Below are 105925 nucleotides of genomic sequence, written 5' to 3' on the forward strand. Positions count from 1 at the left end.
ACAACCATCTGAGAAAATAATGTATTACATGGTTTAGTAAAAACAAGTGCTTCCTCAATGAAAATGTTTTCAGTTCTTTTTAGTTTTTGATTTTGGAAATGTGTATTTCAGCAGGGAAAAATCAGTGATAATAAATAAAGTGGTGTAAAGCACATGAATTATATTTTGTGTGTGTGTATCTATCTATCTATCTATCTATCTATCTATCTATCTATCTATCTATCTATCTATCTATCTATCTATCTATCTATCTATCCATCCATCCATCCATCCATCCATCCAATTTTTTTTTGGAACCCTCCAGTCTCTTACAGTATGTTACTGTTAACTGAAATTTCGGTAAAATTACGACCTGTTAAACGGTAAATGACCGCCTGTTGGGACACGGTATCCTCTAGCAGAGATGAATATTTTTGGTACTGATGATGCGTGATAACGGTAAGTTACTGGTTAATAAATTGCAGTTTATTACCTTGCAGCGGGCTTACAGTGGCATACCGTGAATAAACAGTAGTATACCAATTTTTTAATCACAGTATGATGTTACTTTGTTGACGTAATTTACGACATAACGACATAACGGTATCTCACTGGCGTCACTGTTGCCAGTGAGATACCGTAAAAAAGGCTACGGCGTGTTACCATAATTTGTCCAAGAGTATTATACCACACCAGCAAAAAACTGTATCATCCTGCAGAGCATTAAGCTACCGTAACACAGCACAGTGAGGCCAGTATGTTACCGTAAAGTGGCGATGAAAAGTCTAACAGTGTATACAAAGGCCCATTTAAATATAAATTAACAATGGAAAGAACAATTCACTACAAATAATGTACTAAAAAAATCTTTTTCCTATACAGTACTTTTATACTCTTAGAACTTTATACAAGTTACAGTCATCCATTCACTTACACTTTCACATCTGTGATGCATAGATGTGATATTAAGATCTGTCATCAGTCTGATACTAATTCAGTCTGAAGTTAATAGGAAATGGTAAGGAAAATTTACACCATTGAACCCTACTCTAAAAACATGTCATGGACTTAACAATGTCTTTGAAGTATGGTTTAAGAAAGTGTTTAAAGATTTTACAGCATGTGTAGCGCCATCTTGTATCAGTACAGAACTTGATATCACTGGGTTGGTTGGTTGGTGTTACATTTTTTGCTTGGTGTACTGAAATAGGGCAATCCACCTGTGGCCCTAATGCTTGGGTTTGTAGACCCACTTTGCAAATGACAGTTGTGTGGATAAGTGCGTCTTTGCGCCAGCTGCAGATGAAGAGGTAACAGAGAACAAAGGCAACAGCAAATAATCAGCAGTTTAGAGATATTTCAAACATCTGACACCAAAAGATTTATTTGTTTATTTACTGTAACTTGTGTTTACACTAAAAACTCATCTTTTAAAGTACCACATATTATATTTTGTTTTAAATCCTATACAAAGGAAGAGCTTTACTGTTATTGCTTTTACTGATATAGTAAGAGATTTTTTTTTCATCCATCCATCCATTCGCTTATCCTTTTCAGGGTCGCGGGGGGCGCTGGAGCCTATCCCAGCTGTCATAGGGCAAGAGGCGGGGTACACCCTGGACAGGTCGCCAGTCTGTCGCAGGGCCAACACACAGGGACAGACAACCATTTGCACTCTCATTCACTCGCACATTCACAATTTGGATTTTCCAATTAACCTATCCCCTCAAGCTGCATGTCTTTGGACGGTGGGAGGAAGCCGGAGTACCCGGAGGGAACCCACGCAAACACGGGGAGAACATGCAAACTCCACACAGAAAGACCCCGGCCTGATGTTGGAATTGAACTCAGGACCTTCTTGCTGTGCGGCAACAGTGCTAACCACCGTGCCACCGTGCTGCCCCAGATTTTTTTTTACTTTCCTTATTTCATTTGCCATATATATGTGTAGCTGCTCTTTGAGAACCATGCATTAAACACATACATGCACAAAGCAAAACAATTGATGGAGTTGCATTGTGGTGCGCACAAAAATTTGATAATGGCAATGGAAACCTCTTGAAAATGAAAATGAACAGGTTATAGAAGAACAGGTACTCTTACTGATTTTATCTGCAGTGGCATGTAATTCAAATTTCAAACTTCCAGGGTTTGACATAAAATAAAGACAAAATAAAGGCATGCCATGATAAATGATGATATATGATTGACTCAATAACCTCTAGCTATCAGTGCCTTGGTATGCTTTTTTTTTTACCTAGTTGCAAACTAAGTAATGAAAATGCATCAGGAAGGAGAAGGAGCTTATTCATATTCTGACAGGATGGTGACAAACTAATTTGGGAAAAATAATAAGAGTAAAATACCATTTTACTAAATTCAATTTTCAAAGTGAATTTGGTACCTTCTTCCCCATCATATTCCTTTTTGTATTTTTCTCTGGCTTCAGTAAGATTATATAACATTTGGGTATGAAGATGCAAATTAGCAGTCCAAAACTAGATGCAAGTATAGCAAATATTTCTACAGCAACACTGAACTTCCCAGGGGAGCTAACGTATGCTGGGATAAATGTAATCCATACTGCACAGAATATCAGCATGCTGAAAGTGATAAACTTGGCCTCATTGAAATTATCGGGTAGTTTTCGTGCTAAAAATGCAAAAATAAAACATAAAATAGCCAGAAGTCCTATATAACCAAGAACAGCCCAAAAGCCTACAGCTGAGCCAAGGGCACACTCTAAGATGATTTTATCTTTGAATTGTAACAAATTCTTAGATGGAAAAGGAGGAAAAGTTGTTAACCAGATGATACAAATGACAACTTGTATAAGAGTGAATGCTGTAACACAGAGTCTCTGCTGTGTCTGCCCAAACCATTTTTTAACATTACTACCTGGACGTGTAGCTCTGAAAGCCATTAAAACAACTATTGTTTTTCCCAGAAGACAAGAGATACAGAGGACAAAGGTGATGCCAAATGCTACATGTCGGAGCATACAGGACCAATCAGAGGGCTGACCAATGAAGGTCAGAGAACACAGGAAGCACAGAATTAAGGAGAAGAGCAGCAGGAAGCTCAATTCAGAGTTGTTTGCCCTCACTATAGGAGATTTCCTATACTTGAAGAAAATGAGTATCACACCAATTGTCATGCATGCCCCAAATAAAGATGCTGCAGTGAGCAGTGCTCCCATAATTTCTTCATATGACAGAAACACTGCTTCCTTCTTGATACAGGAATCTCTTCTTTCATTTGACCAAAACTCAGGTAGACATCTCACACAGGTGACAGAATCTGGAAATTAATATTGATGCAGATGTTACAAGTTGTTAAATTTAATGAGCACAATTTCATATGTGTTTGCATTTAAAACATCCATGAAACATCCTACTGATGCTGTACAATTACAAGGTGATAAACAATATGTTTATTAAGTTAAGCACACAGGTATACTGGTTTGTGATCAAGTAAGGATTAACAGATGTGATGTCTAGAGAGGAGACGGCATGCATCCCACTTTGGATGGAGCAGCTCTCATTTCTAGAAGTCTTGCCAAATGTATTAAATCCCCCCAAAACCTGACTATCCAGAGTTGGGACCCAGAAGCAGAGTTGCAGTCTTACACGCCTCTTTGCAGCTTCTCTCCTCCCATTATTCCCCAAAACCCCATCTCCTCAGAGACAGTGTCAGCTCCCAAACAGACAAAAAAACAAACTAAAAACCGGCAAAAAACAACTTAAACATAAAAAATTGCAAAAAAGGGACAATAAAATAATGCGCTTCTACAACAAAGAGTAAAACAGTAAAATGTGGATTATTAAATATTAGGTCTCTCTCTTCCAAGTCTTTTAGTCTGTTCGTACATTAATTAATAATTGATTAACAAATTGATTTACTCTGCCTTACAGAAACCTGGTTACAGCAGAATAATTACGTTAGTTTAAATGAATCAACACCCCTGAGCCATAGTAACTATCAGGGCTGAGGGGTCGGTGTGGCAGCAGTTTTCCACATCAACTTATTAATCAACCAAAGACCAAGACAGACTTTTAATTCATTTGAAAGCCTGATGCTTAGCCTTGTTCAAAACTCAAAAAACAGTCTTATTTGTTATTATCTTCCACCTGGGCCTTATACAGAGTTTCTGTCTAATTTCTCAGACTTTTTATCTGATTTACTGGTCAGATCAAATAAAATAATTATTGCTGGTGATTTTAACATCCATGTAAATGCTAAATATGACAGACTCAACACAACATGTCTGAAACTAGCACCACTGAATGAACAATGGGCTGGGAGGTCCATTCCTTGATCATTAATATGCAAATTCTCATGACCATTGATCAATCAATCAAATTTATTTATATAGCACATTTAAAGTCCGAAGTACACCAAAGTGCTTTCCAGTAAAACCATGATACAGGTAAAATCACAATATGAAATATAAATTACAGATATAAAATATAAAATAATTACATAATCTAAATGCAGAGCCAGATGTAAATTATCCTAATTAGCCTCGAATGCCAGGTTAACACCAGGCTAAGCAAAGAAACCCTCCCTCTCCTCAGCCACCTCCTTCAGCTTGTCCGGGAAAACACCACGGTGTTCCCAGGCCAGCTGAGAGATATAATCTCTCCAGCGAGTCCTGGGTCTGCCCCGGGGTCTCCTCCCAGTGGGACATGACCGTAACACCTCATCCAGGAGGTGCCCAGGAGGCATCCTTATCAGATGCATGAACCATCTCAACTGGCTCCTTTCAATGTGGAGGAGCAGCGGCTTTACTCTGAGCCCCTCCCAGATGGCTGAACTTCTCACCCTCTCTAAGGGAGAGGCAAGGGAGAGCAATCTCGTTCTTTCAGTCGCTACCCACAGCTCATGACCATAGGGTGAGGGTAGGGACGTAGATCGACCGGTAAATTGAGAGCTTCCCTTTTACGCTCAGCTCTCTCTGCTTCCTTCTCCCGTGACTCATGAAGAAGACCCCGAGATACTTAAACTCCTCCACTTGGGGCAGGAACTCTTTTTCAGCCTTTTCCAGGTCCATGGCCTCAGATTTGGAGGTACTGATTTTCATTCCTACCGCTTCACACTTGGCTGCAAACCATTCCAGCACGAGCTGAAGGCCATCACCTGATGAAGCCAACAGAACCACATCATCCACAAAAAGCAAAGATGAGATTCTGAGACCACTCAAATAAAAGCCTTCCGACACTTGGCTACGCCTAGAAATTCTGTCTATAAAAATTACAAACAGAACCTGCGACAAAAGCAGCCCTGGCGGAGCCCATCACCCATCTGAAATGAGACCAACTTTTTGCCGGCTATGTGGACCAATCTCTTGCAACAGTTGAATAAGGATTGAATGGCATGTAGCCATGGGAGAGATACCCCATACTCTGTTAACATCTCCCACAGGACACTCCGAGGGACATGGTCGAATGCCTTCTCCAAATACACAAAACACACGTGGACTGGTTGGGCAAACTCCCATGCACCCTCAAGTATCCTCGAGTGGATAAAGAGTTGGTCCAGTGTTCCATGACAAAACCGCACTGTTCCTCCTGTATCTGAGGTCCAGCTAACGGATGGACTCTTCTTTCCAGCACCCTGGCATAGACTTTCCCAGGGAAGCTGAGGAGTATGATCCCCCTGTAATTGGAACACACCCTCTGGTGGGAACCACCATCCGGTCTGCCATTCCAGAGGTAACGCACAACATTGAAGAGGTGTGTCAGCCAAGACAGCCTTAAAAAATCCAGAGCATTCAGGAACTCAGGGCAATTTTCTCAGTCGAAGTTAGCAGCGCTACACCCGCACTATGCACAGTGCAGGTAGAGTACCACTTTCCCCTTCTGAGTTGCCTGACGGTTTGCCAAAATCTCTTTGAGGCAGTCCAATATCCGTGCAGTGACGAGTCCCGAGCCATGTTCTGCTTGGCCTGTCCGTACCTATCAGCTGCCTCTGAAGTCCCACAGGCTAACCAAGCCTGATAGGACTCCTCCTTCAGCCTGGTGGCTCCTTCATCTCTGGTGTCCACGATTTGGTTCAGGGGTTACCAGCATGACATTCACCAACCACCTTGCAGCACAGTGCAGTGATTTTGGTAATGGAGGTGCTGAATATGGTCTATTTGGACTCAATGTCCACAGATTCCCTCAGAATGCTGTTGAAGCTCTGCCGGAGGTGTGCATTGAAGATCTTGTGGACTGGGGCCTCTGCCAGGCGTTCCCAGTGCACACCCACTATATGTTTAGGTCTGTCCAGCATCCTCCACCTGATCCAACTCACTACCAGGTGGTGATCAGTTGACAGCTCAGCCCGTCTCTTTACCTGAGTGTCCAGAACATATGGCCGCAGGTCTGATAATACGATTATAAAATCAATCATCGACTTCCAGCCTAGAGCATTCTGGTGCCACGTGCACTTATGAACACTTATGTTCGAACATGGTGTTTGTTATGGTCAAACTGGGGTTTGCACAGAAGTCCGCGGTTAGGTCTAGAGAAGCTTTTCCTCCCAGTTATGCCCCCCGAGTCTCACTGTCATTGCCCACATGAGCATTGAAACCCCCACCCCAAGAGGGACTCCAAAGGGCTGGGTACTTTGAACTGCCACTTGGCACATAAGCATAGATGACGGTCAGGACCCATTCCACGACCTGAAGGCGCAGGAGTAAACCCTCTTGTCCACCGGGAGAAACCCCAATGTACAGGCAGCAAGCCAAGGTGATACTATGGATACCCACCCCAGCCTGCTGCCTCTCACCAGGGGCAGCTCCAGACTGAGAAACTCTCCAGGTCCGCCAGAGCCTCCGCTCCTGGCCGCCACCCAGCACCCAACCCCTACCCCATCTCCTGCAGGTGGTGGCCTGCAGGACGGTGGACCCATGTCCCCTTTTTGGGCTGTGCCTGGCAGGCCCCATGGGCTAAGGCCCATTAACCAGACACCCTTGGGCACCCTCACCGGGCCTTGCTCCTGGGCAGGGCCCCGGTAACCCTATCCCGGGCAGGGTTAACTGTTCCCTTGATGTTCTACTCATAGGGGTTTTCTGAATCACTCTTTGGTCCCTCACCCAGGACCAATTTGCCATGGGAGACCCTACTAGGGGATACAAGCCCCCGGACAACATAGCCCCTGGGGTCCCTGGGACACATAAACCCTCCACCACGACAAATACAATTGTAACCATTGGAGAAAAAAAATTTACTCATAATCATCTCAAAGATTGTAACATTATCTACAGCTACTTTCAGTACCACTGGTACTTATTTTGAGTATTTTTCTCCAATTGATCTTTCTGAGTTAACTTCAGTAATTACTTCCCATTTGCACATAGAAGCCCTACCATTAATAATGCATCAGTCTTAAATATGATCAACCTATCTCTAATAATCAGCTATGTACCACAGGCCTTCAATCTGCCAATAGTTAAACCATTACTTGGAAAGACATCTCTTGACCCTGCTGGCCAATCTCCTACCTTTGTTTCTTTTCAAAAATTCTTGAATGAGTAGTTATCAAACAGCTAACTGATCATCTACAGAGGAATGGCTTATTTGAAGAGTTTCAGTCAGGATTCAGTGCTCATCACAGTACAGAAACAGAAAGCTTTAGTGAAGGTTACAAATTATCTTCTTATGGCCTCAGACAATGCATTCATCTCTGTGCTTGTCCGGTTAGACCTCAGTGCAATGTTTGATAATGTAGACCATAATATTCTATTACAACGATTAGAGTGTGCTGTAGACATTACAGGTACTGCATTGCAGTGGTTTGTATCATAGCTATCAAGTAAACGGAGAGTCCTCTTCACACAGTAAGGTCAATTATGGAGTTCCACATGGTTCTAATTGTGTTTACATTACACATGCTTCCCTTAGGAGGTATAATCAGAAGGCATAGCATACATTTTCACCGCTATGCAGATGACACCCAACTTTATCTATCCATGAAGCCAGATACCAATTAGTTTGACCGAAAGGAATGTCTTAAAAGACAAAGACCTGGATGACCTCTAATTTTCTACTTCTAAATTCAAATAAAACTGAGGTTATTGCACTGGCCTGAAAATCAAAGACATATGGTATCTAACCAGATTCTTGTTCTGGATGGCATTACCTTAGCCTCCAGTAACACTGTGAGGAAACTTGAAGTCAAATATTAAACAAATATGTAGGACTGCTTTTTACCATTTGCTCAATATCTCTAAAATTAGAAATATCCTATCTCAGAGTGACACTAAAAAACTAGTGCATGCATTTAGTACATCTACGCTGGAGTATTTTTAATTGGTTTGTCATTAGGATGTCCTAAAAACTCCCTGAAAAGCCTCCACGTAATCCAAAATACTGCAGCAAGATTATGGACAGGAACTAGAAAGAGAGTGTACTGTATATTTCTCCAATATTGGCTTCCCTTCCCTGTTAAATCCAGAATTGAATTTAAAATCGGGCTTCTCATTTTTAAGCTCTTGAATACTCAGGTCGCATCTTATCTTAATAACCATATCACCCTATTAGAGCACTTCACTCTTGGACTGCAAGCTTACTTGTGGTTTCTGGAGTATTTAAAAGTAGAATGGGAGCCAGAGCCTTTGGTTTTCAGGCTTCTTTTTCTACTTTTGAACCAGCTTTCAGCAACAACAACAGCCTCAAGGCAACAGTTGTTGCAATTTAGAGCTGTATGACTAAAATTGAATTAAATTAAATTGAGCATCCATCAGTGTTTGTGATTGTGGCATACTTTTTATTTAAATTTTACAAGGAGTTATAATAGATTTTCTATACTTTCCAGATATTATTCCAAATATTATTTAGTGTTTAATATTTAGCCTCAGTGGTGTTATCAGATAGAGAAAAACATTTATTGAGTATTAATCACCATTAATTGTATTAACTCTAAGTTTAGAACAAAGGATTGTGGTAAATATTAAACACTGACTATAACTGAGAGGCTAACATAAGAGTTACTTTACAGAAAAAAAGCAGACTATGTATAATCATGGTTTTGTAAGGCATTAAAATATATTGTAATGGACTGGATTACAAGTTAATCCAATTGTTGTGTTATTACTGTTTTCAGAATTGCCACACAGTTTTGGCAGATATGCTCCACACCTGCAAAGAAGTAATTTACTGAGTATCCTTGAAGGTGTAATAGTCTAAAACAGGAGTCTCAAACTCAAATGAGCCACGGGCCACTGCTGGCACCACCATCTCATTGGAGGGCCACTTTCATGTTCAAGTAGTACAAAAAACCCAAACAAACCAGAAAACACCCACTAATATTTCCTAAAATGTTGTATTTTGTTTGTTTGTTTTAAATTTCAAATATTGTATAACAAGACAAAACTGCAAACATGAAAGGAATTCTTTTTCTCACTCTTAACTGAAGCCTTTCATTGAACTACCAAATAAACAAATTGGTACGCTCTTTCTGGCCAAACACGTGACAGCACTTCTGCTATAATTTTGTTCATATTTAACAAAATAAAAATGCAGACGTAAGTGTACACATTAGTTTTTGACTCTCATTGAACTGGCACAGCCAATCCTTCCACGTGTGTGTACTCTCTTGCTACCTCAGCCAGGTCAACGGCTCCATACCGTAGTAAAGAGACCTCTGGCTAATATGTCGGGTTCTTTGTTGGGCTCATAGCCAGGAACTAGCTTTACTGTCTGGGTCAACTTTGCTAGTGAGAGACAGAGAGAGGTGTTGAAAGGCTGCTCCAACTGAACTCTATTGTTTCGGAGGAAAACACGAACACAGCGTACAGTCTAGTCTTAACAGCTTACTTACAACTGGGCTCGTCAAGCATTCTTTTTGGCTGGAGTGGTTGTTATTATATTTACATGCTTCCATCTCCTGTTTCTGGTCGGTGAGAACTCATACTTTTTGACTCCCCTTTTTCTCCCTCGCTCACACTCACACACATAACGGAGAGGCAGTCCCACACTATCTCCCTAAAGCACAGACTACACTGGCTACATTCTTAAAGGGCAATACCTGTAACACTCTGCTCACATTGCCTTCATATTAAATTATGTTTTGAATAATAATTAAAAAAAAATTCTTCACATCAATATGCAGTCCGCAAGTAGAGGGGCCGCAAGTTTGAGAACCCTGGTCTAGAGGCTGTTAAGCCTGTCAATTATATCAGCTACCTATGACAGAGAGTCTGTAGAACAACATGTGTTACTGTTCCAAATAAACTCAGAAACAGAATAACCGACTGTCTCTGTCTTCTGTTGGAGAGACACTACAATATAAATAAAAAGACCTGATGAAATTTGGCACAGACTATATCTTTATATTTCTATTTTGACTTGTAAGTTGTGCATGTTATTGCGGGTCTCTGTGTGTAAAATTTATTATTATTTCTATTATTATTATTAGCAACAACAAGACTAAATACAACGTCTTGAATAAACCTGTTCTTTTTTTCCATGTAAACTTTTATCTAATTCTTTTTATCAATTCTACTTCATGACCGAGACATGGATAAGCAGCAGAAAATGAATGGATGATTTCTTCTTCATCATATTGGTTACTAGTTTCATGTATTTTAAATTATGAGTATATATGTGAAAAAATGCACATATAGTTCTATGCAGCTCTGTAAAAATCCAAAACCGTCAACTGAAACAATGCCCAACATAAATCTGTCTCCTTACTGTTGAAATGTTATGATTCTGTGACTATTAGTTAAATAGTTTTACTTAGTTTGAGAAGGAAATCGAAATTACGGAGCCCCGCAGGGGACATGGGAGGGATCTCGCAAAAGTTTTAGCCGCATTCTTCCCGCTAGCTCGAAGCTAACGGGAGGTCGAGACCTACTACAGCCGGGAGGAACACCGCTTTCCCGGCACATCGTGCCTCGACCTCCCGGTCGGCTTCGAGCCGGCATCCGAAGAATGCGGCTAAAACTTTTGCGAGATCCCGAGTTTCTTTTGCGAGATCTCGCAAAACTTTTGCGAGATCCCGAGTTAGTTTTGCGAGATCTCGCAAAAGTCCGTCTTAATTTTTTTTTCTCCCATGTCCCCTGCAGGGCTCTGTACTAAATGCATATTATGTCTGCATAAAAACAAACATCACGATTATTAAATAGTTCTCGTATGACCGTCCTACATGGCTAACTTTGCTTTGTAATGCACCAAAGTTAAAATGAAATGTCACCACACCTGTAACATTGCTGATCTGTCCCTCTGCACATCTTATACAGTCATAGCAGCAAACAGGCCTTCCTTTCTGGAGAACCTTGCGTGTTCCTGGGGGACATTTCTCACTGCAAACTGACACAGGAACCTGCATGATCAAGAAAATTAAACTGCATATGGACTTTAAGAAAAAAATGAAGTTCTCTGTCAAACAATTTCTTAATTTTGAAAGATCAAAACCAAAATACTGTAAAACAAATTAAATACATATTTATAAATTGAAAAAAATAAAACAAAAAACCCCAAAGTTGTATGAATGTGTACCTGCTTTGTGTTTCTTGCCCAAATTAAAGCCTTGTTTTGCAAATTTAGCTGTTTTTCTGGAGCCAATGATGTATCATAAAGACCAACTGTGACAAACTCCACAACGCCGTTTTCTCTTGGCTGCCAGTTTATAATTTCATACTTTGCTGCTGGATCTCCATTCTCATTAAAGTAAACCTCATCTCTTTCCTTTGTTGTGATGTGAATCTTTCGTATGTGTTGCAAAACCTAAGATAACATGCCAAAACTCAGTTACTTGCAATAGAGATATCTTGGACACCTAATGGTCAAAGATTATGAAAGACAAAATATTTTTTTAATTATGACAACAATGTTCGTGCTAATGTGATTTAATCTTTTAAGTTGGTGTAAAGCTCACCGTGAATGGATCTAGCTGCACATTTTTGTTACATGTTTTATTACAGCTGAGGATATTGTGAAGTGCATGTGCCACTGCATACACTGCTTTATATACATTATTAAAGATAGGCATGAGAGACATATCAGTGAAGCTGTTTTGAACTCCGTTCAGATCTTCATGTCCAGTACACTCTCTCTGAATGTCTGCTGATGATTTCAACTCCTTGAACTTACAACTAAATAGTGTCTCCCAGAACTCAATAAAGAGTTCATTATTAGATGAATTCAGTGGCTTAACATCCAGTATGAACTCTCTCAGGCCAGTGACATGTGCTTTAGGAATGGAAAGACCTATGGCACCATTCAGTATGTGATGTATATCCATTTTTGCTGTTTGTGAATCAAATATCCACGACTCAGTGCCTACCCACTGGTACCCAGACAAGTTATGGTATGAAAACTCATGTAGCAGCACATCCAGATCCACATGGGAAAGGAATGCAACAATTACCTTGGAGGTTGAAGCCTTTATAATTTCAATTATCTTTTGTATTTTCACATATGGATCTGTCCTAAAAAAAGATACAGAATACTCCAGACAGATGCCCAGCTGCTGTGCAGTTTCTGTGAAGGTGGCCATGCCATTATTTCCATAATCATTATTGGTTCGAATAGCTCCAACCCAAGTCCATCCAAAATGCTTGACCAAATGTGCCAGGGCTCTGCTCTGGTAGTAGTCACTGGGTATTGTTCTGAGGAAGGATGGGTACTTAGTTTTGTCACTGAGACAAGCACATGTGGCAAAGTGACTGATCTAAGAGAATAAAAATATTTTTTAAACATTATATATATCTTTATATATATATAAAATGTATAAAGAAAGAAGCCTACCCACCACTGGCAGAACAAATGGTCCAATAACAGTAGCTACTGCAATGGATGGAGAAGAAGAGGTCTCTCCTATTATCGCCTGCACATGTGCAGGTCTGGTACATGGTGCCTTCGGGGGTACAGACACAATTTCATTTCCATTAGCCAAAGCCAGTGTGACACCTACACTTCTGGCCACAGATCCACAAGTATCATAGATTTTATAGCCCACAGAGATTCCTGGCAGTAGGTCTGTACTGTTATTAATCTCCTCAATTGCAAAAAGCATAGTCTGTGCAAATTGGAAATCTCTGAAATTTAAACTTGAGACATTTACAAATAATTGGAATTGCATCACATTTTCCCTTAAAACTTGGAAAAAACATTTCAAAGGATGTTTAAAGCCAAGAATTGATGAATTTCTTAAATGACTGTATTAAATTCATTTCTTATCATTTACCTGGTACATTGTAGTGGCATTGGTTTGTGTGTGTAGTTGTCCATTCTGTCTTCCCAGCTGCTGTGAAAAGAGAACATCCCCCCTAATATAAAATCCCCATCTTTTGATAGGACTGGGTTCCCAGAATCACCTCTCTGCGTGCACACTGGGTCCTCAGCTTGAGAAAAAGAAGCCATCAATAATAATTGGAGAAGTGCCCACCCCTGCTCTGGCCATCTGTGTGAGGATGCCAAGTCTAGAGCTAAACCACTTAATGCCATTATAAATGCCTTCGTGTAAATGAAAGACTTGCACTGATATTTATACCTTCTGGTGCAACCTAAGATGTAATAACAGAAGAGAGATGATGCATTCTCAGGTTGAGGAAGAGGAGGAACATGTCCAATTATACAATTTTATGGAGGTTACTTTTTGTAAAAGAAGGAAATGCAGTTTAGGTGTGTAGGTATGTAATATGTAGTTATAATACAAAAAGTGATTCACTATAAATAAATATGCACTGAAAAATTATGAAATTATAGTGGCTTCTTCCTACAGTAAGTGACAAAAAAGTTGTTATTATTACTTTCTTAGAAAACACATACTTATTTATTAATTCAATTAAAATAATTGAGCTGCCTACTTTATTTACTTCACTTTATATTGTATTTTCAGGCTGCTCTGAGAGCTTTGTGTAAGTCACATTCACCTATTCACACACCTACATTCATATTAGTGATGCAATATTATATATCAATCTTAAAACAACTGTATTTCTCACAGTTGGGCAACTGATGGGTCAGATCGATTCAGTTTGATGTTTTTCTGTGTTTTCTACAATAAAGATTACCAGCAGTCTACCAGTTGCTAGAAGGGGAGAAGCTAATACTAAAAAATCGACAGTTTGGAGGTATTTCAGGCTGTCAGTATCAACAATTTCACTTTTTCTTTATAGTAATTTGTGTTTACAGTGGTTCCCTCTCCAACTGCAACAACTAGCTACCAATTTGATTTTCTTCACTTCACCCGTCTTTTGTCTGTGTGAGGAAGTAAAATCACAATGAAACTGAGAAGAGAAAGAGTATAAATTTAGCAATAAAGACTCACACTCTTAGTTGCAATGAAACACTTAAAAATAAAAATTACAAAAATGTAATTTTAACGATTGCTTTCTTAAAAAAAAATTTCTAATCTACTTGTGTTCATAAAGTGTAACAGCAACTGCAATATTTTATATCATTACAAAACAGCATAGTACCTTATTCCACATCTTAGTTGTATTTCACACATAATGATAAAATAACACTGTTAATAACATTTAACCAGAGAGAAAAAAATATAATTCTTGTGTTTAATCCAGGCTAACTTTCTAAAGCACCAAATTCTGCTGCATCCATTTTTCTGTTTTCTCTTTTCTTCTTTCTTTTCCAACAATGCCTAGCACCCTCTTTTGGTCATTTGGAAAATTGTGGTCTTACACCTACCCTACCCTACCTACCTACCTACTAGCGTAATTTAATACGTTATAATAATATACAACATAATGTTTTATAGTATTTCTGGTTACACAATGAAAATTGTTTACATAGTCACATTACTAAAAATTTTTTTAACACATACTGTTTTGAATGTGAATAAATCATAAAGCAACAATCTGTTACATTTAAAAAAAATTAATAAATAAAAGAAAAAAAAGCATCAAAGGACTTGAAAGTGTGCATAAGACAACTAAACTGCGTGCTGACAGAATTATTTCCATGGTAATGAAAAACTGAAGACAACACAACATCTAACCAAATTAAGAAAGCTATCGAGTAGGTTGGTGCATTATTATTAGTGTCTAGGAACGGGACTTAAGAACAGATTCCCAGAAGTCCAGTTCCTTGGAACTGTTAAGTCTGCTTGTCTCTCGATCCCGTTTATTGATTCCACTTGTACTTCTGCTACAGTGAGCTAATTTGAGTTTCTGCTCCAGAGAAGGAAACTAGCGGCACAGTCTACAGTATGGATATGTACATTACTTTTATTTTTATCATACAAAAAGATGAGAGCACAACAGTAATGTGCAAACATTTTCAGAAAAAAAAACAATACAATTTTGACTCTTTGCTAGCACCTGCACAGTGAGCATCATGTTGAATATTATTACACAGGAAAAAAACAACTACAGGGAGTGCAGAATTATTAGGCAAATGAGTATTTTGTCCACATCATCCTCTTCATGCATGTTGTCTTACTCCAAGCTGTATAGGCTCGAAAGCCTACTACCAATTAAGCATATTAGGTGATGTGCATGTCTGTAATGAGAAGGGGTGTGGTCTAATGACATCAACACCCTATATCAGGTGTGCATAATTATTAGACAACTTCCATTCCTTTGGCAAAATGGGTCAAAAGAAGGACTTGACAGGCTCAGAAAAGTCAAAAATAGTGAGATATCTTGCAGAGGGATGCAGCAGTGTCAGAATTGCAAAGCTTCTGAAGCGTGATCATCGAACAATCAAGCGTTTCATTCAAAATAGTCAACAGGGTCGCAAGAAACGTGTGGAAAAATCAAGGCGCAAAATAACTGCCCATGAACTGAGAAAAGTCAAGCGTGCAGCTGCCAAGATGCCACTTGCCACCAGTTTGGCCATATTTCAGAGCTGCAACATCACTGGAGTGCCCAAAAGCACAAGGTGTGCAATACTCAGAGACATGGCCAAGGTAAGAAAGGCTGAAAGACAACCACCACTGAACAAGACACACAACCTGAAACGTCAAGACTGGGCCAAGAAATATCTCAACACTGGTTTTTCTAAGGTTTTATGGACTGATAAAATGAGAGTGAGTCTTGATGGGCCAGATGGATGGGCCCGTGGCTGGATTGGTAAAGGGCAGAGAGCTCCAGTCCGACTCAGACGCCAGCAAGGTGGAGGTGGAGTACTGGTTTGGGCTGGTATCATCAAAGATGAGCTTGTGGGGCCTTTTCGGGTTGAGGATGGAGTCAAGCTCAACTCCCAGTCCCACTGCCAGTTTCTGGAAGACACCTTCTTCAAGCAGTGGTACAGGAAGAAGTCTGCATCCTTCAAGAAAAACATGATTTCCATGCAGGACAATGCTCCATCACACGCGTCCAAGTACTCCACAGCGTGGCTGGCAAGAAAGGGTATAAAAGAAGAAAAACTAATGACATGGCCACCTTGTTCACCTGATCTGAACCCCATTGAGAACCTGTGGTCCATCATCAAATGTGAGATTTACAAGGAGGGAAAACAGTACACCTCTCTGAACAGTGTCTGGGAGGCTGTGGTTGCAGTTTTCAAAAATACCCATGTAGGTGCAGACGTAGCGTAAAAGAGTTAGTAGTTTATTTTCTTACTACCTGTAGATTACTTGTATTTGCTTATTTGTTTACTAAATGTTTGAGGTGTGAAATAAACCACAATTGAGCAAAATATGCGTGTGTGTGGTTGGAGGATGTGCGTGTGCGTGCGAGGGGGGCGCGAACATTTTTCTGTAAAACAAAGGGGGGCCCAGCGAAAAAAGTTTGGGAACCCCTGGCCTAACCTAACATATGAAACAGGAAAAGGCCGCCGTGTAATCTCTTTATTTCAAAAAAGCATGTGTATTCTGAATACCACCTTTTTAAACTGTAAATGTAACAGAATACAGTTACTCATATATTGTATTTTAAATACATAACGGCGGTACATGTATTCCGTTACTCCTAATGTAAAGAGTCACTTTGACCATGAGCACCATAGCAGCCATTGTGTTCCAGTCCAACACAGTGCTTTATTTTGAATCCATTACTGCTTACCCTGCACTAAACTCCATGCAACCTTTAAATAACAATCTACCTGCAGCATGTCTTACAACATGAAAAAACATAATGTCACATGTACAGACACAAAGTCCAAAACACGAGGACTTACTAATAAGGTTTAAATTTCCAATAATCAAATACCAATCAGAATGTCTCTTCTTCCTCTCCTGTCCTGTCTTTCTTATCTTACTCTATATCAAACTTTTTTCGTTAGGCCCTCCTTTCTTTTACAAGAAAAATGTTTGTTTTTTTTGAAAACGCAGCTTTTTCTGTCATGGTTTGCTGTGTGGCAGGCAGGAGAAGGACCCAAGATGCAGACTCACAGACACGGGGATAAACTCAAAAAACACAGCTTTATTGCTGGCCACGAGAAGTAATACAAAATAACCTAAAACTGGGAAAACTAAAGCATGAGCTGTACAAGGAACCGAACCACGGGGAGAATTACACACAACATGAGGGAGAACGCGACGCCGAACAGAGGGAGACTCAGACAGAAATACACAGAGGGTAAACGAGGAAAGTGGGCACACACGGGGAACACAGGTGACACTGATAATCATAACGAGACAGGGCGGGGTGAACTGAACATGACATGTACCGGCACAGAGGTTCAGACAGGAGGAGAGAGAGCACGGGGAAAACACAGACATAACGGGCTGGGGAAACATGAAACAACCACAAAGGGAGACGAGGGCTCATAAATACATAGAGGGCACACAGGGGGGAGAGAGAGCACGGGGAGAACTTAGACATAATGGGCAGGGGAAACATGGAATAAAACATAAGGAGAGACGAGGGCTCACAGATACACAGAGGGGCACACAGGGGGTAAAAGCCATGAAGGGAAAACACTTAGGGAACAACACAACAGGGCAACTCAGAAAACATGGCCTAAATAAGGAACGAAATACAAAAATACAAGGAACTAAGAATACTGGGCCCACATGGCCCAGGACCATGACATCACCCCCCCCTAAAGGGCTGGCTCCCGACAGCCCAAACCCGAAAAACAAAACAAAAACAGAAAACAACCCACCCAGGGCGGGAGGCGGGGGACCAGGACGGAGGGACCAGAACGGGAAACAAAACAAACAACAGAAAACACAGGAGCACATGACCATAGTCCAAATAAAGTTCAGGGGGCCGACCCAGAGCCCACAGGCACAAGAGTTCACGGGTCACACGGTCGGGGGGCCGACCAGGCGGGTGGCACAGGTGACAGAGCTGGTCCGGAGGCCGGCCGTGCGGAAGGCAGCGGCGGCGGCGAAGGAGACGACGGAGCAGTTCAGGGGGCCGACCGCGCCGAAGGCAGCGGCGGCGGCGAAGGAGACGACGGAGCAGTTCAGGGGGCCGGCCGCGCCGAAGGCAGCGGCGGCTCTCCAGTCTCAGGCGTGCTGGCTGTGGCCTGGTGGGCACAGGACCAGACGAGGCAGGACCAGACGGTGGCGATGCGGGGGCCAGACCAGGCGTTGCTGCAGAGGCTGGGGCCGGACCCGGCGAGGATAACGACGCGGATGAAGCTGGACCAGGCGAAGCACAGGCTGAGGCTGGGCCAGACGAGGACGAAGACTCTGAGGCTGGAGCTGCAGCAGACGAAGACTCGGAGGCTGGAGCTGCAGCAGACGAAGACTCGGAGGCTGGAGCTGCAGCAGACGAAGACTCGGAGGCTGGAGCTGCAACAGACGAAGACTCGGAGGCTGGAGCTGCAACAGACGAAGACTCGGAGGCTGGAGCTGCAGCTGACGAAGCACAGGCTGGAGCTGCAGCTGACGAAGCACAGGCTGGAGCTGCAGCTGACGAAGCACAGGCTGGAGCTGCAGCTGACGAAGCACAGGCTGGAGCTGGACCAGGAGGAGCAGAAGCAGAAGGTGGCTGGGTGGGCTCCTCGGGCCCTCCAGCTGACGTGACGCGAAGCGGTGGCGTCGCCGCAGGGTGCCAGATAGGCACACCTGGGAGTTCAACAGCAGACGCAGGACAAACAGTTATGAAGGCCCCTGGCTGGACTAGGAGCTGAGGAAACACAGGCTGCTGAGGCACAAACCCAGAGAGAGAGAGAGCAGGTAAAAAACAGTCCATAGGGCTTAACAGCTTAACACAAGAAACCATGAAGTGGACAGTGGTAGGGACCACCAGTTCTGAGCCAGCAATCATTAGGTTCCCAGAGTCTACATCAGTCCGAAGGGGCTCAGAGGTTACTAGCCCAGTCTGTGTAGTCCTAGGAGAGGTCAACATAAGCTGGTTGGACTCAACCGGTGGTAGTGTGCGGCTCAGAGGAGCTGGTTCGACCATACGGAAAACAAGGACCGCCACTCGATCCACAAAAACAAAGCTTAGATCACCAGGAGCTGACTCCTGGAAAAACAGTAGATACACAGATATGGACCTAACCATTGGCACCGTGGTAGCATGACTGTGGTGTGTTGGATGGACGTGTTTGTTGGAACCCGTACCCGCAGTGATCTGTGGCTGCAGAGTGTTAACCCTATTGAGTGGAGAGACAGATACAGGTGAAACGGTACGTGAACCATTAACTGAAGCAGGTGACGCTTCAGGCTGAGAGAGGGTGGTTATGACATTGTTCGGGGCCAAAACCCTATCTAGTGACGAGTTCATAGAGGCAGGAGAAAATGGTGTCACATAAATCCTGACCCCAGCTTCCATCTCCTGAGTGGTGGTTATGGTGCTGGAGCAAAACAGTTCAGAACCACCTGGTTTGTTATCTATGGGGAGACAGGAGACGTGTTGCGACATTACAGTGTCCTGGTCACCATGATCTGCTGTTATGTGTGCATCTTGGTAACATGCTAGGGGTTCATGACCAGTGTTCACAGTTTCTGGTTCGTGAAAAGCAAGTGTAGCTAGGCACACCGGAGCACTAGCTATGCTTTCGTTGCCTTCATTCAGTGACTGATGGAGGAGCAGGGCCGGCTCAGGAGGGAAGAGAGAAACCACAGGCAACTCAGATTTAGTTGGAACTGCAGACACGGAAAGAGACACCAAAGGAAACACCTCCCTACTGCTATTAAAACCAAAGGCGGTGGGAAACCTTGTCAGTCTGTGAATCGAGTCTGTGGTCCCTGCCGGGTTGAGTGAAGCGGGAGCGGAACTGTCTCTGGCCTGCGGCTCGGTGAACGGCTCATTGCTAGCCACCTCACCAGCTAAGTCCGTAGCCTCCTCACATGCCTTCTGCTCAGAGGTAACTTGGAGCGACTGGACAGTTTCACTCACCTCCGAGCGTCGGGCGATGCGGTGGCGACGCGAACGCCGTTTTCTTTTGGCCGTGGGCCCCGTAGACGTGGGAGATGGAGGCTCCTGAGGCGTCGCAGCGGCTGAGGAGGCGGTAGTTAGCGGAGTGGCAGGCGGAAGTCCCAGGCAACTCCGGGGGCCCCCAAGGGCTAGCCGTGTCCCGCGGAAAACCTCATCGTAGGGGGGAGCGAGCCATGGCTCCTCTCGTAGCTCTTCCTCCGGTTGCGCGCATACGGCGCGCTGCCGCTCCTCGAGGTCGGAATCCGCGCCCCCCACAGCCACCTCGTCTTGCTCAGTGGAGGGCAGAACGGGCCGTGGCGGTGCGCGACAGCGGCGGGAATGCCGTTTCCTCTTAGGGGCGGCCGTGGGCTCAGCCTGGCCTTCCGTGGCGACCGGCTCCTCGCCCTCAGACCACATCCGTGCCAGGCAGGAAGCAGGAGACGAGTAGCCTGATCGCGGCGGCGAGGGGGGGTGGTCGGTCTGTGGTGGGACAGCTGACGAGAGCTCCTCCTCGGTGATAAGCCAGGGCTTCCAACGGAGCTCGTCCTCCCGATACGCCCGTAACACCTGCTGCCGCTCCTCTTCACCGAAGTCGCTGGCCTCTGGCATCTCCGTGCGCCACGTAGTGTAGACAGGCGGTGGCGGAGATGTAGAAGCCGATGAGAAGCGAACAGGCGGCGTAACGGTGGTGAGCCCCATGGTCCCGATCCTGACCGTTTCTGGTTCTTTCTGGGACAGCTGCCCCGGACGGATGCCCACGGCGGACACAAGAAAGTCCCGGATGTGGGGGCGCAGCGCGCCGAATAGCCACGGGAGCCCGGACACCATCCGCTGAAGACGGACGGCTACGGTCTCCCGGTATTCGCCTCGAGGTAGCGTCGCCCATTCCTCACAGTGGTATTCCACCGTGTAGACCAAGTCGTCCTGGAGGTCCGCGGAGGGGTTGTGAGCTGCTGGGTCCAGTTCGGGGTCGCGTTCTTCTGTCATGGTTTGCTGTGTGGCAGGCAGGAGAAGGACCCAAGATGCAGACTCACAGACACGGGGATAAACTCAAAAAACACAGCTTTATTGCTGGCCACGAGAAGTAATACAAAATAACCTAAAACTGGGAAAACTAAAGCATGAGCTGTACAAGGAACCGAACCACGGGGAGAATTACACACAACATGAGGGAGAACGCGACGCCGAACAGAGGGAGACTCAGACAGAAATACACAGAGGGTAAACGAGGAAAGTGGGCACACACGGGGAACACAGGTGACACTGATAATCATAACGAGACAGGGCGGGGTGAACTGAACATGACATGTACCGGCACAGAGGTTTAGACAGGAGGAGAGAGAGCACGGGGAAAACACAGACATAACGGGCTGGGGAAACATGAAACAACCACAAAGGGAGACGAGGGCTCATAAATACATAGAGGGCACACAGGGGGGAGAGAGAGCACGGGGAGAACTTAGACATAATGGGCAGGGGAAACATGGAATAAAACATAAGGAGAGACGAGGGCTCACAGATACACAGAGGGGCACACAGGGGGTAAAAGCCATGAAGGGAAAACACTTAGGGAACAACACAACAGGGCAACTCACAAAACATGGCCTAAATAAGGAACGAAATACAAAAATACAAGGAACTAAGAATACTGGGCCCACATGGCCCAGGACCATGACATTTTCTATGCGTTTGGGACTTTCGTCCACACATAAACGGCGTTTCGAATCACCGAAAACTGAGATTTTTTTAAAACTCCTTTTTTGCGTTTACGTGTGAACGAGGAATACAGAGTTCGTCACACAACCTCAAAGGTGTGTGCCTTTTTTCACGTCATGCTGTGCGCACGTTATTGTTTACATGAGATGAATTGCAGAATGGCAGATAGAGACAAAATATTGTTACTGTTAATCTGACTATCTTCAGGTTTTACACGCTTACATATACACACGCAGTTACTGTCCCCCCATTTAGAAAGGCAGAGGCATCATGGTGTAATTATTTTATGTGTAGTTGTTTTTTTCCTGTGTAATAATATTCAACATTGCTATCAATACATTTTTCAACATATGCCTCTCTGTGCAACATGGGCTTAAAAACGTCAACAACTGTAGGATACTGTTTAGACAGACGGGACAAATCGTGACAGGATCAGCCTGATATTATTTGTATCCCACTGTAACTTTACTGTATAAAGACTTAACATCTCCAAAATGTCAGGAGTAGTTAGTTATTACAACAAGTGATTGTGAACTAAAAACCAAGAATGTGGGATACTGTTTGTCTGTGATTTGAACAGCCCAACGCGTGCTCCCGACGCAGGGAAAACCAATTAAGCAGGGGAGACCTACCTTGGCACTCGTGCCGGTGAAGCCAAAGGGAAGGTATGCTTCACAATATTTTCTAGTCTTTGGCTTAGAATGAAGTTGGTTTGGAAACATATTCAGCTATGCTTCATCTCCTGCTTTGCGTTTGTGTGGGCGCCCCGTGCTAGCAGTGTCCAAGCAATTGTTTGTTTGTTTTTTTTCCTTTTTCATAGCGCCGCCTCCCCCCCCCCCTCCTGCAATGGCTCGGGCGGGCTTTGGAAAGCTCTGCTCTACAGTATCTCTGAGTGAAGTTACTTCTTTTTCTTTTTGCTCCCTGTGAAATAGTGGTGGTAAATTTGATTCTTTTTACTGAATCGAATTTTAATGAATCACTCACCAAAGTGAATCTGTTTTTTTGAGTCACTGAGTCAGTCGACCAGAGAGTGCAAAAAATATACATTTTCACTCAAACTTAATTTGTTTCTCTTTTCATGTAAATCCTACTGCTAAGATGAATGATTCTAAAAGAAAACAACTATTTTATAGAGCAAAAAAGAGCAAAAACATTTCTAAAATTAAGCAATTTCGTATCAAAATTGCTTAATAAACATTTATTTATTTTTATTTTAATATATTTTTATTTTTTATTTTATTAGTATTTTCCTTAAATGTGTTAAATATATATTTTCTCATCTAAATGTCCACTGAGCTGTGAGCCAGGGGGCGGTAATGTGCCTTAACAGTGGTTGCCAACCAAGAAGAAGAAGAAGCTGTGAGCCAGGAGGGAGGGGGTGAGTGATTCGTTCGCTCTATGATTCAGCACAGGAGGGAGGGGGTGAGCGAGTCCTGAGTGATTCGCTTACGATTCAACACAGGAGGGAGGGGGTTAGCGAGTGAGTGATTCATTCGCTCTATGATTCAGCACAGGAGGGAGGGGGTGAGCGAGTCCTGAGTGATTTGCTTACGCTTACGATTCAGCACAGGAGGTAGGGGGTTAGTGAGTCCTGAGTGATTAGCTTAGGCTTACGATTCAGCACAGGAAGGGAGGGGGTGAGTAGCTCAAATGTGCTGTTAGCATGTTAGCAGAGCGATGCTACTGTGAACCGAGGAGCTATTTTCTTGATGTGAGCTTGTACTCAGGGTTTTTTCTTCAAGTTCAGAGCAGAATTTTTTTTGTTATGTTACTGGATGTTGTGTTTTTCTCCACAATTTTAATTATAAGCTAGATACATTGCTGCTAACAGCAACAGGGATGAGTCAGTGAGTTAGTTGGGCTTGTGAATCATGATTCATGAGTCAGTAAAGTGATTCTCGAGTATTGAACGATTCGTTCATGATTCGCGCATCACTACTGTGAAATACAGCTGCTGTAAATTTAGCTAGCAGACACACAGTGCAACAAACAGAAATGCTCCATTTGAAATTACCTGCTACTTTTTGCTCCTCTCACTCCTATTTTGAAGCGCTAGTTGAATGCAACTGTACGTTGGCCCCTAGAGACAAAGCACGTAAAAACTCCAAAACACTTGCAAACTCCAAAACACTTGCAAACTAAAAAACACATGCAAACTCCAAAACACGTACAAACTCCAAAACACTTGCAAACTAAAAACACATGCAAACTCCAAAACACGTACAAACTCCAAAACACTTGCAAAATCCAAAACACTTGCAAACTCCAAAACACGTACAAACTCCAAAACACTTGCAAAATCCAAAACACTTGCAAACTAAAAAACACATACAAACTCCAAAACACTTGCAAAATCCAAAACACGTACAAACTCCAAAACACTTGCAAAATCCAAAAGACTTGCAAACTCCAAAACACGTACAAACTCCAAAACACTTGGAAAATCCAAAACACTTGCAAACTAAAAAACACATGCAAACTCCAAAACACGTACAAACTCCAAAACACTTGGGGTTTCTGGAATATTATGTTTTTGTTCCTGCAAACACTTTTTATGCAGTTTTTGCAAAGCTATATGTGGAAGGAAACCGTGACCTAGGACAAGCTGATGGCATAAGATGTAAGTACAACTCCTCCGGTTTCATATGCAAAAAAAATTATTGCGCTAGCTTATGTGGTTGCAGTGCTACCGCGATTTAAAAATAGTTATGCAAAACAGAGCGTGCCCGCTCCGACTGGTTTTAAAGGGTTAAGAAAAGTGTTTTGTGTAATTTGTGTAATACATTACTTTTGTAACGGTCATGGGTTGGTCACCCAGTGTTTTGTGTTATTATTAATATTTGATTTCATCATAGTTTATTATTAATAGTCTTTTTGGTTTATCGTATTGTATTTCTAGCTATCTAGTTCTTCTTTGGGGTTTCTAGTTCTTGGGTTTTGTTCCTGTGCCCCTCATGTTTAGTGTAGGCATAGTTCTGTCTTCATGTTTATTTTCTTGTTCCCCAGTTAATCCTGTCCCCGTGCTCCATGTTCCCTCTGTTCAGTGTCAAGTCCATGCCTCTGTGCCTGTCATATGTTTCCTGTTTTCTTTGACTTGTCCCAGTTGTGTTACCCATATGGAAAAGATATATATAAATCTTATAAAGTTTGTATCTGTCTTGTGTGAAACTTGTATGAAAAGCATATAAGTGTGAAAACAGATATAAGATCCCTTGAAAAATTATATAATGAAACTTGTATGTTTTGGATACTTACTAAAACAATATATGAAAGTAATGCAAAAGTGGCCACTTTCATGAGTAAATCATGTAAGCCTTATATGATTTACTCATGAAAGTGGCCACTTTCATGAGTAATCACATATAAGTTTTTACTATTTCTTTTCCGTATGGGTACCACCTGTTCCCCATCCTCTTGTTGTCCTGCTTGTGTATTTAAGTCCTGTGTTTCTTTCTGTTAGTTGTTGTGTTGTACCTTCATTGTGCTGCGTTTTCTCCTCTGTGCTTATGGTAACATTCTGGTTCTCTGTTCCTGGTTTTCTTTTCTAGTTTTCCCAGCTGTCTGATTAGAGTTTTGTGCTTTGAGTTTCTAGTTTGAGTTATCTTGTATTTCATGTTTGAGTTTTTCTAGCAAATAAAGCTGTCGCTTTGAGTTTAATTTTTGGGCCTGCATTTGGGTCCTTCCTCCTGCCTTTCACAGAGCGCACACCATGACAACTTTTTTGAGCAATGACTCTAACAACACTCACAATAAAGAGGAGAAATACCTCCACGTGGACAAACTTGTGCTATGTCTTTGATATCCTGCTTTGAGATGGTGGTGACTCTTAAAGTAGAGCCAAGTAGAGTAGGTTTGGGAAAGCTGAAGTCAGCTGAGAGTGAAGAAGTCACTTGGATGAGTGACAAAACATTTCTCCTACTGAAAACACTATGTCCAATGAACAGAATCAACTTTTTGATAGTAGATGGTAGAAGCAGTCTGCATGCCTACATGCATGGTTATATACACCTGTGATTGAAACACCTAAATTCAATAATTTCGATGAGTGAGCGTGAATACTTTTCGCAATATGACCATATTAATGTCACTGGTATATTCATATGCATTTTAAAAATACAATCTTTGTAACCGAAGGATGAAGTGAACTGTTGTTTGAATATCCAAACCATTGCTTACATATTGTTTTATTTATTTTTTTCAGAAAGATGATTATGGAGCTCCCTTTCCCATCATGTTCTTTTTTGTGTTCCTTTCTGGTTTCAGTAAGATGATATAACATTTGGGGAAAAAAATGCAAATCAGCAGTCCAAAGCTGGAGGCAAGAATAGCAAATATTTCTACAGCAACACTGAACTTCCCTGGAGAGCTGACATACGCTGGGATAAATGTGATCCACACTGCACAAAATATCAGCATGCTAAAGGTGATAAACTTGGCTTCATTAAAATTATCAGGCAGTTTCCGAGCCAGAAAAGCAAAAATAAAACATAAGAGAGACAAAAGTCCAATGTAGCCAAGCACAGCCCAATAACCTACAACAGAGCCCAAAGCACACTCTAATGTAATCTTATCTTTAAATTCTTTGAAATTCTTAAATGGAAAAGGCGGAGAAATTGTTAGCCAGATGACACATATGAATACTTGTATAAGAGTGAAACCTGTAACACAGAGTCTCTGCTGTGCAGGTCCAAACCATTTCATTACATTGCTCCCTGGACGTGAAGTCCGGAAAGCCACTAAAACAACCATTGTTTTCCCCAGAACACAAGAGATACAAAGGACAAAGGTGATGCCAAATGCTACATGTCGCAGCATGCAAGACCATTCAGAGGGCTGACCAATGAATGTCAGAGAACACAGGAAACACAATGTCAAAGAGAAGAGCAGCAGGAAGCTCAGCTCAGAATTGTTTGCCCTCACAATAGGAGTTTTCCTGTATTTGAAGAATATTAATGCCACACCAGTAGTCATGCATGTTCCAAATAAAGATGCAGCAGTCAGGAGTGCTCCCATAATTTCTTCATATGATAGAAACACTGCCTCTTTCTTAATACAGGCATCTTTTTTCTGATTTGGCCAAAACTCAGGGAGGCATCTCACACAGCTGACAGAATCTGCAAATTGATAATGAACCAGATGTTACACTTCATGAGTAGATTTTTCACTTTTCCCCAAGTGCATAATTTTCAGTGTTTACATCTACTTTATCCTATATCATTTCTACAATTACTCTAGTAAGCTACTGATGTCACACAATCATAAAGAGAAGAAGCAACATGTTTCCTGACATTTCTTCACTTTCTCATCAACATAGCAGATGATGCATTTCTTACATTGCTCCAGTTTCTACTCTGCACCTAGCCAAATATAGAGCATACAAAAATGAAAAGAGATCAACCTACAAACCCATGTTATCTGCTGAGTTGACTGTTTTGTTATATTTTTTTTATTTCTATTAACGTTGAAGATTTGGTGTCACCTGGAGTTGACTCTTGAACTGTGAAAAGACATCTGGCATAGGTCTTTTTGTCTGTTTCTTTTTTATAAGGTGTATAAGGTGTATTTTACTGGCTTTGGGGGATATGTGAATTAAACAAAAATGCAAAGCCTGCCTCACTAACTTCTAAAGTTTCTGTTAGAGCACAAAACCTGTAATGTTGCTGATCTCGCCATCTGCACATCTTATACAGTCATAGCAGCAAACAGGCCTTCCTTTCTGGAGAACCTTGCGTGTTCCTGGGGGACATTTCTCACTGCAAACTGACACAGGCACCTGTATGGATAAATGCACAATGACTACAACAAAAGTCCCTGTATCATTTGAGCTTTATTTTTCATTGCCTCAAATTCAAACCAAATTCAAACATTCAAAATTGAAATTGTAGCTTTTAATTACGGTTTTAATTATTTTCTAATACCTTACCTGCTTTGTGTTACTTTCCCAAATTAATGAGTTATTTTGCAAAGTCAGCTGTTTGTCTGGAGAAAGTGATGCATCGTAAAGACCAACTGTCACAAACTCCACAATGCCGTTTTTTCTTGGCTGCCAGTTTATAATTTCATACTTTGCTGCTGGATCTCCATTCTCATCAAAGTAAACCTCATCACCTTCTTTTGTTTTGAAATAAATTTTTAGAATGCGCTGCAAAATCTAAGAAGACAAGCAGTCTGTTAATTTATTGAATCTCATTTTGTAACACAGACAGCACAACTGCTACTTTTTGTTCAAATGTAACCTCACCATGAATGGATCTAGCTGCACATTTTTGTTACATGTTTCATTACAGCTGAGGATTTTGTGAAGTGCATGGGCCACAGCATACACTCCTTTGTAGACATTGTTAAAGATAGACATAAGTGACATATCAGTGAAACTGTTTTGAACTCCAGTCATATCTTCATGTCCAGTGCACTCCCTCGGATTTTCTGCTGTTGAGTTCAACTCCTTGAACTTACAACTAAATAGTGTCTCCCAGAACTCAATAAAGAGTTCATTATTAGATGAATTCAGTGATTTTACATTCAGTATAAACTCTTTCAAGCCACTGACATGTGCTTTTGGAATTGAAAGACCAATGGCACCATCTAGTATGTGATGTATATCCATTGCAGCTATTTGGGAATCAGATATCCAAGACTCACTGCCTACCCACTGGTACCCAGTTAGGCCATGGACAGACAGTTTATTTATTAGCACATCCATATCCATGTGTGAAAGAAAGGCAATGATCACCTTGGAGGTTGAAGCCTTTATAGTTTCAATGATCTTTTGAATTTTTTCATAGGGATCTGTCCTAAAAAAAGATACAGAATACTCTAGACAGATGCCCAGCTGCTGTGCAGTTTCTGTGAATGTGGCCATGCCATTATTTCCATAATCATCATTGGTTCGAATAGCTCCAACCCAAGTCCATCCAAAGTACTTGACCAAATGGGCCAGGGCTCTGCTCTGGTAGTAGTCACTTGGTATTGTTCTGAGGAAGGATGGGTACTTGGTTTTGTCACTGAGACAAGCACATGTGGCAAAGTGACTGATCTAAAAGAAAGGAAAAAGAACTCATTCACATGGAAAAACACAAAGAATGATATATATTGATAAAGTGGAACAATAAAGGCAAATGGTTTTTGTTGGGGGTTTTTTTTTTCCAGAAATTCTTACATTTCTACCAATCCTACCTACCATTGGTATATAAAATGGCCCAATTACAGTTGATATTGCCATGCAAGGAGATGAAGAAGTCTCTCCCAAAATGGTCTGCACTGATGCAGGTCTGGTACAGGGTACTCCAGACACTGCAGAAAAAATTTCATTACCATTTACTAAGGCAAGTGCAACTTTTATACCTCTGGCAATGGAGCCACAAGTATCATACATTTTATAGCCCAGAGAGACTCCTGGCAGTAGATCTGAACTGTTGTTAATCTCCTCAATGGCAAAACGCATAGCCTGGGCAAACTGGAACTCTCTGAAATTCAAACTTGATCCAAACAGTAAATAATTGATATAATATTTAGTTTCACATTGAAGAAGACACAGAACATTGTTAAATGTCACTCAGTTAAAATCAATCCGTCAGTAACACAACTGAAATACATGAATATCTAAACCAGAATGAGACAAAAGACCTGACACCTTTTTTTTTTGGAGACCACTTTTAGATATTTCAAAATTGAATAAATTTTTGCAATGTTATACCTGGTACATTGCAGTGGTAGTGGTTTCTGCATGTAGTTATCCTTTCTGTCTTTCCAGCTGCTGTGAAAAGAGAACATCCCTCCTAGTATAATATCCCCATTCTTAGACAGTTGGGGGTTCTCAGGGTCCCCTCTTCTCTTGCATATCTCCTCACTATGAGAGAAACACGCTACCAATAACAGTTGTAAAAATGCCCACCCCTGTTCTGGCCATTTCTGCGTAGATGGCATGCTGTCTGGAAAACCTAAACCACTGGGTGGCATTATATGGCACTGTATACAGTAAGACTTGTATTTATACATTTTAAAGTAGCAAAAATTAATCCCTGTGGAACAAAAAGGTGGGGTGAGAGGAGTAACTCTGTGATATACTATAGTCTTATTCAAAATATATTCTATATGTGCTTAAATCCCAAATACGTATTTGTTATCAATTTTTTAATTGACTGAGATACAGTTTAAACTACATTTTCTTTAACTTTAATTAGACTCAAGAGAATCTGATTTAGTGCTGGCTCAAAACAACAACCTGCTTTCTGATTTAGGGCTGGCTCAAAACAACAACCTGCTTTGTTATCTTATATGCAATGTTTTTCTAAACAAAGGAATATCCTGCTAGTGTTGTAGTTTAGCTTGTACTTGTCTGCTGTCTGGAGGCAGAAGGGTTGCATGTCTAATCTGCTAACAATAAATAACTTTATCAGGGTTAAATATGCGTGTTTATGCATATTTGTGTGTTTGAGCCTTGTTCAAAACATGAAGCTTGAGGTGAGAAGGACAATTAGGATGTTGTTGGCCTTCTCTCACCCTTCTGTATGATTCTTCATATATTGAGTCTGTTCTGTTCTTTAAAATAAATACAACCTGTAGCCACTTCTAACATGTTTCCTTACATATTGTAACGCACTCGATTACAAGTTAGTTGATTGTTGTGTTATTGTGTTCACATTGCCACTCACTTATGGCATAGCTGCTCCACAGTCTAGAGGCCGTTAAGCCTATCAGTCATATCAGCTAACTATGACAGAGTAGCAGAGCATGCTTGTGGCTGGCTGAGAGCATTTGGGGAGTGGGAGCATACTTGCCAACCTTGAGACCTCATAATTAGGGAGACATTCAAAAGGGCTGTTATGGGGCCATCTCACACTTCATCCATGGAAGCCATGACAGTGGGATTAAGGAGGTCCTCAAAATATTCTTTCCATCGCTTGAATATTTTCTCAGCTGAAGTCCGCAGCGCTCCACCAACACTATACACAGTGTAGGTAGAGCAATCGCTTTCCCCTCCTAAGTCGCCAGACAGTGTGCCAGAATCTCTTTGAGGCAGTCCGAAAGTCTTTTTCTGTGGCCTCTTCGAACTCCTCCCACACCCAAAATTTTGCTTCAGCCACTGCCCAAGCCGTGTTCCACTTGGCCTGTTGGTAGCTATCAGCTGCCTCCAAATTCCCACAGGCTAACCAAGCCCGTTACCATGTTCAAACACGGTGTTCCTTATGGCCAAACTGTGTTTTGCACAGAAGTCCAACAACAATCAGATCCCCTTCAGGTCTCACTGTCATTGCCCACATGAGCATTGAAGTCTCCCAGTAGGAACACAGAGTCCCCAGGTGGAGCACCCTCTACCACCCCACCCAGGGACTCCAAGATGCTGGGTACTCTGAACCGCCACTTGGTGCATAAGTGCAGACGATGGTCAAGACCCGTTACCCGACCCGAAGGCGCAGGGAACGAACCCTCTTGTCCACTTGAAGAAAGCCCAATGTACGGACAGGAAGCCGAGGAGATACTAGGATACCCGCTCCAGTCCACCACCTCTCTCCAGGAGACTGGTTCTAGAGCCCAAGCCGTGCATTTAGGTGAGCCCGACTATATCCAGCTGGTACCTCTCAACCTCACACACTAACTCAGCCTCTGTCCCCATCAGAGAGGTAAAATTCAATTTCCCAATTGCCAGTCTTGGTATCCAGGTATCAGTCCGCCAGGGCCTCTGCTCCTGACCACCACCCAGCTCACAATGCACCCATGACCCCTACGGTGCCTCCTGCAGGACGATGGGCCCATGTCCTTTTTTTGGGCTGTGCCTGGCCAAGCCCCATGGACTAAGGCCTGGCTTGCCCTTGGGCACCCTCCCTGGGCCTGGCTTTAGGGAGGGGCCCCGGCAACCCTATCATGGGCAGGGTGAACTGTTCCCTAAGTGTTCTTCTCATAGGGGCCTTCTGAATCACTCTGTGTTTGATCTAATCCCTCACCCAGAAGACCCTAGGTGAGGGATTTCCAGGTACGTCGAGGCCTGTGTATTTTAGCTCTGTGTTTGTCTTTGCTCAGTGTCACGTCGTACAATCAGATTTTGCCTGTGTGTTCTAGTTTGTGTTTTTCCCTGGTTTGATTTCTGTTTTCTGCAGTCAGTGTTCAGTTCATGTTTTGTTTTTATCGCCAGCTATAAAGCTATGGTTTTCAGCGAGTCCTGCTTTTGGATCCTCACCTCTGCCTACCCGCACACAGAGCCCTGACAGAATGAAAAGGAAATTAACAAAACAGGCCAAGCAGATGGTCACAACACCTATGGATTTGAAGACTAAGATAAAAACATGCAGTAGCAGCAGCACTGGCATCACAACAACAGCTGAATCCACCAGGTCTTTGGGGGCCCCCTCCAAACCAGCCCACAATGGATTATCAGCAAATACCATTGCGAGGAAGATGAACTAATGATTTTATATGTTATTACAAATTACTTTTGCTACAGTGAATGAATGTCATTTCTGTTAATCATCAGCCTAATAATTAGGTCTGATCTTGTCATATTGCCTTGACCTGACTGTCTCATTAATGCTGTTGTTACTGAACATCACCAGCAAATGCTATTGTATCATTACTGAGAGAAATCATGATGTGTAAAGAATTAAAAGGTTTACACTGCATGATTGCTTTGCACATGAGTCACACCCCTGCTAAATGTTATGTTCTGAGTTCTTTGTTTTCAGAGCGTCCAACATGACCACACCACCCAACTAAATGCCAAAGGAGGGTAATTATACATGTTTACTATAATGCAACAGAGGTAGGTGAAGTGCAGCAAAGCTTTCATGGTTTAATAAAATAATAAACATTGTGAATTGGTCCAATACCAGATACCTATTTCCAAGTCTGATCTATTGTGGTTCTGTGGAGGAAAAGACTTGGATTTCCTGCTTGGATGTGGTTAGGAACCTGTACAATGGTAAGACTAGTGCTTCCAGTGACTGTAATAGGGTACTGGTCAAACCTAACTCCAATACTTTTGTGGTTAAGATGATTCCTCAATTTTAATATTGATTTCATAAAGATTGTGATACAAATTGGTGTTATTGAAGTTCTAAGATGTGTGTCTAATGAGCATGTGTTACCTAATTAAATTGTAAACGTGTTTACATTCATCCTGTTGGGGAATCCCTAATAACATGTGGACCACACTATAATATCCAATTGGCTAACTTAATCTGATGATAACATTGCAGGTCCATTTGAAAAATTTGTTTTCAAGTCAGTGAGGGTGGTATAGAACAGGAAGTCCTTAGACTTCCCCTCTCCGCTCTTGGCGTGTTTGGTATTGTGTGCTGCACTCTCATTCCTAAAAACATAGCTTCAGATGCCATTGTTAGAGTATGGCAGAGGACCTGAAAAGTGAAGACGACAGTCAAGGAAGCCAGAAGGAAGGTACTGAGAGAGGAAACTTCGGTTTTTTGTTCTTTTTCCCTCCAACATTCAGGTCATCAGGCTTGTCCAGAGGACCTCATTTTGCACTCTCCTGATGGGAAAGGATGATGGCCTGTAAGGTCCATTAACTTTTATTAGAAGAGTGACAAATTTTTCTCACCTTCTGGGGACTTCTGAAACAGGTTTAAGAGAGGAAGACCACTCTGGTCCAATATCACATTGATACCAAGAAAGGACATGAGGCTTTAAGATGGATTATGGATTTACATGTTAAAAGGTGTGAAAGTAGAGATTTGTTTTAATTTTTTTAAACAAATTTTTAATATGTGTGCCCCATTGTCTTACATATTACAATTACCTCATAATTTTTATCACGCACTTATATTTTATCTAAAATAACACATTTATATCTTATCTTTTATTACACAAATCGGTGTTGTAGAATAGAGTGTTGAAAAGATAATGTCACGCCCATCCAAAACCAGACTGCTTAAAAAATACCACAAGGAATAAGTTTTCTGTTTAGACAGTCGGTGGTTTTTTATCTGTTCTTCTCATTGCAGAAGGAGATATCCATACCAGGGTGTATGGTGATCCATGGAATGGACCCAAGGCAAATAATGGGAAACAAGTCCACGACCACAACCTCCCCCGAAAAATTTTGGCCAATCAAATTAACATTTTGTTTTTCTATCTCATAATAAAAGTGTTTACTACCTGGGTGCTCTTTATTCGTACAGATTGCTGAGCTGTCTTCTCTCATAAGATTGAACCCAACAGTAGTGAGAACTGTGCACTATGAATTAAGTGTGTGTCAATCATAATATACTCAAAAAAAAATTTATTTTATTGAATCATAAATGTTAAAGTCAGGCATTGTCTGAATGTTTGCTTAGTCATTCTGACCACACGCTAAACACCTCAGACAAGATCTGAGCAGTGTGCTATGTTTGCATTCTCTGCTGGTACAAAAAAAAAAAAAAAACAGCACAGAAGCACACACACAAACTTAATATTTTAATTAAATAACTTATTTATTTTCATGATGGTGGTCGTGGAGCACCCTTCCCCATCATGTTCTTTTTTGTGTTCCTTTCTGGTTTCAGTAAGATGATATAACACTTTGGAAAAAAAATGCAAATCAGCAGTCCAAAGCTGGAGGCAAGAATAGCAAATATTTCTACAGCAACACTGAACTTCCCCGGAGAGCTGACATATGCTGGAATAAATGTGATCCACACTGCACAAAATATCAGCATGCTAAAGGTGATAAACTTGGCTTCATTGAAATTATCAGGCAGTTTTCGAGCCAGAAAAGCAAAAATAAAACATAAGACAGACAAAAGTCCAATGTAGCCAAGCACAGCCCAGTAGCCCACAGATGTGCCCAGAGCACACTCTAAGGTGATCTTATCTTTAAATTCCTTAAAGTTTTTAAATGGAAAAGGAGGCGAAACTGTTAACCAAATTATACACATGATAAGTTGTATAAGAGTAAAACTTGTAACACAGAGTCTCTGCTGTGTAGGTCCAAACCATTTCTGAACATTACTACCTGGACGCGTTGCCCGGAAAGCCATCAAAACAACCATTGTTTTCCCCAGAACACAAGAGATGCAGAGCACAAAGGTGATCCCAAAAGCTACATGTCGCAGCATGCAGGACCATTCAGAGGGCTGACCAATGAATGTCAGAGAACACAGGAAACACAATGTCAAAGAGAAGAGCAGCAGGAAGCTCAGCTCAGAATTGTTTGCCCTCACAATAGGAGTTTTCCTGTATTTGAAGAATATTAATGCCACACCAGTAGTCATGCATGTTCCAAATAAAGATGCAGCAGTCAGGAGTGCTCCCATAATTTCTTCATATGATAGAAACACTGCTTCCTTCTTTATGCACGTGTCTCTTCTTTCATTTGACCAAAATTCAGGGGGACATCTCAAACAGGTAACAGAATCTGCAAATTAATGTTAACACAATGTTAGAATTCTGGAGATTTACTAGATTTATGCGTTTGAATCTACTTTACAGCATATTATACTCACTAGCACACTAACTATTACTCTACATTGGTCAGGCTACTGCTAAAGCTACACAATGAGAAGATGAGAAAAAATGCGTTGACAATGCTTTTGCACAGTCAATATGAAAAATGGTAAATAAGTCACTTCAAACATCGTTGACCATTTTTCAGTAAAACTGACACTGTTTCTGAACAAACTGCAGCATCAAGAAATTACATGCTGTGGTATAAAGCAACTGGTGCTGGAACAACAGCGAAAGTTATGATAGATAGGGCAGGTTTTGAAGCAGGGAGTGTGCTCATATTATTCACAGTAGGCTGAAACAGACCCATATTTCACTCTTCATTTGCTTTATGTATAGAAAAAAAGAGCAAAATTATTAAAATTTCTGAGGGGTTTCCTCAATGTTGCAAAAGAATGAAAAAATATGCTGGAACATGAACAGTTATATTGCTTGTAGTTCATTAAAGTTTTTTATTGAAATATTACCACACCTGTAGTGTTGCTTATCTCTCCCTCTGCACATCTTATACAGTCATAGCAGCAAACAGGCCTTCCTTTCTGGAGAACCTTGCGTGTTCCTGGGGGACATTTCTCACTGCAAACTGACACAGGCACCTGTATGGATAAATGTACAATAATAACCATGGATAAACTGCATGTATGATGATCTTTACAATCATTTCTTAATTTTATATGCATATTTTATATTTATATGCATGAAGTTCAAATGTTTTAAAATAACACCTGGTTATAATTAATTCTTTATTCTTAATAAGCTTATTATTTGTACTCATTGTTTATTGATCACTCACCTGCTTTGAGTTTCTTGCCCAGATTAAAGAGTTATTTTGCAGAGTCAGCTGTTTGCCTGGAGAAAGTGATGCATCATAAAGGCCAACTGTCACAAACTCCACAATGCCGTTTTTTCTTGGCTGCCAGTTTATAATTTCATACTTTGCTGCTGGATCTCCATTCTCATCAAAGTAAACCTCATCTCCTTCTTTTGTTTTGAAGTAAATTTTTAGAATGCGCTGCAAAATCTAAAAACATATGTAATAAGGCAGTTAATACACTGACGGATATTTAATAGATCTGCTGGCTTAATGACATTATCAACATATGTTGTCTTCAAATTTAAACAATTCTTCTTGTAACTCGATTTGAACAATAAAATTTTAGATTTTTAGGCTCACCATGAATGGATCTAGCTGCACATTTTTCTCACATGTTTTATTACAATTGAGGATATTGTGAAGGGCATGGGCCACTGCATACACTCCTTTATATACATTGTTAAACATAGGCATGAGAGACATGTCAGTGAAGCTATTTTGAACTCCAGTAAGATCTTCATGTCCGGTACACTCTCTTGGATTTTCTGCTGTTGACTTCAACTCCTTGAACTTACAGTTAAATAATGCCTCCCAGAACTCAGTAAACAAATCATTATTAGATGAATTAAGAAGTTTCACATTCAGCATGAACTCCTTCAGGCCAGTGACGTGTGATTTGGGAATGTAAAGACCAATGGCACCATCCAGTATGTGATGTATATCCATTTTTGCGGTTTGAGAATCAAATATCCAAGACTCACTACCTACCCACTGATAACCAGTCAGATTGTTGAGAGAAAACTCATGTAATAGCACATCCATATCAAAGTGGGACAGAAAGCCAACAATCACCTTGGAGGTTGAAGCTTTTATAATGTCAATGATCTTTTGAATTTTTTCATAGGGATCTGTCCTAAAAAAAGATACAGAATATTCCAGACAGATGCCCAGCTGCTGTGCAGTTTCTGTGAATGTTGCCATGCCTTTATTTCCATAATCATCATTGGTTCGAATAGCTCCAACCCAAGTCCATCCAAAGTACTTTACTAAATAGACCAGGGCTCTGCTCTGGTAGTAGTCACTGGGTATTGTTCTGAGGAAGGATGGGTACTTGGTTTTGTCACTGAGACAAGCACATGTGGCCAAATGGCTGATCTAAGAGGGGGGGGAAAGGCCATGAAAAAGACAAAGAACGAGATAAAATTAAAGATGTTACAAGGAATAATAATGACAATAGTCACATTGACCATTAAAAATGAAAAACATTTTTTGCACACATCCACATTTAATTTCAGTTTTCACTGTGTTAAGCACATTATATCCCCACAAAGAGGCCTATCTAAAATGAGTCACATTTGTGTTTCCAGAAAAAAATATTTTTAGCTATTCTACCCACCATTGGTATATAAAATGGCCCAATTACGGTAGCTATTGCCATGCAAGGAGAGGAAGACGTCTCTCCAATTATAGCCTGCACTTGTGCTGGTTTGGTACAAGGGGCCTCAGGTGCTGTGAAAATAATTTGATTACCATTCATCAAGGCTAGTGCAACTTTTATGCTTTGGGGAATGGAACCACAAGTATCATACATTTTATAGCCCAGAGAGACTCCTGGCAGTAGGTCTGTACTGTTATTAATCTCCTCAATGGCAAAAAGCATAGCCTGGGCGACCCGGAATTCTCTGGAATTCAAACTTCATTCAAACAGTGAAAAAGTTGACAATAGATTACTAACACATAAGATACTGAAATCAGTCAGTTATATTAATAGGAAAAAAACAAGAAACAAGAAAAAAATGTTTGGGGTTTTTTTCATCTTAGATCATTCATCCTTTCTAAATTTATTTTTATAATGTTATTTACCTCGTGCATTGAAGTGGCAGTGGTTTCTGCATGTAGGTATCCTTTCTGTCATTCCAGCTACTGTGAAAAGAGAACATCCCCCCCAGTATAATGTCCCCATCCCTAGATAACTGGGGGTTCTCAGGGTCCCCTCTTTGCATGCACACAGATTCTTTAGCCTGAGAGAAAGATGCCACCAGTAACAGTCGGAAAAGTGCCCACCCCAATTCTGGCCACTTCTGAGTAAATGACATGCTGTCTGTAAAAACTGAACCACTGGGTGGCATTGCAAGTAACCTAGTCTAAGTGAAACATGCAGACTTTATTTATACATTTTGAAGCAGCAAAAATGAATAACAGAACCATCATGCTTCTTCTATGTGGAAGGAAAAGGAGGGGCCAGAGGAGTGGCCCTGCAAAACACTACACTACTATACAATATCATTATTGATTGAATCAGATGCAATATAACATTTATAGTTTCAATAGGTCCATGAAGATTCAAGAAAACCTTTATTATCTTTTAAGATTATATTTGGAAATGTTTTAATTTGATAAATGAAACCATATGATCTCCTTTCTTTCACTGTTGTATTTTAAATCAGTTTTTCCAATATTTGCACAACGAGCAAACAGGAAGAAAAAAAAATCTGACATGTTTATATTCTGGTTTCAGTTTGTGTACAGTGAGGAAAAACAGCCATCTACAGTTTTTGAGGAGTGAAGCTATTCAGTTCTATTCAGTTCAGTTGATATTTATTTATACTCTTTCTCTGCAATTGATCTCTCTGGGTTAACTTGAGAAATCACCTTCTCCAAACCATCAAAATTTTTCAGACCTTATTCCTACAAGACTGCTCAAAGAAGTCCTACCACTTGTTAATGTTCCAGTCTTAAATATAATCAGTCTATCTCCATTAATGGGTTATATACCACAGGCATTTTGGGGGGCAGTGATTAAACCATTACTTTAAAAGCCATCACATAACCCAGCTGTCTTAACTAAAGACACCACCAGGTTCAGCAGACACGTCTCCTCCTCCGTCGGCCCTGGTCGCAGCCATCTCGCCGCCGCCTCCTCCAGCTGACGAGCCCAAGTGAATGGCTGCTCCCCCGCTGACATCCAGCTTGCTTGAAACCGCCTCCGGTGGTCCTCCGGGGTAAGCCCGAGCCGATCTAGCACTGCCCTGCAGACATTGACGAAGACGCTCGGGGACGCAGGGGGCAGGCTGAGGGCCGCCATCTGTGCCTCCCCTGGCAGCAGCGGCAGCAGCCTGGGAGCCCACTCCTCCTCAGGCCACCGGCAGGCAAGCACCGTGGCCTGGAATGTCTCAATGAATGTCAGCGGATCCTCCCCATCACCCATCCGGTCCAGCATCACCAACAGTGGGGGAGGCTGAGGCGGCGCAGCCGGACCTCCCAGCGACTGTTGCAGCGCCGCCGTCTACTGTACCGCTTGCTGGCGAAGCAAAGACAGCTGCTGGTCCTGGACCGCCGCCTGCCGAGCAGACATAGCAGCCAGATCCTGCATTATCTGCCCCAGAATCTGCAATGGCTGGACAGGTGGCTGGGCGGCAGGCTGGGCGGCGGGCTGACCTGGCAGGGGTCCGACATGGTAAATGGTAAATGGCCTGTATTTATATAGCGCTTTACTAGTCCCTAAGGACCCCAAAGCGCTTTACATATCCAGTCACCCACCCATTCACACTCGCATTCACACACTGGTGATGGCAGCTACATTGTATTTAAAACAATTCTGATCATTTAAACATTAAATTATTGGTACATGTGGTAATGCTAAACAAGACTTTGTTCATGAAATAAGAGAAATGTGGAAACAATGTGCTCAAGCACATGTTCTTATGTTTCAGGTACATGGGCCAGACGTGGCCGTCAAAAAGGCCAGGTGGGTCTGGTACCAGGTAGTTTCTTGAGCACACTCACACCCGTCACCTTGATTCTGGGAGGGAAGAACCCATGTTATGTGGACCAGTACTGTGACATTTCCACCACTGTGCAGCGCATTGCTTTGGCACGTTTTCATAATGCTGGACAGAGTTTGGTGGCTCCTGACTACATTTTATTTTGTAGTCAGTACATTTTATTGTGATGTAGACATCACGGCGTACACCTGGGTTTCGACACCACTTGTGACACAGGACCCACATACACACACGTCTGGGTTGTGCTTGTAACTGTGCTTTATTCAAAATACAGTGTCTTTTCCTCCTGCGGTTTCCGGGATCAGCCTTGGACGCAGCCACTCCGTCACTCCCCGTGTGTCAGCTCCTTCTCAGTGCCAAAGACATAAGACAGGTCTCCCTCATTAAACAGTTCTGCACACCTGTTCCCTCCCCACCTCCGTGCTGCCCTGTGCACTCACTGCGCCACCCCTCCTTTGCAGCAGGGCAAAGACAACGCCCCGCCACTGTGGATTTAGGGCATGTCTTGCTAGATATCAGTTTAGCGCTCGATGCTGTTGATCACGGTATTTATTACAAAGATTAGAGTATGCCATAGGAATTAAATGTACAGCATGGCAGTGGTTGGAATCATGTCTATCTAATAGACTCCAGTTTGTTTTTATAAATGGGGTGACTTCTTTACACTGTGAAGTAAATTATGGAGTTCCACAGGATTTCATGCTATGAAAAATTCTATTTATATTATGCATGCTTCCATTGGACAGTATCATTTTAAGGCATTGCTATGCAGATGATACCTAGCTCTGTCTAACTATGGGGCAAGATGACACACGCCAGTTAGTTAAACTGTAGTAATGTCTTAAAGACTTGAAGACCTTGATGAGCTATAAGTTCCAGGCTTGAATTTCTGTGTAAATGGTAAATGGCCTGTATTTGTATAGCGCTTTACTAGTCCCTAAGGACCCCAAAGCGCTTTACACATCCAGTCACCCACCCATTCACACACTGGTGATGGCAAGCTATATAGTAGCCACAGCCACCCTGGGGCGCACTGACAGAGGCTGCTGGACACTGGCACCATCAGGCCCTCTGACCACCACCAGTAGGCAACGGGTCAAGTGTCTTGCCCAAGGACACAACGACCAAGACTGTCCAAGCTGGGGCTCGAACCGGCAACCTTCCGATTCAAGACAAACTCCCAAGTCTTGAGCCACGATCGAAGCTTGATAGGCTTCACTGAATCATGGATGCACCCAATGACAGTGCATCTATGAAAGGCTTCCACACTGTTCAGGCCAACTGGACAGCACTGTGAGCAGTAAGCAGAACGAAGAGGGGCTTGTCATTGTTGTTAACAATAGGTGGTGTAACCCTGCTCAAATAAAAATCAAAGAGCGGATTTGTTGCCCGGAAACTGAAGTGTGCACTGTTGGACTCAGGCCATATTAATTGTCCAGGGAATTTACCCAGTAATCTTGGTGGCTCTTTATGTTTCTCCCTCTGCTAAACCCACAGCTGTATGTGAGATTATCCACTCTGCTATAGCCCGATTACAGACTCAGGCTATGTCCACACTAATCATTTTCTCTCCGTTTTGGCCTCTCGTCCAGACTGAGATGGCATTTTCGCTCATGGAAAACGCAACGTGTTGAAAACGCTCTGGATAACGCATACAATTGGAAACGGTGCTTTCACGTCGCAGTGTTGTAACAGTCACAATGGTGTGTTGTCTCTTTAAGACAACCCAAGTCGAGGGTTAATGTTGTCATCTATATGCGCCACTGACTCTCTCTGTGATTGTGTGGACATGTGCTTGCATGCTAGTGCATGAGGAGGGACGGATGTTATGTTTTACCTCTCCAGACACCTTTGTTTGCAACGTTATGGGTTGTACGAACACTCTGCGCTATGTTTGTTAAGCTGCAGCCGTTCAACCGGGCTTATATGGTCGATGAAGAGAAGGTATATTAAAGAACACGCTGTGGAATTCCCAATGCCAGTGTGAGTGTGTATTCTTTTGGCTACCCTGCTAAGTGTTTTGCCGCCTCATGGGGCTACATTACATCCTGCAACAGAGGTGTGGACTCGAGTCACATGACTTGGACTCGAGTCAGACTCGAGTCATTAATTTTATGACTTTAGACTTGACTTGAAAAAATGTTCTAAGACTTGTGACTTGACTTGGACTTTTACACCAATGACTTGGGACTTGAATTGGACTTGAACCGGTTTACTTGAAAAGACTTGATATTTTACCCCAAATATAAAATTTAACATGCATATTATATAGAGATTGAAAATGTGACGTCATTCACGGGTAGAACCGCAAAGGATTCTGGGAACTCGTGGCAAGCGGTACTAGCGCACGCAGGCTTTCAATTAAAATCAGTTATACAGCGATAAAAAGAAACACAAAAATGGTATGGTCTCTTTTTTTTTAAAGACTCGAAAGGACTTGAAATTCAAAGTTTCAGACTTGTGACTTGGCTCGGACTTTTACACCAGTGACTTGAGACTCGACTCTGACTTGCCTGACATTACTTGAGACTTGACTTGAGACTTGAGGATAAAGACTTGAGACTTACTTGAGACTTGCAAAACAATGACTTGGTCCCACCTCTGTCCTGCAACACCTCGACCGCCCAGGAACTTATGCCAGGGTCCTGTTTGTGGACTTTAGTTCGGCTTTTAACACCATTGTGCCTGAACTTCTCTCCTCCAAACTCTCCCAGCTCAGCGTGTCACCAGCTACCTGTCAGTGGATCACCAGCTTCCTGACAGACAGAAAGCAACAAGTGAGGCTGGGGGAGATCACCTCTGAAACTCGGTCCCTCAGTATTGGCGCCCCTCAAGGATGTGTCCTCTCACCACTACTGTTCTCCCTCTACACTAACGACTGCACCTCCAAGAACTCGGCTGTTAAACTCCTAAAGTTTGCAGATGACACCACTGTCATTGGCCTCATTCAGGATGGTGATGAATCTGCATACCGGCAGGAAGTTGAGCGGCTGGTACTCTGGTGCAGTCAGCACAATCTGAAGCTGAACACTCTTAAAACTGTAGAGATGACAGTGGACTTCAGGAGACATTCCTCAACTCTGCTCCCCCTCACCATATCAGACAGCCCTGTGTCGACTGTGAAGATCTTCAAGTTCCTGGGTACAACCATCTCCCAGGACCTGAAGTGGGAGACCAACATCAACTCCATCCTCAAAAAGACCCAGCAGAGGATGTACTTCCTGAGACAACTGGGGAAGTACAGTCTTCCACAGGAGCTGCTGATCCAGTTCTACACTGCGGTCATTGAGTCTGTCCTGTGCTCCTCCATCACAGTCTGGTATGGTGCAGCCACTAAACAGGACAGGAGCAGACTGCAGCGGACTGTACGGGCAGCAGAAAGGATCATCGGCGCCCCCCTGCCCTCCATCCAGGATCTGTACCTCTCAAGAACCAGGAAACAGGCAGGGAAAATCATGACAGACCCCTCACACCCTGGACACAGACTTTTTGATCTGCTGCCCTCTGGCAGACGGTACAGTAGCCTGCAGACCAGGACCACCCGACATAGGAACAGTTTCTTTCCCCTCGCCATCTCCCTTCTAAACAGTTGACCTGTCGCACTGCTCCCACTGCCAGACTGCAACTGCACGTTATGTACATTATGTAGTATTCATTCCACCTCATTTGATTTCTGTACTTTATGTATATAAGTTCTTTATAGTTGGTTTACACAGCTTTGTGTATGTATGTGTATGTATGTGTAATGTGTATATATAGACACGTGTGCGTGTGTGTGTGTGTGTGTGTGTGTGTGTGTGTGTGTGTGTGTGTGTGTGTGTGTGTGTGTGTGTGATTTACATTGCTGTGCTTGAGAGCCACCATCTACCGGAACCAAATTCCTTGTATGTGTCTCCACATATACTTGGCCAATAAACACGATTCTGATTCTGATTCTGAGTTGTTTTGTTTGCTACGAACTTTGACAGCCCTATTAAAGATTAATATCAGTCTGTACATGCTGCTGATAGCTTTTCTTCAGATTCTTTAATTCTCACTCGCTTTTGCAACTTTGTACTTATGTGTTACTCGCAACAACTCCACCTCATTGTTAGTCCATTTAAAAAACTCAGTGCTTTTCCTCAGCATTCTGCCGCGAAATTTTAAAGAGCCGGAAAGTAAATAAGTGGCAGAATAAATGCGTTTCATGCATGTGCATTACTGGAAGGTAAGTGTTTTCGGCTGTTTCAATGTGGACACACAACTCTGTGAAAACCACTGAAAACGATAGTGTGTACACGGAGCGTTTTCAGATGAAAATGCCATTTTCAAATCTATACGGGCTAGTGTGGACGTAGCCTCAGCACCCGAGTGCCTTCATTGCTATCTTTGGTGAGTTCAACCATGTCCCCTAGGGCGCTACACAGCCAACTTACACACTATGTGGTTTGTCCCACCAAGAGGGAGAGGAATTTGGACCTACTGTATGCTAACGTCAAGGATGCATGCAGTTCTTCCCCCCACTGGGTAGGTCAGATGATCACCATATCCACCGCTATGTGCTTATGGTGAAGAAGGAGCCTGTGACTACTAGGAGTATTAGGAGGTGGTAGGGAGAGGCTTTAGCAGAACTACAGGGCGGTTTTTGAGATGACAGACTGGGAGACACTCTGTGAACCCAAGGGTGAGGACATCAATGGACTTAATGAGTGTATCACTGACTACATAACCTTCTGCACCAACTCCATTGTCTCAGCTCAAACTGTCCATTGTTACCCAAATAATCTTATAGAATTCAACATTAGGTGAGAAGGAAAATGGTGATATTTTATTAAGCTGCAAGTGGCATTGTCTCCTACCTTCTGTATGTCTCGTCATACCTTGGGTCTGAACGATCAGTCACAATTTGTGAATGAAAAGAAATTCCGTTCTTTGAAATCAACAAAACCTGTAACTACTACTAAAAAGTTTCTTTAAATATATTGTCGACCTGTAAAACCAGCACCCCAATACAGGAAGTCTGGATTGACTCTGTTTAAAACCTACTGTGTATTACTCAGTAGGTTGTGCAGAGCTTAGAGCCGATGGGTGAAGGGACTTCCTCCAGACTAACTGCCTCTAACCCCCAGGTTTCTACCCTGCCTACTCTGATAAAAAAAAAAAAACCCTGGAGCTAAAAGTAGCCTTGCAGGCCCAGTATTTACCAGCAACACCTGTTGCGGCAGCTTTCATCTAGATCAATGCTCTTGGAATATGGCTGAGTTTGATTAGTGGTCTGAACAGTTTGCCCCAGGGGTCTGTTACTTTTAAAAGGCTGGAGTAACCTGTAGTATTTATACTAATGTAGATTAATACTCAGATTTTTAATATTACTGTTTCACAGTGGGTTAAAAAGGAAATGTCCGCAATTTACTTTTTAAATGTGGGATATTTTTATTAAAGCAATTTAGCAGGAGCAATGAAAAAGCAGATTCAAATAATATCAATTGAATATTAATATTAATATTATCTCTTCAGTGTAACTATAACCCATTAGGAGAGGAGCCAAGTCCAGTAGGAAACAATGGAAATGCAAATCCTCTTGCATGTATACTCTAACACAACAAAAATGAGCAGAAAAAAGTCAAAAATTATAAATCAAATTAGTGAGTCCACAGACCGAATCTTCAGATGATGTTGTCTGCTCATTGCGAGAACTAGAAGAAGACACAGCTCCAAATGTTCCTGGGTACCCCCTTTTATACTCATTTGTCAATTTGATTTGCATACCCCTCTCTCTCTCCCTCTCTCTAGACATCCAATCACAGATTCTGACATACAATCACTCAATGTCAGTCTCTCTGAATTTTCACCCGCTTTTAATGAGGACAAAGGTTACTTCGTTAATATGAATTCATCACATTTTTTTTCTTTTCTATTTGCTGCTTTAATAAGAAAAGTCAATAATTCCATGTGAATGTTCAGTTACATATTAATATTCTCACTTCATGTCTTGTTCAATTTATGCTATTATCTTCAGTCAGATTTACCATTAGCTCAATCTCACACGAGCCTCCATTTCAACATGATCTTCTTTTAATTCATGTACAAAGGAATACTTTTTGTCACTTTTTCTCTTCAAAACTCTCTGTTTGTCAATCATAATATGGTCTCTTTTTTTAAATTAAATCATGCATGTTAAAGGCAGACATGGTTAAAATATTTGCTTAGTCATTTTGACCAAGCATGTCTGAGCAATGTGTTATGGTTGCATTTTTGCATTCTCTGCTGGTACAAACAAACCAAGCACAGAAGCACGTACACACACACAAACAAAATAATTATTTATTTATTTATTTTCATGATGGCGATCGTGGACCCTTCCCCATCATGTTCTTTTTCGTGTTCTTTTCTGGTTTCAGTAAGATGATATAACACTTTGGAAAAAAAATGCAAATCAGCAGTCCAAAGCTGGAGGCAAGAATAGCAAATATTTCTACAGCAACACTGAACTTCCCCGGAGAGCTGACATATGCTGGAATAAATGTGATCCACACTGCACAGAATATCAACATGCTAAAGGTGATAAACTTGGCTTCATTGAAATTATCAGGCAGTTTTCGAGCCAGAAAAGCAAAAATGAAACATAAGACAGACAAAAGTCCAATGTAGCCAAGCACAGCCCAGTAGCCCACAGATGTGCCCAGAGCACACTCTAAAGTGATCTTGTCTTTAAATTCCTTAAAATTCTTAAATGGAAAAGGAGGCGAAACTGTTAACCAAATGATACATATGATAACTTGTATAAGAGTAAAACTTGTAACACAGAGTCTCTGCTGTGTAGGTCCAAACCATTTCTGAACATTACTACCTGGACGCGTTGCCCGGAAAGCCATCAAAACAACCATTGTTTTCCCCAGAACACAAGAGATGCAGAGCACAAAGGTGATCCCAAAAGCTACATGTCGCAGCATGCAGGACCATTCAGAGGGCTGACCAATGAATGTCAGAGAACACAGGAAACATAATGTCAAAGAGAAGAGCAGCAGGAAGCTCAGCTCAGAATTGTTTGCCCTCACAATAGGAGTTTTCCTGTATTTGAAGAATATTAATGCCACACCAGTAGTCATGCATGTTCCAAATAAAGATGCAGCAGTCAGGAGTGCTCCCATAATTTCTTCATATGATAGAAACACTGCTTCCTTCTTTATGCACGTGTCTCTTCTTTCATTTGACCAAAATTCAGGGGGACATCTCAAACAGGTAACAGAATCTGCAAATTAATGTTAACACAATGTTAGAATTCTGGAGATTTACTAGATTTATGCGTTTGAATCTACTTTACAGCATATTATACTCACTAGCACACTAACTACAGTATTACTCTACATTGGTCAGGCTACTGCTAAAGCTACACAATGAGAAGATGAGAAAAAATGTGTTGACAATGCTTTTGCACAGTCAATATGAAAAATGGTAAATAAGTCACTTCAAACATCGTTGACCATTTTTCAGTAAAACTGACACTAATTCTGAACAAACTGCAGCATCAAGAAATTACATGCTGTGGTATAAAGCAACTGGTGCTGGAACAACAACGAAAGTTATGATAGATAGGGCAGGTTTTGAAGCAGGGAGTGTGCTCATATTATTCACAGTAGGCTGAAACAGCCCCATGTTTCACTCTTCATTTGCTTTATGTATAGAAAAAAAGAGCAAAATTATTAAAATTTCTGAGGGGTTTCCTCAATGTTGCGAAAGAATGAAAAAATATGCTGGAACATGAACAGTAATATTGCTTGTAGTTCATTAAAGTTTTTTTATTGAAATATTACCACACCTGTAGTGTTGCTTATCTCTCCCTCTGCACATCTTATACAGTCATAGCAGCAAACAGGCCTTCCTTTCTGGAGAACCTTGCGTGTTCCTGGGGGACATTTCTCACTGCAAACTGACACAGGCACCTGCATGAATAAATGTACAATAATAACCATGGATAAACTGCATGTATGATGATCTTTACAATCATTTCTTAATTTTATATGCATATTTTATATTTATATGCATGAAGTTCAAATGTTTTAAAATAACACCTGGTTATAATTAATTCTTTATTCTTAATAAGCTTATTATTTGTACTCATTGTTTATTGATCACTCACCTGCTTTGAGTTTCTTGCCCAGATTAAAGAGTTATTTTGCAGAGTCAGCTGTTTGCCTGGAGAAAGTGATGCATCATAAAGGCCAACTGTCACAAACTCCACAATGCCGTTTTTTCTTGGCTGCCAGTTTATAATTTCATACTTTGCTGCTGGATCTCCATTCTCATCAAAGTAAACCTCATCTCCTTCTTTTGTTTTGAAGTAAATTTTTAGAATGCGCTGCAAAATCTAAGAAGACAGGCAGTCTGTTAATTTATTGAATCTCATTTTGTAACACAGACAGCACAACTGCTACTTTTTGTTTAAATGTAACCTCACCATGAATGGATCTAGTTGCACATTTTTCTCACATGTTTTATTACAATTGAGGATATTGTGAAGGGCATGGGCCACTGCATACACTCCTTTATATACATTGTTAAAGATAGGCATGAGTGACATATCAGTGAAACTGTTTTTAACTCCAGTAAGATCTTCATGTCCGGTACACTCTCTCGGATTTTCTGCTGTTGACTTCAACTCCTTGAACTTACAGTTAAATAATGCCTCCCAGAACTCAGTAAACAAATCATTAGATGAATTAAGAAGTTTCACATTCAGCATGAACTCCTTCAGGCCAGTGACGTGTGATTTGGGAATGGAAAGACCAATGGCACCATCCAGTATGTGATGTATATCCATTTCTGCGGTTTGAGAATCAAATATCCAAGACTCACTGCCTATCCACTGATAACCAGTCAGATTGTTGAGAGAAAACTCATGTAATAGCACATCCATATCAAAGTGGGACAGAAAGCCAACAATCACCTTGGAGGTTGAAGCTTTTATAATGTCAATGATCTTTTGAATTTTTTCATAGGGATCTGTCCTAAAAAAAGATACAGAATATTCCAGACAGATGCCCAGCTGCTGTGCAGTTTCTGTGAATGTTGCCATGCCTTTATTTCCATAATCATCATTGGTTCGAATAGCTCCAACCCAAGTCCATCCAAAGTACTTTACTAAATAGACCAGGGCTCTGCTCTGGTAGTAGTCACTGGGTATTGTTCTGAGGAAGGATGGGTACTTGGTTTTGTCACTGAGACAAGCACATGTGGCAAAGTGACTCATCTAAGCAAAAAGAAAAAAAGAAAAGAAAAGAAAGAGAGATTATAGTCACACTGACCATTAAAAATAGAAAAAAAATGTTGCACACATCCACATTTAATTTCAGTTTTCACTATGTTAAGCACATTATATCCCTGCAAAGAGGGTTATCTAAAATGGAAAAATACAAAGAAAGCAGAACTTTTAAAGAGTCACATTTGTGTTTCCAGAAAAAAAAATATTTTTAGCTATTCTACCCACCATTGGTATATAAAATGGCCCAATTACGGTAGCTATTGCCATGCAAGGAGAGGAAGAAGTCTCTCCCATTATAGCCTGCACTTGTGCTGGTTTGGTACAAGGGGCCTCAGGTGCTGTGAAAATAATTTGATTACCATTCATCAAGGCTAGTGCAACTTTTATGCTTTGGGCAATGGAACCACAAGTATCATACATTTTATAGCCCAGAGAGACTCCTGGCAGTAGGTCTGTACTGTTATTAATCTCCTCAATGGCAAAAAGCATAGCCTGGGCGACCTGAAATTCCCTGAAATTCAAACTTCATTGAAAAAATGAAAAAGTTGACATAAAGACAATAGATTACTAACACATAAAATACTGAAATCAGTCAGTTATATGAAAATTGAAAAACAAGATAAAAGCAAGAAATAAAAGGATGAATTGTTTTATGTCTTAGATCATTTATCTATTTTAAATTTATTTTTATAATGTTATTTACCTCGTGCATTGAAGTGGCAGTGGTTTCTGCATGTAGGTATCCTTTCTGTCATTCCAGCTACTGTGAAAAGAGAACATCCCCCCCAGTATAATGTCCCCATCCCTAGATAACTGGGGATTCTCAGGATCCCCTCTTCGTATGCACACAGGTTCTTTTGCCTGAGAGAAAGATGCCACCAATAACAGTTGGAAAAGTGCCCACCCCTGTTCTGGCCACTTCTGTGTAAATGACATGCTGTCTGTAAAAAATAAACCACTGGGTGGCATTGCAAGTAACCTAGTCTAAGTGAAACATGCAGACTTTATTTATACATTTTGAAGCAGCAAAAATGAATAACAGAACCATCATGCTTCTTCTATGTGGAACAAAAGGAGGGGCCAGAGGAGTGGCCCTGCAAAACACTACTGAATTATTGTAAATGTCCTCTCTGTATTACCATGCCCATAAATTACCATAAATTCATTGTTTTCAACTTTCATTGATTCGGATGCAATATAACATTTATCATTTCAATAGGTCCATGTAGATTCGAGAAAATCAGACGTTTGTGAGCCTGATAAAGTTAGCCATATGATTTCCTTTCCTTTTACTTCAACATTTTCAATTGGTTTTTCAATTATTTGTACAATAGGCAAACAGGAAGAAAAATTTCAGACATGTTTTTATTCTGGTTTATACAGCTTTTGAGGAGTGAAGCTCTTCAGTTCAGTTTAACTCAGTTGATACCTAGTATGATACCTAGTAGTTCACTAAGCGTGAACCATGTCAGGCCCTGGTGCTGTCCAACTCTTCATACTGGAGACCCTGTCTTGGATATCTGCCACTGTGATGGTTACTGGTCCCTGTCTCAGATCCCCTAGCCACTGAGCGTATTTTAAGTTGCGTCCTTCTCCCATATGTTCTTCCAGTATTGTTCCGACTCCATCATCCTATCTTTCAAGTCAGTTCCTTTCGCACTGATGATGTCTTCCCCCTGACCTGTCATCCTGGCTACCCCTTACCATAGCATGTGCATTGTACCTTGTCAATCTCTAACGGTAAGTATACGGTAGGCTTGCTTAGTATTATTCTTATAATTCTCAATTCTTATAATTTGCTTTGTTTCTTGTTTCTTGCATTTTGCACACCACTGTTCCTTGTGAAGTTTGCACACAAGAATTTCACTCACATGTACAGTGTACCAGTAATGTGAAGTGACAATAAAAGTGATTTGATTTGATTTGATCCTGGACAGGGAGGAATGCTGGTTTGAGCGGGAAGTCAAGGGAAGCCATTTACGTGAAAAGGGAAAGACCATCTCTGAATCAACTCTGAATTGTACTCATGGCCATTGATCATTGGTCTTTGATCAATGGTCGTTGATCAGTAGTTGTTGATCAATACAACTTTTGTAATAAACCATCAAGATTTCTATTGGACCCTATTACTACAAGACTGCTCACAGAAGTCTTACCACTACTTAATGCTTCAATCTTAAATATGATCAGTCTATCTCTATTAATGGGCTATATGCCCTAGTCATTTTTCAGGGCAGTAATTAAACTATTACTTTAAATGTCATCACGCGATCATTTGAACTAATTGAAGGCCAATCTCAAGCCTTCCTTTTTTCAATTATTTAAAAAAGATTAGTTGTTAAAGACCTAACTGATAATCTGCAGTGGGATAGTTTATTGAAAGAGTGATAGTCATGTTTCAGAACTCACCACAGTAAGGAAATAAACCTCGGCTCCTGGTGGCTTTCTCATGATGCATGTAGTGTTTTTTCTGCACACACTATGTGTTTATACACCACTCTGCATTTAATCATTAATTATAATGAATCTCTGACTCTCTTCCACAGGTTGTTTGTTAAAGAGTGTTTTTTCCTTATCACTGTCACCAGGTGGTTGTTGAATTGTTGGGGTTTTCTCTCCATTATTGCAGGGTCTTTACATTATATTATATAAAGTACCATGAAGTGACTGTTGTTGTGATTTGGCACTATATAAATAAAACTGACTTGAATTGAATGGAATTTTGATACATACACAGTCTTGGAGTCTGTCATTATTCACTTTTTATGGGTGCGCAAAATAACACAACGGAACATTCAGAATTTATCAAAACTTTATTTGTACAAATATTAATTAAGGGAAAGAAAAATGTAAAAAAAAAATCAACGGAACTTTTTACATGGAAAAGAAATTACAGATTTTGTTGGGAATATTTAATATACGATATAGAGCTTGTAGGAAGGACTATAGTTATTTGCTTCTTTCTTTCCTTCTTTCATGTAGTGAACCAGCATTTGTTTTTGAAACAATTAATTGCTGTGTTTTCTTAGATGTCAGTGGGTTTTGAATTATTTGAACAATATTTAAACTATAGAAAGGACAGATTCAATTTTGGTTTTTTTTTTTAGCAACCTCTCAGATCGTTCTTGAGGTCCCTTTACTCATCAGGTGTTTCTTTGTATTGTTTTCAGGTTTTAATAAAATAATGTAACACTTTGGCAAAAAAATGCAAAATAACATTCCATAGCTTGAGGCCAGAATAGCAAATATTTCCACAGCAACTGTGAATTTCCCAGGAGAGCTGACATAAGCAGGTATAAAGGTTAACCACACTGCACAGAATATCAACATGCTGAAAGTGATAAATTTAGCTTCATTGAAATTATCAGGCAGCTTTCGAACTAAAAAAGCAAGTACAAAACATAACATAGCCAGCAGCCCTATGTATCCTAACACAGTCCAGAACCCTAGAGGTGATCCCAGGGCACATTCAAGTATAATTTTATCTTTGTAGTAGTTCATATTTTTGTAGGGGAATGGTGGATTTATTGCTAACCAAACTAAGCAAATCAAAATCTGTATGAGAGTGAATGCTAGAACACTCAGTCTTTGCTGTACAGGTCCAAACCACTTCTTAACATTACTGCCTGGAAGTGTAGCCTTGAATGCCATTACAACCACTATCGTTTTCCCCAGCATACAAGAGATGCAGAGCACAAAAGTTATGCCAAATGCTGTGTGTCGAAGCATGCAGGACCATTCGGAGGGCCGGCCAATGAAGGTCACAGAACACAGGAAACACAGAGTCAAGGAGAAGAGCAGCAAAAAGCTGAGCTCAGAGTTGTTTGCTCTGACAATAGGAGTGTGTCTGTATTGGAAAAATATTAGGGCTACAGTCATTGAGATGCACGCACCAAAGAGAGAAAAGGAGACCAACAGTATACCCAATAATTCTGTGAACGTGAGGAACTCAATAGCTTTCATTTCACAATTATTTCTCTCTTCATTGGACTTGAATTCAGGAGGGCATTTGTCACATTTCACTGCATCTGAAAACATAAATATCTTCATGATGTACACCACATACATCTTTAAATAGACCAGTAAAGTGCTGGCAGTGATTTTGCCCAACAGAAACACAATGAGCACAAGAGTAAAGGCTAGAAATCCAGCTGTCTCACTTGTAGTGTTGCTGAACTCCCCATCAGCGCAGGTGATGCAATCAAAACAGCAGATTGGCTTGCCCTTAACAAAAGCCTGACGGGTCCCAGGCAAACAACTCTTACTGCAAACAGACCTTGGCACCTGCATTATAGGGACAATATTAAAAACAATTTACTTCCAGATTTACAATTGTATACATTTAGTGTGATTGTAAAAGATCAAGCGTCAGAACTTTAGGGTTAGAAAGGAACAGTATTATCTGTGTTGTTTTACCTCGAAATTCTCTCCTGCCCAGATGGCTCTCACACCTGCTTTCATCTTAAACTCCTGACCCTCAGGCTGGGATGCATCATAGTAACCAATTGTCTTAAAAAGTATGTAACCTTTTTCACCCATCTGCCAGTTCACCAATGCATAACGTGCCACAGGTTCACCTAACTCATCAAAGACCACTTCTTCACCAGTCTTAGTTGTAAAATTGACCTTGGTTAGGTAATGCAGTACCTACAGACAAACATTAATGTTATCTGACTATGTAACAATAGTCATTAAAAATAACATTTTGTATTTAGACACAGTAGTTTCTTTTTATGTTTACCTGCCATGGTTGTACATTTTCCGTATCAGCACAAGTATTGTTCTTAAAAGGCTCCCTTTCATCTTTGCAAGTAAATAGCATATGTAGAGCATGAGCAACAGCATATGTGGCTTTGTACACATTATTTAGCAGGCTGGCATCTGACACATCTGTGAAACGTGTCTTCACATGCAGGAGAGACTCCTTTCCAGTGCAGGCTATTGTCAGATCTTCAGCATGAGTCTCTGTTTGAGGAGACAGGTTGCACCTGAACACTGTCTCCCACAATTCCACAAGGCCCTGATTCCCAGGTACGGTGGAAGGCCTGCTGCTGGCTAGGAACTCTTGCAGTCCAGGAATGTGAGCATTTAATGCTGCAAAGCCAACTGCCCCCTGAACCACAGCGTAATTTACTGGAGAGGCAATATAACGGTATGTGATCCAGCCTTCACTCCCAACCCACTGCAGGCCTGTCACATTTTGAGCATGAAGCTCTTTAAAAAGTATGTCAAGGTCTGTGCCATCAGCAAATGCCACTATTACCTTAGAGGTGGATTTCTTTATAATATTTACCACATCTAAGAACCACTTCCTTGGATTAGTTCGGTAAATGGCCACTGAGTACTCAACACACACACCTTCCCTTTCTGCTGCTTCCAAGAAAGTGGCCATACCACCATTCCCATAATCATTATTAGTTCTGATAGCTCCTACCCAGGTCCAGCCAAAATGTTTCACAAGCTTTGCTAATGCTTTGCTTTGGTAAATGTCACTAGGTATGGTTCTAAAAAAAGAAGGATAGTCTCTTCTGTTGCTAAGACATGCACAAGAAGCTGAATGACTGATCTGGAAAACAATAACATGGTTAAATGTCATATTGAGCATTGAAGACATTTAATGAAGATTATTGCATCTCAGGAAGTTTATGTGTGCATTGAGCATGCATGCCCCCAACACTCACCACGGGTATATGGAATGGTCCCATGGTGCGTGCAATGCCTATCGTGGAGGTGGATGTGGTTTCTCCTATGACAGCATGTACGTTGGAAAGTTTGTTACAGCTCCCTGCTCCACTTTCATATCTATTCATCAAGTTTAGTGATGCCCTAATAGACAAAGGTATACTGGGGCAGGAATCAAAGATCCTATAACCAAGTGTCACTCCTGGCAGCAGCCCTGAGCTGTTATTAATTTCTTCTATAGCAAACATCATAGTGTATGCATACTGAAGCTCTCCTGGGTCCAGTCTGGACAAAGAAGAAGGACCAAAGTTTTCATAGCAGAAATAAGCAAAGAGGAAGATTATATTTAAAATATAAACAAACAACCCATATTGTAATAGGATTTATAGATAAATTATTTCATCCCAGTCTTACCCTTCACACTGTATTTTTCCTGGATTGACTTCAAAAGTTGGATAAACAGTGATGGGGTTCTGATGGAAAGAAAAAATTCCTCCAATGTTGATTTCTCCCTCCTTAGAAAACTGAGACAGTTCTTTTGTCCCATAGGTCTGACACACAGGCTTCCCTTCTCTCACAGCCAGACAGGAAAGAAGTAGTAGGTTGGCTATCAGCAGCATAGTTCCTCAGCTGAATGCTTCCTAACAAATGCTCAAAGATAAGCCTCCTCAACACTGCTTTTAATATGACTTTTATGTCACAAAGCCACAGGGACTTATGGGTGACAGCTGTGTTTATTGTCTTTGTCTCTACCAATGATATTGGTTCTGCTGTGACTGACCAGTGAATAGGGATGTTAATGGGCTTAGAGGGCCTCCTACGAAAGTAATATCTTTTCATTCAACATAACCACTCTTTATACTAAGTTATTATTGTTTATTACATATTCCATCTGTGGTTCACATTTTAACATCGTACTAAAGAGTAAAACATAAACAAATGCAATACATATTTGAATTACTGGTTTCCAGGACCAATATATAAAGTAATAAATTGATCAATGATTGTATACAAATTAAAATAAACAAATCTTAAAGATGGAGTAAGCAAACCCTCGTGCATTTATTATTTTTTAATGGTTTCTCCCCATCATATGTCTTTTTGTATTTCTTTCGGGTTTCACTAATAAAATATAACATTTTGGAGCAAATATACTGAAAAATAACCCAAAGCTTGAGGCCAGAATAGCAAATATCTCTACAGCTACAGTAAATTTACCGGGAGAACTGACATATGCTGGGATAAAAGTGACCCAGACTGCACAGAATATCAACATACTGAAGGTGATGAATTTGGCCTCATTAAAATTATCAGGCAGCTTTCGAGACAGAAAAGCAAGGATAAAGCATAGCAAACTGAGAAGTCCTATATATCCTAAAACAGCCCAGAATCCTAAAGGTGAACCTAAATTACACTCTAGTATAATCTTTTCAGTGGCATGGACTGTGTTTTTGTAGGGGAATGGTGGAGCAAAAATTAACCACAGCACACAAATCAGCAGCTGGAGTAAAGTAAAGCTGAGCACACTTGTTCTCTGAAGTGCAGCAGAACACTGAGGAACTGTTTTTGCTGGCCTTGTAGCCTTAAAGGCAATCACCACTGTTATAGTTTTAGCCAAAATGCATGACATACACAAGGCAAAGCTTGCGCCAAAAGCTGTGTGGCGTAGCATGCATGACCACTCAGTAGGCTGGCCAATGAAGGTCAGAGAACACAAGAAACACAGAGTTAAGGAGAAGAGCAGGAGGAAGCTCAGTTCAGAATTACTGGCTTTGACAAGAGGTGTGTGACGAAACCGAAAGAAAACACATGACACTGCCAATGTTAAACTTGCTCCAAACAATGAGAAAGCGGCGAGTAGGCCCCCCATAGTTTCTCCAAAAGACAGGAACTCAATCACCTTTGGAACACAGTGGCTGCGATCTTCATCCGACCAGCACTCCAGCGGACATAGTAAACACACTGCAGAATCTGAGTAGAAAGTGTCAAACATAAAAAAGTATTTTGATACACCTAATACTGAAATAAACACTTCCTAGTAATGTATCAACTTATTAACACTTTTTTACATAGTAAAAATGACAGGAAATTTTCTACACACTGTTTGAGTTGCTAATCTCTCCAGCAGCACAGGCAATACAGGAAAAACAGCAGATGGGTTTGCCTTTAATTGCAGCCTGGCGGAAACCTGGCGGACAGCTCTCACTGCAGACAGACAATGGCTTCTGTAACAACACCACAACTCAAAGGTCACAGTTTGTTCCTCTTGTAATCCACATACTGAATTTAGATTGTTCAATTTATTTCTCATTAATAATATTGAAGAAAGAAAAACATACAAACATGCATTTAACCTTCAGACCATTATTTTACTCATTATTCTGCATCAGAGGGGAAAATTAACATAAAAATAGTTCTGAAGCTGTTATGTTAACATTGTTATTGAAAATTAACATTGAAAATTAAGGATTATACATATCTGTGTATGTGGGAGAGATTGTTTTTATTTGCTAAAGTTCAATATTAAAAAACTTTCTGAATGACAGTTTTTATTAATAAAATTTGAATTTTAATCAACCTGCAAAATAAGTATTAAATAAATATTCCTTGCTCTCAAATAGACTTACCATTCGGGATTCAGAAACCCATGTTATATTGATTTCATTCACGGCAAGCTGACTTTCATTTGGTAGTGAAGCATCATAGCTCCCTACAGCCACAAAAATTATATCTCCTGCTTGGTTTCTCTGCCAGTTCACAAGTTCATACATTGCTGAAGGGTCTCCATTTTCATCAAAATATACTCTTTCTCCCGACTGAAGAGTGAAATTGACATCTTGGAGGTGTTTCACAATCTACCAATCCAAAACGAGGGTTGGTAACTTAGCATATATAGAATTCTAGATCAAATAAATACTTTTTCTACGATTTTGTAAGGTAATGTCTTACCTTTTTTGGCTCTAAATGATCCTTCCATATACATGACTGATTCATGGCTTTAGCACTTTGACCACAATTTAACAAGTTATGCATAGCATGAGCTATGGCATACACAGCCTTGTACACATTGTTAGATATCCTTAGTTGTGATACATCCGTAAAAGGATTGTTTATGTCCTCTAACTTCTCAGAGCCAGAGCACTGAATCTGACCAGGCAGCCTGGATTGAAAACTGCAGCCAAAAACCGTTTCCCAGAACTCTCTTAGCACACTATTCTGAGGATCCTGACTTGGGTTAACCTGTAAAAGAAATTCTCGCAGGCCTGCAATCTTTGCCTTTTTGATAGTGAAGCCCAGAGACCCTGTCAGTATGCCAGAGTACCTCTTAGTAGTCAAATGACTTGCTGTTATCCACGATTCACTGCCCACCCACTGCAACCCAGTCAAGTTCTGCTTCAGAGCTTCCTCCAGCAAAATGTCCATCTCACCCTGGGCAAGAAAGGCAATCAAAACTCTTGCACTGCCACTACGAATCACTTCAATCACCCTTGCAACCTCCTCACTAGAGTCAGTCCTTGAAATGGCCTCTGAATATTCAACACAAACCCCTTCCTGACTTGCTGCTGTGATAAAAGTTGCCATCCCATTGTTGCCATAATCATTGTCACTTCTGACTGCCCCAACCCATGTCCATCCAAAATATTTTACCAGTTTTGCCAGGGCCCTGCTCTGATAGTAATCACTGGGGATGGTTCTGAAGAATGAAGGGTAATCCTTTCTGTTACTCAGACAAGCACATGTGGCAAAATGGCTGATCTGAAATGAAGTAAAAGAGAAAAACAAAAACAAATTGACAAGTAAGTGGGAAGAGATTTACAGTTGGGTCTTCAGAGACAAAACAAAATGTTGTTTCTGGCTTGTAACTAAATTTAATGTAAAGCTTGGAAGCCTTAAATCTAAGATTCACATAAACCTGTAAGTGACCAAAAAAGTTACTAAACTTCAATTTTTGGAGAGAGTCACATTATAAAAAATTGACACAAATATTATAAATACTTACTACTGGTATTTGGAAGGTCCCACAAATTTGTAGCATCACAATGGTTGAGGAAGACTCAGAAGCTCCAATGATGACATGAACAGATGAATGACTGCTGCAGGTTTTCTCTGCTGTCCTTTCCTGTCCATTTAGTAAACCCATCACTGCACGTGTTGAAGGCAGTGTTGAACCACAGCTGTCAAATATCTTATAACCAACTGAAATATTAGGCAGTAAAGTGCTGCTATTGTTGATCTCTTCTACTGCAAAAATCATTGTTTGGGCAAAACGAAATTCTCTCAAATTTATCCTGAAAAGAGTAAAAAAAAGTGTTTTAAAAAGTGTAATGTAAAGCTCTTCAAGTCATGAACCCTGCAAAGGGAAAAAAGACAAACCTGGAGCATGTGAGAGTTTCTGGAGTATGAGTCAGGGAGAACGAAGGCTTTGAGATTTGGCTATGGATAGAAAAAGCTCCTCCAATAGTAATATCCCCTTTCTTAGTCAAAAGAGGAACCTCTGGACTTCCCAGCATTTCACAGAGAACAGTATTTTCCTCTGCTCTGCAGACTCCCATAAATAAACCCCAAAATAACACTCTGAATGTGCAGTCATACATCTTTTACAGACAACCACACTCATGCATGTACAGCCCTGTACTCTGTTTTGATATTACTGACCAAGCATGTGTATTCTTTAATGGGCAGAGCTTTATAGAGCTATAATTGATGAAGCCTGAGGTCCTCCTATCATATCACAGTATGACATACATTGTCACACTGTTTTGCGATTTTTATGGGAGACAGCTTTTTTTTTTTTGAGTCACCCTTACCAGAAAATGCATATATTTTAAGCTGTCTTCTTTGGAAACATTTGATATAATAATAGTGTAAATTGTTTTGTAAATTATGTAAATTGTTATAATAGTGGTAATTGAAACGATTTAATAATTTAAAAACATTAAATTTTTGAATGACACAAGACTCCACGTGGGACCATACAACTCAACACACACAGAGCTAGATATTCTAATTCAGCTGCACAGTTTTCTTTATTAATTGATGGTTCAAAACAGGAACCATTTGGCAGTGTGATAAAATCAACACAATTTAAAATAAATACTTAATACTTAAACAGCTGTCAAACTTCTATTTAAGATATTTTAGGTGGCAACATTCCATAACCTTTGTGGTAACTAAATAAAGACTCTAAACAAGACATATATGTAAATATTTGTTTTGTAAACACACTCACACACTCACACACTTATATAGACTGATTAGTAACCCACTGGCAACCAAAAGTTGCTAGTGAAATCTGAAATTCATGAGTAGTTACTGGAGATTGCTAGCAGTCATGAAACTGGTCACAAACCGTTATGGCACTGCAGCATACGTAGCTACGGCTGGCTAGTTCCCACATTTGAAAGTTAGTATGAACGATAAAGATAAGCAAGTGACTTGCCAAGCTCTAGTTACACTGGGAAAAGAGTGAAGCAAACCAGTATGGGGCGTCGTTTGTAAACTGAAACATGCTGAAATTAACGGCAAAATTTTTCCACATATAGCTTAAAACCTTACAAAAACATGTTTTTTCGAGTCACTTTTACAACATTTACTAAAACATTTGTAACTTTTTATATTTAAAACACAATTTTAAATGTTAAATCTACATGTTAAATACTAAATCTAAATATTGTATTTAAATTTAAATGTTAAATCTAAATGTTACGGGAAACTAAATATTTAGCTAACATGCAAATTTATTGTACAGGTCAACAGAAAACCAAAATAAAAGCTTTACAAAAACCTCCGGCGCTAAAGTGTGCCGGTAGTGGTCAGGTTGTTTGTCTGCTCTTGCCTGACAGTCACATCTAACCGCCATGGGCTGCTTCACTTCTTGCCTACCAACATGTCCAGCAATTTAGCTGAAAACATCGAAAGAGCCATTTTGTTGGCCATCCAAAGGTTCAGCAGTAGTCACACTAAGCAACTGCAGTGTCCACTTTACAATCACCGCAGCATATGTCCAGCTAAATCTCTGGACATGCTGGTAGTTAATTTCAGCATGCTTCAGTTTACAAACGGCGCCCCATAAACCAGAAACAGAGAACATTTACCTTTAAAGTTTTACCTCTTGAAACATGTTGATTATAGTTATGAAGCACAACCTTTACTTTGAGGGCAAATATTCTACATTTCTGGCCTGCATCACACTTTTTCAGGTTTCGCTGTATGTCTGAGAGTACATGGTAAATGACTACTAACAGGTTGGTGCGTTTGATTCAAAATGTGGGTGACTGTGGCAATCAGCTAGAGAAAAAAGCAATCACAAGGAGCTTTACAACTGAAATCATGTTTATAAGTGAGTACAAAATGTATTGTTGACATCTTTGGACTTTATTGTAACTCGTTCACATAGATACTGTAGTTAGTTGCATAGCCACTGTGACTGACAGGTGTCCTGACAGCAGTGGTGAGTGAAATGTTAGCATTATTATAGCATTAACACAGAAGTCACATTAATCTTGAGGTTTTAAAATGCAGTCCAAAACTAATGGGTGACATCATGGTATCATAGTGGCGATGTCTATGGCTGACATTTTTTTCTCTCTTTTCTCTCTGTGTGGACATGTGTGTGAGATGGTATCGTAGAAACCATACTTTATCCACAATAGCGTAAACAAATTTTAAACAGATTTTGTACAATATCCCAATATTTTCAGAATTGGGCTTGTATGATAAATACTAACACTGAATATGGTCCGTAAACTGTTGTCTGATATACAGTGGGGCAAAAAAGTATTTAGCCAGCCACCTATTGTGCAAGTTCCCCCACCTAAAATGATGACAGAGGTCAGTAATTTGCACCAGAGGTACACTTCAACTGTGAGAGACAGAATGTGAAAAAAAAAATCCATGAATCCACATGGTAGGATTTGTAAAGAATTTATTCGTAAATCAGGGTGGAAAATAAGTATTATGTCAATAACAAAAATACAACTCAATACTTTGTAACATAACCTTTGTTGGCAATAACAGAGGTCAAACGTTTACTATAGGTCTTTACCAGGTTTGCACACACAGTAGCTGGTATTTTGGCCCATTCCTCCATGCAGATCTTCTCGAGAGCAGTGATGTTTTGGGGCTGTCGCCGAGCAACACGGACTTTCAACTCCCGCCACAGATTTTCTATGGGGTTGAGGTCTGGAGACTGGCTAGGCCACTCCAGGACTTTCAAATGCTTCTTACGGAGCCACTCCTTTGTTGCCCGGGCGGTGTGTTTTGGATCATTGTCATGTTGGAAGACCCAGCCTCGTTTCATCTTCAAAGTTCTCACTGATGGAAGGAGGTTTTGGCTCAAAATCTCACGATACATGGCCCCATTCATTCTGTCCTTAACACGGATCAGTCGTCCTGTCCCCTTGGCAGAAAAACAGCCCCATAGCATGATGTTTCCACCCCCATGCTTCACAGTAGGTATGGTGTTCTTGGGATGCAACTCAGTATTCTTCTTCCTCCAAACACGACGAGTTGAGTTTATACCAAAAAGTTCTACTTTGGTTTCATCTGACCACATGACATTCTCCCAATCCTCTGCTGTATCATCCATGTGCTCTCTGGCAAACTTCAGACGGGCCTGGACATGCACTGGCTTCAGCAGAGGAACACGTCTGGCACTGCGGGATTTGATTCCCTGCCGTTGTAGTGTGTTACTGATGGTGACCTTTGTTACTTTGGTCCCAGCTCTCTGCAGGTCATTCACCAGGTCCCCCCGTGTGGTTCTGGGATCTTTGCTCACCGTTCTCATGATCATTTTGACCCCACGGGATGAGATCTTGCGTGGAGCCCCAGATCGAGGGAGATTATCAGTGGTCTTGTATGTCTTCCATTTTCTGATGATTGCTCCCACAGTTGATTTTTTCACACCAAGCTGCTTGCCTATTGTAGATTCACTCTTCCCAGTCTGGTGCAGGTCTACAATACTTTTCCTGGTGTCCTTCGAAAGCTCTTTGGTCTTGGCCATGGCGGAGTTTGGAGTCTGACTGTTTGAGGCTGTGGACAGGTGTCTTTTATACAGATGATGAGTTCAAACAGGTGCCATTCATACAGGTAACGAGTGGGGGACAGAAAAGCTTCTTACAGAAGACGTTACAGGTCTGTGAGAGCCAGAGACTTTCCTTGTTTGAGGTGACCAAATACTTATTTTCCACCCTAATTTACGAATAAATTCTTTACAAATCCTACATGTGAATTCATGGATTTTTTTTTCACATTCTGTCTCTCACAGTTGAAGTGTACCTCTGGTGCAAATTACTAACCTCTGTCATCATTTTAAGTGGGGGAACTTGCACAATCGGTGGCTGACTAAATACTTTTTTGCCCCACTGTACCTTGCACTTTTCTGTCAGTGAGGCTGTACTATGTCCAACAAACTTGATCAGTGCTGAGGAGTGATTGTTTTTAAAAGGTTGAGTGTGAACAGGTCATGCCTGAGAAAGAGGCCTGGTTCACAAGTGCATACTGCAATATTTGAAAAAATTACTTTTAACATATTAAACACAGAACTCAGTTCAGAACTGATTCAATTTAATTTTATTTATATAACAGCAATTCACAATAACAGTTGCTTCAAGGTGCTTTATATTATAAGGTAAAAAGACCCTGCAATAATCCAACAATTTGCAGGATCAGGTTCAGGTTTCTGTGTTTTTTCAAGCATTTTTATTTTGTAATGACAAAGCTTTTTGACTCATGTGTACATGATAAAGGTTTGCAAATCAGAAGGCATTGTCTATACTGTAGACTATACCTATGCTAATAATAAAGTGCGACAAGTAGTTTTTTTTAGTTTAATTTATTCATATTAAACTAAAGAATGTTATATTCACTTAATTCCCAATTTAATAATGAACCAAAAAAAGTGTATCAAATTTTTATTACACATTTTTATTGTTGATTGTTATTGTTAATATTACTGACAGTGTTAGAATTAGTACACTATAAAATTATCAAAATCAATACAAAAAAGAAAACTCTACATTCTACAGAAAACATCGTACATTCACTTTGTACAATTTTTTGAAGATTTTTGAAAAACTAGAAAATACAAATACAATACATGTGAAAATGAATGTCACACCAAAACGTAAGGGTAAGTAGTGAAATCAAAAAGTATACGACTAAATGCATTTGAAATAAAACTGGTGCCTTGATTTATTTTGATTGTATTTTTCCCATCAAATGTTTCTTTGTGTTCAGTTCAGGTTTAATTACAATAATATAGCATTTTGGTGCAAAAATACAAAAGAGTAGCCCATAACTTGATGCCAGAATAGCAAATATTTCCACAGCAACTGTGAATTTTCCAGGGGAGCTGACATAAGCTGGTATAAAGGTTAACCACACTGCACAGAATATCAACATGCTGAAAGTGATAAATTTAGCTTCATTGAAATTATCAGGCAGCTTTCGAGCTAAAAAAGCAAGTACAAAACATAACATAGCCAGCAGCCCTATGTATCCTAACACAGCCCAGAAACCTACAGGTGATCCCAGGGCACATTCAAGTATAATTTTCTCTTTGTAATGATTCATATTTTTGTAGGGGAATGGTGGGTTTATTGTTAGCCAAAGAATGCAAATCAATACCTGTATGAGAGTGAATGCTAGAACACTCAGTCTCTGCTGTACAGGTCCAAACCATTTCATGACATTACTCCCTGGAAGTGTAGCTTTAAAGGCCATCAGTACTACTATTGTTTTCCCCAGAATACAAGAGATACAGAGCACAAAAGTTATGCCAAATGCTGTGTGTCGAAGCATGCAGGACCACTCGGAGGGCTGACCAATGAAAGTTAGAGAACACAGGAAACACAGAGTCAAGGAGAAGAGCAGCAGGAAGCTCAGCTCAGAATTGTTGGCCTTTATCAGTGGAGTGTCCTTCTTGATTAAGAATAGAGCAGCCACTATCAAATTAAGGAGAACACCAAACAAAGTAAAAAACACAATAGTCTTTCCCATAAATTCTGTGAAGGAAAGAAACTCAACATTTTTTAATATACATGCATCTCTGTTTTGATTGGACCAATATTCTCCAGGACACTTTTTGCAGTCATTAGAATCTGTAATGAAAATAGTGTTGCCGTTATTGGTATTAAATCAGTGTAACTGTAAATCAGTAACTGTACCACAGAAGACTTAAACATGACACATAAACTGTAGAAAGCAAACAGTGTATGCACGTTGCTGTAATTCAGGACTGTGATACCTGTGGTGTTGCTGATTTCTCCTTCTGCACATGGCATACAGTCATAGCAGCAGACTGGCTTTCCTTTTTGAAGAACTTTATGTGTTCCTGGATGGCAGCTGACACTGCACACTGAGACAGGCAACTTCAGATCCAATAAAGAGGAATATGTGAAAGTTTTTGAAGAGACGCATTTTTAACTGTTGTTTTATCAGTTAAAATATTTACCTCTTTGCTTCCTCCAGGCCACACAATGGCTTCCGTTTTAAGAACAAACCTCTGACCAGGAGGTAGAGAAGCATCATAATAGCCAACTGGTATAAACTGAACAGATCCATCTGGTCCATGCTGCCAGTTTACCACCTCGTACCTGGCAGCAGTTGCTCCAGTGCTGTCAAACCACACTCGATCCCCATTCTTAATAGTAAAGTTCACTTGCTTTAGGGACTCCACTACCTGAAGACCAGAAAACTAAACTGTGTCATATATTGCCATTATATTAATATCACTATTTTGATGTACAAAACAAAGAAAAGTTTAGTCATTAGTTTAGTTTACCTGCCTATGAGTAACATGAACTTTCTTGTCACACCCTTGAATGTTTGAGCACTTTAGGATATTATGCAGAGAATAGGCTACAGCATAGACTGCTTTGTAAATGTTACTGGAGTATCTCAGCTCTGCCACATCATCATCATAATCTATCAGCTCCATTAGATCCTGATTTTCTTTGCAAAATGTAGTATTTATCATACTGTCCTGGTTTGCCTCCTTACACTGAAATTCTGTCTCCCAAAAGCCTTTGACTAAAAAATCTTCCATGCCACTGATATTAGCCTTTTGCACTGCAAAGCCCAGTGAGCCTCCCAATACAGCAAAGCTGGTAGGAGTCACAAGGCTGTTAGCAGTAATCCAGGCCTCCACTCCAATGAATTGTCTGCCAGTGATGTTGTGCAGACTCAATTGCTCCAGAAGGTTGTTCATCTCTACATGGGCCAGGAAACCAACAATAACCCGGGCAGTGCTCTTACGGATCACATCAACCACTTTTAGAAGTTTTTCTGGTTCTGCCCTGTGAAACCTCTCTCTGTATTCCACACATACTCCTTCTTCTTGGGCCGCAGCGAGGAAGATAGCCATGCCATTGTTACCATAGTCACTATCACTATTGACTGCTCCAACCCAGGTCCAGCCAAAGTGCTTGACCAGTTGAGCGAGGGCTCGACTTTGATAAAAGTCACTGGCAATGGTTCGAAAAAAAGAAGGATATTCTGTCCTGCTACTCAAACACTCACAAGTAGCTGAATGACTTATCTGAGTACACACAATAGAAAGATGCAAGAAAGAGAGACAGAATAAGGAAAGTTTACATTTCATATGCATACATGGAATATCCATCAACATCCCTCTTACCACTGGTATTTTAAATGGTCCAGTAGTTTGTGACAGAACAATGGTTGAAGAGGATTCAGACTCCCCAATAATAGCATGCACAGCTGATTGGCCAGAGCAGCTCTTTCCCAGCATCCATTCATCACCATTAATCAGGGCCATAACTGCACGCATTGAGGACAGTGTTGAGCCACAGTTGTCATAAATACGATATCCAATAGAAACATTGCGAAGAAGAGAACTGTTTTTGTTTATTTCCTCAATAGCAAATATCATCGTCTGTGCAAATCGAAACTCCCTAAGGTTGACACTGAGAAATGACAAGGAAATATAAACTTGTGTTTACTGTCACAAAACTCAGTATTTTTGTTAATAGCATAAAATTACCTGGAACACCTGAGGCGTTTGGGTTTCTCTGTAAAGACAAGTGAAGGCGATGTTATTTTGCTGTGGATGGAAAAGGCTCCACCGATCATAACATCTCCTTCTTTTGACATCATAGGAAACTCTGGACTCCCCAGTATTTGACACAGAGAAGCTTTCTCCTCTACAGTTTGAAATGCAAAAAATCCAATGAACACTAGCCCTGTTATCAATGACAACATCTTCTATGTATGCATTATGGTGGGAAAAAGCTACTCTTGTCTGGGTTAGAGCAGAATTTTATCTTAGACCATGGCAGGATACGTTAGTTTTTACCAACCAATCAGAGACAGGAAAACTTTCATTGGGCCTCGTCATGATATTATGTGTTGATAATGATTTGTTACAATTTTAGGTTTTTTAGATTTCCAAATTTATATTAAACAAATGAAACAAATTATAACTTCAGACCAACAAACATAAAGTCCAGTGGATATCAATGCATAATTATACACAATTTGAGGATTTAACATAAAATATTAGATAAAACTTGTGCATTTTGAAAAAAAATCCATAAATACTTAAAATTTTAATTTAATCCCACTATGCAAAGTGATGTCAGAGTAACCTTTTTAATATGTCACTTTTGGACATCCAGTTTTGGTCCACTGGAGGGGTTGTTTTGTAATGCCAGGTGACATTTTTTTCTCAACGTCTACAGAACATCTAGTGTAGATGTCTGTAGGACCTCCATGTACAGGCTATTTATAGTCAAACTGTGGTTGTTGTGGACATCTTCTCAATGCCAAACTTAACAAAACTTAGCCTAAAGCCTAAAGCCTGTTTAAATGTTGTTTTTATACTGTTGTTATCCGGTCTTTAAGTCTGACGTCACTAGCCGTGTCTGGGCTCAAACTCCAGGTCCATAAATCAAATGATCACTGTGGCATCACTGAGAGCTGAAAAACTGTCTAAAGTTTTTCATCTGTAATAAAATGATCAGTGTTCTGCTCTACCAGGTGTAACAATTGAGTTTAACATCCGGGCATCCATGAAAACGGAATTTATGACATTTAACGGAGTTAGAAATTAGCAGAAAGTTAGCTCGCTAGCTTCCATCTAAATACTGACTGATGGATTTTGGAAACAAATTCAAACGTACGGCTCTTCTATCACATCCAACATAAATGAAGTCAGAACAGCAGTGACGTTTGTAGGGTTACTGAAGTTTGGCTAGCTGGTATATAATGATTTGCTACGTGACCGCTAGTGACACAGCTATGTGAGCATAATAATAATAATAATAATAATAATAATAATAATAATAATGGATTGGATTTATATAGCGCTTTTCAAGGCACCCAAAGCACTTTATTCATTCACTCTGGCATTCACACACACATAATATAAACAAGCTAACTTTTTTCCACTCGATAAAAGTTAACGTGAGTGTTCTCGGTGGTCAGGAACAAATGTAATCGCATGGCAGGATGCTGTAAAAGGACCAAACTTCAGCCAGGAGAACAACTGAGATAATCCATCCACAATACAAGGTTAGTCATTCATATACTGCTGCATGGGCTGGGCTGTAGTTACATCCTAAGGTTTTAAAAACTGAGCTTAAATAAATGATTAGCAGTAATGAAAGCCGAGGGAGGTCAACAGTGATCACTGACTGTTTTAGGAGCTTTTTGAGATTAAATAGAAGAAAATACATAACATTAAACATGTTAACAACACAAAAGCCATATTAAACACAGACTACTTTAGGCCCGGAAGCAGGATTCGTCACGTCATCACTTAAAGACCGGATAGTGTCAGTAGTCACATATTTTCAGAGGGTAAAGGACATGTTTTCTATAGACTACCAGTTAATCTTTTTGTTGCTTTGTTTACACTTTTGTATCCGTCTATAGCTATCATTTGTGGCTGAGACAATCAAATGAAGTTATTGGAAAATGATCTGGAACAGTATGCCACCTTCTGAAATGGGTCTAGATCATAACATTTATGTACAAAGAAATGCAGAGTGATCAGTGCACATCTCCAAGATGCCGCAGGCTCTTGAAGCTAAAACAAAAGTGAGCAGCTGCTCGGTGGACATGTCCCCAGCTTCTCACAGTTTGGAAAATGTGCGCGTTGACAAAGACTGTCGAGCAGATAGTCCAGTTCATACATATACACTTTCACAAACTTCTCCTACTTGTCATTGCAACTTCTCTACCAATCACAACCATGTTCACTTCCTCTTACAACCATAAGCTCTTTGTAATAAAACACATTTGTAATTAAAAAATGATTTAAAAAAATGTATAAATAATGTACATTTCCTGCACCTGTCATAGACACATAATGTCCAGAAATATTACCCAGTCCAAAGCTCAAACGTTGAACATCATATTGACGTCCAAGTTTGGACGTCCAAGATCTGGACCTGCTTTGGACATTAATCCATGACCAGAATTGATGGACCCAATATAGATATGATGTTTAGTGGGATTTGATTTATGAGTAAAATGTACTATTTGGCTATTTTCACACAGAGTTATGGCCAGCAGGCCTTGATTTCAAAATGTAGAGATGATGAATGCTACCGTATGTTTAACTTGAAAGTGTTCAGATTCCCTTTCTTTCATTCAGTTTATTTTATTTTATACATATGATTGTACACACTCTGTTTGCTGTAATGAAAATAATGAGAATATATGTCTTCAAAAAACAATTACAAGAGTATTTTATCCATACATGTATTTGTGAATATCTTCAATTATACCCGATTTACTTATTCCACTGTATTAACAGTGTTCCAATAACCGCAGTGCTAAAACAATAATATATAGATCCATATCATTGCAAATGAAAAACAGAAGTTTACAAGTGAATTAAACACAGACTTGTGAAAACACAAGTAATACCATATCTTGTGTAACTGTAGCTCAATAAGATTACATTTTTAGAGTTAGTTAATTTATACATCAGTGTACATACAGTTCCTCAAAATGTAAAGGTATGAAAAGTGGGGACCATAATTAAATATAGTATATGGTTTGCAGTTGTTCATCTTGGGGACTTATACAAACAAGGCACTTCCATTTTGCAGGGCTTCAAAATGCTGCAAAGTTTTAATATTGACTATTTTAGATCACATAGGAAATTTGTGTTCCAGCATACAAATGGTAGTATTACTGCTGAACACTGTCATAACCGTGTACATTATTCCTGGTAATGTGACCCAAATATCTGCCTTTTTCATTACACTTAATATTGTAACATGACATACCAAGTAAGTCATTTTTTTCAGAAAACAACTAGTGCAGTAGTTTTCGATAGTAACTATTGTTTTTTTGTAAACTGTTATGAACAGTTGGGGAAGATGATTTGAAAGTCTTTTTGACTAACAAAACCTCAGCTGGATGAACATAGTGATGTGGAATCCTACATCTAGTAATCTAGAAATCTGGGCTAATATGTTGTTATTTTTTTAATCGGTCAATTTCTTTCTTTCTTTGTTCTGTCTGCTTTGAACAGAAAGTTTGAATGTGAAATAAAAACAAAAGAAACAAACAAAAAACAACATTATATATTGCATGGGGATTTACACATAATCATTCTTGATTTGAATTTGTGCTAAATGCTTTTGGCATGTTTACCTTGTATTTTCAGTTATTTCCCTGTGTGGCACTTTAAGAAGGTATTGCATTTGGATTAGGGGATTAAAGTTACACTTTTGACAAGGAAGCAAAATAAACAATTTAGCATAACTGATTTAGCAGTGTATTGAGCCTTGCAATAATTAATTTTGTTATTGTTGCCTTTCAGCCAAAGGGATGTTCAGTAGCAGCTGGTGTGCCTCTTGGGCCCTTTTGAATTACCAAAAGATATTGTTAATTTTGTTTATGCAAAGTTAAATTGGTGTTTCAGTCACGGTTGTTTACCTTTGGGTATTGATTAAGTTCGAACACAGGTGCTGAAGTGCAGGTGCCTAAGGCCTGACCATGACCTACACCTGTGGCTCATCCCAGTAACAAGCACAATAACAAACTGAGAAATTCCCTCCAGAATACACTCAGCTCACACACCTATCCTCTTAGCAGATACTTGTTTCCAGGAGTGTTGCATCATGATACCCTTATGATGTCCACTGGAGAGCTGGTGCCGTCAAGGCCAAACTCTATGATTGATCTTACTTTTTGAACTTGATGAAATGAATGAAAGTCAGAAGGTAACTTCGTATATGTTTTTTTTAGTGTCAAAAGACATATTATCAATCAAATGGATCTGAACTTTTTATACACCTAGGCTTATTCTCTTTGGTATTATGAGGGTTGTTGCAGGGTAGGTTAGCAAAACATTGACAAATAATAAATATTTAAGCTACATTTCGATAACAATCCAAAAACGATCTGCTTCCTTTGGTACACTTATGTAGTATTTATAAGTTTGTAGCAGTGCAGCAGATGATTATTACCTGTGTTCTTTTTTTAATGGGGATCAGGTCAGATCTCTGTGCAGTCCAGTGATGTTCTTTATTATTACTAAATGATCTTTATATTCAGGAGAGCATTTTAGTGTTGCAAGAGTGAACGGCCTACACTAAAGTGTTAGAGTTAGTCTTGGAAGGTCAGTATTACCATAACAGGGAACTTAGAATACAAGTCAGCTAAATTATGGGGTAGAACATGGAAAGAGAGAAATAAATAAGAAATTATAAAAGCTGAAACCTAATTTTGTTCTTATACAGAACACATCTGGGACAGCAATACAGTATGTAGTGCAAGATTTAAATCAATGAAAATAAAAGAAAAAAAGTAAAATACTTTTCCTAACAAATTACACATACACACAATCACAAATCAGTGATTTCTTTGTACCTCCATTGGATCACCATACCATGGACAATACTGTCATCTGCTGGTAGTATTGTGGAATTACTGAAACCCATACTAATTCCAGTTATGGTGTATATTTTGCTGCTGCAGCAGCAGCAGCAGCAGCAGCATATTATTATTATTATTAGTAGTAGTAGTAGTAGTAGTAGTAGTAACTAAAAAACTGTATACAGCCAATATTACTAGTCCATACACACACTGTAAGGGGACAAAAATGCATATAAATACAAACATATACAACAATTACAGAACAAAAAGTAGACCAACACATGAGGGAAATATAAAGAAATTCAACATAAGCACAGTGACAAGTTAAATATATATATATATATATATATATATATATATATATATATATATATATATATATATATATATATATATATATATATATCTTTTTTTTTTTTTTTTTTTTTTTTTTTACGTGGCATGGCCACAGACACACCAATATTGACACTGGCTGTGTGTTCTTATTATAGATTGAAACTTAATTTCTTAATTTCTTAACCTCAATGATGATAAGCCCTAAAATTCAATGTTGTGTCTTTAATTAAAACCAATTAAGGGACTTGTTCAGTCAGACTGTGCAATGTTTAAAAGAAATTGCAAAAACACCTAAGAGTCACATCTCAGACTCTATAGGCCCAAGTTGGCATGTTAAATATTGAAGTTCATGACAGTACAATTAGAAAAAAGCCTTAACAAGTATGGCAACACCCTAATAAACCACAATACCTCTGGAATAATATCCTTTCAAAAGCAGAGAAGAAAATGGAAATGTCTAACCATAATGCATGTTTGTTAGAAACCAAATCCAGCACATCAGCACAGACGCCTCATACCACATCAGAATCAGAATCAGAATACTTTATTGATCCCTGGGGGAAATTATTACATATCAAGCACATTGGTAGAGGGGTGATGTTTTGGGCCCATTTCACCACAGAATCTGAGCACATTGATACCAAAGTATTGTAGAGTCTAATGTGAGATCATCTATCCGAGAGCTAAAGCTTGGCCTAAACTACATCATGTAACAGAGCAGTGATCCAAAGCACAGCAGCAAATCATAATGCCTGAGAAAGTAAAGAATCAAAGTGACAGACCTCACCCTGGCCAGAATGCTATCACTGGGAAAAAAAATGCCCACAAATAATCAATAATCTGAAGCAATAGTGTTAATAGTATTGGGTTGAAATTCCTCTTCAGTGATGTGAGGGATTGGTAAAGATATGCAGAACATTACTTCAAGTTTATGTTGCTAAAGGTGGTTCTTGAGTCATCTTGATAGTTTCTGACTCATTGTTTGTTCATTCTGGGATAGTTTTTGTTAAAAACAAAAATGATATACTGTATGTAATATGTATGTTAGATTATTTATTGCTGTGTACCTCAAAATGTGTTGAAATAATTTTTGAACCTGGTAAGGACCAGATGGTTTATTTATTTTTTGTTATGTCCAGATACATAAAACCTTAGAACTGAAAGAAGATGTACTTTCTTTTCTCATGACTCTATAAGGTCACAGTAGTTTCTCTTACAGGGACAATCTTAAGAGTAAATCCAAATGTTTGCAAAATATCACTGGGCTTCAGGTATAACGGTGACATTCAGTAATAATGAGAAACATCTTCTGATGTGAAGTGCAAACTCACAAAAGGACTGAAATCAAACAATTGCTTTGTTTGCCAAAATTCAATGGAACCAATAGGGGTACTTGGTTAAGGTCATCTTTGGCAGCAAGTCTTTTCCCACTGCCCTGATTTCTGCTGCATACTAGGAGATAGTCACAGGCCCAAGTGTCCATATCAAAATATGACATTTACCAAAGAATTGATGATGACGTGTGGATACTTTTTAAAAGGCTGCAACGAGGGAAATTCTAAAGATGACTGTGCTCATAGAAGAAAAAGACTATATTTCCCAGTTCTGCCTAAAAGGTTTTACAGCTAGATAACTGAATTACAATTAAATTGTGGGTAGATGACAATCAAATAGAAGATATTCAGCAGAATTAGAGTTACAATGAAGTCTGAAAGTCATGATGGAGATTTGAGTGGCCTGAATACAGCCAATGTTATTTGAACTCATACTGATATTTTTAATCCTTGTAAACCTAATGAATATAAATATATATGTACAGCATTAGCTTGAACATAAATTAGATAAACTACTTTGAAATGTAATGTTTAATTTCAAATTGTGAAAACAATGACACCCTTGAATAGAAACCTTTATACTTTGTATACCTTTGTACTCAGTATGTGTGTATGTTTCTTAAAGTTAACTTAGAAGAGTTTTTTTTTCTTCTCTTCAATATTAAACTAATAATTGCAGGTGACAGTAACTAATGTCTCACTGCCATCTCACTAATTAATGGCATCAATGCTAATTGTTTTGAGAGAAACAAGGTAACCTTCAATTAAAAAAATTCTAAATTAATTAGTTTTCAACGCAACACCTGGTGAACGCTTGTTTTCTATCCTAAGGGCCAGATGTCATCAGTCTTGTCGAAAACACTTGCTTGTCTTTTCTTGCCCAGTTTGCCCCTTGTCTACCTCTCACCCCTCTGGGAAAAAGGTAAATTGGCAGGTTTAGGTTGATGTCATAACATAGTTTCCCTTTCATAATATGCTCACAAACAAGTTTAAGTGCTTCCCAAGTGCACACACTTATGCTTCAATGCATGTTGTTATTCATTCAGATTAAGACAACACATGTTGTTTTCATCATCTACAAGTTCACAAACAAGTGACATGCAAACATCAAAAAAACTTGCCACAAGTGAAGGATATTTAAAAACTTTTGTGTCTGTGAATATGTGTGACATATTTCATGTTATACATAAGCGTATGCATATATATTTTAAATCGTATATTATATCTATACATTTATAAGATGGCACTGAGTCTAAATTGTGATGTGACCACTACCCCTTAAATGACTTTTATCGAGCTGCACCACACCAAATGCTGCACCACACCAAATGCTCCTGGTAGACAGCAACAACCTTCTAGCATAATTCTGGTTGGATAACTGACAACTCTTTACTTTATAACTTTATCAGTTTCAAAATCACTTTTGATGTTTGTTGTCTTGGAACAACCAGTTGTTTTTAAGTTGAAGCTGTTGATTTGAGGTGATGTTAATTATTTCATTGACTTTGTGCAATGTACTAGCAAAATAACCCGAGAGCATGATACCACCACCATGCTTAATAACTGGTACTCGTACTCCAAAAATACCTCTTGTCAATTTGGCTAAATAGTTTGATCTTTTTCTTGTTTGACCATAAAGCATTTCTCCCAGAAATCATTTGGCTTGTCAATTTGGGCAGCTGAATATTGATTTGAAAGTGGCAATTTTGAACCATTCAGTCCATGGTTATGTAAAACTGGCTTCTTGTGGACAGTGACACTACTTTTTCAGCAGTTTCTAGTTTCTGGCAGGCTTGGTGGTTCCTGGGTTGTTGCTGAACATCCTAACCAATTTCCCTTTCTTCTTATTGTGACATTTTGGGTCTTCTTCCAAACGTTAGCAAAGTGGTGCTCTATCCAAATAGCTTGTACAACTGTGTGTATGCCACCCAATTGTTCCTTCTTACTATAGCCTGTAGTATGTATAGGATTTGAGATATGAGATTTATTTTAGGAAAATCAAAAGTTGTGGTGTTTAACTGAAGTTTGCTTAATAGTTACCATTTTAATTAATAACAAGAATTTTCAAAATTTTCCATAACTCCTGTGGCATTCTGACAGGACAAGCAAGGCAAGCAATGCTGTCTAAAAATACATATATAATAATGTGTACCATAGGAAACCAACCTCTTTCTTTTGATCTCAGACAATGCTGTCACTGTCAGAGATCTTCGCGCCTGTCAATTAACATGTGCATCCATCCTTTATATTGCTGCCATCTTGTGGCTGCAGTCAGCTTCACTTGTGTCAATCTCAGAAAAAACCCAGTTCTCTCTGTTTTGGGGACGTGTCCATTCTCCATTAAAAATTACTTTAACTGGACAAGCTGAAAGGCCAGCTGTGTTTTTCTTGTAATTTGCACGTGCACATTATGGATAAACCACTGGTCTTTGACGGTAATCTGATGGGAGAGTAGGTACACTTTCGAAGTAACATCTATGAAATTATCTGAATATGTTTAACCAGCTGCTTTGTCAACACATCAGATTCATTTTTCATTCATATTTTCAATCCCCACTGTGTAGATATTTACAGTTAACTTTGTCTGCTCAAGCCTCTTAATTCAGCTGATTCTTTATTATTATTTTATTATAATAATAAGAAAAGTTGCCCCACACCACTGGCTTTAAGTTGATTTTGTGGGAAAAAATATTCATGCTAAAAATGCTGAAAATCAAACAGCAAAGTTTGAAGTAACCTTCATTCTCTGAACAGACTATTAGCCTGGAGACTGAATATTCTGAAGACTCTAATAGGCCGCAGGTCTCTTACTTCTTCCAGTACAAAAGGAAATGATTTTTGCATGACAGTGAGAGGCAGTGAAATTTTGCTCAATATTCACTGTGTGAGAAACAACAAGGAATTGCTTGATCTGCATAGTGAATCAAGCCCTATACCATCATATCACAACCAGAGGTTCTTTATTTTTCCATATATATCCAACAGAGTGCATGTAGAGTATAGGCATACATATTGCCTGGATCATTTTCATTTTCCTTAGAACAGCAGAGAAAATGTGTTTCCAGGCCAGCTAGAATTTGTAATTCTATGTTCTTAATCTCTTCTGTGTGCTCGATACAGCCATGTAATTTTTGCACTTATTATACTCAATGTTATTCCTGATTTCTGAGCTCTTCACCTTCCAGGCATTCTGCAAATCCAGCTTATACTTAAAAGCTGAAGCCACAGGTAATACTTTAAATTCAAATTGACTGCTAAATCCAGAGTGTTTCCTTTACTGTCATGTTATGTCCCTTCTAGGATGAGGCTGAGAAAGAGATCGTTCTAGCTGAAAATATCAGACAAACAAATCTAAGGAATTAGATATGTGTGACATGCATTCCATGATAGATAGATTCACTCGCTGGGCCCACGTCCTCATATGAGGTTTTACATCGTTTTAGTAGATAAAGGTGAATGGCTTGGACATAAATTGAGCTACGGTTTGGGAAAGGCCTCGAAGGGGACTGGCGGAGGTTCCCGGGCCTGGCAGATCCCCATGTACTAAATAGAAGTGAAGACGTTAACGAATTGTAAAGGGCAGGGACGGTGGGGCATGTAAACTTGGGGGACATATATAGATGAGAACCGGAATGAGCATGTTTGGAGGCATGGTCCTGCTCCTGAAATTCAGATATTTTATCTCCAATTAGATCAAGATATCCTAACCAAAAGAAAGAAACTACACTACACCTAACCTCACTACCTAACGTAAAGATGAGAAAAAGAAGTCAGATAAATAGATAGATTGGATTTGGATTAGCTGATTATCAAACTAGTTGTTTGTAGCCCTTTACATCAATATAACGGCGCAAAAATGACATCTAATAAGGAAGAAAGAAAATGAACAAGTTGTTCTCTATCGAGCTGATAATATCTGCAGACTCAGACTGATGGGACAGAGATGACTGTAAATTAAGCAAGACCTCCGAAACTTTCAATTTATGCTCCTTTCAGCAATCAGCCTGTCACCAGAGGGATGATATGGAGGAGCAACACACATGAAACGTGATGCAGCCTAGAAAGGCGTCCCAAGAAAGATATAATTTCATCATTTTTATATAATTTCTCCTAGAGTTTCTCCAAGATTTAGTGTTGCATGTCACTGATTTGTCACTCTACCAGGCGGGGTCCAGTGAAATGAGCTTGTAAGGTAAATCCAACAAAGGGAAGCATCAGTGAAAAAGTGTGGTTACAATTCCCACATTAATGCTGAGACAGAACTAATCTGTCTGTGGAATTTAATCTTCATCCTTCTCAATTGCGACCAATACCCAAAGCTACTTCAGACCACTTGTAGCAGTGACTTTCTCCAAAACAGAAAAGATAAAACAATCTGTTTTCATAGTTGTGGGTCTGCGACCTAGCATTTATGTGTTTGGACCTTTGATTTTGTTTTATTTAATATTCTGCAGTTAAGATTCTGTTCCAGGTTTTGGTTCTTATTGTAGTTGTAATCCCTCTGTTTTATATTTATTTACTTTTTCTGTTGTATTATCTAGTCTTTAGATTTCATTCCTCCCATGTCCTTCCTCATGAAGTCAGTTGTGTCTCTGTTTGTTTACCTTTCTTGTCCATGTCAAGTTCGTGTCTTTGTCTCTGTCTCAGTGGTTATGCTTTCTGTTTTATTGTGGTGGCCGGTGTCTCTTGTGCATTATGTTCAGCTTTGCTTCACCTGTGTCGTTACTCCTGATTTGCCCCCGCTGTGTTCCCAGCTGTCTCCACTTCCCCATCTCCTCCTGTGTATGTATTGACTGCATCTCTCTGGCTGTGTCCCAATCCAGCGACCGCACGCTTCGTAGTACACGCAGTTCGCTGGATCAGTGTTTCAATATTTATATCTTCTATCAGCTGTACATGTAGTTTGGTTATTTGCCTTTTGGTTGAAAGTACACTGAGAGAGGACTTTTTCATTAGTGATCATAATAGTATTTTTTTTTCATATTAATGTAATTTTTTCATTTAATTGAATACAATCTATTTGTGTATGATTGTCAGTCCAAAGAGGGAGAGAGGAAAGAGGGGAACGTGAGGAGAAATTACAAGGTCAGGAAGAACCAGGTAAGAAAACAGACAGGGAATAGTGACAGGCAAAACAGACACTTTTAAACTGCTTGAGAGAGTTGACCACCAAAAGTGATAGACAGATGTGCTAACCTCAAGGTGAGGCGAAATAGGTTAAAATGAAATAAAAACATCTGCAGAGCCATAGTAGTATCTGCAATAAAGATCTTTTCATACATAGTATACATTGTACCATTGGCAAAGTTGCCTCCATTTTTATAATTGTTTTAAATTAATATTTTGTACATTTGTACATTTCAAGGACTTCTATTTTTGAAGTGTATTTTTATGTATCTGTATTATATTTTACATACACATTAAAAATGTGTATGTAAAAAGTAAAGTGATTAAGTAAATCACTCACTATGAGCATCATTCATTATTCTCCCCCAGTAGTTAAGGTTAGGATATGTATTTGTTTTTATTCCAATCCATTCTTCTTTTGCAGCATTTAAATAACCATGATTAGATTTGATGGTTTTGTTACAGACTTTTCAAAAAAGTGTTTTGCTTTTCTTTCACAAGTCTGGAGATTAAATTGTATTAAGATGTACAAAACAGTGATGTCATGTTTTGTGACGAGGACCCAGGCACAGAGAGACTTGATGAATTTAAGAATCTTATGATTTAATAAAGAAATTTGCAGACTTGAACAGAGATGGTAAAATTATGATGACTGATAACGGAGACGAAGACAACAGATGATGAGGACAGGGAGGAACAGGGTTTAAATGCACCAAGGAGACAATCAGAAAGAACTCGGGAAAACTGGAGACATTTAGGAATGCAGGGACTGACAGAGACAGGGAAGAAGTCTAATCGTGACGAGTAAAGTTTATCTTGCCTGGCTGCGCAGCTGTCTGGGTGCTCAGCATCCCCAAAGCTCTGATCCTAGAATCGCCCCTGGTTCCCAGGACACATGTGTGATTCTTGTGATTAAAGCATCTTTCTTTCAGCTTAACGAGTGAAACGTCAGCTCGTTCAAACACATGTTAAAGTCTGTTTGGCTCGACACCACCGAACAGAGGCAGCAATATAACATAGCAAACATTAACAATGCAGTGAATCCTGCTTGTGCTGTGATATTCACGACTGCAAACCGAGCAGCATCACTGACTTTCAGCTTGTTGTGTTTGTGGATATATGACTGACTTTAATTATCTATAAAATCATCACATTCTCTGTAAGATTAAGTCAACTATTGAACAGCGTATATTTTAAAGTAAAAGCTTTAAAACCAAGTTGACGCTGAAAGTACAAACATCACTAATGACACATATATTTGCCAACATGTGGCCAACAGTAATGTTTTAATGTTCTTCATTATTAAACATACATCGCACATAAATAAGTGACATAATATTCAGTACTTACTTTTGGAAGTTTACTCTTTGGCGGCCACGCTTCAGGCATCCGCCGTTTTTTCGAAACAAAATATCCACACCCACCGCCGCGCTATGAATTGTGGGATATATGGGACCACAAAGTCTACACCGGTCTACACTTCAAATTTGGGGAAATGAACTGCGCATTTGTCCAGCATATGGGTCTTACCTGTCTGCTTCACAGTCAACACATGACACTTCACTGGCCTCAAACATGAAGGTATCAACCCTCATCTGGATTCCTTCATATGCCACTAACAACCATCCATTCATGTATTGTTAAAAGTCAGTGTCCAGTAAGGGCCAACAAAATCATCTATCTGAGGAACAGTAAGTTAATTTGTTATATATGAGCTAGCAACTGTGTGTGTGTGTGTGTGTGTGTGTGTGTGTGTGTGTGTGTGTGTGTGTGTGTGTGTATAATGATATATGTGCATATATGTATGTGTGTCTGTCTGATTTATGATGGGAGATGTAAGGTACAAGGATGGAATGTTAAAGTCAAATGACAGAAATGTGTGGTAACGGTGTTGCATACCAGTCTATTTTGTTCTCGCCACCATGTTAGTGAATCATAATCATTCAGAACCAATAGCCTGGTGCGATCTCCATACAGTTTGCCCTGCCCGATTTCTCACACGCTTAACTCCAGCTGTTGCAGAGAAAATGGTGACAATGTTGCAAGTGAGAACTCCTAAAATAATCAAAGAAAACAGAAAAACCGCCCCTACATATCATAGTAAGTGCCTTGGCAACATTGGAAAAGAAAAACTCCTTTTTAACAGGAAGAAATCTCCAGCAGAACCAGGCTCAGCGAGGGGCTGCCAGTTGGGGTGAGGGGAGGAAGGCAAGACAAAGATCTTAACTGTGACTCAGTATTTTCTTTCTGTTCTTCCTTTTTTAGAAAGTTGATTCATTTATATTGTCTTTGTATTGTTATAAGAGAGGAACTTCACTTACCATGATACCCATCTCCCAGCGACGATAGCTTTTAACTACAGTCTATTTTTTTTCTTTTCATCAAGTTGTTTTTAGAATAAAATAATGTTAATCCTTTCCCATGAGAGCATTTGATCCTTTGAGCCCAAGGTCTTGTTAAAAAGCTCAACTAAACAATACAGAGATTATCGTATCCTAATACTAAACACTGTCTCCTAGGACACCATCCTTCCACTTCTGAGCATCACTCAGGGACATATTAGGTGCATAACACAATCGCATGGCCTAAGGCAGCACAACATACAACATGTGATATTCATTCTGCTTTGCTGTGTTTTGTAGCCTGCAGAGTTTGTCTTGATAACAATATGCAAAACACACCAATGACTCATTAATAATCACTAAATTACTCCAGAGTCTGACCTTTCTTTTAGGCACCAAAAGTAAGTCAGAACATAAATCCTAAAAGCATAAAAATCAAATTATGGCTGAATTATGGTTATTTTAAATGTACCTTAAAAGTTTAGGGAATTGTAGGAGAAAGGGTTCAGGGTTAGAGTAAATCAGTGTAAGTCAATTTAATGTATTTTATATTGATAAAAGTACAGCTGTGTGTATGTTCTAAAAGTAATGTATTCACGTGTGATGTAGTGTAGAAGCCCTGTCTAACACTGCACTACTATGTGCCTTTCCTTATCCCTGAAGGATGAATACCTAGTCAGGCATAACACTAAGACATGAGACAGCTCATGTCTTTCTTCATTATGGTCAGGTGCCCATCCCAGTTCCTTGTTGTTGTTGTTACTTGTTGTGAACCTCATGTTCTGTTTCCTTTGATCATAAGTTCCAGGGAGATAGTGCCAATCTGACAGTTGCAGCATGAGACAGAGAGCATATATATCATACAGGGCAGCATCTCTTACTTGATGCCAAAGACTATACAGTTATTTGTGCACCACTGGTAGGGGTGGAAGATACAGCAGATTGATAGAAAGTATTTTAACTACTAGATTGAGCTTATATTAATCAACTTATGTTGGCCAAATACTGTATGTTAAATTTCTTTAAATGTTGTGTTTGTGTCAGCATAAGTTAATGATGTAATGATGCATTCTTCATGCTTTTTCTTAACAAGTTAACTGTTTTTTAATTTATTAGTTTTTTTTGGTCATGGTCAAATTTCTATAAGTTTTGCAAAATTTACTATCAGATGTATATAGTTATTTATTTTCCAGAAAGGATGAACCCTTTATGGATGACACTGACATTAACAAAGTTTAGTCTTTCATGGAGAAGAGCAAGGCTTGTCCTCTTTAGTCTTTTGTGGACAGGGATTTTTGCCTATGACTCGTACCAAGATCAATGTGAGATAATTCCTGGCACGATGAGCCTGCCTGCACTGGAAAAAAAAGGGGACATCATATTAGGAGGACTCTTCTCCCTTCATGACATGGTGGTGGAGCCCAGTCTGTCTTTCACTTCTACACCTCCGTCTACCCAGTGCACGAGGTAAGAGTTCTTTAAATATCCTTAACATTGCTGTTTGGAACTTCACATTAAGGATGTTGAAATATAGTGTTACTTGGGAATATCATTTTTGCTGATTCCGAAGAGCTATAATTAAAAGCATGTACAAATAAAAATAAACTTTTAATGCAAAATATTTTGTTTATTATGGATACAAAATAACTTAAGCTTTACAATTTCCCCCAAACTGCAATACGTTGGAGAATCTTCTCTCACTGAACCAACTGAAAATAAAGTTATTTTAAGAACAATTAACTGTAATTAATGCACACACTGTACCCCCAGCTTTACACAGGTGCAACACGTTTATGTAACAAAACAAATGTCAGTTGCTGACATAATTTTCCAGAATGTTTATAAATTGACCAAATAACAGGACACTGATCATTTCCTCTGTTTTAACTTGTTTCCATTATTTTCCTTATAATTAGTGATCCTTTGTGCATACTGAGGCTGCTGGGTTGTGACTAGATCAACCCATTTGACTTCTTGTTAGCTTTAGCTTGTGCCACATTGCCTATGTTAGAAATCTTTAATCTTTAAGATAATTTAAGTGTCACAAATGTTAGTTGACAGGATTATTTTCATTGTAGTCCCCTACCTGATAGCTTTGGTGAACTTTGTGTCTACTCTCACAGAAAGGAGCTTGTATCCTAGCAACATGGTACCATGTAACAAGTAACTATTTGCTTGCATCACTGTGCATGTGTTGTACATGACGTGAGACTACGTGAGACTGGTATGCCAGTTACCAGTCCTGACTCAGAACAATGGAAATCATCCAGTTCTAGTCCCTGGCCAGTCAACCCGTGCATCTCAAATGTAAATTTCTTGCTGTTTTCTTCCAGGTTTAATTTTCGGACATTCCGTTGGATGCAAACTATGATCTTTGCCATTGAGGAAATTAACAGAAAGGGCAATCTCCTTCCCAACATCACACTGGGCTATAAGATATATGATTCATGCAGTACACCCCATCAGGCTCTAAAGGCTGTATTAGAGTTAAGGGGTACAGAGAACAATTCAGCAGGAAATACACACCAGCAAGGAGTCTGTCATGAGTCCATACCAGCAGTGATTGGAGATGGGGGCTCTACTCAGTCTCTTGTAGTAGCTCATTTCTTGGGAGTCTTTCATGTGCCACAGGTAGGTTTCTCACAGCTTGTAAAATATTCTGTAATCGACATAGTAGTGTGCATTGCTTATTGTCATTTTTTTTTTTTTTTTGAATTACCACTAGGGTAGGTCAGGCCTGTGAATTAAATCCAACAGACTAATTTAAGAGTCTTTTAAGGTTCAATACCGGTCATCATCAAGGTTTTATTTTACATTGAAATTTATGGGATTTTTTTTGTTTGTTTTGTTTTTATAGGTTAGCTATTTCTCAAGCTGTGCATGTCTCAGTGACAAAAACAAGTTCCCTGCCTTTTTAAGGACCATGCCCAGTGACTTCTTCCAGGTTCACTGCAACACTCAAACAAAAATATATTTTGCATTGTTTTTTGTTGTTGTTTTATTTTATATTTGTTTTTTGTTTTGGTTCTCTGTGCTAGTCTTGGTTTTTTTTCTACTGCCAGGTAGATGCACTACTACAACTTGTCAAGCATTTTGGCTGGACTTGGGTGGGTGTGATTGCAGGGGATGATGATTATGGTCGTGGTGGGGCTAATATCTTTGTAAATGAGGTGAGTCAGACAATTACAAATAAAGGTATTCATAATAAAATTGCATTCTTTTCCTTTTCTTTGAGTATCTTACTAAAATAACTATGAAAATGATATTTACTGTTATTTATCTTCTTTATTGCTCTCTTAGGTTACAAAGTTGGGTGCTTGTGTTGCTCTTCATGAAATTATACCTAAGAACAGAGCGCAGAGCACGATATCATCTATTGTTTCCAACATCCAATCATCTGGGGTTTGGGTGATTCTGGTGTTTGCCGTGGAACAAGACGCAGCAGCTCTGTTTGATGAAGTGCTCAGGTTGGATTCTTCCACAAGTCCTCAGTATCATCTGTTTTATTTGCTGACTTTAAGTCTATAATGTTTTTTTATCACTGTAAAAACACAAATCTACATGTTTCATGAATTCAGAATGGAGCTTGCTGGGATACAATGGCTGGCCAGTGAGGCTTGGAGCACAGCTGCCATTCTTTCCACCCCTAGAAAGTACCATCACATCCTCCAGGGTTCGATGGGATTTGCCATTCGGCGAGCAGACATACCTGGATTGCGAGATTTCCTTCTTCGTTTGAATCCCTTAAGCTCAGATGCAAGTAATGATCCCTTCCTGGCACCCTTCTGGGAAGAGGTGTTTCAGTGCAGTCTGGGTGTAGAGGCTGAAGATCAAAAATATAATACTGAGGGTAATCCTCCATGCTCTGGAACAGAAGAGTTGGGGAGCATAGCAAATATCTATTCAGATGTGTCACAGCTAAGGATTTCCTACAATGTCTATAACGCTGTGTATGCCCTTGCCCATGCAATCAAGGCTATGAGAAGCTGTGTGAAAGGAAAAGGACCATTTCTTCAGCAAGCATGTCCAGATATGGACAGTATAAAGCCATGGCAGGTACTACTTTGTTTAATAATTCATTATAAATTTACAGAAGTCACTTTACTCAAATGATCATATCTACTTTTTTTCTAGCTGCTTCATTATATAAAACAGGTAAAATATTTCAACACTTTTGGTGACGAAACAAAGTTTGATGGGAATGGTGACCCTAGAGCCATGTATGACCTTGTTAACTGGCAGCTGAAGCCAAATGGAAAAATGGATTTTGTCACTGTCGGTAAATTTGATGAGACAACTGCAGCTTCACACCATAAACTTCAAATCCAGGAAGAGAACATTTTATGGACTGGTAACCAAACCAAAGTAAGGGTCTCAGCAGAATACAACAACAATTTTCTGAACTGTAATTTGTATATTCAGGTTTTCATTATGTGACCAGTGTAGTTTGTGATTCCACGTTGCCTTAGGTTCCCTTGTCAGTATGCAGCAATGTTTGTCCCCCAGGGACCCGGAAAGCAATCAGACCTAACTTCCCTATTTGCTGCCATGATTGTGTGGTTTGTGCAGCTGGGGAGATTAGCAATCAGACTGGTGAGGAAATGCCATTTGGCCACATTACTGTTTACAATGTGACTTACCCAGTGCATTTGCTGTGGAAAAGTCACAATATGGCAGTTAAGGCCTTTCTGTCTTTCCTTTAGATGCCATAGAGTGTATCCAATGCCTGCCAGAGTTCTGGTCCAGTGCTGAGAAGACTGCCTGCATCCCCAAACAGATGGAGTTCCTTTCCTTTAGTGACACTATGGGAATCATTCTGATGGTTATTTCCCTCACTGGCATCTTCAGCACCTGCTTTGTGGCCTTCATATTCTACTGTCACAGAAGCACCCCCATTGTTAGGGCTAATAACTCTGAACTGAGCTTCCTGCTACTCTCGTCTTTGACTCTGTGTTTCCTGTGTTCCCTGATCTTCATCAGTCAGCCCTCTAAGTTGTCCTGCCTGCTGCGCCACACAGCATTTGGAATTACCTTTGTCCTCTGTATCTCCTGCATTCTGGGGAAAACCATAGTGGTCCTAATTGCCTTTAAGGCTACACTTCCAGGCAGTCATGTCATAAAATGGTTTGGGCCTTTGCAGCAAAGGATAATCATTACCTGTTGTACACTTGTCCAGGTAAAGAATTTTTACTTTTTATTAAGATAAGAATAATTATGGAGCATTTCTTTAAAAAGTTGAAATACTAAACATGTACTTTTTTTTTTAAATAAAGGTAATCATCTGTACAGTATGGCTGGTTGTTGCTCCCCCAATGCCACAAAAACTAATGCCACGTGATAGCCCTATTGTCATTCTTCTCTGTGACAAAGGTTCCCATCTAGCATATGCTCTGGTCCTGGGCTACATTGGCCTGCTGGCTTTTCTCTGTCTTGTCTTGGCTTTTCTGGCCAGGAAACTTCCGGACAATTTCAATGAGGCCAGAATCATCACATTCAGTATGATAATTTTTTGTGCTGTGTGGATAGCGTTTATTCCTGCCTACATCAGCTCTCCTGGAAAGTACTCCACAGTCACAGAGGTGTTTGCTATCTTGGCCTCAAGTTATGGATTGCTGGGCTGCATCTTTGCCCCCAAGTGCTACATAATTCTACTAAGGCCAGAAAAGAACACAAGGAAACATCTCATGTCCAAAACATCCACATCCAAAAGATTTTAGAACATTGTATTAATTTTATTTCTGAACTTACAGTCACTCACTATTTTTCACATAGTTTAAACTAATTAATCAGCAAACAGTTGTGTGTATTTGATTGGTAAATAAATGCAAGTGGTGGCATCAGTGTTTTGCCACCAGATGGTGGTAGTGTGCTGTCAATTGTCTCTTCTGCTGTTTATCATATCAGGAAATGTCAGATACCTTTATTCTTTCTAAGAACTTTTCCAAGTGTCTCAGTGTGTCTGTCTCACACACACACACACACACACACACACACACACACACACACACACACACACACACACACACACCATCCATCATCAGAACACCGCCAAAATAATGGACACAAATCATGGTCATCCAGTCAGTGCTGACTACATGGGTTTTACGTGTTCATTATCCTGTTAACTGAATGCATGAACACTATTTTTTCTTCTTCTTCTTTTTCTTTACAATCCCACAGTTGTATTTTTCAGGCTACACACTTCTTTGACATCTTCAGTGGAAATTTGAAGGACAAGTCATTGCCAGACATGAATGGGTTTTGGCAATGGTGTCCATGCTGATTTGACCTGAGATAGAATAATGAGGCCCAGGGTATCTGAGGTATGCTCTCTAGAAATCCCAGCTGTCATTTGTTAATTAAATCCTACTCCTGGGGCCTTTACATATAAACATCACGCTTGGCTGTTCCTTACAATAACAAACTAAAGCATTAGACATTTTCCTGGCTTACCCAGCTGCTCTCAAGCTAACATTGATTATCCAACACTGATTGATCTGTTGTTCCTCCCAAGGCAGAGGAATACTTTGGGAAATGGAGAAATGGTGGGCCTCTGTCATTCATTTGAGATAGACAGGGAAAACAAGTGAGTGGGAGTGGCACATAGACAAAAGTGCCTCACTGATTTACATTTATTAACTATTTTTTAATCTACACCCTGTTTACACTTAGCCTTTGTATCTTCTCTGTATGCAAATTCCAATACAACTCCTCTTCAAAGTGCACTGCCTGCCTGATTAATTTCAGAGTAATCATTTAGATCATAACTGTGTTTGCTAGATGTAATTGAAGAAACCAGAATAAACAATCTCCATTGGAAGGTTAAATAATTAATTTGGTTTAAAAGGAGAAAACTTCAATAAAATGAATGGTCTTTAAATATCCAGACATACAGAATTAATTTGAAGTGTGGCTTGGTGTTAAAAATATAAGTGACTGTGAAGAATGCACACATCCAGGATTCGAGTAAATCCATTAATAAAAATACTGACAAAATGTTAGGATGAGAGCATGAATTCTTCATAGATACAGCTATTTTCTATGTACAGCTATTTACTCTCATCATTTATCACTCTTTGTTTTTTGGGTTTTTTTTGTTATGTGGTAAATGCAGATTAAATGTTTATCAGATTACCCAAGAGTTTACAGTGACAGAGATTAGAATAATTATTAGTAAGATTGTATCATTATTATGAAGTGCTTAAAATAAGATATACTGTAAGTATTAGAAATGACTGAACTTGAGATAAACGTATGACTAAATTCACTATAAATTCCAGCAGCCCTACATTAAGTAACAGCATGATGCTGCGGTTCGTTACATTATACTTTAAGGGAGCTGTTTGTAAAGTTGGGTAAATACTCTGTTATTATGTCAAAAAGCTGGAACTGTTGAGAATCTGACTTTGTTGATTAATACTCAGCAAACTTTTACTTAAAGGGTTGTAAGCAATAAAAGCAGCAATCAGCCTTTAGTCTCACAGACTCCATTAAGACAAGCCATCAAAGCAACATATTTGGCAGAGATGAAAAAAATGTCATATCTCTTTCCTGGATTGCTAGAAGGGAAATGTTCTACAAAATTCAGACATTATATGGATAATAAAAAAGAACAGATTAACAGAAGAAAAAGTTAATCACAACAAACCCCTTGCCTGCATTTGAGGAAGTGCAAATCACTGGATATTTGTGCAAAACTATATTTTTAAAAGATAAAAGCTTCTGAGAGTCATTTTGCGTAGATGCAGATCTGTTGCATTTTATTGTTAGGTGCAGTCTTTCTATTATCCACTTTTTTTCAAATGCGCCATTGTTACCGATGACATCAAAGGACACGATGTATTGATGTAATGAATATGAAAAACTATTTTAAGGAAGTAGGTAAGGAAGGTAAGTCTATATATTTGTCACACTGTATAACCATTGTGCACCATGACCTCAAATCTATTTTTGTGATGATGGTCTTTCTTTTGCTATATTCCCAAAGCTTTCTGTAGTTCTCTGCTCCTCACACCAACTCTTTTGAGGTTGCTTTTTCTTTCTTTTACCTATTATGTAGTAAGAGAAATAGTCACATGGGAGATGGGCACCATAGTAACTGCAGCAGAAACTAATGGTCTCTTCCATAATAGCACCATTCACCGGAGCCCACATCGTTGCCTCCATTATATAGGACACCAAATGATTAGAGGGTTTTAGAAAAAATCCTCTGAAATTGAAGAAGCAAGTGTGATGATGTCTTTTTTTTTGATATAGTATGAGTCACCATGTTAATCTAATTAGGTACCAGATTCATTTTTGGAGCGGTTCAAAATGGGAGGACAGATAAGAAATGTGTTGACAGAATGAACACGAGAGACAGCAATACAGTTTCTCACACTGAATAATATGTGACAGAGCAAACAATTCCCACAATGTGCAGCACACTCGCACGTGAGCTCTGATGAATGTTTATTGGACTGTCATATGAGTAGCACCAAATGAGCTCATGAGCTGATAGTATGATAAAATTTCTGTTCTATTTATGCAGAAATACATACTCCTCCTTAGAGTAAGGTAAGCTGAAAATGGACAGATCAATCTCATTTTATCTGACCATTAGGGAATGGTGTCATGATAAATACATCGCATTTTGTAAAGGGTCAGTACTTGGTCAGATTTTGCTTCACTTTTGTTTTAAGTCTGTTATGTTCTTTCCTATCGATCAATGTGTCATGCTATTAGGACATCAAGATTTATTCTTGTTTGTTTGATTGATTCCTAGTTTTGTTTGGTTTTTTTGTAAGTGTATGTGTGTTTTGTCTCAGGCATCAGAAGAAGAATAAAAAAAGACTTTGGTGCAATACAGAACAGAGTGCTTTAACTTCAGTACAGTGCAAATACCTTCTTTATGCAAGTATCAGTTCCAGGAAAACTAATGTACTGCTGGCACAAAGGCCACTTACAGAAGATCAGCATACTGAAGGTGATTAGTTTGGCTTCATTAAAATCAGGACATTTGTTGGCTAGAAGGCCAGGAGGAGGCAGACAAAGGCCAGTAGACCAATGTAGCCCAAAACTAGTGAGAGGCACTATACTGACCCCACTGCACATTCAATAATGATCTTGGTTCCCTATTGTCCATGATGTCTGTTTCTGCTGGCTGATGAGCAGGCAAGGTCAGCCACAGTGCACAGATCAGTGCCTGTGAAAATAAGGTTGACTGAGGAAATGAAAAGGGAAATATGTTTAGAATACAAATCATATTAGGAAATTCAGATTGTGAATATAAAGCAGTTTGCAATGCACAGGGCTTTGAACAAGACTAAATCTCTGTTGCATGTCCTCATATGGGCACTAGTATGAAAAGTACGCCAATCACTACAGACCTAAAGAAGTGCTATGTTTTAAACATAGGATCACCTCTACAGAGGGCAAATTCCCAACCTCTGCTGACAACACATCAGGTTCTCCTGTGGTACCACAGAATGAAAAGCCACCAGGACGACCGAAGCTCAACTCAGCAGGCAGCAGATAGACAACATAAATCAGACTGCAACTAATATCTGGCCACAATAGACCAAAATGCAGGCTCCCCAAAGAAAACCCCCTCGGAAAAGAAGCAAATTCAGTGAAAGCAGGAGCATGAAGTTCATTTCTGGGTGATTAGCTCACACCTCAAATTAAGGGAGATTTTTTTTTTTTTTTAAAAAGGAAGACTTTATGAATGACAGAACTGCATTATGATTATATAATAATTATATTTTTTGGCATGGTAAAAAAAAGATGCCGTTTTTTCAAAAATGTAATTTAATACCTGTGGTGGTGCTACACTTTGCTGGCACATCTTTTCCTGAATTGGTTATTTATACTAACAACACACACCTATGGCAATCTCTGCTCATTTGTCAGTGCAGCCTAAGCTGTGACAGTCGAATGAATGATGGTGTTTTTTTGGAGAAAAAAAAATTATCTGTGAAAACACAAAGAGAAAGGCAGCACACAAGAGAGATCGATAACAGTTATGTTTAGGCTTTTCCTTATGTTAAGTAACAAAACCTAATGACTCATAAAATGCAGAAAGACAAGAACAATTGGAGGTTATGACAAGGAGGAGGAGTAGCACTATTATAGTAATGACTTACACGTTGTAGGGAAACCGCATGTACAGGACATTTCCCTAAAGTTTCCTTTAATTTTCTATTCCGTGAACTTTAAAGGAAATATTTCAATGAAAAAAAAGTGCTTCTCATTAAGATTTTAAAGGCCTAAATAATTAACAGTTACCGTGGAGCTACATGAAATTATTATATTAAAATACCTTATGATTCCACATTTCACCTTAATATTAATATGACAACTTGAAGGCATTTTGAAGTGTGAAATTTAGTTTTTACTGATACATAAAATGAATGGAAAACTTTTTTAAAGAAAGGCTATGGATATGGGTTGGTCTATAGCACAACACACACATTATTTATGTATTTCATTTCTCTTAAATGCATGTGAAGAAGAGCTATTTTCCAGTTATTATTATGTATTTATTCAAACACTATTTCAGTATAATGAATCCTGAAAAGTACCCTTTTCTCTCTCAGCACAAGGCCAGCAGTCAAGGAAACATGTAAGTCAGCACTGCTCTCCTTGAACCAGGAGGACAAGGACTACCACATATACACCCAGGCACCCAGGACCAGTTAACATGGTAATATTACATCAGACTCTGAGAATTCAAAAGAAGTCACATTCAGACTTCAGAACAAGATTCTGAGTGCGTAAAAGAGATTCAGGGGGTAAGTCAACTTTTCTCACTTTATGGGAATTGCTTCCTTACAACCACTCAGTCAGTGTCAATGTGTAACTGATGCTCGCATCACAAGATGACCAACAGTGTCAAACTATTGTTTCATATCCTGTCAGAGACCATTCAATGTCATATGAGACTGTCCAGAGGTCAGGTTCAGTTTGTACCTGTAAATGAAATTCTACAATCTTGAGAAGGCACAGATGTTATCAGTTTTAGAAGTGAAAAGAACCAATCCTGTCCTGTCTCAGATAGCACTATCTGCAAGAAGTGGCACGATATTTTTAAGAGACTAGTTGAACCCCACTGTAGTCATGCAGTCATGCGTTTCTTTTTGAGCTTCAAAGGCATGTGCATCTTTTATTTCATTGCTTTTGAAATTCTTAGTTGAGGCACATTTGTGTACACATGCATTTCAATGCCTAAATGTCTCTCCTTGCAAATAATGCAAATAAATAGTACAATCCCTGAAAAAAGATAGGACACTGTGCAAAATGTTAACAGAAATGTAATTAAGAACAGAATGCAATGATTTGCAAATCACAGATTTTATTTACAATAAAACATAGAAATCATAACCCAGAGTCATATTGAATTTGATGGCATTAACACATCTCAAAATCTGTAATACAGCCATATTTACTACTGTGTAGCATTAATTTTTCTTTTAGCAAAAGCCTGTTTATGTCTGAGAACTATGGAGAGCAGTTACTGTTACTTTTGTCCTATTATTGTCTGATCAAGGATTCTAGCTTTTTTGACAGTCCTGGCCGTACTTTGTTGTATTTTTTTTGTTTCATGATTTGTCAGCACATCACAGGCAGCACGGTGGAACAGTGGTTAGCACTGTTGCCTCACAGCAAGAAGGTCCTGATTTTTGTTTTCACCACCTGGCTGTGTGGAGTTTACATGTTCTCCCTGTGCTTGTCTCCGGGTACTCCAGCTTCCTCCCACAGTCCAAAGATGCAGTTAATAGGGTCAGGTTAACTGGTAATTCTAAGCTGCCCATAGGTGTGATTATGAGTGCAAAAGGTTGTCTGTCTCTCTGTGTTAGGCTCCACTCCCCACCCCCCGCCACAAGTGATAAGTGGAATAGAATGGATAGATGGATGGATGGATGGATGGATGGATGGATGGATGGAAGCCTATGTTACTCTTAAATGAATTCTTAAACCTTTCAATATGGAGGGTTGCTTTCCAGATCTGCAAACTGACAATTCAATTTAAAGTAATCGTGCACCCATACCATCAGGGATTTATGCTTTTGAACTGAGTTCTGATAGCAAGGTGGATCCATGTTTTGCGTAACAGAGCTTTAACTAGTAATTTAAGGTGGTGAACTGTGTTCATAGACAGTGCCTTCTGGAAGTTTTCCTGAGCCTATGCAGTGATTTCCATGAATTATGGAATTATTTTGTTTTAACACAGTGCTGCCAGTGGTCTTAAATAACACTGGCATCCAATTAGGGTTGCCAACTCCCTGAAAAATAAATAAGGGACACCTCGTGGCCAGGGCCGGGCAACCCAGTTCACCCTTCACAGTGTGGTGAATTTTGTAGCTCTTTTTTTGTGTGTGAAATTATTTTTTAACCATTTGACTTGAATTTGATTTAAGCAGATGCATATTCTTTGTGATATGACCATATGGGAAACAAATGATCATTTAGCCATTTATTTTTAGCTCAAAATGACAACATTAACACAGTAAAACAGGTCTCTTTCTTAAACAGAAGCCTGTCATGCTTAACTTTTGAGAATATAAGTAAATCTTTCTTTAAAAGAACTCTGTCCTGCTTAACTTAAAATTATATAAATTAATAGAAAACAATAGAACGAAAAATATTCTTGTAACAGTGCACATATAGTGCATTTAGTACAATTGGCTTCAGTTGAGGTATTATTTCAAATCTTTTTTACGCACACACAAATCTTTTTTACGCACACACAAATCTTTTTTACACATACAAATCTTTTTTACACGTACAAAATATTTATGACCACATTTTGAGCCCATAGTGGTGTGCGTGTCTGTGTGAGTGAAAGACAGAGAGAGGGAGAGCGACAGATTTTCTGTTATAACCTTCATTTTATGGAGACACAGTGTGCGCACTCAGGTCGCATCAGAGCATCGGGCGGTATAGTGTGAGAACCTGCATCGTGACCTACGAACTTCTAACCCCTGCGAGTCAATCGTGCAGTTTGAGCAGGAGCTGAATAACGTGACTGAAAAAAATCGCACAGTGTCTGCCCAGCTTTAGGTGTACTGTCGTCCGAGACTTGCACCGCAGTGTCGGCGTTTGTTTCCCTGTTGGCCATGCTTGTTGTTGTGGTCATCTGTTGTCTTCCGGTATTTTCTCCGTAAGCGACCTTTCCTCGACCAATGAGATGAGCGGTAATCTGAATTGTCATACTCGAATTGTCATAAGTGTGCTGTCAGCTCATGTGTCACAAAGCAGGAGAGGGGCTGGGAATTATGTTTTCAAACAAAGCGTTAATTCCATAAACATTTATAGACTACTTTTGATTCTCACTGTATTACGGGACAAAGTGCGTCCCTTATTAGCTCAATACGGGACGTGTACTTTTGTTTCGAAATACGGGACGATTCCGTTTTTTTAAGGGACGGTTGGCAACCCTACATCCAATACTGTTGGCACTTAAGCTAATTAGCCACTAAATGTCAATCAAGTTGTATCTGTTCAGTAGCACTTACTTTTTAGCCTATTGTTGCCCCCGTCCAGCTTTATTGAGAATCTTGCTATCATTGAATTCAACACAAGCTAATATTACATGAAAAAGCAAAATGTCATTTAGTAGATATTCTGTTCTACTGTGAATAAAATATCAGTTTATGACATTTACAAATCATTGAATTATGTTTTCATGTCTTTTTCTTTAAAAAAAAGAAAGAAAGAAAGAAAGAAAGAAAGAAAGAAGCCAGTTGATGCCAGTTCGGGCATTTGACAAGGATGCCTCCTGGTTGCCTCCTAGGTGAGGTATTCTAGGCATGTCCTACAAGGAGGAGGCCCCTGGTCAGACCCAAGGCTTGCTGGAAAGATTATATCTCTCAGCTGGATGGGGAACATCTTGGCGTCCCCCCGGATCAGCTGGAGAAGGGGGCTGGGGTGAGAGAATCCTGGCCTTTTCGGCTCAGACTGTTGTCCCCAGAACTCCAACCCAGATAAGCAGCAAAAAAATGGATTAATTAATTAATTGCATTTTCTTTCCATGTCAGCACTAAGAGAGCAACCGCACAGCGTTCCTTGGAGATAGTTTTATGAAAGGATCAGAACTGAGGTGCATGAAGTTCACGAGGCATCCTTTCTGTGTTAAAAGCCAGAGATATCAACCTTCCACAAAGCAAATAGTATTGTCCTATCAAATGAGAGGACATTACATGGGATGCAAACAGTAATCTATATGACTCAAGCCTCATTACCGATTCACAGCTTAAGTACCCGAAGAGCTGAGAAGCAGAGGTGTATTATGTAGAGTTCAAGCTTTCAGCAATGCTTTCCATTACCACCTTTGGTTAGTCCTTTGAATAAAAACGGGAACTGGAGGCTTTAAGAATACAGAGGAGGAACTCATAGAACTACTTTAATAAGGAGGCATTGCTTTGAGTTTGTTTGCAACCCCCTGAATCCTAAATCTGCCAGAATCATCATATGCATACAGCAATTCCACCCAAGTCCATCCCATCAAGGGCAGCAGCTCAACTATGGCTCATGCTTGTGCAGCATCACTGGGCAATGAAGGCTAGGTAGCTCATCTGTGAAGAATAGCAGTGGTTAGAGTGACAGATGATAGAAAGAGAAAGAAAGACAGTTTAAAAAGACAGAGACAGTGAGTATGAAAAAATGGAAATTGACACATCAGTTGAGTTATAAAATATGAGTAATCCTAGAGAAAGACTTCATTTTTGAGGCCACTGCTTTTGTCAAAGGCAATTGTGGGAGCATGTCTAATACCTAACAGTGATGCCTTTGATTTGTGGGAAATTAGGAGCGGTCAGAGGAAAGCCATATGAAAACTGGGGAAACTTGAAAGTTGAACATATAGAGCCTGCAAGCTTGTTATTGAGGTAGCAGTGCAACACAGTGTAATTCAAACACAAATGTGTAACGCTTCATTACTGGTATGAGCAACAAAGTAACAAAACAGTCAGTGTGTTGACAGCAATATTGTCGCTGACTTGCAATTGAAGTGTTGCTCTGACCCATGTGGACATTATCCAGGGGCTTGTGTCTACCTGCAAACTTGGAAGCATGATTGTTTGACCTTTCATCACTTCTACAGTGGAACGTTTGGGGCATGAACTTAATCTCTAGTTACCATAGACATGGCTGCTAACAGAGTGGTGCCCTTTGCTAGGCAACTCTCAGCTTTCAGACAGTCAAGGGTGACGCTGAACAGGAGGTCTGAGTTACTGTTCATTTCCTTCACTGCGAAGGTCGTATCCCCAAGGCGTTGACAAGCTGACTGGTTAAAACTGCTACATGAATCACACAGGAAAATAACACCAAGAAAGATCAACATCAGAAATAAAGCCATACAATGAAAAATGCGTAGTATTAATAGACCTCTCTGCATTGAATCATATCTGTTATTAACCTCTGTCTCTCTTCCACAGCATGTCTTTTATCCTGTCTTCCTTCTCTCACCCCAACCGGTCGCAGCAGATGGCCCCGCCCCTCCCTGAGCCTGGTTCTGCCGGAGGTTTCTTCCTGTTAAAAGGGAGTTTTTCCTTCCAACTGTCACCAAAGTGCTTGCTCATAGGGGGTCATATGATTGTTGGGTTTTTCTCTGTATCTATGAAGCGCCTTGAGGCGACTTTTGTTGTGATTTGGCGCTATATAAATAAAATTGAATTGAATTGAATTGAATTAGCTAATATTAAGGAAAAGAAAACATTACATCCTTTAAAGTCCAATGTTTTAGGGGAAGCACTAGCTTTCTCAGTCTGAAATTCCAGCTCAGGCTGTGCTGCTCCCACATGAACACAGATGAGGCCATCAATCAATAACCTACCTACCTGATAAACACTACCTGGAATATATTTTACCACTGGCAAGAGTTCCTACTTCTCTCCATAAAGGTTATTGTCAGCAAAGCAGCCATGGAGCTGAAATGCATATTTGATAGAAAAAAGTGCAGTAAGAGAAATTCAAAGAATATCCAAAGTTGATTAGTTAGTACAACAGATATGCGCATGAAAATACTTCACATAAATCCTCTAATCACAAATCAACAATACAAATGAACAGTTACTTTGAGCAACAGTGGTTTCAAGTAATCTTTGTCACACTAAAGGAAAGAGGAGGAAAACAATGTAGCTAATATATAAGAATCACTGCAGCAAGGATGGAAAGTCTGATCAAGGCTTAGCAGGAGGAGAAAGAGATTACAGGCTAATATGGAGTTAACACAGGAATGGCGTAACACCCAGGTGTGCACATTCAGATCACCAGGGAAAGAGGTTTTAAAATATAGATGCTATATTTACATTTCACCTCAAAGTAAGTTGTTGCAGCAATGGTGTAAAATCATTGGAAACAGCTGTGTCAATTTCATCAACACCCACACTTTGCACTGACAGCAGACGTTGGACACTTTCATGTAATCTTGCAATCAGCCTAACCTCATACTTTTCAGATCTCAGCATACAGACTCTGGGCCATATGTTAGCAGGTGAGGGTGCTGGATCTACAATTAGAAGGGGGGACTAGAGGGGTATTAACAATGAAAGGGCTTAGCCAGAGAAAAAGAGCTGTCATTTTCAGAAGGACAGCCTGTCAGTTGCAAGTGCTCATCCAATTACACCATGAGTGCCGTCTCTTTTGCGTTCTCATTTTCTTCCCTTCCTCTGAATCTTCCTGTGCCCTCTGCTTTCCAGGGCACATGATCTCACTTTTCCTCTGCTCTCCTCCTTCATCCTTTGTTGGGTCTTAAAAGGTCTCCAGTAATTACTGCTCCTCTCCTCCACTCCTCTCTCCTTCTCTCGTCGACATGCCTATTTCTATCAACGTACAAAACAAAATCTGTTTCCACATCAGTTGGCATATTGCATCCAATGTGATTATTGTGCAGAAAACACAAAGTGTGGAAATGACTGACTGTGGTTTTACTGACAAGTAACCTGCCCAGACTCTGGGGAGCCACAGCTCCTGGTCAAGAAATAGTCCTGCACACTCCAAACCTTTTTTAAAAAATATATTTACACATGGTTTGTAAGAATCAAATTGATTTTAATATTTAAATATTAATAATCAGTTTCTTGTATGTTTTGGCTAATCTGTGTAGAAAAAAAAACAGACAGGTCAAAATCCACAAAAGAAACCGTTCAGAAAAATGCGTTTTATCTCACGTTGCTCTAATATTGACCCAGAGTATTGAGCTGCTGGAGAGTCAGAATACACTCTAGAGACAACATTGCCAGCCTCAGCTGTAACAGTTTCTCCCGGGAGGATAAGAGAGGAGAAGACCAGGGCCCACCACAGCTGGGACTTGGTCCATAGAGAAAACAATGTGACAGCCACTGCATCACTTCCAAAAAAAATAAATAAATAAAAATAAAGGAAAATTTAAATGTTCTGTTGGTAATATAAAGTGTATTGTGAATGTTGGGTAGAGGAGAACAGGCTAAAATCAAATGGGACTGAAGAAGGGCTAAAGATGGATTGTATTCCAACTCCACCAGATTTGTTTCACCCTGCTCTGCCGGATGCCAACATCAAGCCCTCACAGCAAGGAGGCTGGTTTTGCACACATCACAACAAAAAGATTAGAACAGAGAGAAGTGCCATGTCCAGGCGAGGTAAGACACACACGTACTACCCAGAAATGAGACACAACATTGGGTGGGGGGGGGGGGGCTCCGTTTAATAAATTTTTCCTCAACCACTCATCACATTGATATTGTTTCTCTATTTGTCTCTAGTTGTGGGTCCAACAGATTCATCCTACAAACTATTCCCTGTTCTGTTGATCGTAGGATGGATTCTCGGTTGCATAGCTGTTGTCTACTTCGTCTTCATTTTTGCTTGGGTATCTGATTTCTCTTTAAAATGTATGACATGCTTAAATGTAATACAGCAATAATGTATGTATTTGCTAGATGTTTTTAAATGTGAATACTTTTGAATAAGTTGTGAATGCCAGTGGCTTGTCAGTCAGTCAGACTTTCAGCCCACCACTCTGACTCAGACTGAACTATCTCAAAAAATATTTGATAGGTTACCATGGGGCTTTGCATAGACCTGCAAGCCCCAAGACAATGATTTGCTGTGACTTAGCTGATCCCCTGATTTTCCTTTTTAGCACTATGTCATGGTTTCAGTTTAAAACAGAAATGGCTGGATGGCTTAAAATTTAGAAAATTTAAGATAGACATGGATGGCTCAATCTGGGTGAAATATTTTATCCTTGGCAACCACTTAATATTTCACATTTCATCAGATCAAGATGACATGTATACACAAGAGGAAAAGTACCTCAAAGAAAAAATAGTGACTAGAGATTATGTTTCAAAACCTACAAGCCAGCCTGAAGTCTCATCCTGTGTGTTGTCTAAGGGGCTTGGAAAGAAAAGCGTCTGGACTTCTTTGAGTTGCTTGAAGACGTTTCACTTCTCATCCGAGAAGCTTCTTCAGTTCTAAGGGTCAAATGGTGGAGAGTCCCAGATTTAAACCCAGTGGGAGTATCCCCCCAAAGAGGGACAAAGGACCCCCTGATGATTCTCTACCTAATCACATGAGTCAAGGTGTGAAAGCAGGTGTGGGTCACAATCAGCCAGGGTTTCGGGTGAGCTCATTATGAAACCTGGCCCCACCCTATCATGTGATTTCCTGAGATCAGATGGCCCAGGATGTGAGTGGGCGTTAAGGCATCTGGGAAGGGAACTCAAAACTGGATTATAGATGGCAGACAGTTGGTGTCGTAAACCACCGCCTCTGTTCAAAGATGGTCGCTCACAGTGGACATAGATGGCTTCTTTCACTCCTCTACACTACAATAGGTGACACGGGGGAGCCCATGAAAGATAGACGCAACAACATTGTCATCCCCTATGTAGCCGGTGTATCAGAGAAACTCAGGAGAGTTTTCTCCAAGCACGGCATCCCAGTGTATTTCAGACCCAGCAACACACTCAGACAGAAACTGGTTCACCCGAAAGACAAAACTCCTAAACACAAACTTAACAATGTGGTGTATGCTGTACAGTGCAGCGAGGAATGCTCAGACCTCTACATTGGAGAGACCAAACAGCCACTTCACAAGCGCATGGCCCAACATAGAAGAGCCACCTCCACAGGACAAGACTCAGCATTCCATCTGCATCTAAAGGGCAAAGGTCACTCTTTCGAGGATGCTAACGTTCACATTTTGGACAGAGAGGATGGTTTGAAAGAGGAGTGAAAGAAGCCATCTATGTCCACTGTGAGCGACCATCTTTGAACAGAGGCGGTGGTTTACGACACCAACTGTCTGCCATCTATAATCCAGTTTTGAGTTCCCTCCCCAGACCCCTTAACGGCCACTCACATCCTGGGCCATCTGACCTCAGGAAATCGCATGATAAGGTGGGGCCAGGTTTCACAATGAGCTCACCCGAAACTCTGGCTGATTGTGACCCACACCCGCTTTCACACCTTGGCTCATGTGATTAGGTAGAGGATCATCAGGGGGTCTTTTTGTCCCTCTTTGGGGGAAACTCCCACTGGGTTTATATCTGGGACTCTCCACCTTTTGACCTTAGAACTGAAGAAGCTTCTCGGATGAGAAGTGAAACGTCTTCAAGCAATTCAAAGAAGTCCAGACGCTTTTCTTTGCAAGCTCCTTTGACTACGATGACCTGGATGACTGAGAACCTTCACAGACATCCTGTGTGTTTGTTTTACTAATGCATTTTGATTTTCTTTGTTTGGCAGAAAAGTGGTATGTGAGGAAGAAATTCAATTCATCACAGAAAATAACTTCTCCTTCCAGAGGGCACGGGGAAGAAAAGATCATCTGTACGCTTCAATATTAATTTTCTATCAGATACGGTCTGGACAGACAAGAAAATGTTTGTATGAAATTAGGGAACGGTTCCCTACTGTGATTGTTTGATAATAATGTTCACATGAATAATTCTCTGTCCTGTCATATATTGTTTTTTTCAAATAAACACATTTCTGCAATTATCTCCCATTCAATTGCAGTATTTATATTATACTGTAATCACTACAACATGAATTAAAACACTTTCAGGCATCTGGGATTGAAATCCATTAACTCCACAATCAAGTAGATATCCTATTGAGAACACCAGCTGTTTTTTGTCAGATAGTGTTAAATGTGAAACATTTGCATATTTAGGCTGCTGAACTTCACTTTGTAAACCATTTCAACTTTAAAAAGAATAATGCTTCATGTTAAAAAAAACAAAGCCAAAAAAAAAAAAAAACAGGAATATACTGTATTGTCAGTGTCACATAGCCACATTACTGGGACATGCCAAGTTCTGCTCAATTATAGTCTACAGTGAATGTATATAGCTGGGTGTAATTTCTGCTAAAATGATGCACCCCATTTGGTGCTTGTTCCAAAAAGTTGTCAGTGTGTGCATGTGCACGTGAGCCCTCTCTGTATATTCCTGTCATACAGCTGTGCATCAAAATTCTTTCTTAGTCTTAGGACTAGCAATATTGTTACCATGGCTACCACAAGTCTCTTTTTTTTTAGCAGTCCCGCACTCTCAATGGCTGTGAAACCATAACTCTTGAGAGATTAGACATCTGAGGAGTACTTTTTGTTCATAATTTGTTCTAAGAAATGTAAGCACCTGATGAACTGTTGCACACTACTGAATTCAGGCAGAATTTACTGTAGCACGTCAGGAAATGTTTGAAGCCAGTATTTGGACTTCAGCTATGAGTGATCAAACATCTTAGCTCATAAGTTAAAATGACCAAACTCTGCAATGGCGCTGTCAGCTTAAAGAGGCATTTTAAAGACTGCATTTAATAAGAGGCTATTACACTGTCTGGTTTTTTACTGCAAGTTGTGTCACATCCACTTTCCAGTAAGCAAGAGGTGTAAGCCTTATAATCGGGCACAGGCCAAATAAGCCTGTACATTGAGTGTCATGTTCAATATGTGCACCAGATGCAAACATCAGTCTAAAGGGTAATGAGGCTGAGATGGAAACTTTGTATACCACAACACCGTAATAGCAGAAACACATGTAAATTATAGTGACTCGCACACACATCTTCATGCTGACAAACATGCAAACACATGCAATTACTCTGCATCCTACTTATACACATATAACCTTTCATTAAACACGCATACAATGATTTGTAGTAATTTAATAGCGTCAGGTTGCTCGTAACAGATATTTTGCAGAATAATCATGCTTTATGCTGTTAACACACCCACTGTGCTCACTTCACAGCAAACCTGCCTTACACCACCTCACATCGAGATACGCATTCTTCACAAAACTTGCAGCCAGCCTCACTTTGGCATGCCTTCCCACTAATAGATCACTTTACAGGTACACCACATGGTGCTGTGCAAAAACATGTCTTCCAGGTGTGGTACATTAACTCTAAATTAATTCTATGTGTCTACACTTGACATTACACAATTACCACCTTGTTGTTTTGCCCTTGTTTAGTAGAAAAACATAAAACATGCATGAGTGGAACGCAAAACTGAGATCATTCTAATAAGATGCATCGTTCCTGTCAAACCTTACTGTAAGTATTGGATGGTAACAGCAATAATATTGCTTATTGTTTCCAATAATACCTGTAATTGTAACGTTATAGTGATGTAAGAGTCTTTTTTAGGCTTTAGGCTGATTTTAGCAGTAAATTTAACACCACTAATGATGCTGGCAATACGGCTGCAGTTCTCCTATATATAACCCTGGAACCACCTGGCCTAACAGAGGCTGTTTGATACCACCACCACCTGGGGCAAAGCCAGGTCCATTTTGGTCTTAAACTTATTTTGGGATGGGAAAAAAGTAGCCTGTATGTGGATCTAATGCTCTTGAAAGACTCATGGGGAATAAATGCATTTGTTTTAACAGTAGCTGTGGGCCAATTCAGCTGTAGTTAAGAAATCAATAGCTTCTTAAAATAAACACGGAAAATGACAGTTAAACTTGAGTCAAATCTTGTTGTGGAGTTGATACATAGTGAACAAGCCAAATATATAAAAGCACTGCCTTAACATAAGCACCATGACCAGCCAAGACAAGAGATTAAAGTAGAACTGATGGTTTTTCTTGATAATTAAAGACGGAGGTTGAAAGAATGCACATCATGTTTTAATTGTCTGATTTAATCCAAATATCTAGCAGCTGATGATTTGATGATATTTTATCAAGAGTGTTTAACAAAGCAACTATCTGGCCAGCAAAATCAGCAAACCAGCAAAATGGAAAGACTGCATTCCCAGAAAGCCCTATAAAGTGCTGCATGTCGAATTGGCATTTCTGATTGTGACAGATAATAGTGTTTCATCAGTTGAACCAATTAAGTGCTGTGACCTGTGTGCCAGTGTCTTGAAGTAGTTAATAAGAAATGCGTGGTCCACTTAGTGAGACAAAATGTAAAATTAATGGAACTGATCTTTCACCTGTTATCTGCTAAAAGAAGATCAATGGTTAGTTTAATGGCAGAACACACTAGAGTAGACATGGTTGAAACATGAAAGGGAGAGGGGGGGAAAGCATATGTGGCTGTCTTCAGATAACTGAAGTGGATGCCTAGCTGTCAGCTCAAGGGTCGATTAGAGCGAGCTACAACATGCAGTTTCACCTGCGAAAGAGAAACAAGATCCAGTGTGGAAAGTTGTGTGCAGCCAAAGTAATCAGTAATCCTCATCGGATTAAACTTTTAAACTTTTGCAGCTATCTATCCAAATGGACTCAGCTAAAAAACAAATAATAATAGGTAAACAAACAAAGAAAAAGATATTTAAAAACAAAAACAGATTTACTGAACAACCACAGGAGGTCACTGTTTTATATTAATTATGAAGTGAGCACAGACACTAATGTGAAGCCTTAAAGCTGTTGATGCAAAAAATATTTTTTAAAGTTTTATCATGTCCTTTTTTCAAATATTTTAAACTGTATTTACACATTGTCTATGCTGAGTACTTGAGGCAAACTAATACACATATGTCTTTTTTAATTCTTAAATTCTTGACAATATTTTTAGAAAAGGCATTAAACAGTTTCTTTTGATATATCTGCACTCACTAATGTGAAGCTGAAGAATTTTATATGTTAATTTATGTATTAAATGAAAACCACTAGCGACAGTGAATTGTTCCCGTGCCCGTGTGATCTTATGAATTCTTTTCTTTTATACTAATGCATGAAAAAGTAAAGAGCCATATAAAAAAAACTTCAGGGAAAACTCAACCAGTTTGAACTCAAAATGGGTGGCTATCAGCAGCCATTAAAAACAAGAGCACAGCAAGAGGGCACTTCACAATAAGAGCTCCTTTTGAATCAAGTGAGCAATAACAAGATGTGATTTCCTACCTGAAACACTTTCTCACTTATGATTCTCCTAACATATTATTTGCACGTGGCAGTGTGCCTATGCACATGTGCTTTTGTGCATACACCGTGCAGTGCCCCAAGCACTAACACACACAAGCATTCCAGAGACTGGAAGAGACACCCCCCCCCCCCCCCCCCCCCCCAAGATACACACGCAAACACACACATACCCACACACATACCAGTAGACCCACCATTAAGGTCACCCAAAGGGCGCACGATGGAAAACTGAGTAGTTTTATGACCAGAGGGCAACAGAAGGGAACTTTGTAGTGGGAGCGAAAACAAAAGAAGAGCTGGCACTGGTGACTTTCTTAAAGTTGAAATGGCAGTAGGCTTTAACATTTTAAGCCCAGAAGTGCTAGTTGTGTTGTGAAATATAAAATAAAATAATAACAGCAAATTAAAAAAAACAAAAAACAAAAAAAACCTCAAGTCACTCTTTAATGTGTTTTCGTTTAATATCCCCCCTCTGGGTTACCACAGCAGTCTACAATGTTCACAGTGCAAAATAAACTGTTCAGCCTCCTAGGAACATGCTGAGGTGTTGTAATGTTAGCTGTGATGTTAGCTAGTGTAGCTGCTAATGACTGGGAAGGTGAGAGCACGAGGAAAGTGGGTGGTGTGAACTTTCAGCTAACTGCCAAAGTGTTACAGCCAGTGGGAGCAAAAGGGGGAATCTTGGCAGTAAATAAGCAACTGCAACTAATATTCTACTGAAAACAGTAACTGAATGAATCTCAGATAGGGCAGAAATGTGTTAACCAGAAGCAGCAGGTGAAAATATCTTTGTTGGCTGTTTGTTGTTTTATGCAGTCAAGAAACACTAAATAAAGTTTGTCCTTGCTTTTTAAAGTCACCCTGTTTGACACACTGGCGACATTTTGTAGACTCCAGCATAACCCCCAAATACTTCTGGTCTGCTCTGCCAATGAGAAGCATGCACTCACGTGAAAGTTTTTATAGTGTGGTAAAGAAGAACTACAAAAATGAAGACATAAACAAAATAATTCCAGGCTTTACTTTTTGTCTATTTGCACAAGTATGTGTTTTTTGGCCCTTGCCCCTGCAGCAGCACTCTCCCCTTTCTTAAGATATTTTTGACACTTTTCTTCAGAGTTTGGTCATATTTCCTGTGCTCCTACTTGGCATCCCTGTCCCTCACATCATGTGCGTTATAATTCTCTTTGGCTCACCTCTGAACTTCTGAAGTGTTGTTTTCCTTCTTCTTCTTCTTCTTCTCATTCCCTGTACGTCCCTGACAGTTTCCCTCTCTAGTCTCAGCCAAGGTGCAAGCCATCCCCGTGCCAGGAAATGTGCTTGCTAGTTCATTGCAGCATGGGGTATATTTACTAGCAGGCAGCTTGGGAGCTGCTATAAAGATATTGCACAGTCATTTGTTTGCATTGTGACTAACTTTTGGCTGGCTTCACACTCAGCTCCTACTCCCCCAATTCTTATAGGCCTAATTAGTGGGGGAAGCTGCATTTAGATTAAATATTTGCCCTCTCTGTGGAAATTTCAAAAATAAACCACTTTATTCATAATACACGCATCAAGTCAACAATATTGTGTGAGTGGAATGTAATGTATGTCCATACTTTAATCTTTACAAGGCCATCAGGGAAATGCAGATTTCAAGCTTTGATGTAGAATATTTGAATGATTTTCTGCACAATTTTATTAGGTACACCTGTTAAACT

The 105925-nt window shown here is 39.9% G+C and overlaps 8 protein-coding genes, 1 long non-coding RNA gene and 1 pseudogene across 10 annotated transcripts; 2 read left to right on the forward strand and 8 right to left on the reverse strand.

Annotated features, from left to right (window-relative positions):
- Positions 1-2333: 2333 nt before the first annotated feature.
- Positions 2334-27826, reverse strand: LOC309688154 (extracellular calcium-sensing receptor-like). The gene is made up of 3 exons (XM_082503641.1): positions 27560-27826; positions 11169-11292; positions 2334-3279 (listed from the first exon to the last, which is right to left on the reverse strand). The coding sequence occupies exons 1-3, from the start codon at positions 27581-27583 to the stop codon at positions 2366-2368; spliced, it is 1062 nt and encodes a 353-aa protein (XP_082359767.1). The 5' UTR covers positions 27584-27826; the 3' UTR covers positions 2334-2365.
- Positions 23546-27641, reverse strand: LOC309688161 (extracellular calcium-sensing receptor-like). Its single transcript, XM_082503653.1, has one exon. It carries the CDS (start codon positions 26921-26923, stop codon positions 26120-26122), a length of 804 nt encoding a protein of 267 aa, XP_082359779.1. The 5' UTR covers positions 26924-27641; the 3' UTR covers positions 23546-26119.
- Positions 27827-27955: 129 nt separating the features above from the next.
- Positions 27956-29354, reverse strand: LOC309686915 (extracellular calcium-sensing receptor-like; the record flags this gene model as incomplete). The annotated part of the gene is made up of 3 exons (XM_082501587.1): positions 27956-28946; positions 29091-29203; positions 29255-29354. The coding sequence occupies 3 exons, from the start codon at positions 29352-29354 to the stop codon at positions 28125-28127; spliced, it is 1035 nt and encodes a 344-aa protein (XP_082357713.1). The 3' UTR covers positions 27956-28124.
- Positions 29355-34341: 4987 nt separating this feature from the next.
- Positions 34342-38257, reverse strand: LOC309687009 (extracellular calcium-sensing receptor-like; the record flags this gene model as incomplete). Its single annotated transcript, XM_082501678.1, has 6 exons — positions 34342-35258; positions 35820-35943; positions 36141-36368; positions 36522-37316; positions 37558-37855; positions 38025-38257. 6 exons carry the CDS (start codon positions 38255-38257, stop codon positions 34342-34344), a joined length of 2595 nt encoding a protein of 864 aa, XP_082357804.1.
- A 7960-nt stretch (positions 38258-46217) lies between these two features.
- On the reverse strand, positions 46218-50123 carry LOC309688119 (extracellular calcium-sensing receptor-like; the record flags this gene model as incomplete). The annotated part of the gene is made up of 6 exons (XM_082503594.1): positions 46218-47177; positions 47745-47868; positions 48066-48293; positions 48384-49175; positions 49413-49710; positions 49891-50123. 6 exons carry the CDS (start codon positions 50121-50123, stop codon positions 46264-46266), a joined length of 2589 nt encoding a protein of 862 aa, XP_082359720.1. The 3' UTR covers positions 46218-46263.
- A 2178-nt stretch (positions 50124-52301) lies between these two features.
- Positions 52302-55489, reverse strand: LOC309687010 (extracellular calcium-sensing receptor-like; the record flags this gene model as incomplete). The annotated part of the gene is made up of 5 exons (XM_082501679.1): positions 52302-53471; positions 53604-53834; positions 53929-54753; positions 54869-55154; positions 55284-55489. 5 exons carry the CDS (start codon positions 55487-55489, stop codon positions 52302-52304), a joined length of 2718 nt encoding a protein of 905 aa, XP_082357805.1.
- A 452-nt stretch (positions 55490-55941) lies between these two features.
- Positions 55942-59383, reverse strand: LOC309687011 (extracellular calcium-sensing receptor-like; the record flags this gene model as incomplete). Its single annotated transcript, XM_082501680.1, has 6 exons — positions 59244-59383; positions 58870-59158; positions 57819-58625; positions 57497-57724; positions 56971-57094; positions 55942-56840 (listed from the first exon to the last, which is right to left on the reverse strand). Exons 1-6 carry the CDS (start codon positions 59378-59380, stop codon positions 55942-55944), a joined length of 2484 nt encoding a protein of 827 aa, XP_082357806.1. The 5' UTR covers positions 59381-59383.
- A 4678-nt stretch (positions 59384-64061) lies between these two features.
- LOC309688130 (extracellular calcium-sensing receptor-like) lies at positions 64062-67022 on the reverse strand (the record flags this gene model as incomplete). Its single annotated transcript, XM_082503605.1, has 6 exons — positions 66874-67022; positions 66508-66796; positions 65653-66408; positions 65323-65550; positions 65116-65239; positions 64062-64969 (listed from the first exon to the last, which is right to left on the reverse strand). Exons 1-6 carry the CDS (start codon positions 66984-66986, stop codon positions 64062-64064), a joined length of 2418 nt encoding a protein of 805 aa, XP_082359731.1. The 5' UTR covers positions 66987-67022.
- Positions 67023-77958: 10936 nt separating this feature from the next.
- On the forward strand, positions 77959-86582 carry LOC309687028 (extracellular calcium-sensing receptor-like; annotated as a pseudogene). The gene is made up of 11 exons: positions 77959-78182; positions 82044-82332; positions 83199-83496; positions 83723-83809; positions 83928-84035; positions 84166-84332; positions 84444-84921; positions 85000-85230; positions 85335-85458; positions 85569-86041; positions 86139-86582. The product of its transcript is annotated as an extracellular calcium-sensing receptor-like (transcript).
- Positions 86583-98267: 11685 nt separating this feature from the next.
- LOC309688513 lies at positions 98268-100754 on the forward strand. The gene is made up of 3 exons (XR_014271101.1): positions 98268-98465; positions 98589-98695; positions 100579-100754. It is a non-coding gene; the product is annotated as an uncharacterized lncRNA (long non-coding RNA).
- Positions 100755-105925: the final 5171 nt, after the last annotated feature.

This window comes from Aulonocara stuartgranti, assembly GCF_965226115.1.
Source record: "Aulonocara stuartgranti genome assembly, chromosome: 14".
Lineage (NCBI taxonomy): Eukaryota > Metazoa > Chordata > Actinopteri > Cichliformes > Cichlidae > Aulonocara > Aulonocara stuartgranti.

What these genes read in the sequence shown, in the direction of transcription:
- LOC309688161 (XM_082503653.1), bottom strand. Translation starts at nt 26,923, where the DNA reads ATGGGAGCACTCCTGACTGCTGCATCTTTATTTGGAACATGCATGACT.
- LOC309688154 (XM_082503641.1), bottom strand. Translation starts at nt 27,583, where the DNA reads ATGGCGAGATCAGCAACATTACAG. An exon ending in CGAGATCAGCAACATTACAG is followed by an intron (nt 11,293 to 27,559) that starts GTTTTGTGCTCT and finishes TTGATCATGCAG; the next exon opens with GTTCCTGTGTCAGTTTGCAG. An exon ending in ACAGATCAGCAATGTTACAG is followed by an intron (nt 3,280 to 11,168) that starts GTGTGGTGACAT and finishes ATTAATTTCCAG; the next exon opens with ATTCTGTCACCTGTGTGAGA.